Genomic DNA, 105,105 nt, shown 5'->3' with positions numbered 1-105,105 from the left:
GCTAATTACGTAATTAATTAATTAGGAAAGTCGTCTTTAAACTCGTGTATTATTAATTAAGTTGACCTGCCGCCCGTCTTATCGTTTCCCAACTTAACAGCCCTACAAATTAGGTCAAGGCTTTTTAAAAATTTAAAAGTGAATTTCTTCCAAAAAATGTTTTCAATCTTTCAAAAAGATGCTCATGTACATATGTATTAGTAACTTACATACATATTTCTTTTGCGGCACACTATAACCATGGCTAAGATGATGAGCATGATGATGACGTTTTTGACTTTAATAATGTTGTTGCCGCTGATTATGCACATGAATTAATGAAAATTCATACAAAATAACCAGAGTTACAACTTTTGGCTTTTTACATTGACTTTGGCTGTTGGATTTTGTGTTGCTTTTATTACAGCATACGAAAATAGTCGACAACAAATTTATACTATCACGTATGTTAACTGCAATATAACGTAACCAATAGCTTAAAACTGTACATATGGATGTTTGAGTACCACAATATAAATAAACTTTTTAAGCTTCAAATATTTACTACAGTCACATACTGCATGAAGATTTTGTATCTGTGCGAACCATGACTTTCAGTTTTATTGCACTTCATCTTCAACTTGGTCTGCATCATCATCATTATTATGATCATGAATATGTTTGGTTTTAGGTTATTTTTTACTTTGTATTGAGGTTTGTTTTTTATTAAACGATGATGCAACTGCTTGTTGCAATTTTTTTGGTCAACATCTTAACATTGGCCCATCAACTGTGTATATTCAAACTTGCTGGCAAAAATAAATCTTTAGTGTTTAAAACAAAATTTGTTCGAAGGCGTTCACTTCCCTGACTGCTGCAGATCTTAATAATTTATTTTCATATCCCCTATAACATCACCTTTATAATTCCAATTTCAAGATGACTTTTGTGAAAACGGCAAAAGATTAGACGTATGGAAGATCTTTTTACTTTTATATCTAGTGAAACTTTGCAAGCAGTGGACCCAGGACCCCATAGAGATCCCTCTTTAAAAGTCAATCTATGCTATTGCAATAGTTATATTAGATATTAAAAATGTTGATAACAAATTCAGGTAGAATCATTTTATTGTAGAGAGCTCCCATGATAAACCTTTCCAGGTGCTGTGCTGTAGGATGTCATATAGTTCAGCTATAGTTTCTAATTGTTCGTCTATACTTTTTTACCATTTTCATAATAAAAAGTGTCTGAAGCAATGCACATTTTGTGTGTAATTTAATTTCTTTTATTTTTAATGCGTTTACACTTACTTAAGCAAAAATATGTTTTTTTTTTCATTTATTATTCACACGATATGCTACATATATACATATACATACATATGTATATATATAGTAGATTTATGAATATTAAAATTTTATTTTTACACTTGTATTACACGTTTTAATATATTCAATTTTATGACAAAAAAACATTTTTTGATTTGTTGATGAAAACAAAATATTATAAAATCACGACCAACCCATATGTTTTTGCAATATAGTTTTACAATTTTTTAAATAATTTATACAGAAATATGTAAATTTCTCTAATAATTTAAAAATAGTCTTAAAAACATTAATATTAAAGTTAAACTAAATGATGATTCATTGTTAAGAAATATATTCCTGGTGAATTTTATTCCGATGTCAAAATTAAGTGAGATTTATATATATGGGAGGTACATATGTCGAATTCTGCAGCGATCCGGTGCAGAATGATTTGTACATATGTATACAAAATCTATAGCTGAAGAATTTCATACCGACGTCATAATTAGGAAATGAGTTACTTATGATTAAGAGATTTTCAGAAGAGGTACTTAGATGACAGATATGAGCAATTATGGACCGATCCTGGTTTTAGCTAACAATTTCTATTGATACTATATTTGCAAAATTGTATTGTAATACCGATATTTTTCGGTAAATCAAGTTTTCGGGAGTTTGTAAATTTGTATGGAAGCTAAACTAGGAACTTTAAAATCGATTCAGATAATTTTTAACTATATTAATCCCATGACAAAAAAAAAACGACTTTAGACAAAATTCATTGAAGTAACTGCTATATTTTCTGAAAAAAAAACTAAAATAGAACGAATGGGTTCTTTTGGAAATTTTGGTTTCCGTTATTTATGGACCAATTTGGCTGATTTCCAATACGAAACTTCTCGAAAACCTGTCTAATAGAACTAATTAAGTTTTAGTTCTCGCAGATATCTGGTGTTTTCTAAATAACGTGTGTATTTAAATACGGACAGACAGACGGACGGACATGGCTAAATCGCCTCCCATATATATTAGGACTCAGAATATATGTATATACTTACTTTATAAGACATTAAATGATATTGCAGAAATTACAAAAGGAATGACAAACTTAGATATATACCCTTCTCACGTCCCAGCCGTTGCATGTTACCATAAAAAACTTCCCCTATCTTGGTGTGATTGCAATCCAGGGGAAAGCAAGTGCTACCAGTACCTCTAGTTTGTCGGGACTATAAACTGGTGGTGTCAAATGTATTCTCGGTCGAACTCGAGAATCTACCTTATCTGATACCACGGGAACCAGATAGCCCGCAGGGCAGAGTTTCGGATTTTGTCTTGTCTTGTCTCGGTTATCGGAGAGGTCCATTATCTAATCATCGCTGGTTAGATAATGTTGGTTAAAACACAACGTGAAATCTATATTTCGTGATATGTTCGGTGCTGTTACCGAAAAAGACAACAGATACCCCTCAGAGGTGTGACTGGAGGACTTAAAGATGGGCAAGAGTTGGTGTTGTGAGTGAGTAAGGTACATAATGAATCAGGGTTATATGGACTTAGTACTACCCATATACTTGTAGGAATGTGTCGGTTGGTGTTAAGTGGGTAAGGTACAGAATAAATCAGTGCCAAATACTCGTAGAAATGTGGCCGAGGTATTCTCTTGAATTTGTCGAGAAGTGATAGATGGATGGTATCTTATTCGGATGACATTATAATGACCTCTTTGTTCAGACTCGGCTCTGTGCATACCAGACTTAACACAACATGTTCTCTGTGAGTAAGATGTAGTCTTTGGCTTATTTAACGGATTCGTCCAGCGATAACGTCTTTAGACGCTGTTGCCGATTGAACAGAGACCTTACCATCTGTGTGATTGTAAAAGTAACTGATGTTTTTGCATCTCGGAAGTTAAGCAACGAATCAGCAATGGTCAGAGATAAGATAGCTCGAGTATTTAAGCAAAATACATGTCAATGGACGGGCGTAATCATGTACAAAAAATGTCACTTATGTGTGAGTGTAAGACACACAAAAAGGCGGTGGTAAGTCATCTCTAGCTTATTCTGGGATTCTTAAAGTATCTCCTTGAAATTAAGGCGTCAAGGCAAGGCACGCACTTGGACTTGGACTTGTACCCTTCTCACGAAGTGAATGTTTGTCATTGCAGATAAACACTATGAGAACAACAACACTGTGCAGCTTCATATTTTATGGTTGTATTTAAAATGCTTGTTTATACATACAACAACAACATGTAATGTAGACCACGCAACTTTGTCAACATTGCAACAATTCGTTATCGCAATCTAAACTTTATGCACATCCGTTGTCTAAATGTTAACAAACGTGGTAAGCTCACTATTTACAACGCATTTAGAGCTTACCACGTTTGTTAACTTTTAGACAACGGATGTGCATAAACGAATTGTTGTAATGTTGACAAAGTTTCGTGATCTTCACTACATATTGTATATATGTATATATATACTTGACAACGGATGTTATTGAAAAGTTTGGTGTCAATTTGGTATATTTATTTTCCTCTGCGTAGACATGCTAGCGTAATACCTGTTACAACCTATATAGAAAGTAGTGATTGAAAAGTTTGATCTCACCTGCCTTATAGTTTAGACCTGGCTCCGTCCAACTACTATTCAATTTGATCAATGTAGCACGCTCTCTCACTTCAGAACAGGGTATACGAAATTTGTTGCTTGAAAAATGGGAAAGGGTCATTCTGAAAGAACATTCTAACTTATGAAACTAACCTACATCCTTATTAAAAACTTTGGCTTCCATTAAACTGCCTTATCATTAACTTTTAAGTAAATTTTCTTTGCAGACTTTTTATATCAATTAAATTTTAATAAACGTCTAATACATATACAATCAATAGCAATTCATTATAAATATTATGTACTATTATTATTATTTTACATTATTATTTTAGTTTTTTTTTAATACAATCCTGTCTTTACGATTAAATGTTAAATTTAACTTCCTCATTTTAACAAATTTTTAAGCATTAACCCCAAATGCATTTGCAACGAACAGCAAAAAAAACATTTTGTATACGAAAACTAAACATTAAAATTAAGAAAGAAGGAAGAAATATAATCAAACGGAATAGAAATACACAAATACAAACAAACGTTCAAATGTTATCTACAAACATATAATTTTAAATTATGGCATAAATACAATAAAAACAAAATATGTTTGTTTGTACCAACAGCCAGCCCTACAAGCAGCGGAAATAAATGAAAATTTGCAACATGAAGTACTTTCACTTCCATTAGCCAAATACGTGCCACAAAGTAGCAACAACAACAACAACAATATTAGCCAACTTGTCTGGCCAGCTGACATTCATACGAAAACGAGGGATTAGAAAAAGAAACTTTTTTGATACAAAATTTTTTGGGTCCCTGTCATGAACAACAAAAAAAACACACAATATAAACAAGAAAAACATCCTTGCAGCAATTTGTTGAAATTAACAAAATTAATATTTTTGTATTTATTCAAGTGTAACACATTTTTTATTTTCATTTTAATATATATTTTTTTGGTTTATTTTATGTAAAAGAAAAATATTGCTGCACGAGTCTTACCACCTGAAAAAACACAATTTTTTTTTTTTTTGTTACCAAGTCAAACTACCTCCTCCTAGCTCAACATTGGATGAGGTAATACTTTACTTACAGCACATCAACGTGGAAAAAAAAGCAGCAGCTAGTGCATGCAACAGGTAGATTTAGGTTTTCATAAATACATACAAGTTTATATACAACTTCAGTCACTCAGTCAGTAGAGTTTTTCACAAAAGTTGTATGTCTTTTTCTTATTTTCTTTTTTTTTTCCAAAAACTTATTTAACTGAAGCAACAGCAAATCCATGTTGTAAATGCACTGAGATTTTTTGTGCTCAGTTACCATTTGGGGCACAAACAAATGTTTGGTATTTAGCCTTCAATATGAGAAATATAGAGGAGTAACGTTGAAAAAAGAAGAGAAATATTTATGTTAAATCTCGTGGGTTTGTAGCTGGTTGCATTTGTTTTTTTTTTTTTCAATTTTGGAAAAATAGTGTTTGACCGATTATCTACATTAGACCGGGCAAAGATAAATAAAGTTGCTTTCACAGGAATATCATAACTCTATAACTGCAATTCATCAGGTAAAATCACATCGCAAATCCAGCAATGACTTGAACTTATTCAACAACTACACAATGAACACTACCTTTTATCTGTATACCTAGAAGTACTCTTATAATTATACCCTTCGCTTTCATGACTGGACTAATCTATACATTGGGCTATAGACTATAGACAAGACTTAATAATAGACTAAAAATTAGACTAGACTATCGACTAGACTATAGACTAGACTATAGACCAGACTATAGACTAGACTATAGACTAGACTATAGACTAGACTATAGACTAGACTATAGACTAAACTATAGACTAGACTATAGACTAGACTATAGACTAGACTATAGACTAGACTACAGACTAGACTATAGACTAGACTATAGACTAGACTATAGACTAGACTATAGACTAGACTATAGACTAGACTATAGACTAGACTATAGACTAGACTATAGACTAGACTATAGACTAGACTATAGACTAGACTATAGACTAGACTATAGACTAGACTATAGACTAGACTATAGACTAGACTATAGACTAGACTATAGACTAGACTATAGACTAGACTATAGACTAACTATAGACTAGACTATAGACTAGACTATAGACTAGACTATAGACTAGACTATAGACTAGACTAGACTAGACTATAGACTAGACTAGACTAGATAGACTAGACTATAGACTAGACTATAGACTAGACTATAGACTAGACTATAGACTAGACTATAGACTAGACTATAGACTAGACTATAGACTAGACTATAGACTAGACTATAGACTAGACTATAGACTAGACTATAGACTAGACTATAGACTATAGACTAGACTATAGACTAGACTATAGACTAGACTATAGACTAGACTATAGACTAGACTATAGACTAGACTATAGACTAGACTATAGACTAGACTATAGACTAGACTATAGACTAGACTATAGACTAGACTATAGACTAGACTATAGACTAGACTATAGACTAGACTATAGACTAGACTATAGACTAGACTATAGACTAGACTAGACTATAGACTAGACTAGACTATAGACTAGACTATAGATTAGACTATAGACTGAACTATAGACTAAACTACAGACTAGACTACATACTAGACTGTAGACTAAACTAGAGGCTATTCTATAGACTAAACTATACACTAAACTATAGAATAACTATAGACTAAACTATGGAATAACTATAGACTAGACTATAGACTAGACTATAGACTAAACTATAGATTAAACTATAGACTAAACTATAGACTAAACAATAAACTAAACTATAGAATAACTATAGACTAAACTATGGAATAACTATAGACTAGACTATAGACTACACTATAGACTAGACTATAGACTAAACTATAGAGTAACTATAGACTAAACTATGGAATAACTATAGACTTAACTATAGACTAGACTATAGACTAGACTATAGACTAGACTATAGACTAGACTATAGACTAGACTATAGACTAGACTAGACTATGGACTAGACTATAGACTAGTCTATAGACTAGACTATAGACTAGTCTATAGACTAGACTTGACTATAGAATAACTATAGATTATATACTAGCCTATATACTAGCCTATATACTAGATTATACCAGTCTATGACCAGATTATAGTCTAGTCTATAAACTAGTCTATAGACTAGATTATAGACTAGTCTTTAGACTGGATTACAGACTAGTCTTTAGACTAGATTTCAGACAAGATTATAGAATAGTCTATGGACTAGATTATACACTAATCTATAGACTAGATTATAGAATAATCTATAGACTATATAATAGACTAGTCTGCAGACTAGATTATAGACTAGTCTACAGACTAGATTATAGACTAGTCTACAGACTAGATTATAGACTAGTCTACAGACTAGATTATAGACTAGTCTACAGACCAGAATATAGACTAGTCTACAGACCAGATTATAGACTAGTCTACAGACCAGATTATAGACTAATCCACAGACTAGATTATAGACTAGTCTATAGACTAGATTATAGACTAGTCTATAGACTAGATTATAGACTAGTCTATAGACTAGATTATAGACTAATTATAGACTAGTCTACAGACTAGATTATAGACTAGTCTACAGACTAGATTATAGACTAGTCTACAGACTAGATTATAGACTAGTTTACAGACTAGATTATATACTGGTCTATAGACTAGATTATAGACTGGTCTATAGACTAGATTATAGACTGGTCTATAGACTAGATAATAGACTAGTCTGTAGACTAGATTATAGACTAGTCTATAGACTAGATTATAGACTAGTCTACAGACCAGATTATAGACAAGTCTACAGAACAGATTATAGACTAGTCTATAGACTAGATTATAGACTAGTCTACAGACTAGATTATAGACTAGTCTACAGACTAGATTATAGACTAGTCTATAGACTAGATTATAGGCTAATCTATAGACTAGTCTATAGACTAGATTATAGACTAGTCTATAGACTAGATTATATACTAGTCTATAGACTAGATTATAGACTAGTCTATAGACTAGATTATAGACTAGTCTACAGACCAGATTATAGACTAGTCTACAGACCAGATTATAGACTAGATTATAGACTAGTCTACAGACTAGATTATAGACTAGTCTACAGACTAGAATATAGACTAGTCTACAGACTAGATTGTAGACTAGTCTACAGACTAGATTATAGACTGGTCTATAGACTAGATTATAGACTGGTCTATAGACTATATTATAGACTAGTCTATAGACTAGATTATAGACTAGTCTATAGATTAGATTATAGACTAGTCTAAAGACTAGATTATAGACTAGTCTATGGACTGAATTATAGACTAGATTATAGACTAGTCCACATACTACATTATAGACTAGTCAGACTAGATTATAGACTAGTCTACAGATTAGATTATAGACCAGTCTGCAGACTAGATTATAGACTAGTCTACAGACTAGATTATAGACTAGTCTATGGACTATATTATAGACTTGTCTTTAGACTAGTCTACAGACTAGATTATAGACTAGTCTACAGACTAGATTATACACTAGATTATAGACTAGTCTATAGTCTAGTGTATAGACTAGACTATATTCGAATATTGTAAAACATATAAATTATCGATTCAAAAGAATTAACCATTTACTTTCTAAGTCCACTATTAATCCAGATCCGTCCTTACATCTGATCGATCAGTATCACTGCGGTTCATTTGTTTTAATAAATGTTGTGAATTATCATAACAAAGTTCAGCTAAGCTCAGTTGAGTTCGTAAGCCATCGTCATAGGCTCGGTCATGGTCGTTTATGGTAACCAAGTGTATGTGGTATATGTGTGTGTATCTGAATGTTTGTAAATATTTTAATTAAGTTACAGTTTGTTTTTGTTGTTAGCATTTTCTTTATGAGTTTGTTGTCTGCATGTGGATTTTGTTTTAGATTCAGTAGTCAAACTTTTGTTTTAGCTGTTTTTTTCTGTCAGATATTGTTATAATTATTTCTTTTTTTCTACTCTCCTTTTTGTTTCTTTCTCTTTTGTTGTTTGTGCCACAATAGTTTTTTTTTAATTAATGCAGTTGCCATTTGCCTAGTTTTTGTTTTATTTAAATACTTAGTTGTTGTTTTGTTATTACAACCGTATTATATTCAATTTGTGCAGAGAAAAGATAAAAATCAGTTGGAAAAAAATTTATAAAAGGATTATTATATTTTTTTCTTGTTTTGTTAATATTTTTTTTTCAAAATTGTACTTAGTCACTAATTAAGTTATAAGCTCGAGTGTGAGTTACGTTAATGTTAATGCTGCATAAATTGTTATTTTGTATTGTATTGAAGTTTTAGTCAAAATTGTTATTTAAATCTTTGTTAAAAGTTTATTTTTTTTCTGAGTTTGTAATTTTCCTTAGAAATTGGGTCATTGCAAATGAAAGGTGCTAATGTGGTATGGTATTAAGTTCTTAGCTAGAGCTGACCTAGTTTTCAGAGTTCTTGTTGAGTAGATGTGAGATACATACATACATACATTCATTAATCATACATAAACCCATATACTAGTATGTACTTAGATTTAAATTTACCCAGGAGAAATTTATATTGAAAAGTAATGAGTTAAATAGCTAATAAAACCATTTTTCTCTACTTACTAATTGGCATTTGAAGTTGTTATTTTAAAACGACGATGTCTTTGCATGCAAGTACTTATCAATCTCGCTGACAAGTAGGGAGATAAATAAGTACTTACCTTGCACACTTGTAAAGAAGTAATTAGCCCGTAATTCTTTTCAGTATAAGAAAGGTATTTCGATCGAAAACTACTCCTTTGAGACTAAAAACGAATCAAGTCAATTCCGCATATTCGGTCGTGAACTAAAATGTATCCTAGAGAGAACGTTCTGCATCGATCAAAACAAATAGTAGTCGGAGGGGTCATGATGAGGACTATTAGGCGGTTGAAGTGAAACTTACCTACTTCTATGTGCTAGTCTATACTCTAGTCTATAGTCTAGCCTATACTCTAGTCTATAGTCTAGTCTATAGTCTAGTCTATAGTCTAGTCTATAGTCTAGTCTATAGTCTAGTCTATAGTCTAGTCTATAGTCTAGTCTATAGTCTAGTCTATAGTCTAGTCTATAGTCTAGTCTATAGTCTAGTCTATAGTCTAGTCTATAGTCTAGTCTATAGTCTAGTCTATAGTCTAGTCTATAGTCTAGTCTATAGTCTAGTCTATAGTCTAGTCTATAGTCTAGTCTATAGTCTAGTCTATAGTCTAGTCTATAGTCTAGTCTATAGTCTAGTCTATAGTCTAGTCTATAGTCTAGTCTATAGTCTAGTCTATAGTCTAGTCTATAGTCTAGTCTATAGTCTAGTCTATAGTCTAGTCTATAGTCTAGTCTATAGCCTAGTCTATAGTCTAGTCTATAGTCTAGTCTATAGTCTAGTCTATAGTCTAGTCTAGTCTAGTCTATAGTCTAGTCTATAGTCTAGTCTATAGTCTAGTCTATAGTCTAGTCTATAGTCTAGTCTATAGTCTAGTCTATAGTCTAGTCTATAGTCTAGTCTATAGTCTAGTCTATAGTCTAGTCTATAGTCTAGTCTATAGTCTAGTCTATAGTCTAGTCTATAGTCTAGTCTATAGTCTAGTCTATAGTCTAGTCTATAGTCTAGTCTATAGTCTAGTCTATAGTCTAGTCTATAGTCTAGTCTATAGTCTAGTCTATAGTCTAGTCTATAGTCTAGTCTATAGTCTAGTCTATAGTCTAGTCTATAGTCTAGTCTAGTAGTCTATAGTCTAGTCTATAGTCTAGTCTATAGTCTAGTCTATAGTCTAGTCTATAGTCTAGTCTATAGTCTAGTCTATAGTCTAGTCTATAGTCTAGTCTATAGTCTAGTCTATAGTCTAGTCTATAGTCTAGTCTATAGTCTAGTCTATAGTCTAGTCTATAGTCTAGTCTATAGTCTAGTCTATAGTCTAGTCTATAGTCTAGTCTATAGTCTAGTCTATAGTCTAGTCTATAGTCTAGTCTATAGTCTAGTCTATAGTCTAGTCTATAGTCTAGTCTATAGTCTAGTCTATAGTCTAGTCTATAGTCTAGTCTATAGTCTAGTCTATAGTCTAGTCTATAGTCTAGTCTATAGTCTAGTCTATAGTCTAGTCTATAGTCTAGTTTATTGACTTATTTTGTGTTAGGATGGATAAGAATTGGTTTTAGGTCAAAATAGTGAACGACACGCACGTACTTGCAAGCTAACCAGTTCGGGAGTTTTGGGCGGGGATCTTGTTACTATTTAGAGACCGAATGTTCAATATCAAAAAAAAAAATTTACGTGCGCTTTAATTTATGCCCTTATCACGCCAACACAAGGAATTATCATAAATTGTGTTTCCATATTGTCTATTGCATTACACATTTTTAATATGAGGTACAGCTAGATGTTGTTAGCTGTAGCCAACTATCCCTCCCATCCATGTTTTTTTTTCATAGGCAATCGATTAAAAAAAAAACCCTAACACACCCTTTCCTTACCTACGACACTGAAGTTTTACATGAAAAGTCAAAAGTTAATTCATCTTCAATATTTCATATATTGCAAAAAAAAAAATAAACGTACAAAAAAAATTATAATTAAGAGAGAGAACAACATAAAATTACATATTGTAAGTGATACAATAAAAAAATATGGTTTGTAATTATAACCAACTAATTACAGAGAAATTTTTAAGCTTTTGTAGTAATATCACTCTTAACAGAGCGATTGATTAACTCTCTTTTTCAAATAAAGCAAGAGATAAAAAAGTTCTTTGTAATAGCTGGATCAAAACAAAATAGGAATAAGTTTATAATTATGTATTATACGAGCACATTAATGATAATTTGTTTAAATGCAGTCATACATATGTACATATAAATATATTTAAAAATGTTCAAAGATTGACTTACATACATACATGAGCTGATTCCAGGAATGCTGAAGGCCTTCTGCTTTCTCGAGGAATTGACGATGCTGGTAACCATATTCAAGTTTCATATAGTTTAAATATATTTATATGTTAGTGATAATGTACACAATTTTATGAATCTAATGTGGTTAAATTTTATACACAAATACTTAAGCAAAAACGATGTTTAGATATTTAGAAATTTCTCTTAAATCATAAATAATATGGAAGTATATTCTCAAAACTGGGATATTTGTTATAAAATATTGGGATTAGATTATAAATCGGATGTTAGACATTTTTTTTTTAGAACAAAATTATTGTTATTGGTATTATTAAATAGAATAGGAAATAAGAAGTTAGATTTCATAAGTTTTAGATGTTTTACTAAAAAATTGTGTTATGTCAAATATGGGTAAATAATTTTCCTTAAGTATTAATTAGGTTTTAATATATGTATGTTTTTACATATTGTTTTATACATTATATAGTAAAATGTATATAGGAAATAATTAGGTGGTCATATTAGGTAGATTTAGGAATAGCTTGTTGTAATTTGGGTTAGATAATTGTTGTAATTTAGTATATAAATTTGATTTAGTTTAGTTAGAATTTAAGAGTTTTGGTTAGAATCTTTCGAGACAAAAATAAGTTATTTTCTTTTTATGCCAATGCAGGTGTCAATTCTGGTATGTAGTGGAAATAAAGCAGGAGGAATTAAAGTTGAATTTGTCGTCACGATAGTGGATTTATTGTTTGTTTGGAAGTTTACAAGATGTTATGAGATGTTCAGATATCAGTAGAATCTACGCAGAATCGAAGTTATTCCAGGTGGTAATAAAAATTAAATCTCTCGAGTGACGAAGTTCAATGCTGACGACCATGAGGTCCAAACTAGTCCAGGTCAGTCAGAAAACGCACCCGAGAGATTGTAGTGGAACTACACATAGGAAAAACAATATTAGATATCAGAATAGGATGTCTAAATTATTCCACATTGTTTAAAAAGTTACCTTATGGTCAGTTTAATGGTATTTGGAGAATCTGTCTCAATCCTTTGGAAATTTTGTGAATACCTTTTTCAAATAAATAAATGTTCCCACGGATAATGTTCTTTCGGAGATTATTTTGATTTTATTGGAAACTATATTATTTCCGGATCACAAAATTTAGGGTAAATATACAGAACAATATCAAAAAAAAATTATATTTAAACCACGTTGATTTTTTTTCCCGATCTTTAGCGGTATTCGAAGTAATTCTTTTCTTACTTGGTGTTAAAATTCAAAAGACCTGTTACATCGATCATTACTATAGATCACACCTCTTATTGCGTTGTTAATTATAATCTTTTTCGACTTAACTTCTTTTGAGTAAAAGCTTTTAGAAGAGTATAGATTACTTGATAAATATATATCTTTCTCAATGATCATGTATATCTAGAGCGACATATACATGATTACGGCGAAAATATACATGATACTTGATGCGAATGTAAGTGAAAAGTAAGTGTAAAAGAGAACAGTTGAAAATCGACAACGTTGTGTATAGTAGTACTTATGTAGTAACTGGTATATTTGGTACATTTTTGTGTACATGAACACTTAAAATAAGTACCAAAATATTTAAACATAGTTATGAATATTTTATGCTTTCCAATATTATAAAAAGTACTTCTGGTCAGAATTAAACAAATATAAATGTTACACTAGTCTATAGTCTAGTCTATAGTCTAGTCTATAGTCTAGTCTATAGTCTAGGTCTATAGTCTAGTCTATAGTCTAGTCTATAGTCTTAGTCTATAGTCTAGTCTATAGTCTAGTCTATAGTCTAGTCTATAGTCTAGTCTATAGTCTAGTCTATAGTCTAGTCTATAGTCTAGTCTATAGTCTAGTCTATAGTCTAGTCTATAGTCTAGTCTATAGTCTAGTCTATAGTCTAGTCTTATAGTCTAGTCTATAGTCTAGTCTATAGTCTAGTCTATAGTCTAGTCTATAGTCTAGTCTATAGTCTAGTCTATAGTCTAGTCTATAGTCTAGTCTATAGTCTAGTCTATAGTCTAGTCTATAGTCTAGTCTATAGTCTAGTCTATAGTCTAGTCTATAGTCTAGTCTATAGTCTAGTCTATAGTCTAGTCTATAGTCTAGTCTATAGTCTAGTCTATAGTCTAGTCTATTAGTCTAGTCTATATGTCTAGTCTATAGTCTAGGTCTATAGTCTAGTCTATAGTCTAGTCTATAGTCTAGTCATAGTCTAGTCTATAGTCTAGTCTATAGTCTAGTCTATAGTCTAGTCTATAGTCTAGTCTATAGTCTAGTCTATAGTCTAGTCTATAGTCTAGTCTATAGTCTAGTCTATAGTCTAGTCTATAGTCTAGTCTATAGTCTAGTCTATAGTCTAGCTATAGTCTAGTCTATAGTCTAGTCTATAGTCTAGTCTATATAGTCTATAGTCTAGTCTAGTCTAGTCTATAGTCTAGTCTATAGTCTAGTCTATAGTCTAGTCTATAGTCTAGTCTATAGTCTAGTCTATAGTCTAGTCTATAGTCTAGTCTATAGTCTAGTCTATAGTCTAGTCTATAGTCTAGTCTATAGTCTAGTCTATAGTCTAGTCTATAGTCTAGTCTATAGTCTAAGTCTATAGTCTAGTCTATAGTCTAGTCTATAGTCTAGTCTATAGTCTAGTCTATAGTCTAGTCTATAGTCTAGTCTATAGTCTAGTCTCTAGTCTAGTCTATAGTCTAGTCTATAGTCTAGTCTAGTCTAGTCTATAGTCTAGTCTATAGTCTAGTCTATAGTCTAGTCTAGTCTAGTCTATGGTATAGTCTAGTCTATGGTATAGTCTAGTCTATGGTATAGTCTAGTCTATGGTATAGTCTAGTCTATGGTATAGTCTAGTCTATGGTATAGTCTAGTCTATGGTATAGTCTAGTCTATGGTATAGTCTAGTCTATGGTATAGTCTAGTCTATGGTATAGTCTATAGTCTAGTCTATAGTGAATTGCACATACACACACACACAAGCGGTCATATTAACTACCATTTTGCTTTAGGACACTCTTGAAGTAAATTTTTGATTGAATAACGGTAAAATTACTTTCATTAATTGATTTATCGTATGTAATCATCTAAACACTTGTAAACATTACAATTTAATATCAAAACTTTTTCGCTAAACAATTTATCAAGTTTCCATAAATGTTCAAAAGTAATTTAAAACTATAGGATTTTTTTATTATATTGAATGATTTAATTTATATATAATTTCCACAATCTATCCATTTAAAGGAATTTACGAAAAAAAACTAACTCAAGATGACCTATTTTTATCAAAAACAACTAAAACATGTTTGATTCACAACACACACCCGTCATAGTTCATAATACACTCCATTTAATTTAATATTAAAAGTAACATTTGTTGAACCGCAGCTGTTGGCCAGTGTTTTAGCTTCAATTCACTGTTACTCTCACTCTTCATTTTACTCTTTCTTCTGTTTGCTGCTGCTGCTGATCACTTTCTTGAGATCGAAAACAAAAGCTAGAGATTTTAAAGGTCACACGAAGCTGTAAACGGGTTTGTTGTAATTAATTCAACGGTTGCAATAATGTTGAATGTGTGATTGCCGAATATTATTTAATACTTAGTTGTTGGCTGGCAGACACTTGTGGGCAGAAAATTATATGTGATTTTTTGTTATATCCAATATCAAATATTGGTGGTATATCCACAAAAGTATAAACATATTTTGGATTCTTATTTGATTACAAAACGATGAAAATTTTCCGATATCGAACATAACCGTAGCTAGCCGAAATTAAATCGTAAATCGTCATGAAATATTGTTCAATGTATTGTGCCTTTTTTGTATATTCAGAAATTGAATAGTGAAGTATAATCGTCATTGGGTCATATTTATTAATAGGCGCCATATCTCCTTTATTAATTGACTTTAAAGTTAATAAGTGGCTCACAAGCATAACGATGAAATTCGGTATAAACTAGCTTTATATGAACCGAAATCTCTCTACTCTGTATAATGTCAATCGGTTCATTAAAAAGATCTTATTCCGTCCTTTTAAATCCTCATTAAAAAGTCCTTATTCCGATGACAAGTAAGTAAGTAAGTAAGTAATCAAAAACCCAGAAAGACTTAATAGACCCAATCATTTCAAAAAAAGCACGAGTCACAAATTTTCCGAATTTCACTTTTTGAAGTAGCACAACCAATTAAAAAAAAATGAACAAATATCTATTAGTTAGTTAGTTAGTTAGTTAGTTAGGTAGTTAGTTAGTTAGTTAGTTAGTTAGTAGTAGTTAGTAGTTAGTTAGTTAGTTAGTTAGTTAGTTAGTTAGTAGTTAGTTAGTTAGTTAGTTATGTAGTTAGTAGTTAGTTAGTTAGTTAGTAGTTAGTTAGTTAGTTAGTAGTTAGTTAGTTAGTTAGTTAGTTAGTTAGTTAGTTAGTTAGTTAGTTAGTTAGTTAGTTAGTTAGTTAGTTAGTTAGTTAGTTAGTTAGTTAGTTAGTTAGTTAGTGTTAGTTAGTTAGTTAGTTAGTTAGTTAGTTAGTTAGTTAGTTAGTTAGTAGTTAGTTAGTTAGTTAGTAGTAGTTAGTTAGTTAGTTAGTTAGTTAGTTAGTTAGTTAGTAGTTAGTTAGTTAGTTAGTTAGTTAGTTAGTTAGTAGTAGTTAGTTAGTTAGTTAGTTAGTTAGTTAGTTAGTTAGTTAGTTAGTTAGTTAGTAGTAGTTAGTTAGTTAGTTAGTAGTTAGTTAGTTAGTTAGTTAGTTAGTTAGTTAGTTAGTTAGTTAGTTAGTTAGTTAGTTAGTTAGTTAGTAGTTAGTTAGTAGTTAGTTAGTAGTTAGTTAGTTAGTTAGTTAGTTAGTTAGTTAGTTAGTTAGTTAGTTAGTTAGTTAGTTAGTTAGTTAGTAGTTAGTTAGTTAGTTAGTTAGTTAGTTAGTAGTTAGTTAGTAGTTAGTTAGTTAGTTAGTTAGTTAGTTAGTTAGTTAGTTAGTTAGTTAGTTAGTTAGTTAGTTAGTTAGTTAGTTAGTTAGTTAGTTAGTAGTTAGTTAGTTAGTTAGTTAGTTAGTAGTTAGTAGTTAGTTAGTTAGTTAGTTAGTTAGTTAGTTAGTTAGTTAGTTAGTAGTTAGTAGTTAGTTAGTTAGTTAGTTAGTTAGTTAGTTAGTTAGTTAGTTAGTTAGTTAGTTAGTTAGTTAGTTAGTTAGTTAGTTAGTTAGTTAGTTAGTTAGTTAGTTAGTTAGTTAGTTAGTTAGTTAGTTAGTTAGTTAGTTAGTTAGTTAGTTAGTTAGTTAGTTAGTAGTTAGTTAGTTAGTTAGTTAGTTAGTAGTTAGTTAGTTAGTTAGTTAGTTAGTTAGTTAGTTAGTTAGTTAGTTAGTTAGTTAGTTAGTTAGTAGTTAGTTAGTTAGTTAGTTAGTTAGTTAGTTAGTTAGTTAGTAGTTAGTTAGTTAGTTAGTTAGTTAGTTAGTTAGTTAGTTAGTAGTTAGTTAGTTAGTTAGTTAGTTAGTTAGTTAGTTAGTTAGTTAGTTAGTTAGTTAGTTAGTTAGTTAGTTAGTTAGTTAGTTAGTTAGTTAGTTAGTTAGTTAGTTAGTAGTTAGTTAGTTAGTTAGTTAGTTAGTTAGTTAGTTAGTTAGTTAGTTAGTTAGTTAGTTAGTTAGTAGTTAGTTAGTTAGTTAGTTAGTTAGTTAGTTAGTTAGTTAGTTAGTTAGTTAGTTAGTTAGTTAGTTAGTTAGTTAGTTAGTTAGTTAGTTAGTTAGTTAGTTAGTAGTTAGTTAGTTAGTAGTTAGTTAGTTAGTTAGTTAGTTAGTTAGTTAGTTAGTTAGTTAGTTAGTTAGTTAGTTAGTTAGTTAGTTAGTTAGTTAGTTAGTTAGTTAGTTAGTTAGTTAGTAGTTAGTTAGTTAGTTAGTTAGTTAGTTAGTTAGTTAGTAGTTAGTTAGTTAGTTAGTAGTTAGTTAGTTAGTTAGTTAGTTAGTTAGTTAGTTAGTTAGTTAGTTAGTTAGTTAGTTAGTTAGTAGTTAGTTAGTTAGTTAGTTAGTTAGTTAGTTAGTTAGTTAGTTAGTTAGTTAGTTAGTTAGTTAGTTAGTTAGTTAGTTAGTAGTTAGTTAGTTAGTTAGTTAGTTAGTTAGTTAGTTAGTTAGTTAGTTAGTTAGTTAGTTAGTTAGTAGTTAGTTAGTTAGTTAGTTAGTTAGTTAGTTAGTTAGTAGTTAGTTAGTTAGTTAGTTAGTTAGTTAGTTAGTAGTTAGTTAGTTAGTTAGTTAGTTAGTAGTTAGTTAGTTAGTTAGTTAGTTAGTTAGTTAGTTAGTTAGTTAGTTAGTTAGTTAGTTAGTTAGTTAGTTAGTTAGTTAGTTAGTTAGTTAGTTAGTTAGTTAGTTAGTAGTTAGTTAGTTAGTTAGTAGTTAGTTAGTTAGTTAGTTAGTTAGTTAGTTAGTTAGTTAGTTAGTTAGTTAGTAGTTAGTTAGTTAGTTAGTTAGTTAGTTAGTTAGTTAGTTAGTTAGTTAGTTAGTTAGTTAGTTAGTTAGTAGTTAGTTAGTTAGTTAGTTAGTTAGTTAGTAGTTAGTTAGTTAGTTAGTTAGTTAGTTAGTTAGTTAGTTAGTTAGTTAGTAGTTAGTTAGTTAGTTAGTTAGTTAGTTAGTTAGTTAGTTAGTTAGTTAGTTAGTTAGTTAGTTAGTTAGTTAGTTAGTTAGTTAGTTAGTTAGTTAGTTAGTTAGTTAGTTAGTAGTTAGTTAGTAGTTAGTTAGTTAGTTAGTTAGTTAGTTAGTTAGTTAGTTAGTTAGTTAGTTAGTTAGTTAGTTAGTAGTTAGTTAGTTAGTTAGTTAGTTAGTTAGTTAGTTAGTTAGTTAGTTAGTTAGTTAGTTAGTTAGTTAGTTAGTTAGTTAGTTAGTAGTAGTTAGTTAGTTAGTTAGTTAGTTAGTTAGTTAGTTAGTTAGTTAGTTAGTTAGTTAGTTAGTAGTTAGTTAGTTAGTTAGTTAGTTAGTTAGTTAGTTAGTTAGTTAGTTAGTTAGTTAGTTAGTAGTTAGTTAGTAGTAGTTAGTTAGTTAGTTAGTTAGTTAGTTAGTTAGTTAGTTAGTCTCCTAATTCCGTAACCCCAAGTGTACCAGCTTGACTTGAACTACTGAATACCACAACCTACCACAACAATATTTTGCTTGTTTTGTTGTTTTCTTATGATTTTGTTGATCTTGTGTTGAGATTACAATGAGATTAAAAGACAGTCTTTCTCTGACTTTAACTCTCTTCCTCTTTTTCGTTGATGCTCGCTTTAACGAGTATTTTGGAAACATAACAAAACTAAAAAGCAAAACATTTTGTATGTTTCCTGACTTTTTATTTTGATCAGACTAAATATATGTTTTTATTAAATGTTTGGATTTGATCATAATGTTGTTTTTGTTGTTGTTATTATTATGTGAACTATACTACAATTAATGTTTAAACTGGTTGTTGGCTTAAATATATAAAGTTGTAGTGATGATGATGATGGTAGATCGGTCGTTTAGTCGATCGCACATGTTATTGTTTTTGTTGTTGTTGACGCTTCTCTTCGTTTTTGTCGTATGCGATGCTTTTGTATCGTTTCGTATCGAATAAAATGTATGAATGAATATCTCTAGTTTGTGGTACGAATATTCGTTTTTTGGTTTTCTCTTGTTGTTGTTGTTGGTTTTAGTGATTTTTCGCTTACAGCATTAAAGTAGTAGTTGTTAGTGTTTGTTGTAAACATGGGTTTGCTTTGGCTGCTTACATAACACCCCTATGCAGCGTAGTGGCACTACAGTTAAGAGCTGTATAAATGTACCGCTCTATGACAGCTAACGCATCATTTGTGGTTTGACACCGTACAGGAACTTACATACCCATTCCCCGTATTTGGATTTATTTTATTTTTTCGAAGTTTTGTATAAGTTACAAAACCCGGGGGTGTACAAACAAATCACAAATAAGTAAAGCAAGTAAAGGAAGTTTGGTTTTTTCAAATTTAACAAAATGGCAAAGTGGATTATTGTGAGTTAAAAAGAAAATATTAAAAAAATTAAAAGTGATAAAACTAATTAATTATTTCGTTCTATAGTTATCTGTTTTGCTGGTAGCCAGCAGCGTGTGTTATGGCAAACCCACCTTTGGCAAGGAACATGTTCACATTAGAATACATTTGCCCGAGTCTGGTGGCGGTGATCATGGTGGACACATAGAGCATCATGATCATGGTCACGGAGGTGGTCATGGTGGTGATATTATTGGTCCTCTGCATGGTGGTCTCTTAGGAGGTGGCGGCTTCAGTCATGGCGGTGGTCATGGTGGTGGTCATGGTGGTGGTCATGGCGGTGCTGCTGAACACACTGTTATCATCCAAGATGCTGGTGGTCATGGTGGCGGCCATGGTGGTGGTTTCGGAGGTCATGGTCATGGCGGCGGCGGTCATGGTGGTCACGAAACCGTAATCATTGCTGAAGGTGGCAGCCATGGTCATGGTGGTGGTCATGGCGGTGGTTTCGGTGGCTACAGTGGAGGTCATGGTGGCGGCGGCGGCCATGGTGGTCACGAAACTGTTATTATTGCTGATGCTGGCGGTCATGGTAGTGGTGGTCATGGTGGATTTGGTGATTCTGTAGGCTATAGCGCTGGTGGTCATGGAGGCGGCGGCCATGGTGGTCACGAAACTGTTATTGTTGCCGATGCTGGCGGTCACGGTGGTCATGGTCATGGTGGAGGTTTCGGCGGTTCTGGTGGTTATAGCTCTGGCGGTCATGGTGGTGCTTCTGAACACACTGTTATCATTCAAGATGCTGGTGGTCATGGCGGTCATGGTGGTTATGGCGGTGGTCATAGCTCCGGTGGTGCAGCTCATGTTAATACCTATGCCGTTATTCAAGAAAGTTCCGGTGGTCATGGTGGTTATAGCTCTGGTGGTGGTCATGGTGGCGGCTACTCTTATGGTGGCAGCTCCGGTGGCGGTTACAGTTCTGGCGGTCATGGCAGTTCCCACTCTGCTGCTAATATTGCTGCTATTGCCGCTACTTCCAGCAGTTCCAGTTCTCACGGTTATTCCTCAGGTGGTGGCTACTCCTCTGGTGGTGGTTACTCTTCTGGAGGACATGATGATTCCGCTAAAATTGCTGCCATAGCTGCTGCTTCCTCATCTTCCGGTCATGGTGGTTACTCTTCCGGTGGTGGCTACTCCTCTGGTGGTGGCTACTCTTCGGGTGGACATGATGATTCCGCTAAAATTGCTGCCATAGCTGCTGCTTCTTCATCTTCCGGTCATGGTGGTTATTCCTCAGGCGGTGGTTACTCCTCAGGAGGTGGCTACTCCTCAGGTGGTGGTTACTCTTCAGGAGGTCACGATGATTCCGCCAAAATTGCTGCCATAGCTGCAGCTTCCTCCTCTTCTGGTCATGGTGGTTACTCATCCGGTGGCTACTCTTCGGGCGGTAGTGGTGGAGGCTACTCTTATGGTGGTGGTCATGATGATTCTGCCAAAATAGCCGCTATTGCTGCCTCCACCTCTTCGTCTCACGGCAGTTCAGGTGGTTATAGCTCCGGCGGCAGTTATGGCGGCGGTGCTGGCAGCTACTCCGGCTGGTCTTCAGGCGGTGGTTCCTCTTATGGCACTAGCGGCGGCTGGTCTGCTTCAGGCAGTGGTGGTAGTGGCTGGTAATTTTTACACGACCTCTTATCATTATAAGTCTAGTCCATTTTTTTCTACCACACATGCACACACGCTCTCTTAAAACAAAAACAAAATCTTTTTCTATGATCATTTATATCATGTTCATCATAAATTTTATTTAAGACATTTTTCAATACTTCTTAATTTATAAAACATTTTTTATATTATTATTATAATTTTATTTTATCTATTGTAAATATTTATGAAACAATAAAATGTATTTTTTTTACATAAAACATACGAATTTTATTTATCTTTTTCAGAATTTAACTTAATTTTTCATTGAAGATTAGAGTTTTCAAGGAAAATTAATTTTTTTTTAAATATATAATATTTCATATAAAATTACATTCTTAAAAAAAAATTTTTAAATTTTTACTTTTTTCATAAAAAATGGGGTTTTTGCTATAAAAATCCCATTTTTCAAAAATAATTTTTTTAACAAAAATTAACAGTTTTCACATCAAAATATATGTCTTACTTATTTTCAGATTTTTATGGTTTTCAACTGAAATAGTCCGTCTAGTCTATAGTATAGTCTACAGCCCAGCCTATAGCCTAGTCCAGTCTATAGTCTAGTATATAGTCAAGTCTATAGTCTAGTCTATAGTGTAGTCTATAGTTTATTCTATAGTGTAGTCTAGTCTATAGTTTAGTCTATAGTCTAGTCTATAGTCTAGTCTATAGTCTAGTCTATAGTCTAGTCTATAGTCTAGTCTATAGTCTAGTCTATTAGTCTAGTATATAGTCTAGTCATAGTCTATAGTCTATAGTCTAGTCTATAGTCTAGGTCATCGTCTAGTCTATAGTTAGTCTATAGTCTTAGTCCATAGTCTAGTCTATAGTCTAGTCTATAGTCTAGTCATAGTCTAGTCTATAGTATAGTCTATAGTCTAGTCTATAGTCTAGTCCTAGTTATAGTCTATAGTCTAGTCTATAGTCTAGTCTATAGTATAGTCTATAGTCTAGTCTAAGTTAGTCTATAGTCTAGTCTATAGTTCTAGTCTATAGGTATAGTATATAGTCTAGTCTATAGTCTAGTCTATAGTCTAGTTATAGATAGTCTATAGGTTCAGTCTATAGTCTAGTCTATATTCTGTCATAGTCTACGTCTATAGTCTAGTCATAGTTTTTTTTATAGTCTATAGTCTAGTCTATAGTCTAGTCTATAGTCTAGTCTATAGTCTAGTCTATATCTAGTCTATAGCTAGTCTATAGTCAGTCTACTAGTCTAGTCTAGTGCGAGTCTAGTCTATAGTCTAGTCTATAGTCTAGTCTATAGTCTAGTCTATAGTCTAGTCTATAGTCTAGTCTATAGTCTAGTCTATAGTCTAGTCTATAGTCTAGTCTATAGTCTAGTCTATAGTCTAGTCTATAGTCTAGTCTATAGTCTAGTCTATAGTCTAGTCTATAGTCTAGTCTATAGTCTAGTCTATAGTCTAGTCTATAGTCTAGTCTATAGTCTAGTCTATAGTCTAGTCTATAGTCTAGTCTATAGTCTAGGTCTAGTCTATAGTCTAGATCTAGTCTCTAGTCTATAGTCTAGTCTATAGTCTAGTCTATAGTCTAGTCTATAGTCTAGTCTATAGTCTAGTCTATAGTCTAGTCTATAGTCTAGTCTATAGTCTAGTCTATAGTCTAGTCTATAGTCTAGTCTATAGTCTAGTCTATAGTCTAGTCTATAGTCTAGTCTATAGTCTAGTCTATAGTCTAGTCTATAGTCTAGTCTATAGTCTAGTCTATAGTCTAGTCTATAGTCTAGTCTATAGTCTAGTCTATAGTAGTCTATAGTCTATCTATAGTCTAGTCTATAGTCTAGTCTATAGTCTAGTCTATAGTATATCTAGTCTATAGTCTAGTCATAGTCTAGTCTATAGTCTAGTCTATAGTCTAGTCTATAGTCTAGTCTATAGTCTAGTCTATAGTCTAGTCTATAGTCTAGTCTATAGTCTAGTCTATAGTCTAGTCTATAGTCTAGTCTATAGTCTAGTCTATAGTCTAGTCTATAGTCTAGTCTATAGTCTAGTCTATAGTCTAGTCTATAGTCTAGTCTAGTCTAGTCTATAGTCTAGTCTATAGTCTAGTCTATAGTCTAGTCTATAGTCTAGTCTATAGTCTAGTCTATAGTCTAGTCTATAGTCTAGTCTATAGTCTAGTCTATAGTCTAGTCTATAGTCTAGTCTATAGTCTAGTCTATAGTCTAGTCTATAGTCGTCTATAGTCTAGTCTATAGTCTAGTCTATAGTCTAGTCTATGTCTGTCTATAGTCTAGTCTCTAGTCTAGTCTATAGTCTAGTCTATAGTCTAGTCTATAGTCTAGTTTATAGTCTAGTCTATCTCTAGTCTATAGTCTAGGTCTAATAGTCTAGTCTATAGGTCTAGTCTAGTCTATAGTCTAGTTAGTCTAGTCTATCGTCTAGTCTAGTTATCGTCTAGTATATAGTCTTAGTCTTATAGTCTAGTCGATAGTATAGTCTATAGTTTAGTCTATATTCTAGTCTATAGTCTAGTCTATAGTCTAGTCTATAGTCTAGTCTATAGTCTAGTCTATAGTTCTAGTCTATGTCTAGTCTACATTCTAGTATATAGTCTAGTCTATAGTCTAGTCCTTATTTCCTAGTCTATAGTCTAGTCATATAGTCTAGTCTATAGTCTAGTCTATAGTCTAGTCTATAGACTATAGTCTAGTCTATAGCGTTGTCTATAGTCTAATCCATTTTCATTTAAAAATGAAACACCTATAAAAAGATTTGAAAACGAAAAACTTTATCTACACTTTTTATATATCAATAGCAGACATCTATAGTATACATATGTATGTATATAGTAATGTTTTTGTTTCCAATTTCATCTGATCTTTTAACATAATTGACAACCATTTGTGACATTCTAACGTGCGTATACGTAACACTTAGATACATCATATTCAAACACATCTCTCTCATATAAGTTGGTAAAACAAATTTCCATGATGTGTTTGACATGCAACAGTAAAATTGACAACAAAAACGTCAACATTGATAGTAAACACTTCTTGAGAAGGAGTGGGAAGAAAATCTAAAAAAATATATACATTGTAAAAAAAAGTTTAAAAATGATTTTGACACCTATTTTGCAAACCAAATGACAAGCCAATTTACCTCAATACTATTAACACCCACTATAACTAGTGATAGTATGATAGAACGAAGAACTAAAGTAGTAGCAACAACATACATGTCAAATTAAATTGAGTTTGCATTTGTACAACGTCATTGAAGGACGTCAACCCAAGTTGGGGGTTTCCGTTTTTATAACTTAAATATACATACATATGTACATGGTTTTTTATACTTTTTGCTACGGTCTGTTTTGTCATTTTAACACGATACGAATTTATTCAACATAAATAATTGAAAAGAAGAAAATAACTATGTATATATGTTACTTACAGCACATTGATCAAATATTTGTTGGCATAAGCGTAGTAATTGTTTCTAGGCTTATGCAATTTATGTTATAACAAATCAAAGTTATACAAACCAAAGGGATCTACACCCGTTATTTCAAAGATAAAAAAGAAATGGAGAAATCCTTAAGACCAAATATTTGTTTACGTTTACCTCCAAATATTTGAACAGTGTGTATATATTACACCTTTAACATTGACAGTAAAGTACGTATTGAATTGAAAGGATCATAGAACAACCCACAATGACAGGCATGAGACATAAACTAAAATGCAAAGTTGAATAAATTGGAAATACATCCATCCACTATGAAGGAAAAAAAATATATAAAAGGAAATACAATAATTGCACAGGTATTAGGAAGACTCCAATTGGCTTGTAATCAAAAAAGGACAAAATTTCCAATGATATAATTTAGTAAATTTTTTTGAGAACTAACCTATTTTAGATATAGAAGCTATAGTTAATAACTAGAAGTAAATTTCAATTTAGTAAAATGCTAAAGTGAACTATACAGTCGTATAAATGGTTTTAATAGAAGGTTTGGTTGAGCGCTAAAATACTCGATGAAACCTTAAATTCAGGACATTTACGATTTTTATTATTTATAAACTTTAACACTGAATCTATACAATAATTGTTTAATTAGACTATAGACTAGACTATAAACTAGACTATAGACTAGACTATAGACTAGACTATAAACTAGACTATAAACTAGACTATAGACTAGACTATAAACTAGATTATAGACAAGACTATAGAATAGACTAAAAACTAGACTATAGACTAGACTATAGACTAGACTATAGACTAGACTATAGACTAGACTATAGACTAGACTATAGACTAGACTATAGACTAGACTATAGACTAGACTATAGACTAGACTATAGACTAGACTATAGACTAGACTATAGACTAGACTATAGACTAGACTATAGACTAGACTATAGACTAGACTATAGACTAGACTATAGACTAGACTATAGACTAGACTATAGACTAGACTATAGACTAGACTATAGACTAGACTATAGACTAGACTGTAGGCTAGACTATAGACTAGACTATAGACTAGACTATAGACTAGACTATAGACTAGACTATAGACTAGACTGTAGACTAGACTATAGACTAGACTATAGACTAGACTATAGACTAGACTATAGACTAGACTATAGACTAGACTATAGACTAGACTATAGACTAGACTATAGACAAGACTATAGCCTAGACTATAGACTAGACTATAGACTAGACGATAGACTAGTCTATAGTCTAGTCTATAGTGTAGTCTATAGTCTATAGACAAGACTATAGACTAGACTATAGACTTGACTATAGTCTAGTCTATAGTCTAGTCTTTACTATAGACTAGACTAGACTAGAGTAGACTAGACTAGACTAGACTAGACTAGACTAAACTAGACTAGACTAGACTAGACTAGACTAGACTAGACTAGACTAGACTAGACTAGACTAGACTAGACTAGACTAGACTAGACTAGACTAGACTAGACTAGACTAGACTAGACTAGACTAGACTAGACTAGACTAGACTAGACTATTGACTAGACTATAAACTAGACTAGAGACTAGACTATAGACTAGACTATAGACTGGACTATAGACTAGACTATAGACTAGACTATAGACTAGACTATAGACTAGACTATAGACTAAACTATAGACTAGACTATAGACTAGACTATAGACTAGACTATAGACTAGACTATAGACTAGACTATAGACTAGACTATAGACTAAACTATAGACTAGACTATAGACTAGACTATAGACTAGACTATAGACTAGACTATAGACTAGACTATAGACTAGACTATGGACTAGACTATAGACTAGACTATAGACTAGACTATAGACTAGACTATAGACTAGACTATAGACTAGACTAGACTAGACTATAGACTAGACTATAGACTAGGCTATAGACTAGACTATAGACTAGACTATAGACTAGACTATAGACTAGACTAGACTATAGACTAGACTATAGACTAGACTAGACTATAGACTAGACTATAGACTAGACTATAGACTAGACTATAGACTAGACTATAGACTGGACTATAGACTAGACTATAGACTAGACTATAGACTAGACTATAGACTAGACTATAGACTAGACTATAGACTAGACTATAGACTAGACTATAGACTAGACTATAGACTAGACTATAGACTAGACTATAGACTAGACTATAGACTAGACTATAGACTAGACTATAGACTAGACCTATAGACTAGACTATAGACTAGACTATAGACTAGACTATAGACTAGACTATAACTAGACTATAGACTAGACTATAGAGACTATAGACTAGACTATAGACTAGACTATAGACTAGACTATAGACTAGACTATAGACTAGACTATAGACTAGACTATAGACTAGACTATAGACCTAGACTATAGACTAGACTATAGACTAGACTATAGACTAGACTATAGACTAGACTATAGACTAGACTATAGACTAGAACTATAGACTAGACCTATAGACTAGACTATAGACTAGACTATAGACTAGACTATAGACTAGACTATAGACTAGACTATAACTAGACTATAGACTAGACTATAGACGAGACTATAGACTAGACTATAGACTAGACTATAGACTATAGACTATAGACTAAGACTATAGACTAGACTATAGACTAGACTATAGACTAGACTATAGACTAGACTATAGACTAGACTATAGACTAGACTATAGACTAGATATAGACTAGACTATAGACTAGACTATAGACTAGACTAGACTAGACTATAGACTAGACTATTGACTAGACTATTGACTAGACTATTGACTAGACTATAGACTAGACTATAGACTAGACTATAGACTAGATTATAGACTAGACTATAGACTAGACTATAGACTAGACTATAGACTAGACTATAGACTATACTATAGACTAGACTATAGACTAGACTATAGACTAGATTATATACTAGACTATAGACTTGACTATAGACTATACTATAGACTAGACTATAGATTAGACTATAGACTAGACTATAAACTAGACTATAGACTGAACAATATACTGGACCAAGCATAGACTATAGACTGTACTGTAGAAATAATTATTATATAAACTAGAATGTAGACAAAATTGTAAAAAAGGCTATAGACTAGACTATAGTAGACTAGCCTATAGAATAGACAAATATACTGCACCAAACAAGTCTAGAATATACTAGACTCTATACTACCTTCGTATAATCAAACATATTCAGCTTTTGTTAGAAAAAAGTGTGTATGATATAAAATCCTCAACTATTATTAACTTTATGCTCCAAATACTAATTTTACTAATTATTGCTAAAGAAATAAATTCCTTTATTTTTCATTATTTTTCCAATTTACAACTCCATTTTCTCTACAATAAACTAAACTTTGATCTGTTGAACTAATTTTCTTCTCCTATTGCTGCTAAATTAAAACCATCATTGTCAACGTCATAATCAGCATGACTACTTTATGTTTTTTATTGCATAAAATGTATAAGAACTGCAAGCTCGACTACACAAACTGATGAAAAATCATGGCATGTTTTAGATTTCAAAAACAAAAGCAAAAAAGAAAATATAAATTACACACGTAATATTCGTGATATAAACTGTGAAAGAGTATAATATTTGCTAGCAAAGCTACGCAACAGCTACAGTAAATGCTATGGCAGCAGAATGAGTATTAGAAACAATAGAAAAACTACATACATACAAACATATAGAGGAATTTATAGCATTTCCAACCCCCTATTTTCCATTTAATACCGTAAAATACCATGTCACTGGGGAAATTTATTATTAACGCAAAATGACAACAACAAAAACTACCTCTAGAAGTAGAACTAAAACAAAGTTTTACGTTTTGCGTTGTAAAATGTTAAAAGGATTTCGAAAAAGGCGATACCTCCCCATTACCTAGTATGAGATTGTAGTTGGTTAGCTAATAGTACTGATAGATTCTAAAATACAAACTTATGGTACTAAATAGCAAGTTAGTACTTTTTATAAATTTTATTTAAATGTTTAAAGACAAGACTATAAACAAGACTACAGGCTTGACTATAGACGAGACTGTAGACTAAGCTATAGACGAGACTATAGACTAAACTAGACCAGACTATAGACTAGACTACAGACTTGACTATAAGCTAGACTATAGACTATAGAGTAGACTATAGACTAGACTATAGAGTAGACTATAGACTAGACTATAAAGTAGACTATAAAGTAGACTATAGACTAGCCTATAGACTAGACTAGACTATAGACTGGACCATAGACTAGACTATAGACTAGACTATAGACTGGACTATAGACTAGACTATAGACTTGACTATAGACTAGACTATAGACTTGACTATAGACTAGAGTATAGACTAGACTATAAGAAACTATAACTAAACTATAGACTAGACTATAGATAACTATAGACTAGACTATAGACTAGACATATAGACTAGACTATAGACTAGACTATAGACGAGACTATAGACTAACTAGACTAGACTATAGACTAGACTATAGACTAGACTATAGACTAGACTATAGACTAGACTATAGACTAGACTATAGACTAGACTATAGACTAGACTATAGACTAGACTATAGTACTAGACTATAGACTAGACTATAGACTAGACTATAGACTAGACTATAGACTAGACTATAGACTAGACTATAGACTAGACTATAGACTAGACTATAGACTAGACTATAGACTAGACTATAGACTAGACTATAGACTAGACTATAGACTAGACTATAGACTAGACTATAGACTATAGACTAAGACTAGACTATAGACTAGACTATAGACTAGACTATAGACTAGACTATAGACTAGACTATAGACTAGACTATAGACTAGACTATAGACTAGACTATAGACTAGACTATAGACTAGACTATAGACTAGACTAGACTAGACTAACTATAGACTAGACTATAGACTAGACTATAGACTAGACTATAGACTAGACTATAGACTAGACTATAGACTAGACTATAGACTAGACTATAGACTAGACTATAGACTAGACTATAGACTAGACTATAGACTAGACTATAGACTAGACTATAGACTAGACTATAGACTAGACTATAGACTAGACTATAGACTAGACTATAGACTAACTAGACTATAGACTAGACTAGACTATAGACTAGACTAGACTATAGACTAGACTAGACTATAGACTAGACTATAGACTAGACTATAGACTAGACTATAGACTAGACTATAGACTAGACTATAGACTAGACTATAGACTAGACTATAGACTAGACTATAGACTAGACTATAGACTAGGCTATAGACTATACTATAGACTAGACTATAGACTAGACTATAGACTAGACTATAGACTAGACTATAGACTAGGCTATAGACTAGACTATAGACTAGACTATAGACTAGACTATAGACTAGACTATAGACTAGACTATAGACTAGACTATAGATTAGACTATAGATTACACTATAAATTAGACTATAGACTAGACGACTATAGACTAGACGACTATAGACTAGACGACTACAGACTAGACGACTATAGACTAGACGACTATAGACCAGACGACTATAGACTAGACGACTATAGACTAGACGACTATAGACTAGACGACTATAGACTAGACGACTATAGACTAGACGACTATAGACTAGACGACTATAGACTAGACGACTATAGACTAGATGACTATAGACTAGACGACTATAGACTAGACGACTATAGACTAGAGGACTATAGACTAGACTATAGACTAGACTGTAGACCAGACTATAGACTAGACTATAGACTAGACTATAGACTTGACTATAGACTAGACTATAGACTAGACTATAGACTAAACTATAGACTAGACTAAAGACTAGACTATAGACTGGACTATTGATCAGCCTATATTCTAATCTAAAGTCTAGTCTATAGATTAGACTATAGTCAACTTAATATATAATCTGTAGACTAGTCTATAGAGTATACTATACATTATTCTATAAGCTAGACTATTCTATACACTAAACCATAGATTACACTATAGACTGGTCTATATATTAGACTATAGACTGGTCTATAGATCAGTCTTTAGAGTGGACTATAGACTATTTTATAGGCTAGAGTACATGCAAGTATATAGATTAGAGTATAGACTTGACTATGTACTATAGTAGCCTATGGTCTAGAGTCTAGACTATTTTAAGTTTGTTTCAAAACGTACTGAAAGTAGTGCAATGGTATTGAATTTTTCAATATTTTAGGGCAAAAAAGTACCAACTCTGTTATATATTGCGGTTTCATCCTTTGATGGCAAATAAAAGTAACATTTATAACTAAAACAACAAAAATATGGAAACTTTTTTTTAAAGTTTCAACAACTACATTTTTTCATAATGTGTAAAAAAAGTTACAAAAATATGACACAAGGTTGTTAAAACAGTTCACTTCAGTTTTCTCTTCTGTACGAGGTGGGGATGAAGCGTTTCAGTTTGTCAGCTCTAAATGTTAAAGAATCATTACCATTTTATTGACTTTATGTTTTCACAAAAAGAAAAATGAAATTAAAGTTAGGAATAAGAAATTATATGCATGACTGGAAAAATTGAAATTATAAAGTTTTTGATGTATTTTGCCACAGAACTCAAGAACAATCACATTTGACAGGAAGATTTCTGCTGGATTATAGTGATTTATAGCTGGAATTTCGATTGTTAGTTAAAAAGTGACACTCTAGAAAAGGGTGAACCTGATTGCGGTCTATTTGCCATTATGAACAGTTTCCCAGACAATTTGTTGGAGCAACCTCTGGTGGGTCCTTATATCAGTTCTGCAGCAGAGTTGGATTTTATCTAAATATCAATTTTATTTATCATATTTATTCCTTTAGATTCTAACAGTAACCTAACTCATACGATTTTAACCTTGCATTTCGAAAATTCACTTCTTTAGCCCACTGTCCATAATATGTAAATGAATTTCTTTTGAAATTAGCATTAGCATTTTACAAATAATTTAATTGCATTTAAATTCAATTGTTTGAAATATTTTCCATTTGTTCATTCATTGATAATAATAATTTTGTAATTTACTAATTTATCACTTTTCCATAATAAATACATATGAATCGTTTGTCCATTCATAAACAAGGTCAGGTACGTACATATGTATGTGTGTATGTGCTGGGAAACCAACAGTGTTATTATATTTGTTACGAATGTCAGTTTGTACGGATGTGTCTATTAAGGAAATGTGAATAGATTATATATTCGTATCCTGCTCAACATTATCAAATACAATCATACGGACGGACGAAAGGTCTAACCAACATTGTACGTGTAGTTGTTGGAACAACATTTAGTTTATGATTTGAAATTCAAATAAATAATTAAATGTTATAGAAAGATTTTATAGAGAGAAATAAATGTGAAAACGAGCAATAAAAATGTAATATATTTACATGAAAGTAAAAACTATATGTAATCATTACCTTTAATCGGGTTGGACAGAAAATTGAGTTACACATGTATATGTATATAAAATATAAAATAAATATTAATTTTACTTTAAATAAAAATACCTATTACTCAGACAAAAATAGGGTATATCATACGTTAAACTAAAGAGCAGACTATGAAACATAAGACTAAACTATGAAGTCGTTATTCCAACCTACAAACTCCACATTAGACTAGGCAATAGTAGGCAATAGTATATCCTATAGGCTATAGTACATACTACATCTCGACTAAAGACTATAATCCACATAATAGATTCTACTGAAAACTATACTATAGCCCACACTATGCACTGGACTTAAGCTCAGAGTATAGACTAGACTAATGTCCAGGCTACAGTCAAGAATATAGACAGCCTAGTCTAGCAAACTATAGACTAGACTGCATACTAGACTATAGACTAGACTATAGACTAGACTATAGACAAGATACTAGACTAGACTATAGACTAGGACTATAGACTAGACTATAGACTAGACTATAGGACTAGACTATAGACTAGACTATAGACTAGACTTATAGACTAGACTATAAACTAGACTATAGACTAGACTATAGAATAGACTATAGGACTAGACTATAGACTAGACTATAGACTAGACTATAGACTAGACTCAGACTAGACTATATGACCCTACGACTATAGCTAGACTACTAGACTATACGACTAGTGCAGACTATAGACTAGACTATAGACTAGAACTATAGCTAGACCTATAGACTAGACTATAGACTAGACTATAGACTAGACTATAGCACTAGACTATAGACTAGACTATATACTAGACTATAGACTAGACTATAGACTAGACTATAGACTAGGACCTATAGACTAGACTATAACGAGATCTATAGACTAGACATATAGAACTAGTACTATAGACTAGACTAGTTAGACTAGACTATAGACTAGACTATAGACTAGACTATAGACTAGACTATAGACTAGACTATAGACTAGACTATAGACTAGACTATAGACTAGACTATAGACTAGACTATAGACTAGACTATAGACTAGACTATAGACTAGACTATAGACTAGACTATAGACTAGACTATAGACTAGACTATAGACTAGACTATAGACTAGACTATAGACTAGACTATAGACTAGACTATAGACTAGACTATAGACTAGACTATAGACTAGACTATAGACTAGACTATAGACTAGACTATAGACTAGACTATAGACTAGACTATACTAGACTAGACTAGACTATAGACTAGACTATAGACTCTATAGACTAGACTATAGACTAGACTATAGACTAGACTATAGACTAGACTATAGACTAGACTATAGACTAGACTATAGACTAGACTATAGACTAGACTATAGACTAGACTATAGACTAGACTATAGACTAGACTATAGACTAGACTATAGACTAGACTATAGACTAGACTATAGACTAGACTATAGACTAGACTATAGACTAGACTATAGACTAGACTATAGACTAGACTATAGACTAGACTATAGACTAGACTATAGACTAGACTATAGACTAGACTATAGACTAGACTATAGACTAGACTATAGACTAGACTATAGACTAGACTATAGACTATAGACTAGACTATAGACTAGACTATAGACTAGACTATAGACTAGACTATAGACTAGACTATAGACTAGACTATAGACTAGACTATAGACTAGACTATAGACTAGACTCTAGACTAGACTATAGACTAGACTATAGACTAGACTATAGACTAGACTATAGACTAGACTATAGACTAGACTATAGACTAGACTATAGACTAGACTATAGACTAGACTATAGACTAGACTATAGACTAGACTATAGACTAGACTATAGACTAGACTATAGACTAGACTATAGACTAGACTATAGACTAGACTATAGACTAGACTATAGACTAGACTATAGACTAGACTATAGACTAGACTATAGACTAGACTATAGACTAGACTATAGACTAGACTATAGACTAGACTATAGACTACTACTAGACTATAGACTAGACTATAGACTAGACTAGAGACTAGAATATAGACTAGACTATAGACTAGACTATAGAACTAGACTATAGACTAGACGATAGACTAGACTATAGACTAGACTATAGACTAGACTATAGACTAGACTATAGACTAGACTATAGACTAGACTATAGACTAGACTATAGACTAGACTATAGACCTAGACTAATAAGACTAGACTATAGACTAGACTATAGACTAGACTATAGCTACTATAGACTAGACTAGACAGACTATAGACTAGACTATAGACTAGACTATAGACTAGACTATAGACTAGACTATAGACTAGACTATAGACTAGACTATAGACTAGACTATAGACTAGACTATAGACTAGACTATAGACTAGACTATAGACTAGACTCTAGACTAGACTCTAGACTAGACTATAGACTAGACTATAGAACTAGACTATAGACTAGACTATAGACTAGACTATAGACTAGACTATAGACTAGACTATAGACTAGACTATAGACTAGACTATAGACTAGACTATACTAGACTATACTAGACTATAGACTAGACTATTGACTAGACTATAGACTAGACTATAGACTAGACTATAGACTAGACTCTAGACTAGACTCTAGACTAGACTCTAGACTAGACTATAGACTAGACTATAGACTAGACTATAGACCAGACTATAGACTAGACTATAGACTAGACTATAGACTAGACTATAGACTAGACTATAGACTAGACTATAGACTAGACTATAGACTAGACTAGACTAGACTATAGACTAGACTAGACTATAGACTAGACTATAGACTAGACTAGACTATAGACTAGACTATAGACTAGACTATAGACTAGACTATAGACTAGACCATAGACTAGACTATAGACTAGACTATAGACTAGACTATAGACTAGACTATAGACTAGACTATAGACTAGACTATAGACTAGACTATAGACTAGACTATAGACTAGACTATAGACTAGACTATAGACTAGACTATAGACTAGACTATAGACTGGACTATAGACTAGACTATAGACTAGACTATAGACTAGACTATAGACTCGACTATAGACTAGACTATAGACTAGACTATAGACTCGACTATAGACTAGACTATAGACTAGACTATAGACTAGACTATAGACTAGACTATAGACTAGACTAGACTAGACTAGACTATAGACTAGACTTTAGACTAGACTATAGACTAGACTATAGACTAGACTATAGACTAGACTATAGACTAGACTATAGACTAGACTCTAGACTAGACTCTAGACTAGACTATAGACTAGACTATAGGCTAGACTATATACTAGACTATAGACTAGACTCTAGACTAGACTATAGACTAGACTATAGGCTAGACTATAGACTAGACTATAGACTAGACTATAGACTAGACTATAGACTAGACTATAGACTAGAGTATAGACTAGACTATAGACTAGACTATAGACTAGACTCTAGACTAGACTATAGACTAGACTATAAACTAGACTATAGACTAGACTATAGACTAGACTCTAGACTAGACTAATAGACTAGACTAGACTAGACTAGACTAGACTATAGACTAGACTATAGACTAGACTATAGACTAGACTATAGACTAGACTATAGACTATAGGCTAGACTATAGACTAGACTATAGGCTAGACTATAAACTATAGACTTTAGACTATGGACTAGACTATAGACTATTCTATATACTAGACTATAGGCTCGACTATAGAATAGACTATAGACTATATATAACAGACTATAGGATTATCTTTATATACCAGACTATAATCGCTCTGTAAGTAGAATAGACTAAAGTCCCGTCTATAAACTAGACTACGGAATATACTTAGTATAGACGAGTTTTATCTTTGATATCCTTAAGTTTAATATATTACTTCTACTATAAACAACATATCCATAAATTAATCCCTCTTCCGTTTCTTTCCATTTCAGTTGCCAAACAACAAGTTGTTGCCTACACACAAAAATCACAAATTAAACATGAAAATCGTCATATACAACTGGTACGTGAATATGGATTTCATCCTCGTACTAAAGCAACTGTCGAGGATGGTGATGTTCTGCCAAAGAAATTCGAACCATTTCCGGAAAATATGTACGGTCGGCCACTGGAGGAAATTGATCAATTTATATACGAAGAGGTAAGTGGAGAAATATTGTAAATGTGAAAGAAAAGTAGAAAGATTCTGGGACTGTTTGTTAACAATGAAAACCAAGAAAATAAATTTCTATGGGATTTTTTTTTTGTAAAACTAAGAAGAATGGAAAATAACTAGTCCATATTGGCAATTATAAGAATTTAGTTGATTTATTTTGTGTTAAAATAAAATTGGTAAAATCTTCCGGTTTTAAATAGTAAACATTTTCTTTAATCATTTAAGAAAATCAGAATTTAATTTTATTTAAGAATTTAAGATTTCTGGACCAATTTCAAGAGCAAACATATCAATATCTGTGCAAAATACTAACAATTCTTATATGTATATTATGTGTTTAGGTTTTTAAACAAATAAATAATTTTTCAAACATTTTTAAGACACATAATTCACATAAAATTTATAGCCTTTTTTCCCCAATAATACTACGAATATTCATTCATATATAAAATAATAAATGTAGAGAATTTTATTTCAAATAATTTACATCCTTTCAAAACATTTAAAACATATTTGTTTGTGTCCTTACGTAAGTGTATACTTAAACATACGAGGACATTGTTTAAGTGTCGTCTTATTTAGAAGAGTATTTAAGTTATTGTTTGTATACCCGGCAGTTCTTGTTGTTTGTTTCGAATTAATGACCTCTGCTCTCGTTGTGATTTTGTTTTGGTTACATAACTAGCTATGAAACTAGTTGTTTGAGCTTCGATTAAAAAAGGGCAATTAACTCCTCTATAGTTTACTATGGTCTAATTAAATAACTAGTGTCTAATGTATAGTGCGGAGAAACTGGTTTATTTCCACTTTGCTTGAGTACAAATGAGTAAATTGATTCAAAATTTACATGAAATTTGAGTCAATTAGTTCGGTTGATAATGAAAACAAATATCGTCTAATAGAGGGACATTGACTCCCTGTAAACCCGCCGTTTACTTGAAATTTATTATCGATTAATATAAAAATAAATTTACAATAAACCAAATACAATCACTTAATGTCACTTAAATGCATTAGAAAAACATATTTAATGAAAAGCTATAAAAAAAAAAGTAGTAAAATCCGACTCTATGATACCCTACATCGATATAAACTAATATTTGGAAATAGGTTTGCATAATGACTACTTACGCTTAATTATATATTAATATGGAAATAATAAATATGGCAGACTATAGACTAGACTATAGTCAACACTCGAATAAAATTTATACTTGTTATAGTCTACGCTATAGACAAGACTTTAGACTAGACTAGACTTTATTCAACATTATAGTCAACACAATAAACTAGACTATAGACTAAACTAAAGTCCAGCCTATAGACTATACTATAGTCCAGACTATAGTCTATACTATAGTCCAGACTATAGTCTATACTATAGTCCAGACTATAGTCTATACTATAGTCCAGACTATAGTCTATACTATAGTCCAGACTATAGTCTATACTATAGCTCAGACTATAGTCTATACTATAGTTCAGACTATAGTCTATACTATAGTTCAGACTATAGTCTATAGTATAGTACACACTATAGTCTATACTATAGTCCACACTATAGTCTATACTATAGTATGGACTATAGTATAGACTATAGTCTGGACTATAGTATAGACTATAGTATATAGTCTATACTATAGTCTATAGTATATAGTCTATACTAGCGTCCAGACTACAGTCTATACTACAGTCCAGACAACAGTCTATACTACAGTCCAGACTATAGTCTATACTATAGTCCAGACTATAGTCTATACTATAATCCAGACTATAGTCTAGTCTATACTTTAGTCCAGACTAGTCTATTAACAAGTCTAAGCACTAGCCTGTTGACTAGTCAAAGGTTTAGTATATGGACTAGCATATTGAATAGCTATAGCACTAGACTTTAGTCTATACTATAGTCCAGGCAATAGCCTATACTATAGTCCAGACAATAGTCTATACTATAGTCCAGACTATAGTCTATACTACAGTCCAGACTATGGTCTATACTATAGTCCAGACTATAGTCTATACTATAGTTCAAACTACAGGCCAGACTATAGTTCAGACTATAGTCTATACTATTAGTCCTGACTATAGTCTATACTATAGTCCAGACTACAGTCTCTACTATAGTCCAGACTACAGTCTCTACTATAGTCTATACTATTGCATAGACTATAGTTTATACTATAGTCCAGACTATAGTCTATACATAGTCCAAACTATAGTCTATACTATAGTCTATACTATAGTCCAGACTATAGAGTATACTATAATTCAGACTATAGTATATACTATAATTCAGACTATAGTCTATTCTATAGTTCAAACTAGTATATACTATGGTCCAGACTATAATCTATACTATAGTCCAGACTATAGTCTATACTATAGTCCAGACTATAGTCTATACTATTGTCCAGACTATAGTCTATACTATTGCATAGTCTATAGTCTATACTATTGCATAGACTATAGTTTATACTATAGTCTATACATAGTCCAAACTATAGTCTATACTATAGTCCAGACTATAATCTATAGTATAGTCCAGACTATAATCTATACTATAGTCCAGACTATAATCTATACTATAGTCCAGACTATAATCTATACTATAGTCCAGACTATAGTCTGTACTATAGTCCAGACTATAGTCTATACTATAGTCCATACTATAGTCTATACTATTGTCCAGACTATAGTCTATACTATAGTCCAGACTGCAATAGGTTAACTTCTTTAAGCTCCCTATTGACAAGTATATGTTCTAGTATATGAACTAGTCTATTGTCAAGTCTAAGTACTAGTCTGTTGACTGGTCAAAGGTCAGTATATGGACTAATCTTTTGAATAGTTTATGGACTAGTCTATCGTCTAGTCTATGGACTTGTCTATTGACTACTAGTCGATGAACGAGTCTATTGACTAGGGAATTAACTAATATATTTACTCGTCAATGGACTAATCTATTAACAATTCTAATTTTTGAACTAGTCTATTGACTAGCGATCCATATTTCAATCCATATTTTAAACATTTTGTGATAGCAAGGTCTTCGGCCCGGTAGGTAGTGTTGTGAATAATAAGACGGTATTAGACTCATACATATTATAATTATAATATTATTAGCTGAATATTATGCTTTTATTTGTTATAGTTTATTGGAATTTTCTTAGTTAGTTAGTGTTAACTGCCAGGATTTTCTATTGTCTGCTTATCTATCTATTGTATGTTTAATTTGTTTGTGAATACATATTATTTACACATACACTTGTTCAATTGTATAGAGAACAATTGGTGTATGTATGTAAAATTTATCACTTGCTCTAGCTTCTAAATTGTATAAATATGTACATACTTGTACAGCAACCCAATAGATCTGGGTGTCTTTTCTGAACTGCTTTTAACATAATCTTCATAATTTACTTTGATTACAAATGGACAATTAATTTTGTAATATAATTACTTCCTGTTTGTTTAAAAAACTACTTTGGAAGGTGTAGTACAGAAAGAAGAAACTTAAATTGACTTCTTTTTAGATTACTTAGGACCAATAAAGTGGCTACTGTGTACTTTTTTGTATACTTTCTTTCTATCTTTGTTACAATAAGGGACTTGGTACTTGAGACATATGTATGAAGATCCCGCGCTGAACTGCTGGGATATCCCTACTGATTAACCACAATACTTATTTATTTATATTAGCTTTTGTTTTTTCTTTTTTTTTCTCTTTTATTTTACTTTGTATGATAACACATATTACAAAGAGAACAATAGAAGCTATTATAAGTGGAAAAGTAAATAGAGATGAGCTGTTATTATTACACTTACTTATAATTACTTTTGTAATAGGTTGAAGTTATTACACGTTTGCGAATGTTAATTAATCTTTTGTAAAATTAAGACTTGTATTACTAATTGGTCTTTAGAATAATTCGAATTTTTGTTAGAATAGATCTCAAAGAAAAAGTTCCGAAATTGTAATTGTTGAACTCTCTGTACCTGTTGTCTATACCAACTCTTCTGAGTTCCTCTCAGTGTTGGTCTCAAATAAACAAAAATGTTTTTATAAATTCTCAATACACCTTAATTTTTCCTCCAATTACGAAACTAGTATCCTTTTAAGTTTATTTTTACTTCATTCCCTATTTATACACTCCCTTCCCCTTCATTTTCTTCCAAATGTAAAGATTTCCATTAATCATTTATTTTACTCTCGTCGTCGTTTCCTTTTTTATGATTATGATTTCTTGACTTTGCTATTATAGTAACTATTTTTCGTCGTTTTTTTTCGAAAATTTTATGAGAAAAATTTTCTGTTTATATGACAACGATGATGATGAAGCTGAAAATGTCGATAAGAATAATGATGATGATCAATATAATCATAAAGCGAAAATTGATGATTTAAAGGAAAAAAACATAAAAAAACTAAAGATTTGTTTTGACGCCATAAAAAATGGGAATATTAGAGGAGAATTTTAAATACTCTATCGTAAATAGGGATTGAAAGAGATCAAAGATTTAATATTATGTTTTAATATTTGCCAGAGGGGTGAACATCTTTTTATAGGTATTGGGGTTTATTCTAACTTTTGATTATTATAAGAAAACCATTTTATCCATTAGTTATCATAGCTATCAACTGACTGTTACCAACAACATGCCCATCTCAATATACCTCATGTTCTCCATTAAATTTGATGAATAAGCTTTAAATAGAAAGAAAAGAAAAACACATCAAGGACTAAAGCAATCAATTAAACTATTGAAGTGTGAATATACGAAGCAAAAACTATTAGTTTTCTTCCTTTTTTTGTAGTCACTCTTATTATTTTTCTTATCTGACTTAATTTGAATTTAACTAGGGTATAAAAACATCCATTTAAAACATTGTTTTTTATACCTAACGTAGCTATAGGGAGATACATTGAAGCTAAAGTATAGCAACTGGCTTTTTAAATTGCTTTAACAATATTTGTCCGTCTGAGGGAACTAGAACAGAACTAGAACAGAACTAGAACAGAATAAGAACAGAACTAGAACAGAACAGAACTAGAACAGAACTTGAACAAAACTAAAACAGAACCTAGAACAGAACTAAAACAGAACTAGAACAGAACTAGAACAGAACTAGAACAGAACTAGAGCAGAACTAGAACAGAACTAGAACAGAACTAGAACAGAACTAGAACAGAACTAGAACAGAACTAGAACAGAACTAGAACAGAACTAGAACAGAACTAGAACAGAACTAGACAGGAACTAGAACAGAACTAGAAAGAACTAGAACAGAACTAGAACCGAACTAGAACAGAATAGAACAGAACTAGAACAGAACTAGAACAGAACTAGAACAGAACTAGAACAGAACTAGAACTAGAACTACCGAACAGAACTAGAACAGAACTAGAACAGAACTAGAACAGAACTAGAACAGAACTAGAACAGAACTAGAACAGAACTAGAACAGAACTAGAACAGAACTAGAACAGAACTAGAACAGAACTAGAACAGAACTAGAACAACTAGAACAGAACTAGAACAGAACTAGAACAGAACTAGAACAGAACTAGAACAGAACTAGAACAGAAATAGAACCAGAACTAGAACAGAACTAGAACAGAACTAGAACAGAACTAGACAAACTAGAAGAACTAGAACAACTAGAACAACTAGAACAGAACTAGAACAGAACTAGAACAGAACTAGAACAGAACTAGAACAGAACTAGGAACAGAACTAGAACAGAACTAGAACAGAACTAGAACAGACTAGAACAGAACTAGAACAGAACTAGAACAGAACTAGAACAGAACTAGAACAGAACTAGAACAGAACTAGAACAGTAACTAGAACAGAACTAGAACAGAACTAGAACTAACTAGAACTGAACTAGAACAGAACTAGAACAGAATTAGAACAGAACTAGAACAGAACTAGAACAGAACTAGAACAGAACTAGAACAGAACTAGAACAGAAATAGAACAGAACTAGACAGAATAGAACAGAACTAGAACAGAACTAGAACAGAACTAGAACAGAACTAGAACAGAACTAGAACAGAACTAGAACAGAAACTAGAACAGAACTAGAACAGAACTAGAAACAGAACTAGAACGAACTAGAACAGAACTAGAACAGAACTAGAACAGAACTAGAACAGAACTAGAACTGAACTAGAACAGAACTAGAACTGAACTAGAACTGAACTAGAACTGAACTAGAACTGAACTAGAACTGAACTAGAACTGAACTAGAACTAGACTGAACTAGAACTGAACTAGAACTGAACTAGAACAGAACTAGAACAGAACTAGAACAGAACTAGACAGAACTAGAACAGAACTAGAACAGAACTAGAACAGAAAAATTAGAACAGACTAGAACAGAACTAGAACAGAACTAGAACAGAACTAGACAGAACTAGACAGAACTAGAACAGAACTAGAACAGAACTAGAACAGAACTAGAACAGAACTAGAACAGAACTAGAACAGAACTAGAACAGAACTAGAACAGAACTAGAACAGAACTAGAACAGAACTAGAACAGAACTAGAACAGAACTAGAACAGAACTAGAACAGAACTAGAACAGAACTAGAACAGACTAGAACAGAACTAGAACAGAACTAGAACAGAACTAGAACAGAACTAGAACAGAACTAGAACAGAACTAGAACAGAACTAGAACAGAACTAGAACAGAACTAGAACAGAACTAGAACAGAACTAGAACAGAACTAGAACAGAACTAGAACAGAACTAGAACAGAACTAGAACAGAACTAGAACAGAACTAGAACAGAACTAGAACAGAACTAGAACAGAACTAGAACAGAACTAGAACAGAACTAGAACAGAACTAGAACAGAACTAGAACAGAACTAGAACAGAACTAGAACAGAACTAGAACAGAACTAGAACAGCACTAGAACTGAACTAGAACTGAACTAGAACTGAACTGGAACTGAACTAGAACTGAACTAACTAGAACTGAACTAGAACTAAACTAGAACAGAACTAGAACAGAACTAGAACTGAACTAGAACTGAACTAAAACTGAACTAGAACTGAACTAGAACTGAACTGAAGAAACTAGAACTGAACTAGAACTGAACTAGACTGAACTAGAACTAGAACTGAACTAGAACTGAACTAGAACTGAACTAGAACTGAACTAGAACTGAACTAGAACTGAACTAGAACTGAACTAGAACTGAACTAGAACTGAACTAGAACTGAACTAGAACTGAACTAGAACTGAACTAGAACTGAACTAGAACTGAACTAGAACTGAACTAGAACTGAACTAGAACTGAACTAGAACTGAACTAGAACTGAACTAGAACTGAACTAGAACTGAAACTAGAACTGAACTAGAACTGAACTAGAACTGAACTAGAATGAACTAGAACTGAACTAGAACTGAACTAAAACTGAACTAAAACTGAACTAGAACTGAACTAGAACTGAACTAGAACTGAACTAGAACTGAACTAGAATTGAACTAGAACTGAACTAGAACTGAACTAGAACTGAACTAGAACTGAACTAGAACTGAACTAGAACTGAACTAGAACTGAACTAGAACTGAACTAGAACTGAACTAGAACTGAACTAGAACTGAACTAGAACTGAACTAGAACTGAACTAGAACTGAACTAGAACTGAACTAGAACTGAACTAGAACTGAACTAGAACTGAACTAGAACTGAACTAGAACTGAACTAGAACTGAACTAGAACTGAACTAGAACTGAACTAGAACTGAACTAGAACTGAACTAGAACTGAACTAGAACTGAACTAGAACTGAACTAGAACTGAACTAGAACTGAACTAGAACTGAACTAGAATTGAACTAGAACTGAACTAGAACTGAACTAGAACTGAACTAGAACTGAACTAGAACTGAACTAGAACTGAACTAGAACTGAACTAGAACTGAACTAGAACTGAACTAGAACTGAACTAGAACTGAACTAGAATTGAACTAGAACTGAACTAGAACTGAACTAAACTGAACTAGAACTGAACTAGAACTGAACTAGAACTGAACTAAACTGAACTAGAACTGAACTAGAACTGAACTAGAACTGAACTAGAACTGAACTAGAACTGAACTAGAACTGAACTAGAACTGAACTAGAACTGAACTAGAACTGAACTAGAATTGAACTAGAACTGAACTAGAACTGAACTAGAACTGAACTAGAACTGAACTAAACTGAACTAGAATTGAACTAGAACTGAACTAGAATGAACTAGAACTGAACTAGAACTGAACTAAACTGAACTAGAACTGAACTAGAACTGAACTAGAACTGAACTAGAACTGAACTAGAACTGAACTAGAACTGAACTAGAATTGAACTAGAAGAACTAGAACTGAACTAGAACTGAACTAGAACTGAACTAGAACTGAACTAGAACTGAACTAGAACTGAACTAGAACTGAACTAGAACTGAACTAGAACTGAACTAGAACTGAACTAGAACTGAACTAGAACTGAACTAGAACTGAACTAGAACTGAACTAGAACTGAACTAGAACTGAACTAGAACTGAACTAGAACTGAACTAGAACTGAACTAGAACTGAACTAGAACTGAACTAGAACTGAACTAGAACTGAACTAGAACTGAACTAGAACTGAACTAGAACTGAACTAGAACTGAACTAGAACTGAACTAGAATGAACTAGAACTGAACTAGAACTGAACTAGAACTGAACTAGAACTGAACTAGAACTGAACTAGAACTGAACTAGAACTGAACTAGAACTGAACTAGAACTGAACTAGAACTGAACTAGAACTGAACTAGAACTGAACTAGAACTGAACTAGAACTGAACTAGAACTGAACTAGAACTGAACTAGAACTGAACTAGAACTGAACTAGAACTGAACTAGAATGAACTAGAACTGAACTAGAATGAACTAGAACTGAACTAGAACTGAACTAGAACTGAACTAGAACTGAACTAGAACTGAACTAGAACTGAACTAGAACTGAACTAGAACTGAACTAGAACTGAACTAGAACTGAACTAGAACTGAACTAGAACTGAACTAGAACTGAACTAGAACTGAACTAGAATGAACTAGAACTGAACTAGAACTGAACTAGAACTGAACTAGAACTGAACTAGAACTGAACTAGAACTGAACTAGAACTGAACTAGAACTGAACTAGAACTGAACTAGAACTGAACTAGAACTGAACTAGAACTGAACTAGAACTGAACTAGAACTGAACTAGAACTGAACTAGAACTGAACTAAAACTGAACTAAAACTGAACTAGAACTGAACTAGAACTGAACTAGAACTGAACTAAAACTGAACTAGAACTGAACTACAACTGAACTAGAACTATTAATTATAACAGAACTGGAACTGAACTAGAACACTCTAGTTCATAACTAGAACACAAAAGGTCTATAGAAACAAAATAGGAATTTCCCATAAACTGCTTTTTAATATTAAAATGTTTATCTAACTAACAAAACAACTTTTTCAATTCCTAACACCCACTAAAAGGCCTTGGTTCTATTGAATTAGACATAACTTAAAAATGCAACAACAACAAACAAAAATCATTTAATAATATTTCAATTTTTAGAACAATCCCGCATAAAACATTTCAATTTTATGCAAATCCATTGGATTAAAAAATCAAATTAAAAGCTGCAAAAAATAATAAATCACAAAATCACCATTAAAAACAAATCCATACAAAATTTCAACAAAACTTTTTAATTTTTTCTGCTTGAATAAATTAGGAACTGTTTATAACAAAGAAATGAAATAAAAAAAACAAAAATGTGGTCAATAGCTAAAGGGGTTAAAGGAAACTACATGGATTCAGAACCCCAAAAAAAGGCTAATTAACCAGCTAAATAAAAAACATGAAAGGAAAAAAAATAAAATATGTATTTTTAAACAATCATAAAGTAAACTTTAAATAGAAAAAGAAAATAAAAAATATAAATCCCTTTACAAAAAAAAACAACACAACGAGAAAAAAATAGCAACAGCTTGGCTTAAATAAACAAAAATGTTAAAATTATGTTCATAATACCAAAATAGCCTTAATTCAATGAATGTAACGTGGAGGAGGAGGTGTAGGTAGGAAGCAAACAGAGTGGGCTGGGTGGTTTGTATATTGTTCTTTTAGTTGGTTGTTCAATCTCATGTAATCCTCACGAAGAAGAGCCATAAAAACAAACAAAATTTGAAGAAACAAAAAAATACTAGAGAATATTATTTTTATTTTCACAATTGTTTAAAAATGAGGCTTAAGTACGGAAAAAAAACAATAATAAAAATATTTTTTTTTGGGTGAAAAAAATATAATAATACCGAAAGTTTATGGCAGTTGAAAACCAAGTGTTTTTTGGACTGTGTGTATGAGTTTTGTGTTAATTTAAAAAAAGAAAACAACTGCCACAAGCATTTCATGGCCTTAAACTTTTTTATAACGTTTTATATGAAGAAAAACGACGCGCTACGAAACAAATTGAAATTTTGTGCATTTTTGTAACTATGAAATAACCCAATAAACAATAATGTGCGGAAAATGATAGTTTGTTTTGTAAATACAATTTGTTTTTACTATTTAATTATAAACTCAATAATTGATATTTAAAGCATTAAGAACCAAATAGACCTCCAAGTCAAGGCGCAGAGTTCAGTTCTAGTTCTGTTCTAATTCAGTTCTAGTTCAGTTCTAGTTCTGTTCTAGTTCTGTTCTAGTTCTGTTCTAGTTCTGTTCTAGTTCTGTTCTAGTTCTGTTCTAGTTCTGTTCTAGTTCTGTCTAGTTCTGTTCTAGTTCTGTTCTAGTTCTGTTCTAGTTCTGTTCTAGTCTGTTCTAGTTCTGTTCTAGTTCTGTTCTAGTTCTGTTCTAGTTCTGTTCTAGTTCTGTTCTAGTTCTGTTCTAGTTCTGTTCTAGTTCTGTTTTAGTTCTGTTCTAGTTCTGTTCTAGTTCTGTTCTAGTTTGTTTTAGTTCTGTTCTAGTTCTGTTCTAGTTCTGTTCTAGTTCTGTTCTAGTTCTGTTTAGTTTGTTCTAGTTCTGTTCTAGTTCTGTTCTAGTTTTGTTCTAGTTCTGTTCTAGTTCTGTTCTAGTTCTGTTCTAGATCTGTTCAAGTTTTGTTCTAGTTCTGTTCTAGTTCTGTTCTAGTTCTGTCTTTCTGTTCTAGTTCTGTTCTAGTACTGTTCTAGTTCTGTTCTAGTTTTGTTCTAGTTCAGTTCTAGTTCTGTTCTAGTTCTGTTCTAGTTCTGTTCTAGTTCAGTTCTAGTTCAGTTCTAGTTCAGTTCTAGTTCAGTTCTAGTTCAGTTCTAGTTCAGTTCTAGTTCAGTTCTAGTTCAGTTCTAGTTCAGTTCTAGTTCAGTTCTAGTTCAGTTCTAGTTCAGTTCTAGTTCAGTTCTAGTTCAGTTCTAGTTCAGTTCTAGTTCAGTTCTAGTTCAGTTCTAGTTCAGTTCTAGTTCAGTTCTAGTTCAGTTCTAGTTCAGTTCTAGTTCAGTTCTAGTTCAGTTCTAGTTCAGTTCTAGTTCAGTAGTTCAGTTAGTTCAGTTCTTCTCTAGTTCAGTTCTAGTTCAGTTCTAGTTCAGTTCTAGTTCAGTCTAGTTCAGTTCTAGTTCAGTTCTAGTTCAGTTCTAGTTCAGTTCTAGTTCAGTTCTAGTTCAGTTCTAGTTCAGTTCTAGTTCAGTTCTAGTTCAGTTCTAGTTCAGTTCTAGTTCAGTTCTAGTTCAGTTCTAGTTCAGTTCTAGTCAGTGATGCCAGGAGATTTTTTTCAGAAATCCCTACGCTTATGAGAAAAAATCCCTTTTTTCCCTACACCCACTTTTTATTTTCCCTACATTTTTCCCTACACTACTTTTTCCATTTTTTCCAAGTTTATCTTAAAAAAATACAAAAATAACATAAAAACTAAAATATTAGCTGTTTTATAATATACATATATATATGTTTTTTTTGTTTAATTTTTAGGAATGAAGTTTCTAGAATTTAAATTTTTACTTTCAATTTTACATCATACAAATCTTCCAACCCTGACTCTTCAGTTAAGATTAAAAAACAAGACAATTGAGAGATTTATGGCAGTATCACGATTCGATGTTAAAATTTATTTTATGTGCCCCCAACAAAAAATTTCATAAATTTAATAATTATTTTAAATAAGGTTTACTTTTGCGTTTACTTTTTGCGGTTTACTTTTATAAATTTTCAGAACATGAAATTATTTTTTCAATCCTGAGTTACTGCATTAAGCCCCCGACTACTCTATCTATAAGGAGTCAGAATATATCGCCCTACAGGATTGGCATAATCCAAAAAAGTAGTTTCAAGAAAAAAGGGTAGAATATTTAATGACATTTAACTATTTTTTTGATAACTTTTAAACAAATCAAGGGATTTTAAAAATCCAAATTCAGATAGTTGAGTTTAATATGTTTCTCATCTAAATTGAAATTCAATTTTTAGTCTAATATTACGAAAACGTGGGTTTTAGTTTTTACGTTTACAAAAAATCGTTTCACATCGAAAATAATAGACATATTAGAAATTTGATAAATCTATATGAAAGATTTTAGTATGTCGCATGTTTTTAGACCTCAGTTCAAGAAACCCGAATTTTGGATTATGCCAGGCTTGTAGCGATATGTAGGTACACATATTGTAGAAATTACAAGCGGAATTTTTACTAACGATACACTTAAAATTGATTTCATTTTTAATTTTAAAGTTTAATACATGAAAGAGTATATTTTTAGTTGAAAAAACTATGAAATTGAAAAAATCCCTACAACTTGACAATAGTAAGAAATCTTTCCCTTTTTCCCTACACGTGAAATTTTTTAAAAAAATCCCTACAAAAAGGGAAAAATCCCTACACTTGGCATCACTGGTTCTAGTTCAGTTCTAGTTCAGTTCTAGTTCAGTTCTAGTTCAGTTCTAGTTCAGTTCTAGTTTAGTTCTAGTTCAGTTCTAGTTCAGTTCTAGTTTAGTTCTAGTTCAGTTCTGGTTCAGTTCTAGTTCAGTTCTGGTTCAGTTCTAGTTCAGTTCTAGTTCAGTTCTAGTTCAGTTCTAGTTCAGTTCTAGTTCAGTTCTAGTTCAGTTCTAGTTCAGTTCTAGTTCAGTTCTAGTTCAGTTCTAGTTCAGTTCTAGTTCAGTTCTAGTTCAGTTCTAGTTCAGTTCTAGTTCAGTTCTAGTCAGTTCTAGTTCAGTTCTAGTTCAGTTCTAGTTCAGTTCTAGTTCAGTTCTAGTTCAGTTCTAGTTCAGTTCTAGTTCAGTTCTAGTTCAGTTCTAGTTCAGTTAGTTCAGTTCAGTTCTAGTTCAGTTCTAGTTCAGTTCTAGTTCAGTTCTAGTTCAGTTCTAGTTCAGTTCTAGTTCAGTTCTAGTTCAGTTCTAGTTCAGTTCTAGTTCAGTTCTAGTTCAGTTCTAGTCAGTTCAGTTAGTTCAGTTCTAGTTCAGTTCTAGTTCAGTTCTAGTTCAGTTCTAGTTCAGTTCTAGTTCAGTTCTAGTTCAGTTAGTTCAGTTCTAGTTCAGTTTAGTTCAGTTCTAGTTCAGTTCTAGTTCAGTTCTAGTTCAGTTCTAGTTCAGTTCTAGTTCAGTTCTAGTTCAGTTTAGTTCAGTTTAAGTTCAGTTTAAGTTCAGTTCTGGTTCAACTTGTTTATTTTTTAAATTAAAATTGAACTTGATTGTAATTTTATCACAAATATAAATATTCTGTTATTTAAAAACAAAATAACTTAAAATTAAACCACCCAAAATAAAACTAAAATTTTTGCTAATTTTTTGCAAATCACCCCCACAAAACAACAAAAAACGGGATTATTATTACACACACTAAGTAAATATGTATGTACATATGTAGTGGTAAAGAAGAAACTTTAATACAATCTAAAAAAAACATATTACATAAATAAACAACAAACTAAAAAGGTTCTTCTCTCTTAAACGGTAGTGGGTGGTTGGTTGTGCGGTTTTGTAAAAGTATGTAGTAAGTAGTATATTTTACAAGTCAATGCTAAACAGAATTACAAAAGCAGCAACAATAACAATAATATGTACTTTTAGTGCAACAGTTACTTTGATAAGCAACAACAAACAAACACAATAATGAAAAGGAGAATGAAAAAAAAAGTATTGAAATGCAAATAAAGTCTGTATGTAGTGGTATTTTTATAAAATGAACACAATGTAAATGAAAACAAAGAAATAAAATAAATAAATAAAATTAAATAACAAATGAAAAATACAAAAAATAAAGAAAAACTGTTGCAAAATGGTAAATAATACTATAGAATGTATAAATAGATTGTAGAAATATAGGAATTTTAAAAAGAAAATATTTGTAAAATTATAAAATAAATCGAAATATGAACAGTCGAAGAGATAATTGTAGGAAAATTTTAACTATAACAATGGATAGGAAATTGAATATTCTTTGCAATTCAAAAAGATACCTTTGGACTTATTCTTTAGTTCACCTTATGGTTTGAAAATTACCACCTTTAGTTAGATCTATACATCTAGTACTCTCTTAAAGTTTGTTCCTTTATTTATTTTCCACACTGTATTCTCAAATAAACTTTATATTGTCAACCCTTTTTAATTGTCCTGTTACCAATTAGTAAATTATGTAAATTAAGCAAAAAAAGACAAACAACAATTAAATTTTAAATAAAACTTAACGAGTCCTATAAACAACCAGAGTTTATGACCTCTTTCAAAGTGACAAAAATATTGATTTTTCTGGTCTTCCGCAAATAAATCTGTTTAGAATATTAAGTGGTTTATTTAAGGAGATTACACATTTTTCTAAATAACAAGATTTTTAAAAGCAAATCGATAAGGAAATCATTTATTCTCCCCCCACATTTAATTATGTATCCAATATCCTTTAGCATTTCCTTCCGTTTTAACAAACTCCTAATTAAAAGCACTTATAACATTAAACAATTAACAAATATTTTGTTAATTTTAATTAAAATCAATGAACAATTTATATTACTCTTCAACTATCTCTTATTTATTAAAATAAATATTTCTTTCCAAAACTACCAGATAAACAAACAACATGTTGCACTACAGCAACAGCATATTTTTGATTTTAACAAACTTCCGTTGCTTTTTTCTTTCTCCCATAGAAAACTAAATAAAATAAAACTTTAATTTAATAGTTTCCTATAATTAAAAAGGAAACTAAAAGGATGCATTAAAGGCTTTAACAAATATATTGTATTTATAATGAGTTGTTATTTTTGTTTGTTGTTGTTGCAAATACAAAGGTGGCAAACGTGATTTTCAATTTTTATAGTTTGTTTTAACTTATGGCAAAGAGCTTCCGTTGCTTTATAATATAATCGTTTTACAAAGAAGACTAAATAATCAGACGTAAATAGTAAGCAAAAATAATTTAAGAGATTTTTTATAGTTTTTTGCTTTATCAAAAATCAAGTACAAGTTTTTGTTGGTAACTTCCGGTATATACAGGAAGTGGTATTGAAAGCTATCAAAAACAACTAAAAAATTCTTATTTATTCAATTTATTTTAAAAGGTGTTATATCATTATTGTGTTGTAAAAAAATAATTAAACATAAACTTATACATACATATAATAGTTTAGTTAAGTTAAGTTCAGGTTCAGTTCTAGTTCAATTCTAGTTCAGTTGTAGTTCAGTTCTAGTTCAGTTCTAGTTCAGTTCTAGTTCAGTTCTAGTTCAGTTCTAGTTCAGTTCTAGTTCAGTTCTAGTTCAGTTCTAGTTCAGTTCTAGTTCAGTTCTAGTTTAGTTCTAGTTCAGTTCTAGTTCAGTTCTAGTTCAGTTCTAGTTCAGTTCTAGTTCAGTTCTAGTTCAGTTCTAGTTCAGTTCTAGTTCAGTTCTAGTTCAGTTCTAGTTCAGTTCTAGTTCAGTTCTAGTTCAGTTCTAGTTCAGTTCTAGTTCAGTTCTAGTTCAGTTCTAGTTCAGTTCTAGTTCAGTTCTAGTTCAGTTCTAGTTCAGTTCTAGTTCAGTTCTAGTTCAGTTCTAGTTCAGTTCTAGTTCAGTTCTAGTTCAGTTCTAGTTCAGTTCTAGTTCAGTTCTAGTTCAGTTCTAGTTCAGTTCTAGTTCAGTTCTAGTTCAGTTCTGTTCTAGTTCAGTTCTAGTTCAGTTCTAGTTCAGTTCTGTTCTAGTTCAGTTCTAGTTCTGTTCTAGTTCAGTTCTGTTCTAGTTCAGTTCTAGTTCAGTTCTAGTTCAGTTCTAGTTCAGTTCTAGTTCAGTTCTAGTTCAGTTCTAGTTCAGTTCTAGTTCAGTTCTAGTTCAGTTCTAGTTCAGTTCTAGTTCAGCTCTAATTCAGTTCTAGTTCAGTTCTAGTTCAGTTCTAGTTCAGTTCTAGTTCAGTTCTAGTTCAGTTCTAGTTCAGTTCTAGTTCAGTTCTAGTTCAGTTCTAGTTCAGTTCTAGTTCAGTTCTAGTTCAGTTCTAGTTCAGTTCTAGTTCAGTTCTAGTTTGTTCTAGTTCAGTTCTAGTTCAGTTCTAGTTCAGTTCTAGTTCAGTTCTAGTTCAGTTCTAGTTCAGTTCTAGTTCAGTTCTAGTTCAGTTCTAGTTCAGTTCTAGTTCAGTTCTAGTTCAGTTCTAGTTCAGTTCAGTCAGTTCAGTTCTAGTTCAGTTCTAGTTCAGTTCTAGTTCAGTTCTAGTTCAGTTCTAGTTCAGTTCTATTTCAGTTCTAGTTCAGTTCTAGTTCAGTTCTAGTTCAGTTCTAGTTCAGTTCTAGTTCAGTTCTAGTTCAGTTCTAGTTCAGTTCTAGTTCAGTTCTAGTTCAGTTCTAGTTCAGTTCTAGTTCAGTTCTAGTTCAGTTCTAGTTCAGTTCTAGTTCAGTTCTAGTTCAGTTCTAGTTCAGTTCTAGTTCAGTTCTAGTTCAGTTCTAGTTCAGTTCTAGTTCAGTTCTAGTTCAGTTCTAGTTCAGTTCTAGTTCAGTTCTAGTTCGGTTCTAGTTCTAGTTCAGTTCAGTTCTAGTTCAGTTCTAGTTCAGTTCTAGTTCAGTTCTAGTTCAGTTCTAGTTCAGTTCTAGTTCAGTTCTAGTTCAGTTCTAGTTCAGTTCTAGTTCAGTTCTAGTTCAGTTCTAGTTCAGTTCTAGTTCAGTTCTAGTTCAGTTCTAGTTCAGTTCTAGTTCAGTTCTAGTTCAGTTCTAGTTCAGTTCTAGTTCAGTTCTAGTTCAGTTCTAGTTCAGTTCTAGTTCAGTTCTAGTTCAGTTCTAGTTCAGTTCTAGTTCAGTTCTAGTTCAGTTCTAGTTCAGTTCTAGTTCAGTTCTAGTTCAGTTCTAGTTCAGTTCTAGTTCAGTTCTAGTTCAGTTCTAGTTCAGTTCTAGTTCAGTTCTAGTTCAGTTCTAGTTCAGTTCTAGTTCAGTTCTAGTTCAGTTCTAGTTCTAGTTCAGTTCTAGTTCAGTTCTAGTTCAGTTCTAGTTCAGTTCTAGTTCAGTTCTAGTTCAGTTCTAGTTCAGTTCTAGTTCAGTTCTAGTTCAGTTCTAGTTCTAGTTCAGTTCTAGTTCAGTTCTAGTTCAGTTCTAGTTCAGTTCTAGTTCAGTTCTAGTTCAGTTCTAGTTCAGTTCTAGTTCAGTTCTAGTTCAGTTCTAGTTCAGTTCTAGTTCAGTTCTAGTTCAGTTCTAGTTCAGTTCTAGTTCAGTTCTAGTTCAGTTCTAGTTCAGTTCTAGTTCTTCAGTTCAGTTCTAGTTCAGTTCTAGTTCAGTTCTAGTTCAGTTCTAGTTCAGTTCTAGTTCAGTTCTAGTTCAGTTCTAGTTCAGTTCTAGTTCAGTTCTAGTTCAGTTCTAGTTCAGTTCTAGTTCAGTTCTAGTTCAGTTCTAGTTCAGTTCTAGTTCTAGTTCTGTTCTAGTTCAGTTCTAGTTCTAGTTCTGTTCTAGTTCAGTTCTAGTTCAGTTCAAATTCAGTTCTAGTTCTGTGCAAATTCAGTTTTAATTCAAAGACTATTTTATGTACAAGAGACGAATTATTAAGTTTACATTTTGCACCTTATTAAACCTTTTTGAAACCAATTCTACTTTTTCTTTAACCCTTCTTAACCCAAATAACAAAACAAAAACAACAACAAAACAATTTATTTTAATCTTTAGTTTTTATTTTATAATTAATTTTATTACTTAATCAAAGTTTTTAAATATTTGAGCATCATTCGTTATTACTTTTATAGTTTTCTTTTGCTTTGTGTTTTTCATAAATCAAGGAAATATTTCATCTTAAAATATATTTAGTCCATACTTAATCATCACTGACTTCGGGTACCCACAGCTCCTTAAAAATGTCATAGAAACTAAAGTATAAAGCAGTCGTTAGGCCACTCTTAAACAATGTCGGATACATGCCCTTATAGAAACCCATAACACCTTCCTCCCGCAAGGTAACACGAACACACTCCTTAATGTTGGCACATTTCTGATTGCGGCCAAAGGTTTTGCGTGATTCCTGGAAACCCTGCAGTTGCAAACGTTTCTAATGAAGTCTAGAGGATAAACCACCACTTTGGAAATAAACACCAGCCATACAGCCATTGACAAGGCCCCACAAAACAGGCGGTTGATGGTGATCAGCGCTGACCATATTTTTGTAAATATCGTTCAATTGGTGATAGAAACATAAAGTTGAAACCGATGAGAGGACCGATTTGTATGAGAGTGGTACCCAGACCACGGAAAATGCCATAGAATCCCTCTTTTTTCAATGATGCTGGGAACTAATTTAAAAATACTTGTTTCCTTAAGATGAGGATCCTGGCCGATAACACGAGTCCTTATGACATCAAACGGCATAGAGATGGTAGTGCCCACACAACCAGCCAAGCCGCCACTAAGAAATTTCCTTAAATGTTTGCGCTCGCGCAAGTTCTCATAGTGGCGCAATTTTAGTCCAATTTGTTCGTAAGACCAAAATTGATAATACCGTATATATAATGGTCAATAGTTGTCCAGCATTGTTGTCCCTTCCAAAGGCCAAAAGTCCCTGCTTCTTTGTATATTAAACGGGAGGCTTGCATCATCGATGTATATTTCGAGGTTGGAGGCATTTGTCTTGCACCATTAGCTAGGATAGGCGTATGTTTACACACCGGTTCCACTTGCAGTTGAAAACGTATTTTCAGTACATCGAATGGTTGTGTTAGGAATCGAGTTATAAAACCTGAGGCTGCCCCAGCAGAGGCTTGTTTCAATTGTGTTACCACGGAATTAAATTCAGGAATTTCCGGTTCCTGTTTTTTCATTTGCGGAAATGGGTACTTTAGACATTTTGTTGTTTGGTTGTTGTTTTTTTTTGTTTTTTAAATCAAGTATTGGGTATTTAAAATTAGGTTGCGTGGATTTTAATTTCTTCTTGTTACCAAACTGTTTCAAAAAAGGGGATGGGGTGTATGGGGAAAATAATCTGTAAATATAATAGATTAAGAAAAAATTAATAATTTTATGACAAATTTTTCAGTTTATCTAAGAAACTAAAGAAATTATTAGATTTTTTTCAAAACGCCTGCAGCTATTGTATTGTATCTTAATAACTTTATATTAATGTTTAACAAATATTCAGTTAATTGTTGTTTGTTGATAATTTGTCATTGAGGAGGATTAGTAACTTGTGGTCAAATAAACATGTCCCCAAAGTCAAGTCATTATAATCGCTAAATATGATGCTGCACGAAATGATAGATAATTTACAAAAGGCATGACCAAAGAATTGTGGTTTAAAACAAGTAGGAGGAAAAGGGCGGAAAAGTGGGAAAATAAATAGAAAATTTTAATTCGTTAACAATTATTCAATCATTTAATTTATTATTTGTTGGAAATTTATAACCTAGAATAGACTATAGACTAGACTATAGACTAGACTATAGACTAGATAGACTAGACTATAGACTAGACTATAGACTAGACTATAGACTAGATAGACTAGACTATAGACTAGACTATAGACTAGACTATAGACTAGACTATAGACTAGACTAGACTAGACTATAGACTAGACTATAGACTAGACTATAGACTAGACTATAGACTAGACTATAGACTAGACTATAGACTAGACTATAGACTAGACTATAGACTAGACTATAGACTAGACTATAGACTAGACTATAGACTAGACTATAGACTAGACTATAGACTAGACTATAGACTAGATAGACTAGACTATAGACTAGACTATAGACTAGACTATAGACTACTATAGACTAGACTATAGACTAGACTATAGACTAGACTATAGACTAGACTATAGACTAGACTATAGACTAGACTATAGACTAGACTATAGACTAGACTATAGACTAGACTATAGACTAGACTATAGACTAGACTATAGACTAGACTATAGACTAGACTATAGACTAGACTATAGACTATAGACTAGACTATAGACTAGACTATAGACTAGACTATAGACTAGACTATAGACTAGACTATAGACTAGACTATAGACTAGACTATAGACTAGACTATAGACTAGACTATAGACTAGACTATAGACTAGACTATAGACTAGACTATAGACTAGACTATAGACTAGACTATAGACTAGACTATAGACTAGACTATAGACTAGACTATAGACTAGACTATAGACTAGACTAGATATACTATAGACTATAGACTAGACTATAGACTAGACTATAGACTAGACTATAGACTAGACTATAGACTAGACTATAGACTAGACTATAGACTAGACTATAGACTAGACTATAGACTAGACTATAGACTACTATAGACTAGACTATAGACTAGACTATAGACTAGACTATAGACTAGACTATAGACTAGACTATAGACTAGACTATAGAATAGACTATAGACTAGACTATAGACTAGACTATAGACTAGACTATAGACTAGACTATAGACTAGACTATAGACTAGACTATAGACTAGACTATAGACTAGACTATAGACTAGACTATAGACTAGACTAGACTATAGACTAGACTATAGACTAGACTATAGACTAGACTATAGACTAGACTATAGACTAGACTACTATGACTAGACTATAGACTAGACTATAACTAGACTATAGACTAGACTATAGACTAGACTATAGACTAGACTATAGACTAGACTAGACTATAGATACTAGACTATAGACTAGACTAGACTATAGACTAGACTATAGACTATAGACTAGACTATAGACTAGACTATAGACTAGACTATAGACTAGACTATAGACTAGACTATAGACTAGACTATAGACTAGACTATAGACTAGACTATAGACTAGACTATAGACTAGACTATAGACTAGACTATAGACTAGACTATAGACTAGACTATAGACTAGACTATAGACTAGACTATAGACTAGACTATAGACTAGACTATAGACTAGACTATAGACTAGACTATAGACTAGACTATAGACTAGACTATAGACTAGACTATAGACTAGACTATAGACTAGACTATAGACTAGACTATAGACTAGACTATAGACTAGACTATAGACTAGACTATAGACTAGACTATAGACTAGACTATAGACTAGACTATAGACTAGACTATAGACTAGACTATAGACTAGACTATAGACTAGACTATAGACTAGACTATAGACTAGACTATAGACTAGATAGACTAGACTATAGACTAGACTATAGACTAGACTATAGACTAGACTATAGACTAGACTATAGACTAGGACTTATGACTAGACTATATAGACCTACGACTATAGACTAGAACGATCTAGACTAATATTGACTAGACTATAGAACTAGACTATAGACTAGACTATAGACTAGACTATAGACTAGACTATAGACTAGACTATAGACTAGACTATAGACTTAGACTATTAGACTAGACTATTAGATCTAGACTCTAGACTAGACTATAGACCTAGACTATAGACTTAGATATAGACTTAGACTATAAGACTAGACTATAGACTAGACCTATAGACTAGGACTATAGCACTAGATATAGGACTAGACTATAGACCTCGACTATAGACTCGACTATAGACCTAGACTATAGACTAGACTATAGGACTAGACTATAGACTAGACTATAGACTAGACTATAGACTAGACTATAGACTAGACTATAGAGCTAGACTATGACTAGACTACTAGACTAGACTATAGACTAGACCTAGAGATAAGCTATAGACTAGACTATAGACTAGACTATGACTAGACTATAGACTAGACTATAGACTAGACTATAGACTAGACTATAGGACTAGACTATAGACTAGACTATAGACTAGACTATAGACTAGACTATAGACTAGACTATAGACTAGACTATAGACTAGACTATAGACTAGACTATAGACTAGACTATAGACTAGACTATAGGACTAGGACTATAGACTAGACTATAGACTAGACTATAGACTAGACTATAGACTAGACATAGACTATAGACTAGACTACTAGACTAGACTATAGACAGACTATAGATAGACTATAGACTAGACATAGACTAGACTATAGACTAGACTATAGACTAGACTATAGACTAGACTATAGACTAGACTATAGACTAGACTAGACTAGACTATAGACTAGACTAGACTATAGACTAGACTTTTGAGTCGGAAGAGCCAAAAATTTACAGTTTACAAAATATGGTTTTAAAAAGAGCCACAAAATGTTGTTTATTAAAACATTACAAAAACGTTATGAATTCACTTCAAAAACATATTTTTTGTTTAATTATCTGCAAGACAATTCTGCAAGGAATCTTTCTTATAGATTTTGACTAAAAATACTTTTTGAATTTATGTGGGTTATTCGAATGCGTTTTTTAACACTTGTTATATAAAGATATAAAAGTTTATTAGAGTGGGGCGACAGTGATATCATTTAAGGGCATCTGCCATAATATAGTATAAAGTGTCATAGTTATGTATATTAATTAGGCAGCAATCGAGATAAAATTTGCATAAGTTTTTTTATATGATATATTGCGAACATCGAACCATAATTGACCAACACCAATATAAAGCGTGCAAAAAATATAAAATTATTTAAAAAAGATTAAAGTCTTCAAATAGACCAAGTTTTTAGTATTTAACTGTATCCAAACTCTCCACATTATTAATTAATTACTATATCTTAAATTTCCAAAAATATGTTTTAATTCGAAAAACACGAAAATTTCGGAATGTATGATCATGTTTTACATCTTATTTAATGGCACTTCGTAGGAGCGCTATGATACCCCATTTGTTTATAGGAACTTTTCAATTAACACTTTAAAGAATCCAACATTTTCTTACAATATTAACTTGTACATGAAACAAATTCAATGGGAGTGATAGGTTTGTGTGGCTTTAGAAAGTTTGGATCATAACTTGTTGTTTAAAGTTTCAAAAATGACTCTAAATTTTCCTTTGTTAGTTGACTTTTTACCTAACTCTTCCAATACAAATTCCAAATGGCTCAATGAGGATTTACTCTCAAATGAGTGATTGTAAGGGCAAAGAAAAGGAAATGAGCGAATAGCTAATTGTGTTGTTTTCTTTCTTTTTCATTAAAAAAGTATATGTTTTTGTTTCGCTCATGTACAGAACGATTAAGCAAAGTTAAAAAGTTGTGTATATTGTAGAAACGTTTGAGAATTGTTTTGTTAGTTTTAATACACTGCTCGTTAATCGATTCGGAAAGATTTTAAAATATATAAATATTTTTTTTACAAAATAAATAAAATATGTGTATGAAACTAAAGAGCCATAGCTCCACATCCAAAGAGCCGCATTTGGCTCGCGAGCCGTAGTTTGCCGACCCCTGGACTAGACTATAGACTAGAAAAAAAGTGTTTCATATACTTTAAGGTTATTTTAAGCCTAAATAATATTAACACAAACTCATAATACCCCAACTCCCCTTAAAGTGTTACAGCTATCTTAGGATCCTCTAAAAATTTAATTAATTGTCACTTAAACCTATTTAGAATTATTTCTTTCTGCTACCTAAAATTTCCTAGAAAATCTCATTAACATAATTTACAAGACGTATACGCAATATTTCTTAATGCTCTAATTAATTTTCATACAAAAAAACAAACACTCATACGTCTCAGTGGAATTAAGTTTGAAAATAGGAAAAAAATCAGTTTACAAAGAAATTTCACTAAAAATTCAATGTAAATATTGATACTTTGGAAAAATTGACATAAAATTTATCATCTTAGGCAGAGTATATATTAATTGAAAAAAATGAGCTTGTTGCCACACGTGTCACAAACCTTGACACTAAAAAGTTACACGTTTAGGTGAAAAGAAATTTATGCAGTGTTTTTATTTAACATTCAATGTTAATAATAATAATAAGGTTTGCAGAGAAATTGATGAAATTTTATTTTAGAAAAAATCCTTTAAAAAGTTGTTACTTTATAAATCAAACGTAAATAAGCAAATTATATGTTTGTATATTTATACATTATGTTTAATTTTTATATGTTTATGCGCTGATTTTTAATACCTACAACTGTGCTTGTGATTAATTAAAATTTCATTATAATCCCTTTTATGGTTTTAATATAAATGTAAATACTTTTGTTTCAGTTAACAACCGCGTTAATTTAACACACTTCAGTTAATTTACACTGCTTGTAAACAAAGATTTATGTGCATATGTATGTGTGCAAATGTTGATTTTATCAATGTGTTATAAATCATAGCCATTATTCAAAGGCTTTCTAAAATATAAAGGGCCTCAAAATAAAATCTCATACTTAATATTGTAACTAATAAGATATCCATAAGAACATAAAATAATTTTCTAATTTTCTTACCATCAGCCTTAAATTATGCTTTAATATTCAATATAATGTTTTTTCCATTACTTTTCATTGATAAATTTCAAATTGTTTATTCAAGTTTGCAAATCACAGACACATGCATACGCTTCATATATTATCACTAGTATTACTATCAATGCTCTATATGTGAGGCATACAACATTAAAAATAACAGCAAATATACTCCTTGTTATATCTCTCTGTCTCTTTATCACTGTTTGTTTGCTCTTGAGTTCAACATTTTGCAAAAGCATCAACATCATCATCTTTATCATGAAATATAAAAATGTCTTGAGCAAACATCAGCATACTTTTAAGCAAAACACTCTCAAACAACCCTGCAGTTCGGGGTAACTCCAATCCCAATACTTTTATCTATCATGCTTGTGCTAAGAAATTAGTTATTTAAATATTAAAGTTACTACTACTAATAAAATTCGATTCAAGAAAAATTATGAATAAAACGTATACATGGTTCTAGGATAAATCTACTGGGGTCTTGTAATGTAATTGTAATATTTGTGTGTGTAAGAATGTATTCTTAATATATAAAACTGTACTTAAACTAAATTATACTCTTAAACTAAAAAAATGCTTATGCTAACATGGAGAGCCCAACAAACTAACTACTTATTTAAAACAAATCAGACTGCTGGGGGCATATACAGCTCCATATGTATAATTATGGGCAGAAATGTTAAAGATGGCGTCGAAAAATTTAGGGATGGATTCTAACAGATCGAACACTAGCCTGTAGTCTATAGCCTAGTTTGTAGTCTATAGTCTAGTCTATAGTCTAGTCTATAGTCGTAGTCTATAGTCTAGTCTATAGTCTAGCTAGTCTAGTCTATTAGTCTAGTCTATAGTCTAGTCTATAGTCTAGTCTATAGTTCTAGTCTATAGTCTAGTCTATAGTCTAGTCTATAGTCTAGTCTATAGTCTAGTCTATGTCTAGTCTATAGTCTAGTCTATAGTCTAGTCTATAGTCTAGTCTATAGTCTAGTCTATAGTCTAGTCTATAGTCTAGTCTATAGTCTAGTCTATAGTCTAGTCTATGTCTAGTCTATAGTCTAGTCTATAGTCTAGTCTATAGTCTAGTAGTCTAGTCTAGTCTAGTCTATAGTCTAGTCTATAGTCTAGTCTATAGTCTAGTCTATAGTCTAGTCTATAGTCTAGTCTATAGTCTAGTCTATAGTCTAGTCTATAGTCTAGTCTATAGTCTAGTCTATAGTCTAGTCTATAGTCTAGTCTATAGTCTAGTCTATAGTCTAGTCTATAGTCTAGTCTATAGTCTAGTCTATAGTCTAGTCTATAGTCTAGTCTATAGTCTAGTCTATAGTCTAGTCTATAGTCTAGTCTATAGTCTAGTCTATAGTCTAGTCTATAGTCTAGTCTATAGTCTAGTCTATAGTCTAGTCTATAGTCTAGTCTATAGTCTAGTCTATAGTCTAGTCTATAGTCTAGTCTATAGTCTAGTCTATAGTCTAGTCTATAGTCTAGTCTATAGTCTAGTCTATAGTCTAGTCTATAGTCTAGTCTATAGTCTAGTCTATAGTCTAGTCTATAGTCTAGTCTATAGTCTAGTCTATAGTCTAGTCTATAGTCTAGTCTAGTCTAGTATAGTCTAGTCTATAGTCTAGTCTATAGTCTAGTCTATAGTCTAGTCTATAGTCTAGTCTATAGTCTAGTCTATAGTCTAGTCTATAGTCTAGTCCATAGTCTAGTCTATAGTCTAGTCTATAGTCTAGTCTATAGTCTAGTCTATAGTCTAGTCTATAGTCTAGTCTATAGTCTAGTCTATAGTCTAGTCTATAGTCTAGTCTATAGTCTAGTCTATAGTCTAGTCTATAGTCTAGTCTATAGTCAGTCTATAGTCTAGTCTATAGTCTAGTCTATAGTCTAGTCTATAGTCTAGTCTATAGTAGTCTATAGTCTAGTCTATAGTCTAGTCTATAGTCTAGTCTATAGTCTAGTCTATAGTCTAGTCTATAGTCTAGTCTATAGTCTAGTCTATAGTCTAGTCTATAGTCTAGTCTATAGTCTAGTCTATAGTCTAGTCTATAGTCTAGTCTATAGTCTAGTCTATAGTCTAGTCTATAGTCTAGTTATAGTCTAGTCTATAGTCTAGTCTATAGTCTAGTCTATAGTCTAGTCTATAGTCTAGTCTATAGTCTAGTCTATAGTCTAGTCTATAGTCTAGTCTATAGTCTAGTCTATAGTCTAGTCTATAGTCTAGTCTATAGTCTAGTCTATAGTCTAGTCTATAGTCTAGTCTATAGTCTAGTCTATAGTCTAGTCTATAGTCTAGTCTATAGTCTAGTCTATAGTCTAGTCTATAGTCTAGTCTATAGTCTAGTCTATAGTCTAGTCTATAGTCTAGTCTATAGTCTAGTCTATAGTCTAGTCTATAGTCTAGTCTATAGTCTAGTCTATAGTCTAGTCTATAGTCTAGTCTATAGTCTAGTCTATAGTCTAGTCTATAGTCTAGTCTATAGTCTAGTCTATAGTCTAGTCTATAGTCTAGTCTATAGTCTAGTCTATAGTCTAGTCTATAGTAGTCTATAGTCTCTAGTCTAGTCTATAGTCTAGTCTATAGTCTAGTCTATAGTCTAGTCTATAGTCAGTCTATAGTCTAGTCTATAGTCTAGTCTATACTAGTCTATAGTCTAGTCTATAGTCTAGTCAATAGTCTAGTCTATAGTCTAGTCTATAGTCTAGTCTATAGTCTAGTCTATAGTCTAGTCTATAGTCTAGTCTATAGTCTAGTCTATAGTCTAGTCTATAGTCTAGTCTATAGTCTAGTCTATAGTCTAGTCTATAGTCTAGTCTATAGTCTAGTCTATAGTCTAGTCTATAGTCTAGTCAATAGTTTAGTCAATAGTCTAGTCTATAGTCTAGTCTATAGTCTAGTCTATAGTCTAGTCTATAGTCTAGTCTATAGTCTAGTCTATAGGCTAATTTAAAGTCTTGTTTATAGTCTAGTGTTTAATTTAGTCTTTAGTCTAGTCTTTAGTCGAGTTTAGTCTAGTCTTTATACTAGTCTATAGTCCAGTCTTTAGTCTAGCCTATAAATTTTAAGTTAACCCTTCCTCAAGTGAAATGCGCAATGTTTTTCTCCATAATTTTTACATTTTTCTCTTTTTGAATTTTCATAATTACTGTTGCTATTTGCTACTGCTCTGCTGTGTAATAATAATAATAATAATAATAATCTATCTATAAGTGCTTGTTTGGCTCACTTTAAAGGTACTTGTTATAACAAAAAGTCAACAATATTTGAATGACTACAACAACGACAACGAGAACACCCCTTATGGCAAAAGACCTATAAAACAATGAAACTGAGCCCAGGCCAACAAACAGCCCTTTAGATAGATGGACAGACGGATGGACAGACAGACGCATGTCCTCATGTTTTTATATCATTAATTAACAAGTAATTATTGCCATAAACACTGACACCACAAAAAAACAACAAAGCAAAAAAAATTGTTGTTAAATAAAATTGTGTGTCAAGCATAAATTTCAATTTCAAAGAACGACCAACAAACAAGTGAAGAAAAATGTAAAAAAATTTTATATGAAATACTTGTATTTTTGAACAAACATAAAGTTGTATAAACAGCTCCTTGAGCTAAAAATTTTAAAATTTATTTACGTCTTATTCTTGGGTTTTTTTTTTTTTTTTAATTAATTTTTTTTAAAAAGGTCACGCATTATAATTTTATAAAATATTAAATTAATTGCGTAAATTATTAAAATATTTATTAAAGTTTAGCTTGAAAAATTTTGGATAATTTTATATTGCAATGGATAGGAAATAAAACTAAATTTTGAAAATTAATAAAATAATTACAATTACAATAAGCTCACCTAATCCTCTACTATAAAGACTTCATACAATTTTAAATTTGAGATCAATGGCTTAATAAAAACGACTTTTTATAGGCTTGTGATTTGTAATTTTGTCCCATTTGTAAAATACAAACTTGATCATAGTTACCTGAAAATAAAAAAACGAAGAAAATTATTATAAATTAGTATTTCTAAATCTGCAATTAAAATGAGGTTTAATTAAATCTTAATTTGCAATACGTTTGTAACCATCGATTTAGATTTTGTATTTATTTTTTCATTATAAATTAGTGCAATTGTTGCTCATTAAAATTTTATCAACTCATTTTCTTACTACTGCCTTGAAGCTGTTTCAGTTTTATTTTTAATTCTTGCAAACATTTCTCTTGAGTGTTCACTTTAGTTTGTTGAAAATAAATGTATGTATATGAAAAACAAAATTTTCACTTTAGTACAATAATTTAACTGCAAGGCCAATCATAATTTTCCATACTTAAAAAAAAGAACAGAAAAGCAAAACATCATAAGGAGGAGTTTAACTATACAAAATCCATTCAGGCAGAAATGTTTTAGCACAACAACAACAACAAAAAACGAATGAAAACAATTCAATGATGAGTATTTAAACCCACTAGGCTAATACCATGGAATGGTAAAATGATGCCGATAGCATTTAAAAAAAACTGCTGGCAGCATTAAAACTAGCAAACAGCAGCAGACACTAAAACAAAATCATTCAAATCCCAGTGAACAAGTTCTAGTTCAGTTCTAGTTCAGTTCTAGTTCAGTTCTAGTTCAGTTCCAGTTCAGTTCTAGTTCAGTTCTAGTTCAGATCTAGTTCAGTTCTAGTTCAGTTTCTAGTTCAGTTCTAGTTCAGTTCTAGTTCAGTTCTAGTTCAGTTCTAGTTCAGTTCTAGTTCAGTTCTAGTTCAGTCTAGTTCAGTTCTAGTTCAGTTCTAGTTCAGTTCTAGTTCAGTTCTAGTTCAGTTCTAGTTCAGTTCTAGTTCAGTTCTAGTTCAGTTCGAGTTCAGTTCTAGTTCAGTTCTAGTTCAGTTCTAGTTCAGTTCTAGTTCAGTTCTAGTTCAGTTCTAGTTCAGTTCTAGTTCAGTTCTAGTTCAGTTCTAGTTCAGTTCTAGTTCAGTTCTAGTTCAGTTCTAGTTCAGTTCTAGTTCAGTTCTAGTTTTCAGTTCTAGTTCAGTTCTAGTTCAGTTCTAGTTCAGTTCTAGTTCAGTTCTAGTTCAGTTCTAGTTTCAGTTCTAGTTCAGTTCTAGTTCAGTTCTAGTTCAGTCGTTCTAGTTCAGTTCTAGTTCAGTTCTAGTTCAGTTCTAGTTCAGTTCTAGTTCAGTTCTAGTTCAGTTCTAGTTCAGTTCTAGTTCAGTTCTAGTTCAGTCTAGTTCAGTTCTAGTTCAGTTCTAGTTCAGTTCTAGTTCAGTTCTAGTTCAGTTCTAGTTCATAGTTCAGTTCTAGTCAGTTCAGTTCAGTTCTAGTTCAGTTCTAGTTCAGTCTAGTCAGTTCTAGTTCAGTTCTAGTTCAGTTCTAGTTCAGTCTAGACTATAGTCTAGATAGTCTAGTCTATAGTCTAGTCTATAGTCTAGTCTATAGTCTAGTCTATAGTCTAGTCTATAGTCTAGTCTATAGTCTAGTCTATAGTCTAGTCTATAGTCTAGTCTATAGTCTAGTCTATAGTCTAGTCTATAGTCTAGTCTATAGTCTAGTCTATAGTCTAGTCTATAGTCTAGTCTATAGTCTAGTCTATAGTCTAGTCTATAGTCTAGTCTATAGTCTAGTCTATAGTCTAGTCTATAGTCTAGTCTATAGTCTAGTCTATAGTCTAGTCTATAGTCTAGTCTATAGTCTAGTCTATAGTCTAGTCTATAGTCTAGTCTATAGTCTAGTCAATAGTCTAGTCTATAGTCTAGTCTATAGTCTAGTCTATAGTCTAGTCTATAGTCTAGTCTATAGTCTAGTCTATAGTCTAGTCTATAGTCTAGTCTATAGTCTAGTCTATAGTCTAGTCTATAGTCTAGTCTATAGTCTAGTCTATAGTCTAGTCTATAGTCTAGTCTATAGTAGTCTACTAGTCAATAGTTTTAGTCAATAGTCTAGTCTATAGTCTAGTCTATAGTCTAGTCTATAGTCTAGTCTATAGTCTAGTCTAGTCTATTCTATAGGCTAATTTAAGTCTTGTTTATAGTCTAGTGTTTAATTTAGTCTTTAGTCTAGTCTTTAGTCGAGTCTTTAGGTCTAGTCTTTATACTAGTCCTATAGTCCAGTCTTTAGTCTAGCCTATAAATTTTAAGTTAACCCTTCCTCAAGTGTAAATGCGCAATGTTTTTCTCCATAATTTTTACAATTTTTCTCTTTTTGAATTTTCATAATTACTGTTGCTATTTGCTACTGCTCTGCTGTAATAATAATAATAATAATAATAATCTATCTATAAGTGCTTGTTTTGGCTCACTTTAAAGGTACTTGTTATAACAAAAAGTCAACAATATTTGAATGACTACAACAACGACAACGAGAACACCCCTTATGGCAAAAGACCTATAAAACAATGAAACTGAGCCCAGGCCAACAAACAGCCCTTTAGATAGATGGACAGACGGATGGACAGACAGACGCATGTCCTCATGTTTTTATATCATTAATTAACAAGTAATTATTGCCATAAACACTGACACCACAAAAAAACAACAAAGCAAAAAAAATTGTGTTTTAAATAAAATTGTGTGTCAAGCATAAATTTCAATTTCAAAGAACGACCAACAAACAAGTGAAGAAAAATGTAAAAAATTTTATATGAAATACTTGTATTTTGAACAAACATAAAGTTGTATAAACAGCTCCTTGAGCTAAAAATTTTAAAATTTATTTACGTCTTATTCTTGGTTTTTGTTTGTTTTTTTTTTAATTAATTTTTTTTAAAAAGGTCACGCATTATAATTTTATAAAATATTAAATTAATTGCGTAAATTATTAAAATATTTATTAAAGTTTAGCTTGAAAAATTTTGGATAATTATTATATTGCAATGGATAGGAAATAAAACTAAATTTTGAAAATTAATAAAATAATTACAATTACAATAGCTCACCTAATCCTCTACTATAAAGACTTCATACAATTTTAAATTTGAGATCAATGGCTTAATAAAAACGACTTTTTATAGGCTTGTGATTTGTAATTTTGTCCCATTTGTAAAATACAAACTTGATCATAGTTACCTGAAAATAAAAAAACGAAAGAAAATTATTATAAATTAGTATTTCTAAATCTGCAATAAATGAGGTTTAATTAAATCTTAATTGCAATACGTTTGTAACCATCGATTTAGATTTTGTTATTATATTTTTTCATTCATTATAAATTAGTGCAATTGTTGCTCATTAAAATTTTATCAACTCATTTTCTTACTACTGCCTTGAAGCTGTTCAGTTTTATTTTTAATTCTTGCAAACATTTCTCTTGAGTGTTCACTTTAGTTTGTGTGAAAATAAATGTATGTATATGAAAACAAAATTTCACTTTAGTACAATAATTTAACTGCAAGGCCAATCATAATTTTCCATACTTAAAAAAAAAGAACAGAAAAGCAAAACATCATAAGGAGGAGTTTAACTATACAAAATCCATTCAGGCAGAAATGTTTTAGCACAACAACAACAACAAAAAACGAATGAAAACAATTCAATGATGAGTATTTAAACCCACTAGGCTAATACCATGGAATGGTAAAATGATGCCGATAGCATTTAAAAAAACTGCTGGCAGCATTAAAACTAGCAAACAGCAGCAGACACTAAAACAAAATCATTCAAATCCCAGTGAACAAGTTCTAGTTCAGTTCTAGTTCAGTTCTAGTTCATTCTAGTTCAGTTCCAGTTCAGTTCTAGTTCAGTTCTAGTTCAGATCTAGTTCAGTTCTAGTTCAGTTCTAGTTCAGTTCTAGTTCAGTTCTAGTTCAGTTCTAGTTCAGTTCTAGTTCAGTTCTAGTTCAGTTCTAGTTCAGTAGTTCAGTTCTCAGTTCTAGTTCAGTTCTAGTTCAGTTCTAGTTCAGTTCTAGTTCAGTTCTAGTTCAGTTCTAGTTCAGTTCTAGTTCAGTTCTAGTTCAGTTCTAGTTCAGTTCTAGTTCAGTTCTAGTTCAGTTCTAGTTCAGTTCTAGTTCAGTTCTAGTTCAGTTCTAGTTCAGTTCTAGTTCAGTTCTAGTTCAGTTCTAGTTCAGTTCTAGTTCAGTTCTAGTTCAGTTCTAGTTCAGTTCTAGTTCAGTTCTAGTTCAGTTCTAGTTCAGTTCTAGTTCAGTTCTAGTTCAGTTCTAGTTCAGTTCTAGTTCAGTTCTAGTTCAGTTCTAGTTCAGTTCTAGTTCAGTTCTAGTTCAGTTCTAGTTCAGTTCTAGTTCAGTTCTAGTTCAGTTCTAGTTCAGTTCTAGTTCAGTTCTAGTTCAGTTCTAGTTCAGTTCTAGTTCAGTTCTAGTTCAGTTCTAGTTCAGTTCTAGTTCAGTTCTAGTTCAGTTCTAGTTCAGTTCTAGTTCAGTTCTAGTTCAGTTCTAGTTCAGTTCTAGTTCAGTTCTAGTTCAGTTCTAGTTCAGTTCTAGTTCAGTTCTAGTTCAGTTCTAGTTCAGTTCTAGTTCAGTTCTAGTTCAGTTCTAGTTCAGTTCTAGTTCAGTTCTAGTTCAGTTCTAGTTCAGTTCTAGTTCAGTTCTAGTTCAGTTCTAGTTCAGTTCTAGTTCAGTTCTAGTTCAGTTCTAGTTCAGTTCTAGTTCAGTTCTAGTTCAGTTCTAGTTCAGTTCTAGTTCAGTTCTAGTTCAGTTCTAGTTCAGTTCTAGTTCAGTTCTAGTTCAGTTCTAGTTCAGTTCTAGTTCAGTTCTAGTTCAGTTCTAGTTCAGTTCTAGTTCAGTTCTAGTTCAGTTCTAGTTCAGTTCTAGTTCAGTTCTAGTTCAGTTCTAGTTCAGTTCTAGTTCAGTTCTAGTTCAGTTCTAGTTCAGTTCTAGTTCAGTTCTAGTTCAGTTCTAGTTCAGTTCTAGTTCAGTTCTAGTTCAGTTCTAGTTCAGTTCTAGTTCAGTTCTAGTTCAGTTCTAGTTCAGTTCTAGTTCAGTTCTAGTTCAGTTCTAGTTCAGTTCTAGTTCAGTTCTAGTTCAGTTCTAGTTCAGTTCTAGTTCAGTTCTAGTTCAGTTCTAGTTCAGTTCTAGCAGTTCTAGTTCAGTTCTAGTTCAGTTCTAGTTCAGTTCTAGTTCAGTTCTAGTTCAGTTCTAGTTCAGTTCTAGTTCAGTTCTAGTTCAGTTCTAGTTCAGTTCTAGTTCAGTTCTAGTTCAGTTCTAGTTCAGTTCTAGTTCTAGTTCAGTTCTAGTTCAGTTCTAGTTCAGTTCTAGTTCAGTTCTAGTTCAGTTCTAGTTCAGTTCTAGTTCAGTTCTAGTTCAGTTCTAGTTCAGTTCTAGTTCAGTTCTAGTTCAGTTCTAGTTCAGTTCTAGTTCAGTTCTAGTTCAGTTCTAGTTCAGTTCTCGTTCAGTTCTAGTTCAGTTCTAGTTCAGTTCTAGTTCAGTTCTAGTTCAGTTCTAGTTCAGTTCTAGTTCAGTTCTAGTTCAGTTCTAGTTCAGTTCTAGTTCAGTTCTAGTTCAGTTCTAGTTCAGTTCTAGTTCAGTTAGTTCAGTTCTAGTTCAGTTCTAGTTCAGTTCTAGTTCAGTTCTAGTTCAGTTCTAGTTCAGTTCTAGTTCAGTTCTAGTTCAGTTCTAGTTCAGTTCTAGTTCAGTTCTAGTTCAGTTCTAGTTCAGTTCTAGTTCAGTTCTAGTTCAGTTCTAGTTCAGTTCTAGTTCAGTTCTAGTTCAGTTCTAGTTCAGTTCTAGTTCAGTTCTAGTTCAGTTCTAGTTCAGTTCTAGTTCAGTTCTAGTTCAGTTCTAGTTCAGTTCTAGTTCAGTTCTAGTTCAGTTCTAGTTCAGTTCTAGTTCAGTTCGTTCAGTTCTAGTTCAGTTCTAGTTCAGTTCTAGTTCAGTTCTAGTTCAGTTCTAGTTCAGTTCTAGTTCAGTTCTAGTTCAGTTCTAGTTCAGTTCTAGTTCAGTTCTAGTTCAGTGCTAGTTCAGTTCTAGTTCAGTTCTGATTTCAAATCATTGATTTTAGGTTTGCTGGGTTATATTTATTTTAATATGTTGACAGCCTAAAACAGATTTGTAAAATCAGCTACAGTAAGCTAGAAATGGATTTACAATTTCTGATGGGAATAAAAAAACAAATTGTTTAAAAACTATAAATTTTTTCACTACCCACTCTACTGTACAGTGTTAATGAGTCTAAAATACATTTCTAGTGTTCTTCTCAAACCATTAAATATTTAATTGATATTTGTTTTCAATTGCAATTTGTATGTTGCCTTTATTCCAGTAGCAACTGCAGCCAAAAAGAAATGCAGAAATTAATCTGATGAATTGTAAATTGTCTGAATATGTTCTAAGTAGTAAATGAAAATCTTTCTCTTAAACAGTTATGTGGGCCGACCGTAGAACACAACAAAATTATTTTCGTTTCTAAAATGCATCTTTAGTATCTAAAGATGAGTTTTGGCTGAGACCGATCTGATATAACTTTGATGCACCGGTGCTACAACAAATTTATACAAATTTAGATTTATTTAAATGAGAAAAATAGTTATTTTTTCTCTTTTAAACAAATGTATTTTATGCTTTTATTATTTTGTCCCAAAATTGTTATGGTATTATAAATAGTCTACTAAATGCTATTATAAGCATTATAATATGTGTTGTAGTCGTAAATATAAATTACTGTAAATTAATTTATAACTGAGATATTAAAATGAATCATACATATAATTAGCAAACGTTTTTTTGTATACACATATTTAACAAAATGTTTTATTAATTTATTATTTTTTCGAATAAAACTACAACAAAACTAGAAAAATAACCATAAGGTATTACTTAACCCCCCCTACAAGGATCTATGACCACACACACACACTCAGTACTAGTATTTATAAAACTACTACTACTTAAATGTAAATAAATGTTTTCACCAATTTTAGTTGAATTGTATATCTGTATAAATTTTACGATGCCCCAGAGTTTAAAAAAATAAAACTTTAAAAAACTAGTCAGTAAATTTTCTGAAATGAAAAAATATATAAAAATAAAATGAAACAGGAAACACACACAAAGTTGTATAAATACTGTCAGTGTGTGTGTGTGTGTGTTTGGAAAAAAAGACTAAAACCATAAAAATATAAAGTTTTTTCTTGCAACCTTCTGGTGCCATGATATGGTGGTAAATATGCAACACAACAGCAGCTTTAAAAAACTACTACCTTTAACCACAAGCAACCACACGCACATTTCAGTAACGAGTTTATAGTACCAACAACTAGAAAAGTTATATATTTTTTACAGTTTAAAACAGAGATCAGCAACTCTAAATAACAGAGGACGAAAGAAATATACTTTCTAAACAATACTTAATCCGTAGATTTAAAACTTTCAAAAAACGTCTACATATGTCTAAAGTTTTTGAAAAAGTCCTATAACATGTTCTCTTTGTGCCAACCACTGATTTCAATGAACCAAGCCATTAATTTGTCATTTAGAAAGAGATTGTTTTTTTCTAACAACAGCAGTCCATTGTTGTTAGAAACAACGCATCTCAAGACTAGACTATAGACTAGACTGTAGACTAGACTGTAGACTAGATTGTAGACTAGAGTGTAGACTAGACAGTAGACTAAACTATAAACTAGATTATAGAATATAGAATATAGACTACACTACAGACTACACTATAAGCTAGACAATACTAGAGTATAGGCTAGACTATAGACTAGACTATAGAAAATATTATAGACTAGACTATAGACTAGACTATAGACTAGACTATACTAGACTGTAGACTAGACTATAGACTAGACTATATACTAGACTGTAGACTAGACTATAGACTAGACTATAGACTAGACTATAGACTAGACTATAGACTAGAATATAGACTAGAATATAGACTAGACTATATACTAGACTGTAGACTAGACTATAGACTAGACTATAGACTAGACTATAGACTAGACTATAGACTAGACTATAGACTAGACTATAGACTAGACTATAGACTAGACTATAGACTAGACTATAGACTAGACTATAGACTAGACTATAGACTAGACTATAGACTAGACTATAGACTAGACTATAGACTAGACTATAGACTAGACTATAGACTAGACTATAGACTAGACTATAGACTAGACTATAGACTAGACTATAGACTAGACTATAGACTAGACTATAGACTAGACTATAGACTAGACTATAGACTAGAATATAGACTTGACTATAGACTAGACTATAGACTAGACTATAGACTAGACTATAGACTAGACTATAGACTAGACTATAGACTAGACTATAGACTAGACTATGGACTAGACTATAGACTAGACTATAGACTAGACTATAGACTAGACTATAGACTAGACTATAGACTAGACTATAGACTAGACTATAGACTAGACTATAGACTAGACTATAGACTAGAATATAGACTAGACTATAGACTATAGACTAGACTATAGACTAGACTATAGACTAGACTATAGACTAGACTATAGACTAGACTATAGACTAGACTATAGACTAGACTATAGACTAGACTATAGACTAGACTATAGACTTGACTATAGACTAGACTATAGACTAGACTATAGACTAGACTATAGACTAGACTATAGACTAGACTATGGACTAGACTGTAGACTAGACTATAGACTAGACTATAGACTAGACTATAGACTAGACTATAGACTAGACTATCTAGACTATAGACTAGACTATAGACTAGACTATAGACTAGACTATAGACTACTATAGACTAGACTATAGACTAGACTATAGACTAGACTATAGACTAGACTATAGACTAGACTATAGACTAGACTATAGACTAGACTATAGACTAGACTATAGACTAGACTATAGACTAGACTATAGACTAGACTATAGACTAGACTATAGACTAGACTATAGACTAGACTATAGACTAGACTATAGACTAGACTATAGACTAGACTATAGACTAGACTATAGACTAGACTATAGACTAGACTATAGACTAGACTATAGACTAGACTATAGACTAGACTATAGACTAGACTATAGACTAGACTATAGACTAGACTATAGACTAGACTATAGACTAGACTATAGACTAGACTATAGACTAGACTATAGACTAGACTATAGACTAGACTATAGACTAGACTATAGACTAGACTATAGACTAGACTATAGACTAGACTATAGACTAGACTATAGACTAGACTATAGACTAGACTATAGACTAGACTAGACTATAGACTAGACTAGACTATAGACTAGACTAGACTATAGACTAGACTAGACTATAGACTAGACTAGACTATAGACTAGACTATAGACTAGACTATAGACTAGACTATAGACTAGACTATAGACTAGACTATAGACTAGACTATAGACTAGACTATAGACTAGACTATAGACTAGACTATAGACTAGACTAGACTAGACTATAGACTAGACTATAGACTAGACTATAGACTAGACTATAGACTAGACTATAGACTAGAATATAGACTAGACTATAGACTAGACTATAGACTAGACTATAGACTAGACTATAGACTAGACTATAGACTAGACTATAGACTAGACTATAGACTAGACTATAGACTAGAATATAGACTAGACTATAGACTAGACTATAGACTAGACTAGACTAGACTATAGACGACTATAGACTAGACTATAGACTAGACTATAGACTAGACTATAGACTAGACTATAGACTAGACTATAGACTAGACTATAGACTAGACTATAGACTAGACTATAGACTAGACTATAGACTAGACTATAGACTAGACTATAGACTAGACTATAGACTAGACTAGACTAGACTATAGACTAGACTATAGACTAGACTATAGACTAGACTATAGACTAGACTATAGACTAGACTATAGACTAGACTATAGACTAGACTATAGACTAGACTATAGACTAGACTATAGACTAGACTATAGACTAGACTATAGACTAGACTATAGACTAGACTATAGACTAGACTATAGACTAGACTATAGACTAGACTATAGACTAGACTATAGACTAGACTATAGACTAGACTATAGACTAGACTATAGACTAGACTATAGACTAGACTATAGACTAGACTATAGACTAGACTATAGACTAGACTATAGACTAGACTATAGACTAGACTATAGACTAGACTATAGACTAGACTATAGACTAGACTATAGACTAGACTATAGACTAGACTATAGACTAGACTATAGACTAGACTATAGACTAGACTATAGACTAGACTATAGACTAGACTATAGACTAGACTATAGACTAGACTATAGACTAGACTATAGACTAGACTATAGACTAGACTATAGACTAGACTATAGACTAGACTATAGACTAGACTATAGACTAGACTATAGACTAGACTATAGACTAGACTATAGACTAGACTATAGACTAGACTATAGACTAGACTATGGACTAGACTATAGACTAGACTATAGACTAGACTATAGACTAGACTATAGACTAGACTATAGACTAGACTATAGACTAGACTATAGACTAGACTATAGACAGACTATAGACTAGACTATAGACTAGACTATAGACTAGACTATAGACTAGACTATAGACTAGACTATAGACAAGACTATAGACTAGACTATAGACTAGACTATAGACTAGACTATAGACTAGACTATAGACTAGACTATAGACTAGACTATAGACTACTATAGACTAGACTATAGACTAGACTATAGACTAGACTATAGACTAGACTATAGACTAGACTATAGACTAGACTATAGACTAGACTATAGACTAGACTATAGACTAGACTATAGACTAGACTATAGACTAGACTATAGACTAGACTATAGACTAGACTATAGACTAGACTATAGACTAGACTATAGACTAGACTAGACTAGACTATAGACTAGACTATAGACTAGACTATAGACTAGACTATAGACTAGACTATAGACTAGACTATAGACTAGACTATAGACTAGACTATAGACTAGACTATAGACTAGACTATAGACTAGACTATAGACTAGACTATAGACTAGACTATAGACTAGACTATAGACAAGACTATAGACTAGACTATAGACTAGACTATAGACTAGACTATAGACTAGACTATAGACTAGACTATAGACTAGACTATAGACTAGACTATAGACTAGACTATAGACTAGACTATAGACTAGACTATAGACTAGACTATAGACTAGACTATAGACTAGACTATGACTAGACTATAGACTAGACTATAGACTAGACTATAGACTAGACTATAGACTAGACTATAGACTAGACTATAGACTAGACTATAGACTAGACTATAGTACAAGACTATAGACTAGACTATAGACTAGACTATAGACTAGACTATAGACTAGACTATAGACTAGACTATAGACTAGACTATAGACTAGACTATAGACTAGACTATAGACTAGACTATAGACTAGACTATAGACTGGACTATAGACTAGACTATAGACTAGACTATAGACTAGACTATAGACTAGACTATAGACTAGACTATAGACTAGACTATAGACTAGACTATAGACTAGACTATAGACTAGACTATAGACTAGACTATAGACTAGACTGTGGACTAGACTATAGACTAGACTATAGACTAGACTATAGACTAGACTATAGACTAGACTATAGACTAGACTATAGACTAGACTATAGACTAGACTATAGACTAGACTATAGACTAGACTATAGACTAGACTATAGACTAGACTATAGACTAGACTATAGACTAGACTATAGACTAGACTATAGACTAGACTATAGACTAGACTATAGACTAGACTATAGACTAGACTATAGACTAGACTATAGACTAGACTATAGACTAGACTATAGACTAGACTATAGACTAGACTATAGACTAGACTATAGACTAGACTATAGACTAGACTATAGACTAGACTATAGACTAGACTATAGACTAGACTATAGACTAGACTATAGACTAGACTATAGACTAGACTATAGACTAGACTATAGACTAGACTATAGAATAGACTATAGACTAGACTAGACTAGACTATAGACTAGACTAGACTATAGACTAGACTATAGACTAGACTATAGACTAGACTATAGACTAGACTATAGACTAGACTATAGACTAGACTATAGACTAGACTATAGACTAGACTATAGACTAGACTATAGACTAGAATATAGACTAGACTATAGACTAGACTATAGACTAGACTATAGACTAGACTATAGACTAGACTATAGACTAGACTATAGACTAGACTATAGACTATAGACTAGAATATAAACTAGAATATAGACTAGACTATAAACTAGACTATATGTAGACTGTAGGCTAGACTATGGTGTAGACTGTAGGCTAGATTATGGTGTAGACTATAGACTAGACTGTAGACTAGACTGTAGACTAGACTATAGACTAGACTATAGACTAGACTATAGACTAGACTATAGACTAGACTATAGACTAGACTATAGACTAGACTATAGACTAGACTAGACTAGACTATAGACTAGACTATAGACTAGAATATAGACTTGACTATAGACTAGACTATAGACTAGACTATAGACTAGACTATAGACTAGACTATAGACTAGACTATAGACTAGACTATAGACTAGACTATAGACTAGACTATAGACTAGACTATAGACTAGACTATAGACTATACTATAGACTAGACTATAGACTAGACTATAGACTAGACTATAGACTAGACTATAGACTAGACTATAGACTAGACTATAGACTAGACTATAGACTAGACTATAGACTAGACTATAGACTAGACTATAGACTAGACTATAGACTAGACTATAGACTAGACTATAGACTAGACTATAGACTAGACTATAGACTAGACTATAGACTAGACTATAGACTAGACTATAGACTAGACTATAGACTAGACTATAGACTAGACTATAGACTAGACTATAGACTAGACTATAGACTAGACTCTAGACTATAGACTATACTAGACTATAGACTAGACTATAGACTAGACTATAGACTAGACTATAGACTAGACTATAGACTAGACTATAGACTATACTATAGACTAGACTATAGACTAGACTATAGACTAGACTATAGACTAGACTATAGACTAGACTATAGACTAGACTATAGACTAGACTATAGACTAGACTATAGACTAGACTATAGACTAGACTATAGACTAGACTATAGACTAGACTATATACTAGACTATAGACTAGACTATAGACTAGACTATACTTGACTATAGACTAGACTATAGACTAGACTATAGACTAGACTATAGACTAGACTATAGACTAGACTATAGACTAGACTATGGACTATACTATAGACTAGACTATAGACTAGACTATAGACTAGACTATAGACTAGACTATAGACTAGACTATAGACTAGACTATAGACTAGACTATAGACTAGACTATGACTAGACTATAGACTAGACTATAGACTAGACTATAGACTAGACTATAGACTAGACTATAGACTAGACTATAGACTAGACTATAGACTAGACTATAGACTAGACTATAGACTAGACTATAGACTAGACTATAGACTAGACTATAGACTAGACTATAGACTAGACTATAGACTAGACTATAGACTAGACTATAGACTAGACTATAGACTAGACTATAGACTAGACTATAGACTATATAGACTACTATAGACTAGACTATAGACTAGACTATAGACTAGACTATAGACTAGACTATAGACTAGACTATAGACTAGACTATAGACTAGACTATAGACTAGACTATAGACTAGACTATAGACTAGACTATAGACTAGACTATAGACTAGACTATAGACTAGACTATAGACTAGACTATAGACTAGACTATAGACTAGACTATAGACTAGACTATAGACTAGACTATAGACTAGACTATAGACTAGACTATAGACTAGACTATAGACTAGACTATAGACTAGACTATAGACTAGACTATAGACTAGACTATAGACTAGACTATAGACTAGACTATAGACTAGACTATAGACTAGACTATAGACTAGACTATAGACTAGACTATAGACTAGACTATAGACTAGACTATAGACTAGACTAGACTAGACTAGACTATAGACTAGACTAGACTATAGACTAGACTATAGACTAGACTAGACTATAGACTAGACTATAGACTAGACTAGACTAGACTATAGACTAGACTATAGACTAGACTATAGACTAGACTATAGACTAGACTATAGACTAGACTATAGACTAGACTATAGACTAGACCATAGACTAGACTATAGACTAGACTATAGACTAGATATAGACTAGACTATAGACTAGACTATAGACTAGACTATAGACTAGACTATAGACTAGACTATAGACTAGACTATAGACTAGACTATAGACTAGAATATAAACTAGAATATAGACTAGACTATAAACTAGACTATAGTGTAGACTGTAGGCTAGACTATGGTGTAGACTGTAGGCTAGATTATGGTGTAGACTATAGACTAGACTGTAGACTAGACTGTAGACTAGACTATAGACTAGACTATAGACTAGACTATAGACTAGACTATAGACTAGACTATAGACTAGACTATAGACTAGACTATAGACTAGACTATAGACTAGACTGTAGGCTAGACTATAGTGTAGACTGTAGGCTAGACTATATTGTAGACTATAGACTAGACATTAAACTAGATTATAGACCCTACTATAAACCATACATAAGACTAGACTATAGACTAGCCTATAGACTAGACTAGACAAGACTACAAGTAGACTATAGAGTAGAATATAGATTAACAAATGGGCAAACAGTTTTAATAAATCGATCTATTAAGACCTAAGTCCATGATCAAGTTCTGTTGGCCACAGTAAGGTGAAGCCACGTAATGACAATATTTATGTTTGCTTCTCTCTATTTAATATCAACCATAATTTATTAACTTTGTCCTTTTAATTCTTTTTTAAATTTAATTAAACTTTTTTCAATAGAATATAATTTTTATTTGCAAATATTGTTTTTAATAAACTTTTAATTTAAAGCAAACAAATATATGATATCTTTATACCACAGATTGCAGCATATGATAATGATGATAAAAAAAACCGTCATTAAATTGCTTTTTAAACTAATATTTATATATAAATTAATTGAAATGATAATTAATTGATCAGTTATTTGTAAATAATATGGCATTTGTTGTTGTATGCAACATATAGATAATAAGCTTTAATTAATATAGGAAAAAAATCAATTTAATAATTGTTGATTTAAAAATTAAATTTATAGGTCTTGTGTTGAAATTGAAAAAAAAGGAGATTTGTTAATGACAAGTTTAAACTAGCAATTGATAAATTTAATTTATCATAGGTTTTTTTCGCCTTAAGGCTTTGCAGCAACAAATAGGTACTACTCTTGCAAAAATATACTATGAACAACCATTTCCTGCCTTTTAATAATTTAAATGTTTAAGAAAATCTTAAAATTTATTACAAAATAATTCCATTTCAATAAAATGAAAAAAAAAATAAAAATCTTGCAAAAAAGAAAATGCTGAAACAAAATTGGCATATAGACAATCATAATGAACATTCGTTTTAATTAACGTTATTTTTTGAATTTCAATATACAACAGGCGAGAACAGGAGCAGTACATATTTGCTGGCACAATACAAACATGAAAATCCGTTTGCAAACCCAACAGTTTTAGCAGGTATTAAAGTATCCCTATATGTAGAAATGAAGAGTTAGGTTCTATTTCTTCACCGACCGAACTGCAGGGCAATCTTATAAACATGTATTATGTGTATCGCTTGTGTCTCTTAGCCATTAACATGTATGATGATGGAGCGCGAAAAGCCACAACAGAATGTTATTTAACTGTAAAGGATTTTGTAATTTCAAACCAGACGGAAAAATATACATGCATGTTTACATAGTGATGGGGTAAACAATTTATGAAAGATAAATCGAATAATTCAAAAGGAAAATAGTCATGTTTCTAGAGTTAGCGTATTATCACAAATAACCAGATACGAAGTATTGATTTAAAACAAGACCCATGACTGGTACGTGTTTTTGAAGACACTAGAAATAGAACTAGAACTGAAACTAGAACTGAAAGTAGAATCTGAACTAGAACTGAACTAGAACTGAAACTAGAACTGAAACCTAGAACTGAACTCATAAACTGAACTAGAACTGAGAACTAGAACTGAACTAGAACTGAACTAGAACTGAACTAGACTGAACTAGAACTGAACTAGAACTGAACTAGAACTGAACTAGAACTGACACTAGAACTGAACTAGACTGACCTAGAACTAGAACTAGAACTGAACTAGAACTGAACTAGAACTGAACTAGAACTGAACTAGAACTGAACTAAAACTGAACTAGAACTGAACTAGAACTGAACTACAACTGAACTACAACTGAACTACAACTGAACTACAACTGAACTACAACTGAACTAGAACTGAACTAGCACTGAACTAGAACTGAACTAGAACTGAACTAAAACTGAACTAAACTGAACTAAAACTGAACTAAAACTGAACTAAAACTGAACTAGAACTAAACTAGAACTGAACTAGAACTGAACTAGAACTGAACTAGAACTGAACTAGAACTGAACTAGAACTGAACTAGAACTGTACTAGAACTGAACTAGAACTGAACAAGAACTGAACTAGAACTGAACTAGAACTGAACTAGAACTGAACTAGAACTGAACTAGAACTGAACTAGAACTGAACTAGAACTGAACTAGAACTGAACTAGAACTGAACTAGAACTGAACTAGAACTGAACTAGAACTGAACTAGAACTGAACTAGAACTGAACTAGAACTGAACTAGAACTGAACTAGAACTGAACTAGAACTGAACTAGAACTGAACTAGAACTGAACTAGAACTGAACTAGAACTGAACTAGAACTGAACTAGAACTGAACTAGAACTGAACTAGAACTGAACTAGAACTGAACTAGAACTGAACTAGAACTGAACTAGAACTGAACTAGAACTGAACTAGAACTGAACTGAACTAGAACTTAACTAAACTGAACTAGAACTGAACTAGAACTAGAACTGAACTAGAACTAGAACTGACTAGAACTGAACTAGAACTGAACTAGAACTGAACTAGAACTGAACTAGAACTGAACTAGAACTGAACTAGAACTGAACTAGAACTGAACTAGAACTGAACTAGAACTGAACTAGAACTGAACTAGAACTGAACTAGAACTGAACTAGAACTGAACTAGAACTGAACTAGAACTGAACTAGAACTGAACTAGAACTGAACTAGAACTGAACTAGAACTGAACTAGAACTGAACTAGAACTGAACTAGAACTGAACTAGAACTGAACTAGAACTGAACTAGAACTGAACTAGAACTGAACTGAACTAGAACTGAACTAGAACTGAACTAGAACTGAACTAGAACTGAACTAGAACTGAACTAGAACTGAACTAGAACTGAACTAGAACTGAACTAGAACTGAACTAGAACTGAACTAAACTGAACTAGAACTGAACTAGAACTGAACTAAACTGAACTAGAACTGAACTAGAACTGAACTAGAACTGAACTAGAACTGAACTAGAACTGAACTAGAACTGAACTAGAACTGAACTAGAACTGAACTAGAACTGAACTAGAACTGAACTAGAACTGAACTAGAACTGAACTAGAACTGAACTAGAACTGAACTAGAACTGAACTAGAACTGAACTAGAACTGAACTAGAACTGAACTAGAACTGAACTAGAACTGAACTAGAACTGAACTAGAACTGAACTAGAACTGAACTAGAACTGAACTAGAACTGAACTAGAACTGAACTAGAACTGAACTAGAACTGAACTAGAACTGAACTAGAACTGAACTAGAACTGAACTAGAACTGAACTAGAACTGAACTAGAACTGAACTAGAACTGAACTAGAACTGAACTAGAACTGAACTAGAACTGAACTAGAACTGAACTAGAACTGAACTAGAACTGAACTAGAACTGAACTAGAACTGAACTAGAACTGAACTAGAACTGAACTAGAACTGAACTAGAACTGAACTAGAACTGAACTAGAACTGAACTAGAACTGAACTAGAAACTGAACTAGAACTGAACTAGAACTGAACTAGAACTGAACTAGAACTGAACTAGAACTGAACTAGAACTGAACTAGAACTGAACTAGAACTGAACTAGAACTGAACTAGAACTGAACTAGAACTGAACTAGAACTGAACTAGAACTGAACTAATGAACTAGAAGAACTAGAACTGAACTAGAACTGAACTAGAACTGAACTAGAACTGAACTAGAAACTGAACTAGAACTGAACTAGAACTGAACTAGACTGAACTAGAACTGAACTAGAACTGAACTAGAAACTGAACTAGAACTGAACTAGAACTGAACTAGAACTGAACTAGAACTGAACTAGAACTGAACTAGAACTGAACTAGAAATGAACTAGAACTGACTAAAACTTAACTAGACTAGAGGTCCCTCACTTACAGTTGATCTAACCAAATAAGTCGTTTAATTAAGTCCATTTGCAATTGGCACTACTGTATCTCAATTAAATAAATGTATAATTTTCATATGACCTCCATTTTATAACAAGATATAATTGAATTGTTTTCCCCGGTGAGAAAAATTCGTATAATTATTTAATACATTAAACATGATATTAATATGAATTCTATATTATAAATTTATAAAACGTCATATATTAATCTGTAATTATTTGCATATCATTTATTAAAATCATTGTTTTATTTGACAAGATACAACAATTTGCCAACGTATCGTTATCATTAACAAATGAATAAATAATTGTTAAATATTATAAATTGACACAAGAGAAAATAATAATACCGAATCCTATTAAACCAATATAAAAATAAATAAAATGATTTTTAAAGATTTAAAATGGGAAATCTTTCATTTTTACAAAGTATACTTTTATCATTCGATCTTGAAATTGCAAGTCGTATTTGCCAGCTGAAAGAAAAACATTTGTTGAATTTTTACTAAATAAAAGAAACTACCTGTATTTTATACTGAAAAGTCTATAAATATTTTATAACATTCTTAAAAATAGAAACCATTTGACCTCCGTTTTCTTTACTCACTGAAAACTCTTTTAAAAAATGAAAAAAAGAATTTCTTTCAATTCTTACTTTTTCTACCATTTGACATTTCAGTGATTTATACTTGTTTAATTGTAAAAGTCAATCTCTTTTGCTATATTTGTAAAGAAATTCTTCAAAGAATTTGTAAATAAAGCACAAGAAGAAAATTTTAAGTTAAGACTGCAACTGAAAGCTGTGTGTTGCTGTATTTTTAAATTTCAAAGTATAAAGCAGTTGGTATTTTTATTAAATAAATATAAAACCATTTTTATATAAGAAAAAAATATACATCTTTATCCTACAGCCATAAAATTGTTTTTTTGTTTCATACAAGTAGTTGTAAAATTTAATCAAATTTCTCTTAAAGTATATGTACCTTGTAAAAAGGAAACAGATGTGGAAAACAATCTTTGTATGTTTTCTATTATTTTGGTAAAACAAATGTTTTCAATTTTTATTTGAATCCGAGTATATTTTGACACATGTTTTTTGGGAAAAAAAAAGTAAAACAAACATATAGAGATGCTTTCCAATTTCTGTTAAAGAAAGTTATTCATACACGACTAAACTCGAATGAATTTTTATTCTATTCAAATAATAAGATATCTTTATAATAGAAAAGATATGTGTGAATATTGTTGTGGTAGGCAAAAATTATTTTCAGTCACCCTACAAATATACATAAAAGTTTAATTGATGGAGCGATTACATCATAAGTGATCGCAAATCGAAATCTCTCAATATTTTATATTTAGAACTCAACTAGAACTGAACTAAAACTGAACTAGAACTGAACTAGAACTGAACTAGAACTGAACTAGAACTGAACTAGAACTGAACTAGAACTGAACTAGAACTGAACTAGAACTGAACTAGAACTGAACTAGAACTGAACTAGAACTGAACTAGAACTGAACTAGAACCGAACTAGAACTGAACTAGAACTGAACTAGAACTGAACTAGAACTGAACTAGAACTGAACTAGAACTGAACTAGAACTGAACTAGAACTGAACTAGAACTGAACTAGAACTGAACTAGAACTGAACTAGAACTGAACTAGAACTGAACTAGAACTGAACTAGAACTGAACTAGAACTGAACTAGAACTGAACTAGAACTGAACTAGAACTGAACTAGAACTGAACTAGAACTGAACTAGAACTGAACTAGAACTGAACTAGAACAACTAGAACTGAACTAGAACTGAACTAGAACTGAACTAGAACTGAACTAGAACTGAACTAGAACTGAACTAGAACTGAACTAGAACTGAACTAGAACTGAACTAGAACTGAACTAGAACTGAACTAGAACTGAACTAGAACTGAACTAGAACTGAACTAGAACTGAACTAGAACTGAACTAGAACTGAACTAGAACTGAACTAGAACTGAACTAGAACTGAACTAGAACTGAACTAGAACTGAACTAGAACTGAACTAGAACTGAACTAGAACTGAACTAGAACTGAACTAGAACTGAACTAGAACTGAACTAGAACTGAACTGAACTAGAACTAGAACTAGAACTGAACTAAACTGAACTAGAACTGAACTAGAACTGAACTAGAACTGAACTAGAACTGAACTAGAACTGAACTAGAACTGAACTAGAACTGAACTAGAACTGAACTAGAACTGAACTAGAACTGAACTAGAACTGAACTAGAACTGAACTAGAACTGAACTAGAACTGAACTAGAACTGAACTAGAACTGAACTAGAACTGAACTAGAACTGAACTAGAACTGAACTAGAACTGAACTAGAACTGAACTAGAACTGAACTAGAACTGAACTAGAACTGAACTAGAACTGAACTAGAACTGAACTAGAACTGAACTAGAACTGAACTAGAACTGAACTAGAACTGAACTAGAACTGAACTAGAACTGAACTAGAACTGAACTAGAACTGAACTAGAACTGAACTAGAACTGAACTAGAACTGAACTAGAACTAGAACTGAACTAGAACTAGAACTGAACTAGAACCTGACTAGAACTGAACTAGAACTGAACTAGAACTGAACTAGAAACTGAACTAGAACTGAACTAGAACTGAACTAGAACTGACTAGAACTGAACTAGAACTGAACTAGAACTGAACTAGAACTGAACTAGAACTGAACTAGAACTGAACTAGAACTGAACTAGAAACTGAACTAGACTGAACTAGAACTGAACTAGAACTGAACTAGAACTGAAACTAGAACTGAACTAGAACGGAACTAGAACTGAACTAGAACTGAAATAGAACTGAACTAGAACTGAACTAGAACTGAACTAGAACTGAACTAGAAATGAACTCGAACTGAACTAGAACTGAACTAGAACTGAACTAGAACTGAACAAGAAGTGAACTAGAACTAAACTAGAACTGAACTAGTACTGAACTAGAACTGAACTACATCTAAACTATATAGAACTACAACTTTTTCACTATGTTACATACAAAATAACAAACTTAATATAACTTGTACATTTAGAGTAGTGTTTCAAGCTTATATTATGATAAATTGTGTGATGTTTTTATCCAAAACAAAATTTTAGCATATAAAAATATATTTTATTCACTCAGTGTATAATGGCTCGTGTTGAAATAAATGCTAAGCGATAAAAACAAAAATACACTGAATTCCTAAGAGTGCAAGAAGTGTCGTTGCTAATTATAAATACTTAAAAAGAAGACAAATGTGATAAGTCTTATGAACCCCCACAACACGGTGGCCAGACAAATTTAAAAAATAGAAAAAAAAATCATAGAAATATTAGATGGGTAAATATTTAAAAATGTTTACCCCGTAAACCACTGTTCTCCAAAAACTTTACATGTAAATTGTCTAAACAAACGATTTGTTCTAGTGTTTAGTTGTTGTTGCATTATATTTGCCCCGATAATAATGTCATGCTGAAAGGTGTCACTAATGTATGTGGCCTGTTGTTCTCTGCCTCATATAAATTTTACTTAAAAAATAATATTGGACAAATGCCAAAAGAAGAAATAAACAAACAAGTGTGTTCCTAAGAAAAATATCATAGATGGAGAAAGAAAAAAAATGTGTTTCTTTTCTTAACCCAAGTAGTATTATTGTATTGTGATAAAAATCCCTCTGACACCATGGCACAGCCAGCATCTTAGTTATTTTCTATATTGTGGAAATAAGTATGACAGCAGTGACAACAGAGCGATAATAAAAACTTGTTATTTGAATGTTGGAAGAAAATATGTTTTTTTCTACGAGCATTTGTTGGTTACACCATTTCCGTAAAGAGCTCTCTGCATCATCTAGGGTAGAATATATACCTTTTTTGCTGAATAATAGTTTCATTTCGAGTTTATCCTAAAAATAGTAATTTCATTTGGAATGTACCTGAAATAGTGTAAATTCTATTGTTTAATAACAATGCATATTTTCTTATGAATATTTACATGTTTTCCCTCTAGTTTTTTTAATATTTATTCTAAAAGATTAAGTATTGTACACAATACCTTAGAATGTTCAACAAACAAAAAATACCTAACGGAAGGAAGCTATGCATTAGAAGAAAAGGCTTTAGTAATATTTTGTTTACATTCTTGCTTTCAAATAACAATTTAAAAATATAACGAAAGGTAGAAAATTTATATTAGTACATGATGTTTATTCAAAATAGAGAACTTTCTTTTAAATCAGTGGCCGGCAATCATTGTCAACAGAGGCCAAATGCAATTAGGTTTCTATTTGGAAAGTAATATGAATGTAAACTGGAACTAAACTAGAATTAATATATAAAAGACCGGAACTGAACTTGAACTGAACAGAACTGAACTAGAACTGAACTAGAACTGAACTAGAACTGAACTAGAACTGAACTAGAACTGAACTAGAACTGAACTAGAACTGAACTAGAACTGAACTAGAACTGAACTAGAACTGAACTAGAACTGAACTAGAACTGAACTAGAACTGAACTAGAACTGAACTAGAACTGAACTAGAACTGAACTAGAACTGAACTAGAACTGAACTAGAACTGAACTAGAACTGAACTAGAACTGAACTAGAACTGAACTAGAACTGAACTAGAACTGAACTAGAACTGAACTAGAACTGAACTAGAACTGAACTAGAACTGAACTAGAACTGAACTAGAACTGAACTAGAACTGAACTAGAACTGAACTAGAACTGAACTAGAACTGAACTAGAACTGAACTAGAACTGAACTAGAACTGAACTAGAACTGAACTAGAACTGAACTAGAACTGAACTAGAACTGAACTAGAACTGAACTAGAACTGAACTAGAACTGAACTAGAACTGAACTAGAACTGAACTAGAACTGAACTAGAACTGAACTAGAACTGAACTAGAACTGAACTAGAACTGAACTAGAACTGAACTAGAACTGAACTAGAACTGAACTAGAACTGAACTAGAACTGAACTAGAACTGAACTAGAACTGAACTAGAACTGAACTAGAACTGAACTAGAACTGAACTAGAACTGAACTAGAACTGAACTAGAACTGAACTAGAACTGAACTAGAACTGAACTAGAACTGAACTAGAACTGAACTAGAACTGAACTAGAACTGAACTAGAACTGAACTAGAACTGAACTAGAACTGAACTAGAACTGAACTAGAACTGAACTAGAACTGAACAAGAACTGAACTAGAACTGAACTAGAACTGAACTAGAACTGAACTAGAACTGAACTAGAACTGAACTAGAACTGAACTAGAACTGAACTAGAACTGAACTAGAACTGAACTAGAACTGAACTAGAACTGAACTAGAACTGAACTAGAACCGAACTAGAACTGAACTAGAACTGAACTAGTACTGAACTAGAACTGAACTAGAACTGAACTAGAACTGAACTAGAACTGAACTAGAACTGAACTAGAACTGAACTAGAACTGAACTAGAACTGAACTAGAACTGAACTAGAACTGAACTAGAACTGAACTAGAACTGAACTAGAACTGAACTAGAACTGAATAACTATCTGAGGTACCGAAAAGTAGAATACATGCAACTTTGCTTATCACCTGAAAGCATAGTAAACGAAAATAATTTTCTTTAAAAATAGCTTCGATATTTTTAAAATAAATCTTTTTACATCCCGTGTGTAAATTACTGATTAATATGATGTGGGTATATGAGACCTTCTTATTGGATTACGATTAACTTTGACACAAAACTAATGGCTGTAGTTAAATTCAAACGTAAAACTTTAGTTTTTTCTATAAATTAAAAAAGTGCATATCAATTTTCAAAATAAATATACATATAAACAACAATTAAAAGTATTAATGTATGTGTGTGTGTACAAAAAGTTTTCACACTTTTTCCCAACGGAAATAAAACCATTTGCTGATAGTTTCCTTTAAAATGAAAGTGTATGTGTGTACTACATACAAACGTACATGTGTATTTATGTTGTTCTGTGTTTTTCATGATCCTTTAGCAAAGAATAATGGAAAATAGGAAAGTATAGACGGTCATGCCTGAACATAGAAGCCAGAGCCTGTATGTGAAATTTCAAATGTTGTGAGAGCAATTCAGAGAGAACATTTGTATGGAGGCTATGTGAAATCCTAGACCGATTTTGAATTAAAATCCAAAAATCGATTTGTGTTCAAAATTGCGATCAGTAGTTAATTACCAGGTTTACAAGGACAGTCGAAATAATATTATAAAATCAGTTCAGAAAGTTAGTAGGTTACCGTTACAAACACCACAATGAATGCATAATACCTCCCCATAGGGTATAAATACACACACAAAAAGAACGCACACGCGTACGATGGATGAAAATTAACGAATGAATAAAGTGGCAAATTGCAGGAATGGAAAAGAAACATATATACATACATATATATATATATATATATATTTTTTTTTTTCTTTTAAATACCACCATTAACACCTATCATCGTCATCATCATTGAAACAGTTCGCGCCAAGCATCAGTCGGTGGCAGCCAAACAAACTGCCAGTTTTACTACTGCTGCAATATCCTTGCATTTACTAACATGTTTAAAGAATGGTTATTTTCATTATTTTTTTCGTTTTTTCTTTCATAATTATAATATTATGACTATGAATACTGCGGCAGCACCAGCTTTAGTGGAAGAAATAAATGGGTTAAATTGTCTGAATAATTACGATGGAGTGTTAAACGTACAAAAAACGACAACAAATTAAAATGCAACCAACAAAATGCTATAAATTATAAATGCGTACGAAAGTAAGTGCTGCAATGAAAACAATTACTTTTGTGAAATCGAAAATGAGTTATATAAATATGAATATAAGTGAATCCTGCGTTTTTAACTTTTACACTTAATAATTCCTTCCCAGTCACTATCCGAAAAAGTCCCATCTAGAACGATAATGATATTTGAACTAGAACTGAACTAGAACTGAACTAGAACTGAACTAGAACTGAACTAGAACTGAACTAGAACTGAACTAGAACTGAACTAGAACTGAACTAGAACTGAACTAGAACTGAACTAGAACTAGAACTGAACTAGAACTGAACTAGAACTGAACTAGAACTGAACTAGAACTGAACTAGAACTGAACTAGAACTGAACTAGAACTGAACTAGAACTGAACTAGAACTGAACTAGAATTGAACTAGAACTGAACTAGAACTGAACTAGAACTGAACTAGAACTGAACTAGAACTGAACTAGAACTGAACTAGAACTGAACTAGAACTGAACTAGAACTGAACTAGAACTGAACTAGAACTGAACTAGAACTGAACTAGAACTGAACTAGAACTGAACTAGAACTGAACTAGAACTGAACTAGAACTGAACTAGAACTGAACTAGAACTGAACTAGAACTGAACTAGAACTGAACTAGAACTGAACTAGAACTGAACTAGAACTGAACTAGAACTGAACTAGAACTGAACTAGAACTGAATTAAAACTGAACTAGATCTGAACTAGATCTGAACTAGAACTGAAGTAGAACTGCACTAGAACTGCACTAGAACTGAACTAGAACTGAACTAGAACTAAACTAGAACTGAACTAGAACTGAACTAGAACTGAACTAGAACTGAACTAGAACTGAACTAGAACTGAACTAGAACTGAACTAGAACTGAACTAGAACTAAACTAGAACTGCACTAGAACTGAACTAGAACTGAACTAGAACTGAACTAGAACTGAACTAGAACTGAACTAGAACTGAACTAGAACTGAACTAGAACTGAACTAGAACTGAACTAGAACTGAACTAGAACTGAACTAGAACTGAACTAGAACTGAACTAGAACTGAACTAGAACTGAACTAGAACTGAACTAGAACTGAACTAGAACTGAACTAGAAATGAACTAGAACTGAACTAGAACTGAACTAGAACTGAACTAGAACTGAACTAGAATTCAACTACAACTCAACTAGAACTGTACTAGAAACAGAATTTAGATCATGTCTTCGTTATTTATGAATTTATTTTAAAGATGATTAACTGAAAATTTAGGTTGAACTTACCCTAAACACTAAAGACTATTTGAACATTTTAAAGTTCCAAAATTCTTCTTAAAAGTACCCTTTTGTATAAGTACCATTTACTCAATTTGCTAATCTCTGTTGTAAACAGAAGAACAATGCTTGTATATGACTTACAGCCTTGAAGTTTACTTCTTAAAAGTAAACTCAGAAAATTAAAGATAGAATTTATTTTTCCCAAGAAAACATTAGAACAAAAGATGTGCAAAATATACATACTTCTTTATAGTTCATAAAGTATTTAACTGCTAAAATGGTTGTCCAGTGAACTAAGACTAAAAAGATATTAACTAAAAAGAATTAAGCTTAAAAACAAGTAAGAGTGTCACTTGCATGACAGACAGACAGACAGACAGACAGACAGACAGACAGACAGACAGACAGACGGACGGACGGACGGACAGACGGACATGGCTAGATCGTCTTAGAATTTAATGAGGACCCAGAATATATATACTTTTGTGGGTCTATGACCAATATTTCGATGTGTTACAAACGGAATGACAAAATCAATATACCCCCCATCTTTTTTGATGGTGGATAAGAAATTAAGACACAGGCTATTTACAGGCAAAATTCAATAACGTATAGAAATAATTGTTGGCAATTAAACTTCGATTTGCATAGTAAAGTTTTGCAATAGACAAAAATTCAAATAATTTGTTTAAGGATTTTTAAGTTGCTTTCTCCTTACATTAAATATTAATTTCATGTTTAAAACCCTCTTAACATTTACCTACATTCAAACCCTTTTTGAGGTTATAAAGTAAGTACTCTTATAAGCTTTATAAAATACATTTCATTTCACTACATTTAACAGCAGAAAAATTATTTTCAACCATAATCCAATCATCAACTTGTAAAATAATCAAGAAAATAAAACGAAACTTAATAAAAAGAAAAATAATTTTTAAACATTTCTAAGCTCTCAATGATAAAACTTAGTTGTGATTATTTAAAAAATACTTTCAACAATTTCATCTTCAGTAATTTTTCAACCTACACAGACAAACAATTTAAGTCGAAAAAATATTTACAACTAGTAGAGTATGAAAAACTCTTGCAAAAAAAACTGAAACTTTTTTTCAAAAAAAGCAGCCAACTGCCTCAAAGAAACATTGCTGTGCTAGTTTGTAAGTTTAGTTGGAATTGTAGAAGGTGGCTGGTGGGTTACAGCAACAACGACTGCATGAATAAATGATGATAACATATTTTCCTGCAGTTTAAAACAAATATAGTGGGGAACATAACATAACTAGAACAAAAGTAAAAGATTTGAGTATGATTATTACTTCAAAAAAAAACTCTGGATTTTGTACTTTTTTGAACTAAAAAGAATACTAAGTTCCAAAAGTTTTTTTCTTATTCTAATATTAGTGTTGGAAAGAAATGAAAAAATTAAAATTGCATAAACTTGAATGAGAATAAAACTTTTTTCTTAATTTTTTATTCAACAATTTTGTAATATGAACAAGAAAACGAAATATTTTGAGATTAAAAATAAGTAAATTATTATAAATATTATGAAACCCTACAGCAGTGATACTAATATTTATGTATAAATCAAATTATGAATCGATTCTTAACATTCTAATAGTTCATTCAAATGGCATGGGAATTCAACTATCAATTTTCGTAGGACTGGCAGAGTCCTTGACATATGCGTTATACCACTATGGTGGCGTAGGGTTTTATAAATATTACAACAAATCCCAATCAGTGTATTAAATTTGTATTGGTGGCATGTTTTAAGAAGTTGGCCTCGTATAAAATAATGAAAACCCTTAAGGTATGCTAAGAATAATATAAGAAAAACTAGTTACATGTTTTACATTACAATAAACTAAAATCACTCTCAATTCGTTAGTCTGGTCCTAGAGTCTAGACTATAGTCTAGTTTATAGACTAGTTTATAGTCTAGTCTATAGTCTAGTCTATAGTCTAGTCTATAGTCTAATCTATAGTCTAGTCTATAGTCTAGTCTATAGTCTAGTCTATAGTCTAATCTATAGTCTAGTCTATAGTCTATAGTCTAGTCTATAGTCTAGTCTATAGTCTAGTCTATAGTCTAGTCTATAGTCTAGTCTATAGTCTAGTCTATAGTCTAGTCTATAGTCTAGTCTATAGTCTAGTCTATATTCTAGTCTATATTCTAGGCTATAGCATAGTATATAGTCTAGTATATAGCCTAGTATATAGTCTAGTCTATAGTCTAGTCTATAGTCTAGTCTATAGTCTAGTCTATAGTCTAGTCTATAGTCTAGTCTATAGTCTAGTCTATAGTCTAGTCTATAGTCTAGTCTATAGTCTAGTCTAGTCTAGTCTATAGTCTAGTCTATAGTCTAGTCTATAGTCTAGTCTATAGTCTAGTCTATAGTCTAGTCTATAGTCTAGTCTATAGTCTAGTCTATAGTCTAGTCTATAGTCTAGTCTATAGTCTAGTCTATAGTCTAGTCTATAGTCTAGTCTATAGTCTAGTCTATAGTCTAGTCTATAGTCTAGTCTATAGTCTAGTCTATAGTCTAGTCTATAGTCTAGTCTATAGTCTAGTCTATAGTCTAGTCTATAGTCTAGTCTATAGTCTAGTCTATAGTCTAGTCTATAGTCTAGTCTATAGTCTAGTCTATAGTCTAGTCTATAGTCTAGTCTATAGTCTAGTCTATAGTCTAGTCTATAGTCTAGTCTATAGTCTAGTCTATAGTCTAGTCTATAGTCTAGTCTATAGTCTAGTCTATAGTCTAGTCTATAGTCTAGTCTATAGTCTAGTCTATAGTCTAGTCTATAGTCTAGTCTATAGTCTAGTCTATAGTCTAGTCTATAGTCTAGTCTATAGTCTAGTCTATAGTCTAGTCTATAGTCTAGTCTATAGTCTAGTCTATAGTCTAGTCTATAGTCTAGTCTATAGTCTAGTCTATAGTCTAGTCTATAGTCTAGTCTATAGTCTAGTCTATAGTCTAGTCTATAGTCTAGTCTATAGTCTAGTCTATAGTCTAGTCTATAGTCTAGTCTATAGTCTAGTCTATAGTCTAGTCTATAGTCTAGTCTATAGTCTAGTCTATAGTCTAGTCTATAGTCTAGTCTATAGTCTAGTCTATAGTCTAGTCTATAGTCTAGTCTATAGTCTAGTCTATAGTCTAGTCTATAGTCTAGTCTATAGTCTAGTCTATAGTCTAGTCTATAGTCTAGTCTATAGTCTAGTCTATAGTCTAGTCTATAGTCTAGTCTATAGTCTAGTCTATAGTCTAGTCTATAGTCTAGTCTATAGTCTAGTCTATAGTCTAGTCTATAGTCTAGTCTATAGTCTAGTCTATAGTCTAGTCTATAGTCTAGTCTATAGTCTAGTCTAGTCTAGTCTATAGTCTAGTCTATAGTCTAGTCTATAGTCTAGTCTATAGTCTCTAGTCTATAGTCTAGTCTATAGTCTAGTCCTATAGTCTAGTCTATAGTCTAGTCCTATAGTCTAGTCTATAGTCTAGTCTATAGTCCTAGTCTATAGTCTAGTCTATAGGCTAGTCTATAGTCTAGTCTATAGTCTAGTCTATAGTCTAGTCCTATAGTCTAGTCTATAGTCTAGTCTATAGTCTAGTCTATAGTCTAGTCTATAGTCTAGTCTATAGTCTAGTCTATAGTCTAGTCTAGAGTCTAGTCTATAGTCTAGTCTATAGTCTAGTCTATAGTCTAGTCTATAGTCTAGTCTATAGTCTAGTCTATTCTAGTCATAGTCCTATAGTCTAGTCTAGAGTCTAGTCTATTAGTCTAGGTCTATCGTCTAGTCTATAGTCTAGTCTATAGTCTAGTCTATAGTCTAGTCTATAGTCTAGTCTATAGTCTAGTCTATAGTCTAGTCTATAGTCTAGTCTATAGTCTAGTCTATAGTCTAGTCTATAGTCTAGTCTATAGTCTAGTCTATAGTCTAGTCCTATAGTCTAGTAGTCTATAGTCTAGTCTATAGTCTAGTCTATAGTCTAGTCTATAGTCTATCCATAGTCTAGTCTAGTCTAGTCTATAGTCCAGTACTACCGAATTTGAAAATAGAAAAAAAAACGCCATCATTGTTGCCTACGTCATTGTTAGTTTTCCTAATTCTTATCCTACTCTACTCAACTACTGAATTAATTTTCCTGCCACTAAAAAATATTTGTTATCTAGTTGGCCATTTAAAAGAAATCATTTCAACAACACCAATACCAAAATCAAGTTAAAAATACTGAAAAAAAATCTTGTAAATGTCAACGAGTAAATAGACACGTAGCGTAATAAACAATTTCGTAAAATTCAAAAGCTCAATCCTGAACAAGTGTACGAGTTAAAACGTAAAGAATGGGAAAAGAACAGGAAACTTTCCTTTAAAGGCTAAATGACCAGCAAGGGCAAACAACATAGATTTAAAGCTACTCAAACAAATAATTCGCTGTGGGAGCAGCCTGTCTATTATTATTTAATAGTATTTCTTCCACTTCATTTTATTCTTTGTTTATTTTTCTTCTTCTACGAACAACGGAAATGAACCTTTTCACCGGTTTTATAATGTACGTTAAACTTATTGTTGTTGTTGTTGTTGTGGTGGTGGTGTTAAACTTTTACTTTTCTGGTCTATCTTTTCAACTAACAAAAGGAGTAAATATATATATTTCGTTTCTTTTTTGGCCAAAAAGACGCCCACGGGTTATATTTTAAATAATATCCAGCCATTAAGTTGACATTGAGCTGAGAGCTGTAATAAATATTGTCATGGTAAATGTGTTATGAAAACAGATAAAATACATTAAACATCCTGTAGAATGTAACAGTTTAAATATACAAAACTTTAAGTGTTTCATAAATTTAGCAGTTCTGCTTCCACTGAAAGAAAAAGTAGGAAATGTAATTAAGATTTTTTTACAAGTTTTAGGAGTTTGGAAAATTATTGATTCTCTCTTCCCACTTTCATCAAGCCACTACAAAACCTGATTTTTTGAAATTGACTATAATTTAGTTATAGAGACTAGACTATAGAGTAAACTATATGTTAGACTGTAGACTTGACTATAGACTAGACTGTAGACTTGACTATAGACTAGACTAGACTATAGACTAGACTAGACTATAGACCAGACTAGACTATAGACTAGACTAGACTACTAGACTAGACTAGACTAGACTAGACTATAGACTAGACTAGACTATAGACTAGACTATAGACTAGACTATAGACTAGACTATAGACTAGACTATAGACTAGACTATAGACTAGACTATAGACTAGACTATAGACTAGACTATAGACTAGACTATAGACTAGACTATAGACTAGACTATAGACTAGACTATAGACTAGACTATAGACTAGACTATAGACTAGACTATAGACTAGACTATAGACTAGACTATAGACTAGACTATAGACTAGACTATAGACTAGACTATAGACTAGACTATAGACTAGACTATAGACTAGACTATAGACTAGACTATAGACTAGACTATAGACTAGACTATAGACTAGACTATAGACTAGACTATAGACTAGACTATAGACTAGACTATAGACTAGACTATAGACTAGACTATAGACTAGACTATAGACTAGACTATAGACTAGACTATAGACTAGACTATAGACTAGACTATAGACTAGACTATAGACTAGACTATAGACTAGACTATAGACTAGACTATAGACTAGACTATAGACTAGACTATAGACTAGACTATAGACTAGACTATAGGACTAGACTATAGACTAGACTATAGACTAGACTATAGACTAGACTATAGACTAGACTATAGACTAGACTATAGACTAGACTATAGACTAGACTATAGACTAGACTATAGACTAGACTATAGACTAGACTATAGACTAGACTATAGACTAGAGTATAGACTAGACTATAGACTAGAGTATAGACTAGACTATAGACTAGACTATAGACTAGACTAGACTAGACTAGACTATAGACTAGACTATAGACTAGACTATAGACTAGACTATAGACTAGACTATAGACTAGTTTACAATCTAGTATATACCCCTGATTACCATTTAATCTATTTATCAATATTTTCCATAAATCAGCCCATTCAGTAGCAACATCTTTGAAAAATCATAGCTGGTGTGGCACATATTATGGTCGATTACCCCAGACTGTTTATATATTTTCATTAAATTGTTTTTATTTAAAAGTAATCCTAAAGCTCGACAATAATTTATTATTTTCTATATTTATATATTTTTAAAAATGTTTTAAATTTATTGCTTATAGAAATGCTTCGCTATTGCCAAATAAGTCACTTTCATTTATTTTATTTAGTAAAAAATTCCAATATGTATGTATATATATTATTTCTTTAAAATTAAAAAAAAAATTGCTGGAATGGTTCTGACAGTCGATTCTTTTGTTCACTTGCATTTTTTATTGTATTGAGAGACACTACTCAATAGTGATTGGAAGAAATATAACCCTATGGGATATAATAAATTTAAATTCTAAAGAAAAACCTTATTTTATTTTTGTATATGTAGAGAATGATTTAATATTTTATTAAAAAACATGTCCCTAGGAGGTTGTAGTTTTTATTTGATATAAATGTTTAAATTAAATTTATTACTAAAATTTAAACACTTGAACTTGAGTTGTTTAACATAAAGGTATTTGTAGTTTAAACATATGTATTTATTTTTGTATTTATTAATTTGCATTTCATTTATTATTATGAAATAAAATTTCCATTAAAAAAAAAACTAAATACAATTGAACAATTTTAAAAGACTAGTTTACCCAACAAACTTATTTGTTAAAGATGTTAAAACTTTGATACTCTCTTTACTTAATGCAGATAGATATGTGAATATTAAAAAAAGAATAAGATTTTTTAAAGTGGTGTCAATATTTTTCCCAAAGTTGTATTTATAAACTTTGCTAAAGAATTTAATAGAAATCTATATAAAATATTTGCCATTATGTTTGCTGGGCTATAGTCCATATGTTCTAAAAATAAAAAGAAAACAAACGTATTGCACGTTGGCCAATGTTCTAGCTTGTCTGTTGATACGCATTTGTATATAAACATTTAAATCATTTTATTAAAAAAAAGCAAAAAATCACAACTAGAACACATTTTATTTTTAAGATAAAAGTATTTGTATAGCAACAGTATTAAAAAAAAATTTGTTATCATTGACCCAATTAAGACATACTTTTAAATTGTTTTATTTAGAAAGTTGAAATGTTTGCTCGGTTTTATTTGTATCAACTGTCACCGGTCAGTTAATAATAAAGAGTAATCTAATCTAATGTTTTTCATAACAAATCATTTGTTTTGATTTTGTTTACGTGAGTTTTAAAAAATAGTTTTTCTTTATAAAAAAAAAAACAACATAAATTTCTTAATATTTGGTTGAGAGAACTTGATTTTATTATTTACTTCAACCAACTTAAAAAGTATACAAAAAATTGTCTAGAAATCATTAGTGTTTAATATCTAAAAAGCTTTTGATTTTAAAAAATGCTAAAAATATCAATAGAATAAATTGTTTGTGGTTAAAACAACAATCTAAATGTTTTGGGTGTTAAAAATTGTTCGAAACATGTTTTACTTAAAAATTAGTTTGATTTATACATAAGTGTGTTGCTTAAGGAATTCATTTGTTTTGGAGTAAACATTTATTTTTTATTACAATTAGTCAAGAGTCTTGACTGTCATCTACTTCATGCTCATGACAATTGTTCAGTTTATATTATAGAATAATCTCGTATATAGCCTTGACTTTAGCCTAGTTATAGTATAGTTTATAGCTCGACTATATCATTGTCTGTATTTATTGCTATAATATAATATGTAGTCTCGGCTAAACCGGCTAGACTAGACTATACTTTAGACTACTCTATATACTAGACTATAGTCCATAAGCTCGATTATTCATTACTAATACAATTTGTAGTCTCGGCTACTCCATAGATTAGACTATAGAGTAGACTATAGTCTAGACTGTAGACTAGACTATAGACTAAACTATAGACTAGATTATAAATTTAACTATGTTCTAAACTATAGACTATATTATAGACTTCAGGATAAAATTTCAGGACTATAGACTACTCTATAGACTAAACTATATACAAGGCTATAGAATATACTATAGACAAGTCTATAGACTAGACTATATCCAAGGCTATAGACTAGACAATAGTCTAGAATTTATATACTAGACTAATCTAGTATGTAGTCTATAGACTAGACTGTAGACGCGACAAGAGACTATATCATACACGAGACTATACACTAGACCATAAAATAGAGCAAAAACTAGGCAACAATATAGCCTATAGTCAAGATGGACTATACATGACTAGACATGATTATAGACTACACTATAGCCAATACTTTATAGACATAACTATATACATGACCATAGAGCAATTTATTATCTAGAGTATAGCCTAAATTATAGACTAAACTAAAGCCTATACTATAAACAAAACTCTAACCTGGACTATAGACTAAATTATGATCATTATACGTTAGTAAATTGTGATTTACTTTAAATGAAAACTAAATGTTTCCGAAGAATCTTAATTGTTAATTGTTACAAATGAATTTTGTATTCAAAATTTAACTTACTATTTGGTGTAGAGTATAATAAACATTTATCACGTGACAATATGCATATTCTAAATACGTACATCAATGATTTCCAGAGATTAATGACCATTCAATTTTAAACAAAAATAAACAGAATTTCTCTTACTTCTCGTCTGAATTATGGCGTTATTCATTTCACCCTCAAGGACATTGTTAAAATTAAAGAAAATTCACATAGTAGTTGTTGAAATGTTATCGAATACACAATTATATTCAGCAAACGATTAAATTAATTCCGGCAACAAAATAGGCAACAGTCCAAAAGGATAAAATTTCAGAATTAAATGTTTCCAATTGTCAAAAGTTTAGTTCTTGGTTAAACACATGTCTTTATTTAGCTCCATAAAGATGAAATTTATTATTCATATTATTTATCAAAAGTAGGTATCACTAGATTCTAAAAATTTTAACACATTTTAAACACAAAATCACAGAATTTCATTTTCCCCGTAATCCTTATTTTATAAGCTTTTTTTTATTTGTTTAACAATAAACTTTCGAATTCCTCAAAATCATTTTTAACACTTTTTAATATTATGCTTAAGATTCTTTAACTTTTTCTTTCATATTTATTCTATAAACAGCTTCTTGTTTTGTTAATATGTATTCTGCAAGTGTTATAAAAGAACAAAAACAACAAAGTTTATACAACAATAAACATTGGCTGGCATATAGACAGACGACACACGTAATAAAGCTTTGGGCGGATTTTTCTAAAAGCTACGTTGATTTTGCAATGCTTCTTTTTTCGCTTCACCTGTGGACTTACCTTTTAGTTTATATACACATAATAGTCACATTTGTTTTTTGGATTATTTGTTATTAACTTTAGTTGTTTTTATTTAAAATAACGTTAAATGATTTACGACACGTACTTGGCTTTTCGTTTGTAAACAATTACAAATTATGTCATTTTTTTCAGAGTCAGCTGCCGGTAGTGTTATTAATTTAGCGTTTTTCTTTACACTTTAAGCGATTTAGTAAAAAATTTAACTGGGAAAAAAGATGTTTTGCTGCTAGCTTATATTATAGCGATTTGTTAAGGGCTGCCATTGTTGAAAAGGTGTTCAAATTTAGGGTTCTATAGTTCAAACGAAAAAGTTTTAGTTAAAAGTAGACTTTTCAACTCTCGATTTTTCGACTTTTTCATTTAATTAAAAGTCGACTTTTCGACTATAAGTATTTTATAAATAGTCGACTTTTCGACTTTTTCCGACTTTTTTCGAACTTTTTTGGACTTTTTTCGACTTTTTCCGACTTTTTTCGACTTTTTCCGACTTTTCGATTTTTTCGACTTTTTGACTATTTTCGACTTTTTTTTGACTTTTTTCGAGTTTTTCCGACTATTGTAGAGTTTTTGAATTTTTTTCCACTTTTTTTAAGATTATCGACTATTTTTGACTTGTTTCTACAATTTTTGAGTTTTCGACTTTTACGACTTTTCGACTTTTTTGGACTTTTTTCGACTTTCTTCGACTTTTTTCGACTTTATTCGACTTTTTCGACTTTTTTCGACTTTTATAACAAAGTCGACTTTTCGACTTTTTTTCGACAGACCATAGTCGAGTTATCGACTTCGACTTTTTTTGACAAAAAGTCGATTGTTCGATTATTCGAAAGATAGAACCCTAGTTCAAATATGTTTGTTAATCTTTTGTATTTATGTTATTTATATTAAAAATCTAATGTTATGGTTGTATAAATCGACTATAAAATAATCAAAGAATCGACTATTTGGAACTTTTTTGGAATTTTTTCCTAACAAAGTTGAAAAGTCGACTATATTATAAGAAAAAAGTGAAAATCGATTTTAAAAGTCAATAAAAAAAAGGAAAAAAATCTAAAAATCTAAAATTTTAACTTTAAATTAAGTTAAATAATTTTAATTTAATCGAAAAGTCGTCAAAAGTGAAAAAACCAAAAGTCGACTTTTCATAAAACACAAAATTCGTTTTTTTATTTAAATGACAATAGCAAGACAAACTCTTCTACTTTTAAAAATTAGAGTTAAGAGGGAGTGTTTGGAGTAGTCTATTTTATAAGATTTTTCTTTTTAATTTTAGTATAAATTTATTCTAAATTAAAAATAAAACAGTTTTTTAGAAATAACACCTTAAATTGTCATAAAACGAGGTTTTAGTGTATATTCTTATTTAGTAAAATGCTCCATCCTATGGATTGTCAAAGCTTTACATCTGATCGAAATTGAAAAACAATAACTTTAAACATATTTCCAAAACAATAAGTACAATTAAAAAACGCTATTGGCATAATAATTTTTACATCATTCAAAATGAACGAAACAACATCAAAAATATATGACGAGAAAAAGTTTTTCCTATGTTAATAATCTGGCAACTCTTTCAAATAAAAGCACATTTTTTTAAATTCTATCGAGGTCATGCGCAGTTGTCATCGATACACGCGGTATTTTTGATTTTCAAGGTTACCAAGTCCAGTATTATAAATTCTATGATTGCCAAAGTTTAGAAAATGTATGTAGAAATAATGTGAGAATTTTCATGGATATTTTAATTATTATGATTTTTATACTCCTCAGAAAATCCTAATAACTGACGGATCTAAATTTTCAATAACACAGATCAACAAATTTGTAACCCAGAGACGAAAGTATACTTTTCCGAATCTGTACACAAACTTTATGACACGATATCTAGAAAACCTGATGTGATGAATAAATTCTGCCGATTCTGTGCTGCTCAATATTTCAAAAATTTGTTTTTTTAAAACTCAATTTTAAAAAAACAATTAGGGAATCAATTATTTAAGAGATTTGCTGGTGTATCAGTTGTTTCTATAGAAAATCATATTTTTCTATAAAAAATATTAAGTATAAAAATTTTCTATACAAAGAAGTTATGCTTATATCAGATTTATCTACTAAAATTTATATGTATAACAGTTTAAGTAGTTTTATCTATAGAATCTTTGGCATATTAAATTTGTTTCTACCTAACATTGCTTCTAATAGTTTTTCTTAGAGAAAATGAAGAGCACTACAGTGCTTTTTTGTGTAGAAAATTGCTTGTCGAACACTTTATCTATAGAAAATTGAGCTTTTATTAGAATTTTCTTTTTGAAAATTATGTATAAAAGTTTTTTTCCATAAAATATTGATTATATAGGTAGATACCTATACGTTTTTTCTATTGAAACATTATTTTAAAACACATTTTATGTAAAAAATACTGCACATATGTTTCTCTATAAAAAATATTACTTTCTCTGTATAACATGACTTGTATAAAAGTTTGTCTATAGAAAATTGCTAGTATAAAATTCCTCTATAGAAATTATACCTATAACACTTTTTACTATAGACATTTGCAAGTATAACAGATTTTTCTATAGAAATTACTTTTTATAACAAATTTTCTTTAAAAAATTTTACGTTTTTTATAAAAATGTTTTTATCTAACTAAAAATCTAATACCCTCTATAGGGAAACTTTTGGCAAACATATTGTGGTACTGGTTCCCAATACTTTAGTGCTGGTATAAAGTTCTTCTATAGTAGTTTTTACTATAGAAATTTGATAGTATAGCAGATTTTTCTATAGAAATAACTTTTATAACAAATTTTCTTTAGAAAGTTGTACTTTTTTTATAAAAATAATGTTTTTCTCTAACAAGAAAACTAATACCGTCTATATCTCAATGATATTCAGATAACAACAAATAATAGGTATAATAACAATTTCTTACTATTAAGAGGAATAGGCTTTTGGTACTTATGATATCACAGGTGCTTAATGAGCGCACCTGTGATATCACAATATTACTTTTTCAAAAAACGTATGCAGTTCCAATATAATATGCAAAATTTTGTGAAATATGTAGAACGTTCTAATCTAAAAAACTGGCACTTTTGATAATAGAAGAATCCAGCAATACTTCTTCAAGGTAAATAAATTAAAAAAACAAACTGTCTCGAACCCGGCGTTTTGGGACAGAAGTTTTTCATTTCTCTATAATACTTCCTTATGAACTTTTAATAAGGTACTACCAGCCTAAGTACACCATGATTCTAGCCAATTTATAATTAGCTGGATTTGCGACCTTCGCATAAAACCAACTCTTCATAACAAAACTATCTAAAGCCAAGTTTTAAATATTGGAATATTATCATATTTTGACGTTTATACAAATTTTGGAAATATGTATGTACATATATCCAAAGTGTTTTAATTTCTTCCCATTTCCTATAAACTATGACCTATTCTGTCATTTATTGTTCTGCGCAACAACAAAAACTTGTTCAGTCAACTTATATAT

General features: G+C 31.5%; 1 protein-coding gene and 1 pseudogene across 1 annotated transcript; one reads left to right on the top strand and one right to left on the bottom strand.

The window, feature by feature from the left end:
• Window positions 1-19,724: 19,724 nt before the first annotated feature.
• On the top strand, window positions 19,725-21,802 carry LOC119612209 (loricrin-like). The gene is made up of 2 exons (XM_037967941.1): window positions 19,725-19,912; window positions 19,980-21,802. Exons 1-2 carry the CDS (start codon window positions 19,895-19,897, stop codon window positions 21,564-21,566), a joined length of 1,605 nt encoding a protein of 534 aa, XP_037823869.1. The 5' UTR covers window positions 19,725-19,894; the 3' UTR covers window positions 21,567-21,802.
• A 33,052-nt stretch (window positions 21,803-54,854) lies between these two features.
• LOC119612208 lies at window positions 54,855-101,442 on the bottom strand (annotated as a pseudogene).
• Between the last annotated feature and the right edge of the window lie 3,663 nt (window positions 101,443-105,105).

This window comes from Lucilia sericata, unplaced genomic scaffold (assembly GCF_015586225.1).
Source record: "Lucilia sericata isolate MDLA Ls3-8-SP2 unplaced genomic scaffold, ASM1558622v1 Contig001626F_arrow, whole genome shotgun sequence".
Taxonomy (NCBI): Eukaryota; Metazoa; Arthropoda; class Insecta; order Diptera; family Calliphoridae; genus Lucilia; species Lucilia sericata.
This window is presented reverse-complemented; position numbering and strand designations above follow the sequence as displayed.